Raw genomic sequence first — 144,179 nt, 5'->3', positions numbered from 1 at the left:
AAAATGTTGACGGTGTAGGAATTTTGCACAAACTCACCTGTCGATAATGCCCCATGCATATTCGATGGGATTGATGTGGGGCGATCTGAGTGGCCAAATCATTTGGTCCAACTGAACCCAACTGTGAACAATTAGTGCCCGATGACATGGTGCATTATCATTCATAAAACTTCGATCGTTGTTTGGGTGCATGAGGTCATCAATAGCTGCAAATGGCCTTAAAGCGGTTCTGTTGGACCGAACGACCCAATTTGTTCCACATAAACACAGCCCACGCCGCTATGGAGCCACCACCAGCTTCCACAGTGCCTTGTTGACAACTTCGGTCCATGAGGTCTGTGCTACACTCATATCCCACCGTCAGGTCTTACCAACTGAAATCGGGAGTCATCTGACCAGGCCACGGTTTTCCAGCAGTCAGAATCTGCAGGCACTGTTAGCAAAGGCACTCACGTCAATAGTCTGCTGTCATGCGAAATTTCGCCAAACTCTCGCAGCGGATACGTTCGTCGTACGTCACACATTGATTTGTGCGGTTATTTGCGCAGTGTTGCTTGTCTGTTGCCACTGATAAGTGTCGGCCGCGGTGGCCATGCGGTTCTAGGCGCTGCAGTCCGGAACCGCGCGACTGCTACGGTCGCAGGTTCGAATCCTGCCTCGGGCATGGATGTGTGTGATGTCCTTAGGTTAGTTAGGTTTAAGTAGTTATAAGTTCTAGGGGACTGATGACCTGAGATGTTAAGTCCCATAGTGCTCAGAGCCATTTGAACCATTGATAACTCCATGCAAACGCCGTTGCTCTCGGTCGTTAAGTGAAGTCCGTCGGCCGCTGCTATGTCCGTGGTGAGAGATAATGCCTGAAATGAGGTATTCTCGTTATAATTTTGACATTGTGGATCTCTAAATACTGAACTCCCTAATGATGTCCGAAACGGAATGTCCCATGTGTCTCGCTCCAACCACCATTCTGTATTCAAAGTACATTAATTCCTGTCGCGCAGCCATAATCAAGTCAGAAGCCTATCCACATGAATCTCCTAAGTGAAATCTCCGCCAATGCACTGCCCTTTTATACCGTGATACTACATCACCTGAATATCTGCATATCACTATACGATGACTCTTGTCACCTCATTGTAAATTTCTAATCTACACTCCTGGAAATGGAAAAAAGAACACATTGACACCGGTGTGTCAGACCCACCATACTTGCTCCGGACACTGCGAGAGGGCTGTACAAGCAATGATCACACGCACGGCACAGCGGACACACCAGGAACCGCGGTGTTGGCCGTCGAATGGCGCTAGCTGCGCAGCATTTGTGCACCGCCGCCGTCGGTGTCAGCCAGTTTGCCGTGGCATACGGAGCTCCATCGCAGTCTTTAACACTGGTAGCATGCCGCGACAGCGTGGACGTGAACCGTATGTGCAGTTGACGGACTTTGAGCGAGGACGTGCAGTGGGCATGCGGGAGGCCGGGTGGACGTACCGCCGAATTGCTCAACACGTGGGGCGTGAGGTCTCCACAGTACATCGATGTTGTCGCCAGTGGTCGGCGGAAGGTGCACGTGCCCGTCGACCTGGGACCGGACCGTAGCGACGCACGGATGCACGCCAAGACCGTAGGATCCTACGAAGTGCCGTAGGGGACCGCACCGCCGCTTCCCAGCAAATTAGGGACACTGTTGCTCCTGGGGTATCGGCGAGGACCATTCGCAACCGTCTCCATGAAGCTGGGCTACGGTCCCGCACACCGTTAGGCCGTCTTCCGCTCACGCCCCAACATCGTGCAGCCCGCCTCCAGTGGTGTCGCGACAGGCGTGAATGGAGGGACGAATGGAGACGTGTCGTCTTCAGCGATGAGAGTCGCTTCTGCCTTGGTGCCAATGATGGTCGTATGCGTGTTTGGCGCCGTGCAGGTGAGCGCCACAATCAGGACTGCATACGACCGAGGCACACAGGGCCAACACCCGGCATCATGGTGTGGGGAGCGATCTCCTACACTGGCCGTACACCACTGGTGATCGTCGAGGGGACACTGAATAGTGCACGGTACATCCAAACCGTCATCGAACCCATCGTTCTACCATTCCTAGACCGGCAAGGGAACTTGCTGTTCCAACAGGACAATGCACGTCCGCATGTATCCCGTGCCACCCAACGTGCTCTAGAAGGTGTAAGTCAACTACCCTGGCCAGCAAGATCTCCGGATCTGTCCCCCATTGAGCATGTTTGGGACTGGATGAAGCGTCGTCTCACGCGGTCTGCACGTCCAGCACGAACGCTGGTCCAACTGAGGCGCCAGGTGGAAATGGCATGGCAAGCCGTTCCACAGGACTACATCCAGCATCTCTACGATCGTCTCCATGGGAGAATAGCAGCCTGCATTGCTGCGAAAGGTGGACATACACTGTACTAGTGCCGACATTGTGCATGCTCTGTTGCCTGTGTCTATGTGCCTGTGGTTCTGTCAGTGTGATCATGTGATGTATCTGACCCCAGGAATGTGTCAATAAAGTTTCCCCTTCCTGGGACAATGAATTCACGGTGTTCTTATTTCAATTTCCAGGAGTGTAGTTTGAGTCCTTGGTAAACTTCTTCCTATTTTCCGTTATGTAAATTCTCTCTGAATAGCGTCATTGGATCAGCATTTTCAATTCCATTTTTTCTCTTTCCTTTATACCTAATTGATGGAGATGCTTCTTTGCGGTTACCCGACCATTATGGTCGGCTGAACTCTTTATTATGGGGCTCACATCTGTTCATCGTAGGAAACGTTACAGTAGTGGCAAAGCAAAGCTGGAGGTCAGTAACTCTAGGTACCATTGATCAGAACAATGTGAGATCAAATCTGCATGTAAATGTCCATAAAGAATCACTTCCCAGGTATTCATTCTGAGTCTTATTAACACTATCTCTAACTGCTTAATGAAGTTTAAAACATTTCCTGTTCGAGGCCTATAGACTGCTAGAACTGTCATCTTGTTTATTTTCAAGTCTATTTCTGGATAACAGCACTCAGACGGGTGTTCAGTGGTTCCTGAGGCCTATGACCTGGTACATTATACAAATTTTTGTGTATATAAGCACCCCTTCTTTCTTCTTATTGTATCTGCAGTAATGTGATACTAATTCGTATCCACCTAGGCCAATTTTTATGGCTTCCAGAGGATGTTCTGTTATGAATAGCACATCTGATTTTGCACTTTACTGTATTGACGTGAAGCTCACTTTTCTTGTTGAACAAGGTTCCTACTTTTTAACGGAAAAATCAGATGTATTATTACTGTTAATTTTTGACTTTCTAAGCGGTGATGACTTTGCCTAACTTCACGGATCAAGCTTTCAGAGTCGGCTATCTTAAATGTAGTATTTTTATCTGCCTCATATCTCTCCACCTATCCCACACCAGTTCTGTTGGACTACAATGGCAAAGATAAGGAGGACTCGCATCTCCCTTTGACCACGTTGCAGAGCTATGGAATCACTTTCATATTTTTTACCGCTGTCTTTTGAAATCTTAACGAACTCCAACAGCTCTGCTTTCGTTTCTGTTTCAGTATGTTACATATTATTACTTTTCAGAAAGTAGTAGAAGCTCAATAAGGAATCTAAATCAGGGCCTGCCACAGGGTTCACTTCTCGCATCTCTCCTGTTAAGCCTTCATATTTCTGATCTTCCGAACACATCTTCAAGAAAATTCTGCGGTGCAGACGATATCGCTCTGGCGTGTCAATCAAAAGAACTTGGTCACTCAGAGGGAACATGGGGACAATGACAGCTGCCCTTAGCTCATATTTTAAAAAATTGAAACTGAAGCCCAGTGCCAGCAACAGCGAAGTTTGTGCGTTTCACCTCAATAAACAAATAAACAAACTAATTAACTAACTAACGCTGAACTCAAGGTGCAATTTGATGTCAGTATTCTCCGTCACAACAAGTACCCCAAGTATTATGACATTACACTCAGCCACGCTCCATCTTATAAAAACATCTCGAAAACACATCAGCCAAGATAGAAACAACATTATTCAGAGGCTGTGTGGCACAATCTTGGAGGCTTCAATGGAGACTTTGCGTAAATCCGCTCCTGCGCTGGTCCGCAGAGTATTGTGCTTCAGTGTGGTGCAATAGTTTTCGTACCAGCTTCTTCGAAGCGCAGCTCAACAACACGATGTGCATGATTACTGGTACAGTCAGACGAACTCCTGTCTACTGGCTTTCCCTGCTAAGTAATACCTACCCACCACAAACTCGGAGCTAAGACCCAGCTTAGACATTACCACAATATACAAAAGAATAAGTAACTACCCATCCATCACGATATGCCTGTCTTACGAAGAAATACGCTTGGTTCGAGACACCCGCCACTACTGCATGTTGGAAAGTTAGCTACAAGTAACACCAAAGTAAGAGGTTTCCGGAACAAGAACTATTAACACAATGGTTCAAGAAATATAACTGTGGCACTGTGGTTGTCGAACTTGACAGGAAACGGTGGGTAAAGTTAAATACACACATCAAAAAAAAATTTGCAGCACCTCGGTTCCGAGAGTTCCGGAACCTGTACAGAAAATTGGAATAGAGATCAACATAAAGATCATTTCCGCCCTTTTTATTGCTCATGAAAACAACACATTTCATGTTGTACCTCCATACAGCGAGACCTTCAAAGGTGGTGGTCCAGATTGCTGTACACACCGGTACCTCTAATATCCAGTAGCACGTCCTCTTGCATTGATGCATGCCTGTATTCGTCGTGCATACTGTCCACAAGTTCATCGAGGCACTGTTGGTCCAGATTGTCCCACTGCTCAACGGCGATTCGGCGTAGATCCTTCGGAGTGGTTCGTGGGTCACGTCATCCATAAACAGACCTTATTAATGTATCCCACGCATGTTTGATAGCGTTCATGCCTGGAGAACATGCTGGCCACTCTAGTAGAGTGATGTCGTTATCCTGCAGGAATTCATTCACAAGATGTGCACGATGGGGCCGCGAATTGTCGTCCATGAAGACGAATGCCTCGCCAATATGCTGCCGGTATGGTTGCACTATCGGTCAGAGGATGGCATTCTCGTACCGTACAGCCGTTACGGCGCCTTCCATGACCACAAGCGGCGTACGTCGGCCCCACATAATGCCACCCCAAAACATCTGGGAACTTCGGTCTTGCTGCTCTCGCTGGACAGTATGTCTAAGGCGTTCAACCTGACTGAGTTGCCTCTCCGACGATTGTCTGGTTGAAGACATATGCGACACTCATCGGTGAAGAGAACATGATGCCAATCCTGAGCGGTCCATTCGTCACGTTGTTGGGCCCATCTGTACCGCGCTGCATGGTGTCGTGGTTGCAAAGATGGACCTCACCATGGACGTCGGGAGTGAAGTTGCTCATCATGCCGCCTATTGCGCACAGTTTGAGTCGTAACACGACGTCCAGTGGCTGCACGAAAAGCATGATTCAACATGGTGGCGTTGCTGTCAGGGTTCCTCCGAGCCACAATCCGTAGGTAGCTGTCATCCACTGCAGTAGTAGCCCTTGGGCGCCCTGAGCGAGGCATGTCATCAAAAGTTCCTGTCTCTGTCTCCCCTCCATGTCCAAACAACATCGCTTTGGTTCACTCCGAGAAGTCTGGCACAAAGTAACAATGCAGACGCGATCGAACCGCGGTATTGACCGTCTAGGCATGGTTGAAACACAGACAACACGAGCCGTGCACCTCCTTCGTGGTGGAATGACTGGAACTGATCGGCTGTCGGACCCCCTTTGTGTAATAGGCGTAGCTCATGCATGCTTGTTTACATCTTTGGGCGGGTTTAGTGACATCTCTGAACAGTCAGAGGGACTGTGTCTGTGATACAATATCCACTGTTAACGTCCATCTTCAGGAGTTCTGGGAACTGGGGTGATGCAAAACATTTTTTGATGGTTGTAGAATCCGCACTGAATGAAGTCGGTGCTTTGCCTCCATCTATAACTGAAGTATTGTTGGAGTCTCTGAGTTGTGGTTCAAATGGCTCTGAGCACTATGGGACTCAACTGCTGAGGTCATTAGTCCCCTAGAACTTAGAACTAGTTAAACTGAACTAACCTAAGGACATCACAAACATCCATGCCCGAGGCAGGATTCGAACCTGCGACCGTAGCGGCCTTGCGGTTCCAGACTGCAGCGCCTTTAACCGCACGGACACTTCGGCCGGCTCTCTGAGTTGTGACTGTGGTGCACTGAAACAACCTATCAGACATATAAGAGAGAAGTGAGTCCTACTACGCAATAAGGGCACGTGGAATGATTTTATGAAAGCCAACGCCACAATGGTAGAATGGACTTAAAACCTAGATATTAATGTTTAGTCGTTTTATTTTTGTTTTATGCATTGTCAATCGTTACACATTATATGAGTAATGGTACTACACTTGTGTGCCATATGAATGATGATGATGACTCTGCAGCCTTTTAATGAATATTACTTTTTCTTGTGTTTGTAGAGGGAGGCCTGTCGAGAACAGCTTGCATTGTCCAAAACTGTGACAGAGCCTGGATGCAAATACGGCAACAGCTGATTCTGGTACCATTCTGGAAATGTTTCCCCATTGATTTCTATGTCGTAATCCGAGATGGTTTTCGATTTTGATCGGAAGACAAGTTTACTTTGAAGCGCAAGTCCGGTAGCAGCGAAATCGGCGTGTCGTAATATACGAGAGCTGTTCGGAAGGTAGGGTCCGATCGCGCGTGAAATCCCAGTGAAAATCCGCTAGGGCTTTGCACAGATGTGTTGGGCAGTGTCTCTAGTATGCCTTTCGATCGCAGCACGTCGCTCTCTTCAGTTCTCAGCTCACAGTGAGAACGTAAAGGTGGCTAGAAAGTAGTGTCTCCCGCCAAGTATGAGGGCCTGGTGAAAGATTTCGCCGGAAGCTATGCAACCCACATAACATTACTGTCATGCGGTTCCTTCTACACGACAATTCTCGGCCGCACTCTGCAAGGCCAATGAAGATGCTCCTGCAGCGTTTTCGATGGGAAGTGTTTGATCACTCTCAATACAGCCCGTAATTGGCTCCCCCTTTAGGCACAAACAAGGAGCTGTAGACCAGCATAGAGAATTGACGTAAAGCACAGGCGGCTGCCATCTATGACGGTGGTATTGGTCCAACGCTATGACAAATGTCTAAGTCGGGACGATGACTATCTGGATAAGCAGCTTGAAGTTGTAGCTAACTGTAGCAAATTAAAACTTTTTTTTTTATTTTTACAGTGGTTTTCATTTCGCGACCAATCTGAATAACCCTCATAAGAAGCCCACCTTTTCCCATTGGAACTTCCAAGCCACCTTGATTTCCCAAATACAATTTCTAGTGTGGTTCTGATTTACCCACGTCTCGTCTAAGTAATACACAGATTTTCCTTTTGATCCGACATCATGCGTTGTCCTTAGAAACGTCGCCCTAGCAGCAGCAATATATTTTCCCTCGATTAAAAATTTCCTTCCGGTATTAGATTTTATATATTTAAGTCCGATGTTCTCCTGTATTTTGTCTATGTACCTTCCGATCCTTCAAACTCAGTAGCTTCACGAATGACAATGAACAATTTCACTGCCGTGAGCAGCTCGCCTCTTTCATAAAATTCGAAAACTTTGCGACGTAAAACACCTTGAGCGAATTCGTTTATTCCCGGCACCCGCTTTGACACGCTATGTTTCCTCCCTGGAGACCGAAATTCCACATTGCTAGAGACCGGATTTTAAATAAAAAATTTCCGGCTTTTATTCTTATTATTTCCCGTAATAAACTTAGAAATTGAACAAACACTGAAAAATTTTGACTCTCTCTGTTTCAAGGTATATAGAATGGAAATATAAAATTAAACAGACAGAACTTAGTCTGTCCACCGTTGGCTGCTTTTCTTGAAAAGTGATAAGTATTTGAATACCACAGATAATCACCAGCATTCTCATATTGACTGCAATTCTTTGAAACTCTGCCGAAAAATCATGTTGTAATCGAGAATCATACCACGGTTTGGGCACTACGAATACTCATTGAGACTATTCGACAACTGATTCAGCAAGAAAGAACAAAGCCTGAAGGTGAACGGGTCATGGATTCACTTGCAGGGTGAAAACCGTTGTTGAAAAACTCCGTTTTTCGTGTTAATTAGTCCGTAAGGGCTACAAAAAAAAGATATATCATGCAGACACAGGCAGCTGTCACTTACTTTCTATTTTGTTGTGTAGTATGAATGAATGTTCGAAATTTTTTTTTAATTTGTTACTGTTACCGTAATTTCCTTCGCTTTTTAATATTTCGAAGAAATGGCAGACAAATCTTTAATCTTCTAAAGCAAATGAAGCCTTTTACTTCGTTGCTACACACTTCGTAAAAATATTTCCGGCCTACGAATGGTGGTATTCCGTAGTACAACGGATGTCTGGCGACGACCGCGAGAAACTACCGTACAGACCAGGTGGGGTCAGGTCTTGCACACTGCACGTACTCGTTTGCCTTAAGCCACGACACATGGCAACAGGGACGTTATTATCACAGAAAATCAGATGCCTCCAAGCACTATGGAACTTAACATCTGAGGTCATCAATGTTCCAGTACAAAGAAGTTGGTGAAGGGGCCGCAATGGCTACTGAAGGTAGAATGCTGGACTAGGACCTGCGCCAGTCTCCCAAACGACCTCGATGGAATTGAAATTTCACAAAATGTTAATCTCTGTTATTTAAATCCTTTAAGGCATCGATCAAAACTAATAAAATTACACATAAATGAAGAAAATTAGAAAGATATACATTGAGAACACCCATGTGCTTATCAGAGATCAGTCTTCTGACAGGAAATTTCATTCCTTGTATAACTTTGATTTAAGAGAAAAAACAACACAATGGAATTACTTTCGCTTTCAAGTGTATGAACGCTTAATAGCGCCCTAAAACTTAAAACTAGAGGATTTTCGTAACAAGAAATTTCATGCTCTACAAATTCATAAGTTCACATTATTCATTTGGAGCAGTCGTTTTTCAGTTACAGGCGTTGGAGCAGACATTTTAGCTAATCTGGTAAAAGTGAACGAGATCTGACAACTGCCTGCGGCCAAACGGCTACACCGATTTTGAAATTTAAGTAGGTCGTTCCATGCAAAATTGAGTGCTCTTTCATTTTGGTACGGGTAACTTTTCCATTAGGATGTATGGTTTCCGAGTAATGCGTGAAAACCTGAATCAAGTGACAAAATTTTTTGGCTTTTTTGGCCCCAAAAAGTTGCTCCGACGGTTTTGGAGGTCGAAAACTTGGATTCAACATAACTACACACACAAGATAAAAAAAATAAAAGCAAAAAGCACCCCGTTACTGGACTAATGGAGGGTGAAGCTTTGACAATGCCAGTCACTCGTGCTGGCTAGTCGACAGAAAAACAAACGTCGGTCGAAGAACCCCAGTCAGAAGACAATAGGCAGATTGAAAATACTTAGCGTAATAATAAACATAGAAAAACCAGAGATAAAAGTGCGTCGGTGCTACAGCATCAAATTAACACACATACTTCTGGAAAGGGTAAATACAGTTTCAGCTAGTGTATATCCTGCATCACTGATACGTACGACTGTTGCAAACATAATGTTCATTCCATAACGAAGTCAGGATATGTGATGTTTATTCTGCGATCAGCATGAATAATATTCTCGCAACTGGTACTTACCTTTCATAATTTTCATTTACTAGTTTTGTGTACTTTCGGACTTCTTCAGATCTCTTTGTAGGTACAAACCCAGAAACTTATTGGTTTTAGGATTGGTGAGTAAATAACATACAGGGTGTGGAATGCGTCTGATGATATACGGTCCACTTGCTTTTTCCCGTTTGAGCTGTGAAGATTTACCCTAAGCTGTTCTACTCATCTAATCTTCAGCGTTCTTCTGAGGCACAACATTTCAAAAGCTTCTATTCTCTTCTTGTCTAAATTGCTCATAATCCATTTCTCACTTCCATACATGCTTGCATGCCATACAAATACTTTCAGGAACGACTTCCTCACACACAAATCTATATTCGATGTTGACAAAGTTCCTTTCTTCAGAAACGTTATTCTTACCATTGCCAGTCTACATGTTATATCCTCTCTACTTCGGCCATCATCCTTTATTATACTGCCCAAATAGAAAAACACATCCGCTACTTTACCTCTGTCGTTTCCTAATCTAATTCCCTTAGCTTTATCTGCTTTGATTTGACTACATTCCATTATCCTTGTTTTGCTTTTGTTGATGTTCATCTTATGTCCTCCTTTCAAGGCACTGTCCATTACCTTGAACCGCTCTTCAAAGTCCTTTGGTGTCCCTGACACAATTACAATGTCATTGGCAAATCCCAAAGTTTTTATTTCCTCTTCCTGAATTTTAATTGGTTCAAATGGTTCAAATGGCTCTGAGCATTATGGGACTTAACATCTATGGTCATCAGTCCCCTAGAACTTAGAACTACTTAAACCTAACTAACCTAAGGACATCACACAACACCCAGCCATCACGAGGCAGAGAAAATCCCTACCCCGCCGGGAATCGAACCCGGGAACCCGGGCGTGGGAAGCGAGAACGCTACCGCACTACCACGAGCTGCGGGCGAATTTTAATTCCTTCTCCATACTTTTCTTTGGTTTCCTTTACTGCTTTTTCAATGCACAGACTGAATAACATCGGGGATAGGCTGCAACCCTGTCTCACTCCCTTCTCAACCACTGCTTCCCTTTCATGTCCCGTCGATTCTTATAAGTGCCGTCTGGTTTCTGTATAAGCCTTTCCTTCCCTGTATTTTGCTCCTGCTAACTTCATAGTTTCAAACAGGGTATTTCAGTCAACATTGTCAAAAGTTTTCGCTAAGTCTTCAAATGCTATAAACGTAGGTTTGCCTTTCCTTAATCTTTCTTCTAAGATAAGTCGTAAGGTCAGTATTGCCTCACGTGTGTCCACAATTCTCCGAAATCCAAACCGATCTTCCCTGAGGTCGGTTTCTACCCAGTTTTTCCATTCACCTGCCAGCACCAACTTTCCTTGGGATTGGAATTGTTATATTCTTCTTGAAGTCTGAGGGTATTTGGCCTGTCATATGTCTTGCTCACCAGATGGAAGAGTTTTGTTTGGAAATTTGTGGTAAGTTCCTAAGGAACCGAACTCTGAGGTCATCTGTCCCTAGGCTTACACATGACTTACTCTAACTTAAACTAACTTTTTCTAAGGACAATACACACACCCATGTCCGAGGGCGGACTCGAACCTCCGAAGTGGGGAGCCGCGCGAACCGTGGCAAGACGCCCACAGACAGGGCGTCTACCCCGCGCAGCGAGAGGTTTGTCATGGCTGGCTCTCCCAAGGCTATCAATAGGTCTAATGGAATGCTGTCTACTCCCGCGGACTTGTTTCATCTTAGGTCTCTCAGTGCTCCGGCAAATTCTTCTCGCAGTATCATGCCTCCCACCTCATCTCATATGCGTACTCTTCCATTTCTATAATATTGCCTGCAAATACATCTCCCTTGTATAGCACCACTATATACTCCTTCCACCAGCTTTCCCTTCTGTTCTTAGGGCTGGCTTTCCATCTGAGCTCTGTTCTCCAAAGGCATCTTTAATTTTCCTGTAAGCTGTATGTATCTTTCTCCTGGTGACATATGCTTCTGAATCCGTATATTTGTTGACTTACGTTACCAGCACGAAATTTGCCCAAGAAACTCGTGTATTTCATTTACAAATGATACTTAATTATCTAACTATAACAATACTAAATATCTTCCACTAATAATGACGTTTCCTGTTTGTGGCTTAGCTGCTGCTACTGCAGAGACTTGAGATCAGCTTAAGTTACGTTCGCTGCATAAGTAGATAGTGAAGAAACTTTTTAGTAAAATATAGTAACGCAGTTTGCCATTTTTATCTTCTGAACTGATGAAAACTCCGGATCGCTCTATCTAAATAGCGCCTTATAAGGCAACAATACTAAAGTAATAAAATTTTGAGTTTATATCTGAAGTATAACACGATAGAATGCTGCACATATTTATGTAGACACGTTTCAAATCGGTAATGTCAAGGAGGACATCAGTAACCATGTGTATAAGAAGGGTAAATGGACGGATCCGCAAATTACAGACCAGTATCCTTAACATTGGTTTGCTGCAGAATTATTAAGACTATTCTAAATTCAAATGTAACCAATTTCCTTGAGACGGAAGAGCTTCCGTTCGCAAATCAGTATGGATTTAGAAAAGTCACTTATGCGAATTTCAACGCACCTTTGTCCCGCACAACATCCTACGAACCATGGATGTAGGGCAACAGGCAGATTCCACATTTACAGATATCCGGAAAGCGTTTGACATGGTGCCCCCACTGCGGAATGTTAATGAATGTCTGAGCATACGGAGTAGGTTCCCAGATATGTGAGTGGTTGGAAGACTTCGTCAGTGATAGATCCCAGTATGTTGTCCTTACAATGAGTGTTCGTCAGAGACACGGGTATTGTCAGGAGTGCCCCAGTGAAGTGTGATAGGACCGCTGTTGTTCCCTACATACATAACTGATGTGGCGGACAGGATGGGCAGCAATCTGCGGTTGTTTGCTGATGACACCGTGGAGTACGGTAAGGTGTCGAAGTTGACTGACTGTATGAGGATATAAGATGACTGCGACAGAATTTATATTTCATATGACGAGCGGTAGCTCACTCTAAAAATAGAAAAATGTAAGTCAAATAGGATGAGTAGAAAAATATCTCTTAATGTTCGAATACAGAATTAGTTTCGTGCTGCTTGACACAGTCAGGTCCATTAAATGTGTTCCCGTAATGCTTCAAAGCGAAGTGATATGGAACAAGTATGTAAGGGATGTTGAAGGCGAACGGTCCAGAATTTCAGGAAAGCGTAGCTCATCTACGAAGGAGGCAACATGTACAGCACCACAGTGACCCATTCTTGAGTACTGCTCGAGTGTTTTGGACACCCACCAGGTCGGATTATATGGAGATATCGACGCAATTCAGAGGCGGGCTGTTAGATTTGTTACCTGGTAAGTTCGATCAGCATAGTAGTATTGCGGAGATGCTTCGAAAACTCGAATTGGAAGTCATGGGGGCAGCATGATATTCTTTTAGCGAAAAACTTCTAAGAAAATTTAGGGAACCCCCATTTTAGGCTGACTTCGGAACGATTCTACTGCCACCAACATGTACCTCGTGTAAGGACCACAAATATGAGAGACAGCAGGGTTCGAACGGAGGCACATAGACAGTCGTTTTTCCTCGCTCCGCTTGGAATATTTTACAATTTAAAGAGACATTGTAAGGTTTCTAGCCTTATTTTTGGCTTTCAATGAAAATTCTGTGAGCTATATTTGAACCGTAAAATTACTATTGGTTCACCAAAGGTTATTAATCTGTCAGTACACAAAATTTAAAGTGGAAGTAGGTGCCAAGGAATAACTGGTGAAATTACACACAGTTTTCAGTAACACTTTTTATTCAATTTGGTGCAAGACTTTACGATGTTTAAAAAAAAAAACCAACACTTATTTAACAAATAAGTCACAATTTACGAAAGGAAAGGACTTTTAAATTATGAAATTATTATTAAAAAATTTCAAGCCAGTAAAAAGCAAGTACAGGCAAGCAATTTAAAGTATACAACGCCACGTTGTATAATATTTCAAGCTCAGCTAAATTACTGGTGAATTTCACTCCATTCATTAAATGGCGCAGAATCTAACTTGTCTGCAGCATATAAAGACAATCTTGTTTACAAAAGTTCTCAAAATAGAAAAGCCAAAATGCGTGAGTCATGCACTCCGGGCGACACTCACAGTTAATAACATTAACATTTCCAAAATATATAAAAAAACAAATTTTACAAATTTCTCCCAGTTAACTTATGGCAAACACACACGCTCGCCAGGTAGGACTTGCGAACTTTTACAACATTCTCCTTTCAAGGCAACAATTTCTACCCGTAATGAAATGGCGAACATTTGCGTGTCAAGTAAACACACTAATAACCAACTACCTGTATAAAACACATAAGCATGTTCAGTAAAAGCCTTAAAAGGTATTGAATTGGAAAAACACACAACAGTATTCGCTGACTGGAAACAATATAAAAAATCCACTGCGGCGTACATTATCTACCTTGCTAACCTATAGCCAAATATACATAAACACAAAGTTACGTAAGTTACAGCTTCCAGATGAGCAGGAATTCGTTATGGAATTGACTAGTTCTTACCACGAGACGAAAGGAATTTTTCCTCTTTCTTAGAGTACTTTTTACACGTGAGTCTAGTAATACTAGCTATGGCAGGCGAGAGAATGGATCAGGTGTTAGTGCCTTGCATTTTAAACTGTACAGTCATTGGTGCCTTAGACTTTCACAGACATGGCAGAGACTAACAGTCGAATAAACCCGTAGGTAAGCTGGGAGGGAAAAGAAGCAATCCGAACCACAGATTTACTCTGACTCCCCTCCTTTCGTCCTCAAAAGGGGACAAACGGACCACGCTTTCTAATATAACCACCTTCCCGCGGGTGGGCAGAGGAGAATGAATGGCGGGAAACCCACAAAAAATACGGCTGGTATAATTAACAAGAAAAAGTAAATTGAATTCAATTAAACTCCATAAAATCTGTTAACAATCAATACTCAACTTCTGGTGCGTTACGAATCCCAGCACTGAACCAACGCAGCACCTCCAAATGCTCTGCCGAGCCGCCCGCTGCCAGCCGTTTCAACAGACGCAGGGAGGCGCGCCGACATTCAGAACCTCCTCGCCGGTCGACAGCATACGGCCGAACTGCAGATTAGGCCCCTCGCGGACCCACGCTCAGGAAGATTCCTTTCGCGACGAGTAGTTAACGCCCCATACCACGGAGCCGCTGCTCGCGTCGCTTACGCTGATGCCGCGGTCTGCGTGCCGTCCCTCTAGCACCGGCAGAGAAGTCGCTTCTTGATGCCCTGACTGCCAACTCTCCACCAGAGCCCATACAGCCACTTCTTAAACCCACGCGAACAGCCCACTTTCCCCCTTTCCCGCTACAGCGAGACACCGAAGCCTTCAATTGCGACAACGGCGCCACCGCCAGAAAACGGAAGGCGACTGCATCACGCTACACGCTGCGGCGCGCTTTTTAAAGCTAACTTTACTACGGCTCACAATTTTCATTCGATATGTCATACTTCATATGTGGGCACTGGACATTTATTCAAAGTCCTCAATGATCGATATGTTACGCCACAGAGCTTCTGAGTACAAGCAATGTGATCTTCGATTGTCAGTAGCACTGTTGTTGCCAGTCAACATTCAGAGCGAGAGAAGTCAGAAAGTCGTGTGTTGGTGACGCTCCTGAAGGGTTGGAAATAACTAGCGGAACACGGAGATACAAATCCAGAGGATGTTGAAGTCTGGAATTATGATTTGGAAAGGATTGTTTTGAGAATTGTGCAGATTTTCAGGTAATATTGTCACAACATTGCTTGCTGGTGCGTAATTTATGAGTTTGTGAAAGATTAATTTTCGGTGACTTTTTCTTTATTGGTTTGCCGATGGCTGTCGAGACGTGAGTTCTCTGACCACACAGTGTTAAAAATTTACCACTGCTTTACCATTTCAGCAACAAGTTTTTTGGCAAAGTCATATTTTTATTCAGAAGTTATATACACTACTGACCATTAAAATTGCTACACTAAGTAGATGACGTGCTACAGACGCGAAATTTAACCGAAAGGAAGAAGATGCTGTGATATGCAAATGATTAGCTTTTCAGAGCATTCACACAACTTTGGCGCCGGTGGCGACACCTACAACGTGCTGACATGACGAAAGTTTCCAACCGATTTCTCACACACAAACAGCAGTTGACCGGCGTTGCCTGGTGAAACGTTGTTGTAATGCCTTGTGTATGGAGAAGAAATGCGTACCATCACGTTTCCCACTTTGATAAAGGTCCGATTGTAGCCTATCGCGATTGCGGTATATCGTATCGCGACATTGCTGCTCGCGTTGGTCGAGATCCAATGACTGTTAGCAGAATATGGAATCGGTGGGTTCAGGAGGATAATATGGAACGCCGTGCTGAATCCCAACGGCCTCGTATCACTAGCAATCGAAATGACAGGCATCTTATTCGCATGGCTGCAACGGATCGTGCAGCCACGTCTCGATCCATGAGTCAACAGATGGGGACGTTTGCGAGACAACTACCATCTGCACGAACGGTTCGACGACGTTTGCAGCAGCACGGACTATCAGCTCGGAGACCATGGCTGCAGTTACCGTTGACGCTGCATCGCAGACAGGAGCGCCTGCGATGGTGTGCTCAACGACGAAGCTGGGTGCACGAATGGCAAAACGTTATTTTTTCGGATGAATCCAGATTCTGTTTACAGCATCATGATGGTCGCATCCGTGTTTGGCGACATCCCAGAGAACGTACATTGGAAGCGTGTATTCGTCATCGCCATACTGGCGTATCACCCGGCGTGATGGTATGGGGTGCCATTGGTTACACGTCTCGGTCACCTCTTGTTCGCATTGCCGGCACTTTGAACAGTGGACGTTACATTTCACATGTGTTACGACCCGTGGCTCTACCCTTCCTTCGATCCCTGCGAAAACCTACAATTCAGCAGGATAATGCACGACCGCATGTTGCAGGTCCTGTACGGGCCTTTCTGGATACAGAAAATGTTCGACTGCTGCCCTGGCCAGCACATTCTCCAGATCTCTCACCAATTGAAAACGTCTGGTCAACGGTGGCCGAGCAACTAGCTCGTCACAATACGCCAGTCACTACTCTTGATGAACTGTGGTATCGTGTTGAAGCTGCATGGGCAGCTGTACCTGTACACACCATCCAAGCTCTGTTTGACTCAATGCCCAGGAGTATCAAGGCCGTTATTACGGCCAGAGGTGGTTGTTCTGGGTACTGGTTTCTCAGGATCTATGCACCCAAATTGCATGGAAATGTAATCACATGTCAGTTCTAGTATAATATATTTGTCCAATGAATACCCGTTTATCATCTGCATTTCTCCTTGGTGTACCAATTTTAATGGCCAGTAGTGTATGTAAAGATAGTTATGATTTTCAAGGAATAACTTTCAGTGTTCACAATATAGTTCTTGAATGCTAGTCTCTTTTGAGTCGCTCAGTAAATACATCACCCCTCGACTGTCTCTTCACGAAAGTTTTGTTTTTACAATCGTGCCGTCGCACTTCGCTGAGCGGGACACAGCAACTAAAAATAAAGCGTGATCTGCTTAGATAGCATTGCTGACGCCCTTGCATTGCCCTGCGCAAGTCTTTTGTTTCTTTAGCTGATTTACTGCTGTTCCGTACGCTTTATGTTCATTACTTTCGCGCAGTACAGTTTTTCCGTTGCCACAGATAAGTCACAAAATTCGTTAGGGACAATTTAATCACAGTCAGAAAACAGTAAGATCACTCACAGTTAAGCTTTGCATTTCAGAATTATTGCCGTTGTGGTCTTCAGTGCGAAGACTGGGTTGATGCAGCTCTCCATGCTACTCTAGCCTGTGCAGGCCCCTTCATCTCCGAATAACTACTGAACCTACAGCCTTCTGAATCTGCTTACTGTATTCATCTCTTGGTCTCCCTCTACGAGTTTTACCTCCCACACTTTCCTCCATTTCTAAGTTGGTGACCCCTTGATGTCGCAGAACGTGTCCCATCAACTGATCGCTTCTTCTAATCATGTTGTGCAACAGATTTGTTTTCTCCCCATTCCTTTCAGTACCTCCTCATAAGTTATATGATTTACCCATCTAATCTTTATCAGTCTTCTGTAACACTACACTTCGAACGCTTCTATTCTCTTGTTGTGTAAACTTTTGTATGGGTTCGTGGGAAAAGGATTTTGAAATTATAAGAAAAATATAATTTAAAGGGCTAAATGATTATTTAAGATTATTCTGGAATATATTATCGGATAACGGATAGATTTCGGCTATCCGAACAGTCACCGTAGCTAATGAAGGAAAAAACTGAACAATAAGATTTCGTTGTGAGTACACACATATAAAAATTAAAAATATTTTTATATCCCTTCTTGAAATAATTTCGTATACCTCTTCAACGCTGCGGTGACACATTGCTGTTTCCGTCCATTATTACTGATATCCATACAGGTGCTCTCGATCGTCCAACATTTGTTTCGATGTACTTTCATTGACTAATAAATAAGCCGGCCAGAGTGGCCGAGCGGTTCTAGGCGCTACAGTCTGGAACCGCGCGACCGCTACGGTCGCAGGTTCGAATCCTGCCTCGGCCATGGATGTGTGTGATGCCCTTAGGTTACTTAGGTTTAAGTAGTTCTAAGTTCTTGGGGACTGATGACCTCAGAAGTTAAGTCCCATAGTGCTCAGAGCAATTTGAACTAATAAATAAATATTCAAACAACTTTTTAAAATGTCCCTCATATATTTTCACATACAGTCTTCGCGTAATACATTCACAAGGTTAATAATACTTGACGTCCGTACAACTTTTACACATGCGTCTAGCCTCTTTCAGGTCTCAACACAGACAGACAGCTACTATGTAGTGCGCGCTGGACTGATCATTAACAATCATCTCTGACATTATATTTTATCGTTGTCACAGATGCTACAGCTATCTAGCGGCTAGGGAGCACGTCTTTTAATCAATTTAAAAATTACCGCCACACTGTTTATCGTCCATGTTTCACTTCCACACGTAGTATTTTCGACAAGTATTCTTTCAAAATTCGCTCTATAATCTTTCGGCTGAAATATTGTTCTGTTGGCTTTGTGTGTTGAAACTGCAAGTCATAGAATTTCTCAGGACGGATTATTTAGTGTACAGTCTTTGGTTTTCTATTTAATTTGGTAAAAGTTAACTCACGAACAGTCGCGAAGTTATCTATACAGCTAGCGTTTTTTTTAATTATACCACTTGCGTTGTTTAGGTTTACAGTTCACACAGACGAAGTTAAAGAACAGAAAACCAGTTCAGTTTGCAATAACAAAACCAGCAAGTTACAGCGTTTGCGCCTCTCTGTGTCGTTTCCACAAACACTACGAGGAGGTAGTCTCTTTTCGTTCCACACTGTGCTTATTTAGAATGTGTAAAAGACTGCCAATGAGTGACGTGCTCTGAACAACTTTTCAATATTTACATACTTTCCAACACTGTGACGTTTTCTTCCTCGTTATAATTTTTTTGCGTAGTCCACACGAGTTAGACACGATTTCAATTTGCAGTCAGTTTGGAGTCTTGTTACAGCCTTTCCAATAGTCTCGTCAGTCTTAATTGCTGACTTCTTTCTTCATTTCCCATGGGAATTTAAAATTAATCCTTCAAACTGGTGGCCGTGGTACTGTGCGTCTTCTCAAAGACCTTTTGATAATGATAAATATGAACTTCTGATATTGATGTATTTATCGTTCGCTCCCGTCCTTACGAGACGTTGTTAGTGCAATGGTGCTTTCCACTGCAACTTCACTTATCTCTCGGCTTGTGCCCGTTACCTCGCTACTGGTCTACAAAATAGTCGTAGAAATCTTGAAGCTTTCCTTTTCAGGAGTGCTTTCCTGAATACACAGCCAAGCACCATCCAGCATTCCAGGAGAAGATATGCAACAGCTAACGAGTTCTTCTGCGACAGTGTATTTCTTCCTTTTCCTTATAGGCAAGAACAAGGTAGCAACAATGAACCTGTTTCCACAAACATCGATTAAAATGACATTTGCACCTCATAAGCTCTGTTTCTGGAACAAACTTCTATATGATTGGACGATAACGGTTTCGAAGTCTGTGGAGACGAAGGGTTTCTTCCAGACGTGTTAGTTTTAATAGCTCAAAAAAAAACATCATACGTTTCTCGCTTGTTGTTCTCTAGCAAAGCGTAGACAGCTGGAGTAGTGTTTGTTTCCTCCGAAGCACTTGTAAGACCAGCGTGGAGCATAAACAACTCTCCAAACTGCTTGCTGGAACTCTGAACGTTCCGTCCACGAAGAATGATTCACAGCTTGACAAACATGATTTTTTCCCTATTCGCTGGCAAACACCAATATTCTCTCATCCTGACCCTGTTGCCATTAGCAGGTAAAAAACTGCTGCCATCTTTCATCAGAAAATATTTTCTTGAAAGAATGTGCCTCCAGAATCGGTCAGATGTTGTCTTAATTCGTCTGTGCGTATGTTTCACACTTCTGTGTGGCGGTAACAATGTTTCTAGGGCGTAGCCTCTGTGGAAGAGCTGCCGTACTTCAACATAAACTAATGAAATCGTGCTACGTATTTCTTTTCACACGATTTTTTGCGCTTACTATGTGGTGTCACAGCCAGACACCACACGTGCTAGGTGGTAGCTTAAATCGGCCGCGGTCCTGTAGTACATGTCGGACCCGCGTGTCGCCACTGTGTGATCGCAAACCTAGCGCCACCACAAGGCAGGTCTCGAGAGACTGACTCGAACTCAGCCCAGTTGTACGGACGACAGAGCTAGTGACTAGACGTACGAAGCCTTTCTCTCTCATTAGCCGAGAGACAGAATAGCCTTCAGCTAAGTTAATGGCTACGAACTAGCAAGGCGCCATTAGCCTTACAGAGATTGTAATTAGAGTCTCACTTGTGTTCACCATAGAGATGTACAAGAAGAAATTAAAGATAAGTATATGAGAAACTCCGTTCTTTTCTTCATAGCATTAATTACGTATCCTGTTCCAGTACTTCACGCCCGTCTGCGTTAGTCTCGCGTGCCCTTTAAGCCACCTCTATCTACAAGGTGTTGGCCCAGCTGCCGACACATCATACTAAGTATTTTCGCACTTCATTTGCTGCTTCATGTAGAATAAAAACACGGCTAATTTCACCTAAAACTGTATTGTTTTTAGTGGATGGTCTTCCTCTTGCTTTGTTCTCTACTAGCTCTGCTTGTATAACAGGAGAACGAAATATGTGTATGGCTCTATTGGCTGGGAGGCCCCGTTCGCGATCTTCAAGCGCCTTGTGCATGTCCTTTTGACACCACTTCGGCCACTTGCGTGAGCGGAAAAAAATTTGACCGAAGCAGGAGTCGAACCCGGGACCCCAGGGACGAAGGTCCAAAACGCTAATCACAAGACCGTCAACAATGGACGTGACTTAAAAGCTATAAGAGACACATGACGCTCAGTGGCTAAAATGCAATGTGTTTGTGACTGATATTGTTATGGAAGTACAATTTAGAGAATTGTGTAAGCACTGTATTCATTACGTCGAATCGTATTATGCAGACCATATCAAACAATAACAGTGTTTTCACAAATATAATAATGTTCAAAAGTCAGAGAGATGTAGTTTTCTCTAATAGTAGTTATTGTTCCACATTTCGCATTATATTCTTCAGATCAATAAATGCATTCTACTACATACTTTCTAAAGTAGCCTATGTTCTTCCTCGGCGTTCAAGTTCTCTCTATATCTGATTTTTTTTCAAAATCGCTCGAGCGTTTTAATCGTGAAAGCGAAACAGATAGTAACTTTCGCATTGATAGAATGGATAAGTTTACACAATGCCTCGTAAGTTACATCTTCTTTGTTGGTACAGTCCACTATACGAGGTGCTACAATAAAGTAAGTAAGTAAAGTAAGTAGGCACAATATCTTTGACCTTGGTCTATAAGCTGCTTGTAGTCCAAGCGGCACATCGATGCAACTGCTCAGTCGTGAGATGTGTTGTAATAAGTTAACATGTGTTTGTGTCTCTCGTCATGGAAATGGAACCACATAATATTTCCCAATGGTATGCCATTTCTTTTTGCATTAAACTGGGTGAAAACGCGACGACAACTTAGGGTAAGCTTCAGAAGGCTTTTGGAGAGGAGGTTATGTCAAGAGCTCAAGTTTTTCGTTGGCATAAAATGTTTAGTGAAGGCAGAACGAATGTTGAGGATGAAGACCGCAGTGGACGACCATCAACCTCACGGACGAATGTCAACTTGGCCAGGGTGCGTGAACTCGTACGATCTGAACGAAGATTATCCGTGAAAATGATTGCAGAAGAACTGAACGTCAATCGAAAAACGGTTCGTCTAATAATAACTGAAGATCTTGGTATGAGAAAGATTTGTGCAAAAATGGTCCCCTTACTGATCTGTCAGTACAACAATTTTTAACGTCAAAGCAAATTTCATTACTACCACAGCCACCTTATTCTCCAGATATCTTTCCGTGCGATTTTTTTCTATTTCCAAGAGTCAAAACGGCGGTCAAGGGACACCATTTTCAAACAACACAAGATGTCCAAGAAGCTGTGACGAGGGTCTTGGAGGATATTACAGAAGATGAGTTCCAGAAATGTTACCATCAGTGGCAGAAGTGCTAGAAAAAGTGTGTGCAATCAGAAGGGAACTACTTTGAAGGAGACAACACTAAACTTGACTGAAACGGTAAGCAACATTTTTTTCACATGAGTCTCATTACCTTATTGTCGCACCTCGTATGCTGATACCCACTGTAAAACAGTAAAAGCTTCCGGCTGGTGGCCTCGGTGAACTTCATCTCCACAACATGTAGAACACAAAACACTAACTGCCAGTCAGAGATCAGATCAGTACTGAACTCTGGGAGAAAGCCACGCATCACAGCTGTCACGGACAGGGTAGAGTCCACGCAGAATACCACGACTGGTAGGTAGACGCAAAGTCGACAGGGCACGCATTGCAAGAGCAGTAGAGGTGGGGGTTCTGGGCAGGCGCTGTAGGGCAAATGCCGAGCGCCAGAGGGGAAGTGTCACTCTAAACTGAAGCCTACACTCACATTTTTTCTAAGAATTAACTGTAGCCCATCCACTTCTACACTTGCATGGTAACCATTCAAAAAGATCTATTGTATTCTCTGCTTTGGTTAGTATCCAAAAAGAATTCCAATGAAAATGCAGCGATTTATTTTCGTCGGGCTTGTTAACTATTTGTAACCTTCAGCGAAGTGTTATGAGTGCCGAATTTTGAATAAAACCTACACATTTCTCTGTTTGCCATGTTAAAATTTGCTTTTTTTTTTACCAAAACACAGTGGACTTTACACAGCCTCACCTCTGTACCGTGTTGTGGAGACGCAATTGCAAGAGACTTCTGAAGCTGTTACTCATTAAGTGTATTACGCGAGGAACAGAGGAAAAGTAAGGTCAGTAGCTTATCAAAAAATCCACATCCTCGGTGTAAAATAAACGTGTAATGTCTTCACTTTTTGTTCCAATGCCGATAGCGTTTCTCGTTTCATCTGCTATCGATGGCTCCTCAAAATTACATTCTTTCATCGAAAAAGTTTGTAGTTAGTGGAATAACATGGTAAATAATTATGTTTTGCGTAATAACAATATGCTAAAATACTCTCCTCTTTGTGTGTTATCATGCGCTGAATTCTCATTTCAATATCCCAAACCGTTTATGAAATATCAGGTATTTTGTGGATATTTCACTCTGGCTTTATTGCTCGCGCATCGTGATCGTAAATGAGTGTGGTACATCAGATCAGTTTTCTCAAGACTGGTGACAAATAGAGATCAGCACCCAAGTTTAAAGAAAATTCTATATTTTAGTTAAGATTCATACATAGCAACATATTATTAATATTCACTAGACATAACATCACTTTTTGAATATGTTTTAATTTCAGTAACTCAGTGGTACATTGAGAAAGACTATCCTGTAAATCTGCATTCCTTTGTTCATGGTATCATATTTCTGTTTCGATAATTTCTAATTGTTGGAGTAAGTATGCATTGTCACATTCTCAACAGTGTTTGTTTTCACAGTTAACATTTTGTCTAGTAGTAATTTCTTCATTAGCTGGTGATGTAGTCACCTGTGAAATATCTTCTCATTCTTTATGGTAGCTTTGTATTGCATCTGACTATTTCTGTCATCATTAGACTCATTATTACGCCCTAAATCAGCACTGGAGTTGGAACAGCAACAGTTATCAACTTGCATTTCGAAGTGATATTGAACAGTTCACTTTTCATATCGCTTTGACTAGCCAAATCAGTAAAATTTATCTAGCAGCCACAAACATCTTCAATGGAAAACGAGTCTGCACATTTACAAGCATTTATCCATTTTCATTGGGTCTCATGGTTTTAAGGAAAATATATGAAACTTAATTCCTAACTTACTTATTTGTCCAATGTCGTTAGTACAACTGACGATCGCGCTGCAAACCATAATTTTTCACTTAGAAACGCAGTCAAAAAGTGCCTCAATACACAATTACAGCATAGCTCTATACTCAACCGCCAGTCACTAATAAACATTCACACTACCGTTAACAACCTTGTTTTCGCTCGTAATCGCTGTTACGACACAATACGTTGTGGCAATTGCCAGCTACTGAGCGCTGGTTGGGTTCACTCTGACGTCAGCGGGGCTAGTTGCTACTGCACATACAGCTCGTGATCCCTACCGTGCATTCTAGTAACCGTGGTTTAACTCTTCACTGTAGTCATGCGTCCATTGGACCCATGTTCAACACGTGAACGTGTGGAAAGCGTGCCGGAAGCTACACTACCCCCTGCTTCTGGGAACCAATTAGCAATAAAGTAATGACATGACACACTGCATAATGGGCGTGTTTCAGTAGCTGCTGCTAAGGTCCCTATCGTTATACACATGGGTCCGCTGGACCAACCACTCTAGATATGCGATTTATTTATTTTTGTTATTTCTTCAGTTTTATTGTTTTATTTGAGGTATTTGCAATGATAAATCTAGCTAGTGCATATAGAAATAGATATGAAATATTAAAGCAATAATTTTTTGAACTCGAAGATATTCAAGATAATGTTGAAGTGAATGATGGGATTAATCCCACTAAATATTTAACGAAAAGAATTGAGACGCGTTGGGTGAAACACATCCTGCAACAAATGCTCATGTCATGAAACATAACATTATAAGACTGCCTTGCATCGCTTCCCAAGAAGTTTCGAGACATTTGATCCAGATAACCAAAGACTCCCGATACAATTTAGAACGAGCAATGCCTCAGTTCTAAAATTTCAACAGGCAGCACCAGAAAATGATCGAAGAACCCTATGGCTGGAGAGAAATAAGAGAAAGAGATTCTCTTTCCTTCTAACCAACAAAAAAAGCGTCGACTGTACACTCCATGCGTTAAATGCAAGCTGCCTATCTGCATACATTGTTCTAAGCTACGGTGCATTTCGTGCATGTTACTTGGCTCAATTTGACCATCGTCAAAATATTTGTAGAATGACATTTTAAGTTTTTGTATTGATGCTTTTAAGGCGGACATTTTAAAATTTAAGAAAAAAGCTGTTTGTTTAATTCATCCTTGGTTAGTAGTTTCTACCCACTTTTTTACGATCGCATATTCCTAGTTCAGATTTGTTTTTGTAAGCGCAAAGTAGAGTAATAAATGAAAGTTCCAATCGTTCCATTTGCCAAATGCTTCGTTTGCTAATGTTTTAGTTCATAGAATAATGTTATAAATAAATGTTATGAATAAAACATACTTTTTATTATTTCAAAGTAGCTAGACCTAGGGGCCCACAACTATAGAAGCACTTTCTGCACCTATAGTTGAGGATCAACGGTACTTATTTCGTTTATTGTGGATTTAATTCTTAATTAATTTTCTTATTTATTCCATCTGAATGTTACCATCATACTAGCAGGTAGTATTCGTACCCGTTAATTCTAGTATATGAACAGGGATCGAAATGCTCGAACGCAACACACTTGGTTGAAGATTATACTATCAAATTACTTCTCATTAGGAAAGTGGAATGCGCACGACGACTGTGATGTAATTTTCAAAATGGTACAGATCAGCAATCAGTCGTCCTTTCCGTTCTAGCTTCGTTAGAGCAGGTCCAGATCTTAGCTAGTAACTAGCCAATATAATTGCTAAGAATACAAGGAGTACATACTAAGAGTGTGTTTTGTTGTCTTCAGTCCGAAGACTGGTTTAATGCAGGTCCCCATGCTACTCTATCCTGTGCAAGCCTCTTCATCTCCTACGTATATATCGCGAAAAGACCGCGAGTGTACAAGTTAGAGAGAATCGTAACTTAGTAGCAGTCATTCTTAATGGCGAAACATTCGCGGTTGGACCAGGAAAACAGGGAAATAGTAGTGGTACACCATGTACCCTCCAACACACACAAGAAAACAAAAGCAGTGTAATGCTGCAGTGTCATCTAATTGTAAGTTGCATTGAAAGTTTCAAGCCTCTTACTTATTGGGAAGTTGGTTCAGAATCTACTGCAAAATTTGTACCGAACAAATAGACAAGAAAGCAACCTAATACAGACATGTGAAAAAGTGATTATTCAGTTGTATATACATAAATGTACAGTACATTACCAGATATTAAATTTCTTAAAACCAACTAATTGATATTCAATACCACAAGTATGAAAATTCGTATTTAAGTAAGTTTACATTTTGAAAATATTTTATTTTTTTATTCATGTCCCTTTGAAATGAGCTACTTCATTAATAAAATTTTAAAATTCAGTCTTGACCACACCACATATGTTACAAGAACGTAGGTGACCGGTTTCGGTCATACCTCATGGCCATCATCAGACCTATAATTTAATTTAGAAAGTAATAGAAACCTTATAGTTATGCATAAAATATCTCTTTACAACCATGGAATTACTTAAATATTGTATAAAATATCGATTAAAAGCTTTAAAATAACTGTACAGACGATGTATATACTCAGTGTGCCCTCTATGGGCTAAGGTGGTACTACCACAATGGTTTCAAAGTCAACGATGTTGTGGAGGCCTTTGGCATTGCGGCATCATGTCGATATGGGAGTTGTGAGCCGACTGCAAGTATACATCTATGCCAGATTCAGTCTGTCTGTATTATATTAACTTTATTTGGCACTGGAGATATATGTAATGATGGAATGATCAGTTGCAGAGTGGTATGATACTACATAGATTTTTTTAAATGTCATAAAACTGATTTATTAAAAATGGAGTCACATTTCGTAATATTTCTAGTTGGAAGTTTAAAATTGTGTTATTAATATTTACGTACTGTTCTAAGGTACATTTCTGCCATGGATACAACTGGGTCCTATGATTTGCTGAAGAAAAGAGTACATACGTGTTCATAGAATTTCGTCAAAGAGATCGTAAAAATGTTTTTCACGGAAAATACAACTGAATGAAGGACTTGCAAATTCTGTTGTACCGTCCCTTCAGCATGCTTATTAAAAGTTATATGATGGCCAAAGACTTCATTTGTATCTAGAAAAAAATTGTCAGCCGTAGACATGGTTCATGTATAACCGAAAAGGCTGGAAAAGAATGTAAATATAATCTCTTGAACACGGTCAGTGAGCGAAAACATTCATAAAACGGCCAAACCCGGCAGAGACCTACGTCAGTCGCTTGTCTCGCTTTCAGTGGAACCACTCAAACCCGGTGAGTGAGTGAAAACATTCAGAAAGCTGGCTGGCATGGTCCCAGAGACTAGTTTCATTCGACTGAAAAAAACGAGTGAACGAGAAAAACAGTAGACTGACCAACTGGTTGTTAAAAACAGTCAGTTGTCACATCACTAGCCCAAGTGGGCTACAGGAGGAGAGTTCGGAGTGAAGGTGCAGGTGGCGAAAGCCTGTAATGGGGACCAGCACAGTTGTTATTTCGGTGTGAAATGTTCAGAAAGTGTTCGGAAGTGCGTTCCCATGTCATATGGTGTGGGAACCGCCTTAGACAACTACTCGTTTTCGAGGCGGTGGATTATTAAATACGGAGACGTGCTTGTTCTACCCTGAAGAGCCAAAGAAACTGATACACCTGCCTAATATCGTGTAGGACCCCCGCGAGCACGCAAAAATGCCACAAGACGACGTGGCATGGACTCGAATAATGTCTGAAGTAGTGCTGGAGGGAACTGACACCATTAAACGTGCAGGGCTGTCCATAAATGCGTTAAAGAACGAGGGGGTGGAGATTTCTTCTTAACTGCACGTTGCAAGGCATCCCATATATGCTCAGTAATGTTCATATCTGGGGAGTTTAGTGGCCAGCGGACGCCTGTAAACTCAGAAGAGTGTTCCAGGAGCCACTAAGTAGCAATCCTGGACGTGTGGGGTATTACATTGTTCTGCTGGCATTTCCCAAGTCCATTGGAATGCACAATGGGTATGAATGCATGCAGGTTTTATCCGTTCGAGCTGTCATTGGTTCGATTAAAATACTCTTTCATGTTGCAATCACCCCTACAGGACGGTTTCGGCTGTGTATAAAAGAACCATTACTTGTTTCGTCGATAGACCACCGACGCTGCATTCGATTTTTGCGAATTCATTAAGTCTGCCATTGCGAATCGCTGTGTGTTCACTGGGCGTACAGTAGAATGCGGCGAACAACGGTTTTACCTACTGGTGATTCATTTTTTTGGTTCCACTATTAAAGATCATGGCGGATGATCTTATTAACGAGGACAGCACCTATCGCGTGGCATCCCATTATCCCTTCGATTCGATCTCAGCCAAGGCGGGGAGTAGGCAACCCGGCGGACACCTGAGCTTTGCATTCACCCGTCTGCTGGTAAAGTAAGGGGTGAGCTAATTTCTAAAAATAGCGATACATAGTGTATCGATATTTTAAGAGACATCGACCTTATCGATATAGATATAACGATATATCTGTCGATATTTTCAGTGCTTACAGGAATTTAAAAAAACTGATCGAAGTTACGGAAATGATTGACAGACGTAAGGCAAAATGCATTATTGTGCTTAAACGTATACATCTCCAAATATATTTCAGCTAAAATAGTAAAAGTTGAGACTATTATGAACAGCATAATGCTTAATATTCTGTGCAGTTTTAATTACCGTTGTTTATACAATGTATATTTTTCTCGTAAACTGAACAAGCAATAAAACTGGAATTTCGCAGTTTACATGTGCATAAGAGGACAATAAAACGAGAGAATCGATTTTTGTTTAAGGTGATAGTTGCTTTGAAATTAATTTTACGGTTTTGTGTGGCCTGCGATCGCGTTATTGTCTTAAATTTTAAAGGAGCATTTTTCTCAGAGAAGAAGTAACGGAAAAGTGCTGCACAGGATTATTCAGTAAGTAATTCTTAGGAAGTATGCCAGATTTCAGGATGTTAGCTTTTACAGTTCCTAAAAAAAGATACATTACAGATCAAAAAAGTCAGTTTACAGCAATATGCATTTAAAATTTTCATTTCCATTTTTGACAATATCGCTATACTTCTAGTAACTAATGCTATCCATATCCACAATCTTCATTCTCTTCCTCGTCTTTTTTGCGTAATCTCTTCTCCTGCCTCCTTTGCCTAGCCAGCTTTTTTCATTTTTTCTTCTGCTGCCTCATCTTTGTCCAGTCGCATTTCATCGATACTGCTGAGTATGTTCAGTGTGAATGCACCTGGATGGGTGCCCGGTCTCTGGAGGCACTTAATCCTAACTACATTTCCTCTGTTGAACACTAGACAGGCATTACATGAACCTAGCTACCTTCACAACAGTGAGGACACAAATATTGGTTTTGGAGGTGATTGTAGGTCTCATTTGTATTCTGTGCTTTCCCATGGACACATATTTTAAGCAGTTCACGATTGGCTAGAAACCTGAAAGTTGTTTTTTCCCTAAACCCACTGGAAAACTCGTCTTTGGCATTGCACGCAGCATCACCAATTCCTTAACTAATTTTCTTCTTCGATGAACTCAGTGACTTTGTCGAAAACCGTTCCTCACACATGCAGTGGATCCTAATGCAGGTTGGAATTCCTGTGTAATGGTCTGGATAGATGTCTGCCTATTACACATTACGACTCTCTTCAACTGTCGGCGGTCTCTGTCAGTCGACAGACGAGGTCGGCCTGTACGCTTTTGTGCTGCACGTGTCCCCTCAAGTTTCTACTTCACTATCACATCGGAAACAGTGGACAGAGGGATGTTTAGCAGTGTGGAAATCTCGCGTACACACATACGACACAAGTGACACCCAATTAGTTGACCGTGTTCGAAGTCCGTGAGTTCCTCGGAGCACTCCATTCTGCTCTCTCACGATAATGACTACTGAGGTCGCTGATACGGAGTACCTGTCAGTAGGTGGCAGCACAATGCATCTAATACGAAAAACGTATGTTTTTGGAGGTGTCCGGATACTTTTGATCACCTAGTTTATATTTGTATCTTTTCCAAGAGGGATATTAATGAGGTTGTTACCATCACAAGGAAGAAACAAAGTTACACGATTAATTTTTTGTTTGTTTCCAAGTGCACGCCTGGAGTCCTGGCGCGCAATGAAATCTCCGCTGCCACAGTACGGCAGCTTGCTGAAGGGAAACCTAAATAAACGCCGCAACCCATCTGCACTGTAGCAAAGGGCTGTACGGCCAGCTACCGCACTGTGGCAGCAGATGCTTCAGTGCGCACAACGACTGCAGATGCTCACTTGGAAACAAACAAAAAAGAATTCTTTACGGAAGAACGAAAAAACTGGTGCAAGCCGACATGGGGAAAGATCATTTTGGATTTGGGAAATGTGTAGGAACACGCGAGGTAATAATGACACTACGATTTATGTGAGAAGGTAGGTTAAGGGAAGTCAGACGTACGTTTATAGCATTTGCAGGCTGGAGATAGCTTCTGACAATGTTGACTCGAATACTCTTTGAAACTCTGAAGGTAGGGAGGATAGACAAGAGGGAGGGAAAGGTTATTTATAACTTATGTAGAAACCATAACGGCAATTATAAGAATCGAGGGGCATGAAAGGGAAACAGTGATTGAGAAAGGGGTGGGACAAAGTTGCAGCCTATTCCAGATGGTATTCAGTCTGTACATTGAGCAAGCAGTAAGGGAAATTAAAGAAAAACTTGGGGTAGGAATTAAAGTACAAGGATAAGAAGTAAAACGAATGATGATGATGATGATGATGATGATGGTTGGTTTGTCGGGTTCTCAACTGCGCGGTTATCAGCGCCCGTACAAAGTCCCAGTTTTTACACATTCCACATTTTACACAAACCAAATTTCAACTGTCACAAATGTAGATGAAATGATGAGGACAACACAAACACCCAGTCCCCCGGCAGAGAAAATCTTCAACCCGGCCGGTAATTGAGAAAAACGGTTGAGGTTTGCCAGTGACACTGCATGTCTGTCAGAGATAGAAAGGGACTTGTAAGAGCAGTTGGACGGAATGGACGGTGTCTTGAAAGGGGGATATAAGACGAACATCAACAAAAGCGAGACAAGAATAATGGAATGCAGTCCAATTAAATCAGATTATGCCGAGGGAATTAGATTAGGAAACGAGACTCTTGGTTTTGCTATTAGGGCAGCAAAATAACTTATGATGGCCAAAGTATAGAGGATATAAAATGTAGACTGACAATGACAAGGCCGGCCGGTGTGGCCGTGCGGTTAAAGGCGCTTCAGTCTGGAACCGCGTGACCGCTATGGTCGCAGGTTCGAATCCTGCTTCGGGCATGGATGTGTGTGATGTCCTTAGGTTAGATAGGTTTAAGTAGTTCTAAGTTCTAGGGGACTGCTGACCACAGAAGTTAAGTCCCATAGTGCTCAGAGCCATTTGAACCATTTTGAACAACGACAAGAAAAACGTTTCTGAAGAAAATGAATTTGTTAACATCGAATATAGACGTCAGCAAGTCATTTGTGAAAGTGGCCGCCGCTGTGGTCGAGCCGTTCGAGGCGCTTCAGTATGGAACCGCGCGACCGTTACGGTCGCAGGTTCGAATCTTGCCTCGGGCATGGATGCGTGTGATGTCCTTAGGTTAGTTATGTTTAAGTAGTTCTAAGTTCTAGGGGACTGATGACCTCAGATGTTAAGTCCCATAGTGCTCAGAGCAACTTGAACCATTTTTTTGTGAAAGTCTCTGTGGACTGCAGTTTGCATGAAAAGGTTGAGAGACGATGCGGCCATTTGGACGCACTTATAACTTTACTTATGTCTTAATCACACTTTTATTTTTCCAACAAAACATTACGCGTTTCGATTTTCCGTCATTTTCAAAGGCAGTGTTATGTCAGACATATAAAATTGTTCATTAGATACATTGTATTACGTCAGCATTCTCAGTCACGAGTTTGCACTTGTCTCGTGATTGAGAATGTTGACGCGACGCAATGTATCTAATGAACCATTTTATACGACTGATTTAACACTGCCTTTGAAAATGTCGGAAAGTCGACACGCGTAAGGTGTTGTTGGAAAATTAAAAGTGTGATCAAGACGTAAGAAAAGGTATTAAAAGTGTATCTGTATGGAGTGTAGCCACGTATGGAAGTGAAACATGATCGATAAACAGGTTAGACAAGACGAGAATAGAAGGTTTCGAAATGTGGAGTTACAGAAGAATGCTTAAGATAGATGGGTAGATCATGTAACTAATGAGGAGGTACCTAATACAATTGGAGAGAAGAGGAATTTGTGGCACAATTTGACTAGAAGAAGGGATCGGTTGATGGGACAAATTCTGAGACATAAAGCTATCACCATGTAACGTATTACTATCTATATGGCGTTTCTCATCGAGCCATATACGTTATCTCGCATTTCTAGCTGCTTCTCTCACACAAGTAATGGTAAAAATTCAGAAATTTAGGGTCGCCAACAGCCCAAGCCCTTCCTAACCATTTAGAAAAAAACTGAGCTGGAAAATTATTAGTTTAATTACTTTAATAATTTAATTACAAGTATGCAAATTTCTTTAAGTAGCCAGATAAATAGCACTCCATGTCGTGCATGAAGCAACTTGATTAATTCAGGATTGGAAATCGGAGTAAGGGGGTAAGACCGGCACCAAAGAATTTATCTTTCACGTAGATTATTTATTGTAACTAAATATTTGGTTGCACATCCTAACTACAGACAACTGGTGCCTGACTCGAAATATCTAAGTAAGAATTACGTGAGAATGAAACAGAGCACAATTTAACTACAGCAAGAAGAAATACAGAAGACGGGGGTGGGAGACAATGATACTATCATCTCCTTTGCATTCATACCATAAAAATATCTCAGTGAGATTTGCATTACGATTCTACGCATGCACTATTCTGGACAGAGGTTTAACCAATACACAAGGCTGTGCGATAATTATTTAACATACTAACTGAGTCTGCTGCTTGCAAACGGCCGAACTAGAGCACTTGGTGCATTCTGACTCAAACTGTTGTGCTGCTTTGTAGAAAGCGCACGAAAGAACAGATATTCTTGCAGAAATTGTAGGTCATTAAACAAGCAAACTGTTAAAATAAAGCCTATTGCGGTGCCGTGGTGGACCAGAAGGGTCACTGATTACCAAACACGTGGCACAAAATCGACACACAGAAAAGCAATTTCCACAAAATGTAAGATTAAAAATCATTTAAAAAAACTCGCTTCACACGCTTCAGTTAAGCTGAAGTTCTTAAGTATTTCACCAGTTAAACATAACGAAGTCCTAACTCAACCTGCTTCCTATCACCCCTTAAGAGCTACGATCCGTACTCACCAAGCGTTCACCGAAGAGTGCCGCTTTCTCTTTCGAGATTACCTAGCTCCCCGTGCAGCCGAAGCTACCAGAGGAGTAGCCCTCCGTCACCAACCTCACACACAAAAACAGCCTTCGACTAAGATGGGTAAACCTCTCTGTTCAGATATTGAAAACCTAAGTTGGTCATCCTGTGCTCTCCTTCAAACGAGAAGCAACATCGTCTGCTCCCAGCAGACGATGACCAACTCAGCGTTTCCCACAAAACAAAACCGAAAACCCACATCAAAACACATATATAATATTCCATAGGCCTTATTTGAGTGCTCAGTCTTTCTGGAAGAGCTCATGAATTGAGCTAAAATCAGGTAGTAAAGCGAATAAGTTGTACCGAATTCGACAAGCGTCTTATGAAACGACTTCACAGAGACGTTTCAACCATTATAGTACTGGAGGGAAATGGGGGAGGGATTAAAATTGTAGAGGAAGACCAAGAGATGAATACAGTAAGCGGATTCAGAAGGATGTAATTATTCGGAGATGAAGAGGCTCGCACGGGATAGAGTAGCTTGGAGAGCTGCATCTCTGGACTGAAGACCATAAAAATGGTTCAAATGGCTCTGAGCACTATGGGACTTAACATCTATGGTCATCAATCCCCTAGAACTTAGAACTACTTAAACCTAACTAACCTAAGGACATCACACAACACCCAGTCATCACGAGGCAGAGAAAATCCCTGACCCCGCCGGGAATCGAACCCGGGAACCCGGGCGCGGGAAGCGAGAACGCTACCGAACGACCACGAGCTGCGGACGAAGACCATAAAAACAATAGCAACAATTTCATTTCTTTGATGTGATAACATCAACCTTATTACTACCCCTGGTAAACCAGAGCTGAAATGACAGTAGTGGAAAAACATACGATTTATCGTGTAGGAGGTCCGTTATTGTAGTATGGGTGGTGGGCGACACGTGGATACAACTAAGTGAATGCCCGCAGGTTTCCCCGTGCCGTGTGCAGAGTGCGTCAGCTCGCTGCTGAGGTGCTGCCGCCTCAGCGACGCCGCGCACCAGCACCAACATCAACATCAGCACCGTCATCAGCACCAGCATCAGCGTCAGCACCAACACCAACATCAGCATCAGCAGCAGACGTACACGGTGCACAGCCCGCGCCCCATACGGCCCTACACCAACAGTGAGTACTGACTGACACGTTCGCGTACCATTGTTTGAGAACAGGTTTCTCATAAGAATACTAAAATTTTACCATGTATTTTCGTTTTCACATGTAGATGATTATTTACGAAACGTGAAGCAAAATACTTACTCTAAGTATTAATAATGCCATAATCGTTCACACTTAGTTCCATTGTTTCGTAGAGATGTCCGCCCCTGGTAGCTGTGTGGTCAGCGCGACGTAATGTCATACCTACCGACCCGGGTTCGATTCCCGGCTGGATCGGAGATTTTCTCCGCTCAGGGACTGGGTGTTGTGTTGCCCTTATGATCATCATTGCATCCCCATAGACACGTAAGTCGCCGAAGTGGCTTCAACTTGAAAGACTTGCACCAGATGAACGGTCTACCCGACGGGCGGCCCTAGCCACACGGCATTTCCATTTGTCCTAGAGATTCACACATTGTTTGCGTATGGTACATCGTGAAACATCTGTCCACATAAAGGGCAATTTTACACATGTTACATTCAGAACTGGCCTTCCCTCGATACCCTTCAAAAACGTAAACTAAGGTTTTGAAGTTGTAAAGAGCGTATTTTTCTTGCTCAATAACAACCAACAATATTTCCAGAGACAGTAATATTTCAAGATGTGCTAAATTTTAACTGACGTTTGTGAGGTAAGTAAAGTTTGCCACTTGCGGCAGAGCGGTACGTGGTGCGCCCGTTGCGGGGTTAATAGAAGGGTGAGGAGGCAATCGGAAGCAATATGGATTCGTCAGTGCGCATTATAGAGACGGTCATCTTCGAATGTGGACACATTTGTAGCAATTAATATGAAATCAAATTAAGGCTATTGTAATAAAATCCACTGAGTAAAAGAAAAATGGCATTCACGGTATTTAGTAAACATTTGCGATCGTGTCAAATATTATAATTACTGTTATTAATTACACAACTGGCCATTAAAATTGCTACACCACGAAGATGACATGCTACAGACGCGAAATTTAACCGACGGGAAGAAAATGCTGTGATACGCAAATGATTAGCTTTTCAGAGCATTCACACAAGGTTGGCCGCCCGTGGCGACACCTACAACGTGCTGACATGAAGAAAGTTTCCAAACGGTTTCTCATACACAAACAGCATTTGACCGGCGTTGCCTGGTGAAACGTTGTTGTGATGCCTCGTGTAAGGAGGAGAAATGCGTACCATCACGTTTCCGACTTTGATAAAGGTCGGATTGTAGCCTATCGCGATTGCGGTTCATCGTATCGCGACATTGCTACTCGCGTTGGTCGAGATCCAGTGACTGTTAGCAGAATATGGTATCCGTGGGTTCTGGAGGGTAATACGGAACGCCGTGCTGGATCCCGACGGCCTCGTATCGCTAGCAGTCGAGATGACAGGGATCTTATCCGCATGGCTGTAACGGATCGTGCAGCCACGTTTCGATCCCTGAGTGAACAGATGGGGACGTTTACAAGATGACAACCATCAGCACGAACAGTTCGACGACGTGTGCAGCATCATGGACTATCAGCTCGGAGACCATGGCTGCGCTTACCCTTGACGCTGCATCACAGACAGAAGCGCCTGCGATGGTTTACTCAACGACGAACCTGGGCGCACGAATGGCAAAACGTCATTTTTTCGGATGAATCCAGGTTCTATTTACATCATCATGATGGTCACATCCGTGTTTGGCGACGTAGCGGTGAACGCACATTGGAAGCGTGCATTCGTCATCGCCATACTGGCGAATCACCCGGCGTGATGGTATGGGGTGCCATTGGTTACACGTCTCGGTCACATCTTGCTCGCATTGACGGCACTTTGAACAGTGGACGTTACATTTCAGATGTGTTATGACCCGCGGCTCTACCCTCCATTCGATCCCTGCGAAATCCTACATTTCAGCAGGATAATGCGCGACCGCATGTTGCAAGTCCTGTACGGGCCTTTCTGGATACAGAAAATGTTCGACTGCTGCCCTGGCCAGCACATTCTCAAGGTCTCTCATCAATTGAAAACGTCTGGTCAATGGTGGCCGAGCAACTGGCTCGTCACAATACACCAGTCACTACTCTTGATGAACTGTGGTATCGTTTTGAAACTGCATGGGCAGCTGTACCTGTACACGCCATCCAAGCTCTGTTTGACTCAATGCACAGGCGTATCAAGGCCGTTATTACGGCCAGAGGTGGTTGTTCTGGGTACTGATTTCTCAGGATCTATGCACCCAAATTGCGTGAAAATGTAATGTCAGTTCCAGTATAATATATTTGTCCAATGAATACCCGTTTATCACCTGCATTTCTTCTTGGTGTAGCAATTTTAATGGCCAGTAGTGTAATATAAAATACTAATTCATGTAAGTTGCCAGTTAACTTGGAACAATAGATAACCATTTCGAGTCATATGTTGAGACAGAAAAAATGCTCTGGCTCAGAGTGTGGAAAAGGGTGTTTGCCGTAGTGAAGAACCTAACAAGTCGTGGATTTCCCCTACGTGATCACGGTGAAAGACTCTATTCATTACATGATGGTCAATTTATGATGTCTCTTGAACCTATAGCTGAGTTTGATCCTTTTCTCTCAGAGCACATTGAGCGATATGGACATCCAGGGCCAGGGACATACAGGTTATCTTTCTTCAACAATCTATGATGAAACAATACAGCTTCTTTCTGAACGAATAAAAAGAATTATCGTAAGTAAAATAAAACAGGCCAAATACTATTCTATAATAGTAGATTCTACTGTGGATATTTCACATATTGATCAATTATCTTTCATATTAAGATACGTGACCGAGAATGGTGAACCTGTTGAACGTTTCCTTCTGTTTTTACCAAACCCGGGACACAAGTACGAAAACTTAGCTGAGGCCGTACTAAAAGTCCTGTCTACAAACTCTCTTGATATTACTGTCTGTAGAGGCCAGTCGTATGACAAAGCAAGCAATATGTCACAAACCTACACTGGTTTGCAGGCATACATTAAAGAACGAAATCCGAAAGCGAATATGTGCCTTGTGCAGCACATTCTTTGAATTTAGTCGGCACTAGTGTTCATTTTTCAATGTGATGCAAAACCTTTATAATTTTTTCTCTGCTTTTACACAGCGCTGGGATAAACTTCTTTCTTTCATGAAACCAGGAAGCAAAATGGCAAAAAGTTTATCAAAAACACGTTGGTCAGCAAGAGAGGAAGCGTGTGTAAGTCTGTATGAAAACTGGGAGGGCGTTATCAATGCCCTCACACATACTGCCAATAATACGTCTGGAAAACCACTTGTGCGAAATGAGGTTTCAACTTTATTGAATCAACTCAGCAGACTATAAACAGTATTCATGATGACAGTTGGAAGGACATACTCCAGAGATTTAATAATGTAAATCTGAAATTGCAAAGTGTAAATAGTGATACCAAAATAATGCACGAATTATATGAATAACTTGTAGGATTTATTGAACCTATTCGTGGCATGTTCGACTATTATGAAAGTAAATCCTTGGAGATTGTGACAATATAGACTATGAATGCACCTATAAAAGATCACGAAAGCGCAAACTTCATGATGACAAAGAAGCGGACTCTCAAGAAGTTGTTCTGACTGGAAGGGAAAAATTTAGAGTCGAAACATTTTTCCCTGTACTCGACAACTTGTGCGCCGAATTGGTGAGGAGGAAGGAAAGCTATAGAACACTGTTGGACACCTTCACAGTTTTCAGTAACCTTACGAACGGTTCATCTGACGATATTGCTGAATGTGCAGCAAAACTCCAAGTGTCATATGACACAGATTTAGAGCCTTTCTTCCCTAGTGAATGTGTGCATTTCGCGGAACTTTTAAAATCATCTGAAATTAGTGATATACTAGTCATAATGAGTAAAGTTTTACGAGAAGAGAGGTTACAGTACGTGTTTCCGAATGTTGACATTGCTCTTAGAATATTTCTATTTATGGCACTTAACAAATTGTTCAGCAGAACGCTCGTTTTCGGCTCTTAAAAGACTGAAATCGTACCTACGTTCTACATTGCCTGAGGAGAGATTGAACGTCCTGTCCATTCTTCACATCGAAGCCAACCTCGCAACTCATATAACTGTCTGAACTATGAAGATATGATCAACGACTTTTCTGCCGTCAAAGCCAGACGCAAAGTTTTCTGGCTGGTGAGTTTGTTTATTTATTCACATCAGTTTTAAAAATTTAAGATTATAATGTGATTTTTATTATAACTTAGAGCACATTCATTGGATTTACAAACTACGTATTATTTGTTTATTTTACAGTTGCGGATGGCAGAACGCGGAACTAAATCTCGTTTACGTGCAAACGCGACCAAAGGCGTCCGACAATACTAAACAATGCCCGAATGACCCAGGCCGCTCGGTGCTGTACAGTCAAGTCTTACTGACACTGTAGTATATTACAACTGGTGCGTATTCTTGGCGTCTGCTGAGATGCATAGTTATCGCTGAAATATACGTTATCGGAGAGTACGCTCAGATAATAATAATGGCGTGTGACGAGGGCTTCCCGTCGGGTAGACCGCTCGCGTGGTGCAATTCTTTCGATTTGACGCCACTTCGGCGACTTGCGCGTCGATGGGGATGAAATCATGATGATTAGGACAACACAACACCCAGTCCCTGAGCAGAGAAAATCTCCGACCCAGCCAGGAATCGAACCCGGGCCCTTAGGATTGACAGTCTGTCACGCTGACCACTCAGCTACCGGGGGCGGTTACGCTCAGATGAAAAAGTTTTAATAAATAAGGTAGTTCAGTTCTGTCGATAAATACATAAAAGCTTCGCTAGTACCGTTAGAAAGAGCTATGGTGAAAGCAGCAGCTGCAGTACAAAACTGTTCAGCCCTTACATGGATTAAAGGTATTGTGTGCACTTATTATGCAGCATCTAGCTATACAGACGCGTTACACGGTAACCATTAGATTATAAGTAAATCTGATTTATCCACACTAGTCTGTAAAATTATGTAATAGCAAGTCCAGTGCTGTATTAGTTCGTGTACCGAAATCTCTATTTCACTTCCATTTCTTGCGCTTTCCAATAGATTCACGTATTTATATCGAACGTGCTTTTTTATCTGCAACACATTCAAGTTATTAGATCGTAAAACGACAGTTTCATTTTCATTTTGAAGGCATCTTTGTAAGAGTACATATTAATTTCTAATGTATGACACGTTCGCTTTAATTTTTAGATCGTAAGACAACTTTTTATTTTCATTTCCAACGGTTTCGTGTAAAAGGACATGTTAAAAGTTAATGTATAACAAAAATCCGTTGTCTCCTACAGGCTCTGCTGAATTTTTAGGCCATAAAAGAAAAGTTACTTTCCTTGTGTTCGTTTCTGTTGTCTTTCGACAGAAGAGAGTGTTAACACAATGCAGTTTTAAGTTTGTTTTATCCGCTGCCGTACACCAAGTACAGTTCAGGAACCATATTACATTTTGACTGAGCGCGACTGGACCCCTGACGCGTCCTTCAGAACAACGGATATCAGAGTACGGAAACAGCTCACAGCGCTCTCACCCAAAACGGCAATTGTGAAGTGATCGGGTAATAGTTATTATTTTAAAACGTTTTTTGGGAGGTGGGGCATATAATATGGTGTGCCTAGGGGCCAAAATTTTTTAATCCGCCACTGCAGAGACACACCTAATGATGCAGGAAGCCTACGGTAATGAGTGTTTAAGCCATACTCGGTGTTACGAATGGTTCACACAGTTTAAAAATGGCCGCACGGAAGTTAAAGATGACCCTCGTTCAGGATGTTCAAATGGTTCAAATGGCTGTGAGCACTATGGGACTTAACATCTGAGGTCATCAGTGCCCTATACTTAGAACTAGTTAAACCTAATTAACCTAAGGACATCACACACATCCATGCCCGAGGCAGGATTCGAACCTGCGACCGTAGCGGTCCCCTGGTTCCGGACTGCTGAAGCACCTAGAACCGCTCGGCCACAACGGCCGGCTCGTTCAGGACGTCCTTCGACGTCTACTGACGACGCCCATGTCATACCGTTGGGACAAACTATTAATCGATGATACTATCGCGACGTGTTGCGACGCCTGCGATAAAATATGAGAATGAAACGGCCTAAAACGTGGCGAGGCAATTCATGGATCTTGCATCACGATAACCCACACACACATTCATCCCTGTTGGTGCTGGACTATTGCTCAAAAAGCGAAATCACTGCGCTGCCGCATCCTCGGTACACTCCAGACCTGGGCCCGTGCAGGCTTTTTGTTTCCAAAGTTAAAAACCCGTCCAAAGAATGAAGATTTGCAACGATAGATAAAAGAAAATTCTCAGACGGCGCTTCGCTCGATCCAGCAACAGGCGTACCAAGACCGCTTCCGGAAGTGGAAATGGCGTTGGGAGCGGTGTATGATCTCAATCTACATCGTACTCCGCAAGTCACCTAATGGTGTGTCGCGGAGGGTACTTCCGGTAGCGCTATGTGATCCTCCAACCCTGTTCCCCTCGCGAATAGTGCGTAGGAACAATTATTTTCGGTAAGCCTCTGTATTGGCTATAATTTCTCGAATTTTATCCTCGTGGTCAATACGCGTGAAGTTGGGGGACGTAATAAGTTGTTCGACTCCTCCCGAAAAGTGCTGTCCCGAACTTTCAACAGTAAATCTCTCCTTGATGGACAACGCCTCTCGTGTAACGTCTGCCAGTGGAGTTTGTTTAGCATCTCCGTAACGCTCTCTCGCCAGCTAAATCATCCCGTGACTCTCTCGTCAGATAAACGATCCTGTGACGAAACGCGCCGTTCTTCGTTGGATCTTCTCTATCTCCTCTGTCAGTCCTACCTGATAGGGAGCCCAGATAGACGAACAATACTCAAGAACCGGGCCAACAAGCGCCTTATAAGCCACTTCTTCCGTGGATGAGTTACATTTCTCTAAGATTCTTCCGATGAATCTGAGACTCGTGTCTGCTTTTCCCACGACTTGTTTTATACGGTCACTGCACTTAAGGTCGCTCTGGATAGTTACGCCTAGATATTTTACGGCAGACGCTGTCTCTAGCTGTTTGTCGTCAATAGTGTAGCCGTAGAGTAGTGGATTTCTTTTCCTATGTATGTGGAATATGTTACATTTATTTACACTCAGGGTCAACTGCACCATTCATCAATTACCTACAGGTCATTCTGCAAATTCTTACTATCTTCTGGCGATAGCCGTGCGGTTAAAGGCGCTGCAGTCTCGAACCGCAAGACCGCTACGGTCGCAGGTTCGAATCCTGCCTCGGGCATGGATGTTTGTGATGTCCTTAGGTTGGTTAGGTTTAACTAGTTGTAAGTTCTAGGGGACTGATGACCTCAGCAGTTGAGTCCCATAGTGCTCAGAGCCATTTTTTTTTTCTGGCGATACTACTTTGATATAAACAACTGCATCATCTGCGAATAGCCGTAAAGAGCGTCCGACGCTTTCTACTGGATCATATATATATATGGTGGAGAAGAGTATTTCAAAGGAGACCATGCACAATAACTTTTTTTAAAAAACTTTTAATTTACTATATTCAGAAAATTGATGATTCAAATGCTGACAAACTTTACACAGACTTTTAATTATTCCACAATGTCTATAGTCAATAAACACGTTTCTGGCCACAACACATATACGAATATTACTCTGAGTGTATCCAGACTCAAATCTGACAAAATCCCTCCGTGTGCAAGCAAGCAACTGCTATGTGTAGCGAAGCGGCAAATTACCAAACAAATTCTCAGTTTATAAGAAACTATCAGCCTCGATTGCGGTAATGAAACGAACCTTTACCTAGGTAAGAGCCCAAATAATTAAGCCTTCTTCAGAAAATATACCTGATTCTACACTACTGGCCATTAAAACTGCTACACCAAGAAGAAATGCAGATGATAAACGGGTATTCATTGGACAAATATATTATACTAGAACTGACATGTGATTACATTTTCACGCAATTTGGGTGCATACATCCTGAGAAATCAATACCCAGAACAACCACCTCTGGCCGTAATAACGGCCTTGATGCGCCTGGGCATTGAGTCAAACAGAGCTTGGATGGCGTGTACAGGTACAGCTGACTATGCAGCTTCAACACGATACCACAGTTCATCAAGAGTAGTGACTGGCGTATTGTGACTAGCCAGTTGCTGGGTCACCATTGATCAGACGTTTTCAATTCGTGAGAGATCTGGAGAATGTGCTGGCCAGGGCAGCAGACGAACATTTTCTGTATCCACGAAGGCCCGTACAGGACCTGCAACATGCGGTCGTGCATTATCCTGCTGAAATGTAGGGTTTCGCACGGATCGAAGGAAGGGTAGAGCCACGGGTCATAAACATCTGAAATGTAACGTCCACTGTTAAAGGTGCCGTCAATGCAAACAAGAGGTGACTGAGACGTGTAACCAATGGCACCCATACCATCTCGCCGGGTGTTACGCCAGTATGGCGATGGCTAATACACGCTTCCAATGTGCGTTCACCGCGATGTCGCCAAACACTGCTACAAATTCGTCGGGCAATAAACCGCGCCGCTCGAACAGTCAACACAACTGGCACTGCTGAGAGTGTCCTACGACTTCCACATCGCTGGCAACGGGTTATACACAATGCTGGTGACTACTTTGAAACACGCATCTATTTTGTACGAGCTGTAAATAAACAATTGCCACTATTAAAGTTCCAACCCTCGAATTTTCTTTGACACGAGAGCAGAAGCACAAGTCGTTAGGCGTTAAATCAGGTGAACACGGGCAGTCAGATACGCACACACATTCTGCATAGCACTCTCAAGTGTATAGCAGGGGATACTTTTCCATTCACCTGTGGAGCGGCGGAGAATGATTTTCTTAAACGCATCTATTGCGAGGAATGTACTGTTGTCCTAACCATCCCTGCAGCAGTTATACAGACAGGGTTGTGGTACATCTACAGCTACATGATTACTCTGCAATTTACAATTAAGTGCTTGGTAGAGGGCTCATCGAATAACCTTCAAGCTATTTCTGTACCGTTCCACTCTCGATCAATGCGTGGCAACAACGAACATTTAAATCTTCCTTGCGAGCTCTGATTCCTCTTATTTTGTTATGGTGATCATTTCTTCCTGTGTAGGTGGGCGCCAATAAATTATTTTGATACTCTCAATAGAGATTTGGTAATCGAAATTCCACGACAAGATCCTCCCGCAACGAAAAACGATTTTGTTTTAATGATTGCCACCCCAATCCATGTATCATATCCATGGCTCTCTGTGCCCTGTTTCGCGATAGAATAAAACGAGCTCTCCATCTTTGAACTTTTTCAATGACCTTCTTCGATACTATCTGATGCAGATCCCACACAGCACAGCAGTACTCCAGGAAAGAACGTACAAGCGTACGGTAGGCAGTCTCTTTAGCAGACCTGCTTCGTTTTCTCAGTGTTCTGCCAATAGATCGTAGTCTTTGGTTTGCATTCCCCACAACATTATCTATGTGATCGTTCCAATTCGTATTGTAATCCCTAAGTATTTAGCTGACTTTACAGCCTTTAGATTTGTGTGTTTATCGTGTAACCGAAATTTAGGGAATTCCTTTTGGTACTCATGCGCATGACTTCACACTTTTCATTAAATTTAGATTCAGCGCGGTGGCCGAGCGGTTCTAGGCGCTTCAATCCGGAACCGGGCTGCTGCTACGGTCGCAGGTTCCAATCCTGCCTCGGGCATGGATGTGTGTTATGTCCTTAGATTAGTTAGGTTTAAGTAGTTCTAAGTCTAGGGGACTGATGACCTCACATCTTAAGTCCCATAGTGGTCTGAATCATTGAACCATTTTTTAGATTCAGTTGCCACATTTCGTACCATACAGAGAACCTGTCTAAATCGTTTAGCATTTTGCTTTGATCATTTGATCAAGACGGTAAATGACAGCATCATCGGCGAACAATCTAAGTGGGCCACACTGGTTGCCTCCTAAATCGTTTATGCGTCAGAAACAACAGAAGGCCTATAACACTTCCTTGGGGAACGCCAGATATTACTTCTCCTTTACTCGATGACATTCCTAGGTTCCTCGCTTAAGCTTCATTCCCGAAAATTTCTCTAAATACGGTTTCGCGAGATACTTCGCGTCTGTCTTCAACAAACCTGTGACTCCATGCGCCTCCCTCCGTTGCATACGTTCAAATCCCCTGTTATTTCTATTCGATATAGACCCCACAGAGCAATATCCTACAATGTGTTGGACAACTGTTTATTACACAATGTCCTTTCTAGACCGTCTGCTTTTCTGCAATATTCTGCCACTCCCTTTTCTATTCTGCCGCCTACTTAAGCTAAGACTTAGACTATGTTGTCGTTCAATTTCATACTTCTACTAATTGTGCAGGTTTTACAGACAGTACATCATTATAGATAAATACATCATCGGTGGAAAGGCTAGTAGGTTGGCACATAAGTTCGTAGAGTTTTTGTCTTGCATGTTGGTATTCCGGTGGCTGTGGTTTTCTTTATTGATTATCACTTATTATTTATACTTCACTGTTGCTTTTTGAGTTTATATTTTGTCATTTGGAGATAGTGAGTCGAGCTGTGAACGCTAGACGCTAGAAAATAGAGTGCCAGATGGAGAAGTTGGAACATTTCCGACATATTATTTTATTTTTAGTTGAGGGGTGACACAGGCGGAGGCAGCGAAAAACATTTGTGCCGTGTATGGGGATAATGACACCGGACAGAGCACGGCAGTAAAATGGATATCTCGTTTTAAAGCGAATCGTTTTGACATCAGCGACTCTTCACGTTCAGGAAGGAAAAATTTGGAAATTTGTGGTAAGGTCTGATGAGGTCATCGGTCCCTAAGCTTACGCACTACGTAATCTAACTTAAACTAACTTACGCTAAGGACAACACACACACCCTGCGTGTGCGAGGACTCGAACCTCCGACGGGGGAAGCCTTGCAAACCGTAACAAGACCCCTGAGACCACGCGGCTACCCAGCGCGGCGCTCAGGAAGGCCTTCAGCCTTCAGGGTGTGATGAAGACTGTTTAAATACGTTAATCCATAATGATCAACGTCAGGGTACTCGAGAAATGGCAAATGTGACGAACTGTGACCGTTCCACCGTCCTGCGACGTTTTCGTTCAAGGGGGGAGGTTCAAAAATCGAATGTATGGCTACCGCGTGCTCTAAGTCAAAATCGCAAAAATCAGTGCATGGCCATATGTGCATCTCTGCTTCCTCGTCATCAATAATAGTTTAGACAAGAAGAGAATAGAAGCTTTCGAAATGTAGTGTTACAGAAGAATTCTGAAGTTTAGATGAGTAGATCACATAACTAATGATGAGGTAATAATAATGAGCGTCTGGCATTGGTGGCTGGGAGACTCCTCGCGGGGCGGTTCTTTAACGCCACTACGGCGACTTGCGAGTTAATAAGAGCGAAATGATGATGAAAGACACGCAACACCCAGTCATCTCGAGGCAGAGAAAATCCCTGACCCCGCCGGGAATCGAACACGGGACCCCGTGCGCGGGAAGCGAGAAAGCTACCGCAAGACCACGAGACATGGACAATGAGGAGGTATTGAACAGAATTGGAGAGAAGAGAAATTTGTGGCACAACTTGACTAGAAGAAGGGATCAGTTGGTAGGACATGTTCTGTGAGGCATCAAGGGATCATCAATTTAGTATTGGAGGGAAGCGAGGAGGGTAAAAATCGTATAGGGAGACCAAGGCACGAATACACTAAACAGATTCAGAAGGATGTAGGTTGCCGTAAGTACTGGGAGATTAAGAAGCTTCCACAGGATAGAGTAGCATGGACAGTTGCATCAAACCAGTCTCTGGACTGAAAACCACAACAACAACTCTTGTTGATGTTCATCTTATATCCTCCTTTCAAGACACTGTCCATTCCGTTCAACTGTTCTTGCGGGTCCTTTACTGTCTCTGACAGAATTACAATGTCATCGGCGAACCTCATAAGTTTTTATTACTTCCACATGGACTTTAATTCCTACTCCAAGTTTTTCTTTTGTTTCCTGCTCAATGTACAGATTGAATAACATTGGGCATAAGCTACAACACTGTCTCACTCCCTTCTCAACCACCGCTTCCCTTTCATGCTCTTATAACTGCCATCTTGTTTCTGTACAAATTGTAAATAGCCTTTCGCTCCTTGTATTTTACCCCTGCCATCTTCAGAATTTAAAGAGAGTATTCCAGTCAAAATTGTCAAAAGCTTTCTCTAAGTCTACACATGCTAGAAACGTAAATTTGCCCTTCCTTAATCTAATTTCTTAGATATGTCGTTGGGTCAGTATTGCCTCGTGTGTTCCAAAATTTCTACGGAATCCGAACTGATCTTCCTCGAGGTCCGCTTCTACCAGTTTTTCCATTTGTCTGTAAAGATTTCGTGTTAGTATATTGCAGCTGTGACTTATTAAACAGTTCGGAAATTTACAGAGCTGTCAACACCTGCTTTCTTTGGGATTGGAATTATTATATTCTTCTTGAGTCTGGGGGTATTTCACCTGTCTCGTACATCTTGCTCACCAGATGGTAGATTTTTGTCATGGCTGGCTCTCCCAAGGCCGTCAGTAGTTCTAATGGAATGTTGTCTACTTATCTACTCCTGGGGCCCTGTTTAGACTTCGGTATTTCAGTGCTCTGTCGAATTCTTCACGCGGTATCATATCCTCCATTTCATCTTCACTACGTCCTCTTCAATTTCCATAATATTGCTCTCAAGTACATCGCCCTTGTATAGACTCAGTATACTCTTTCCACCTTTCTGTTTTCCCTTCTTTGCTTAGAACTGGGTTTCCTTCTGAGCTCTTGATATTCATACAAGTGGTTCCTTTACTCCAAAGATTTCTTTAATTTTCCTACCCCTAGTGATATATGCCTCTAAATCCTTGCATTTGTCCTCTAGCAATCCCTGCTTAGCGATTTTGCACTTCCTGTCGATCTCATTTTTGAGACGTTTGTATTCCTTTTCGGCTGCTTCATTTAATGCATTTTTATATTTTCTCATTCCATTTATTAAATTTCTGCTAGCCCTCTGCTTTTTACCTACTTGATCCTATGCTGCTATTTAATCTCTCAAAGTCACCCACTCTTCTTCTACTGTTTTTCTTTCTCTTGATCTTGTTAATCATTCCCTAATGCCGTCTCTGAAACTCTCTACAACCGCTTGTTTTTTCAGTTCATCCAGGCCCAGCCACCTTAAATTACCACCTTTTTTGCAGTTCCTATTTTAATCTACAATTCATAACCAATAAATTGCGGTCAGTGTCCACATCCGCCCCTGGAAATGACTTAGAGATTTAGGAACCAGGTTTTAAATTGTGTCTTACCATTACATAAATCTAACTGAAAGCTTCCAGTATCTCCAGGGCTCTTCCACGTATACAACCTTCTTTCACGATTCCTAAACCGAGTGTCTGTCTGTCCACGTGCATCCATTCATGTCCATTGTGCATTCCGACGGACTTGGGCAATTTCAGCAGGACAATGCGACACACCACACGACCAGAATTGCTACAGAGTGGCTCTAGAAACGCTCTTCTGAGTTTAAACACTTCCGCTGGCCACCAAACTCCCCAGACATGAATATTATTGAGCACATCTGTGATGCCTTGCAACGTGCTGATCTCCACCCGCTCGTAGTCTTACAGATTTATGGACAGCCCTCCATGATTCATGGTGTCAGTTCCCTCCAGCACTACAGACTTAATCGAGTCCATGCCACGTCGTGTTGCGGCACTTCTGCATGTTCGCAGGGGCCCTGCACTATGTTAGGCAGTTGTACCAGTTTCTTTGGCTTTTCAGTGTAGTTTCCCTACAATTTCAGTTGCATGCATACTTATGCTTATAAAACACACGGTGAACTCGGGGACGTTTAAGACATGAACGGCTGTCAGTGCGAGTGGGGCCAGTTTGGTTTTGAAGACGATAGGGGCTGGTCAGCTGGACGCTACACTCCTGTGACTTCCCAGCAACAGCGATTACCAGTGCTCGCGCCTCCCATTGCAAGATCCATCCCCCCTCTCGCTTTCGTTATAGCAGTGGTTCCCAACCTTTCTTAGACCATTTGACCTGAGTGCAATCAGACATTAGCTAGTACTCCCACCCCCCCTGCACCCCTTCCCCATGCCATCTGTTGCTCTCCCCCTCCTAACTAAACTGTAGAATGAAAGACTTTTCTTAAAACACTTTTACTTTCGAAATAATTAAGGATGAATGATGTTTAGCTTTTTTTTGTGTGTGTGTGTGTGTGTGTGTGTGTGTGTGTGTTTTGAAAAATGCGAGCTCTATCTTCTTATCTCGTGTTTTCTACTGAAAATCTCGTGCTTGTACTCTTGTTAACTTTACTATTACAGTGATCGCCAAAACCTTATTTTTTTATTGGTCCTGTGCGCAACAAATAACTTACTTGGTCTTTCTGCTGCCACTGCTTGATCTGATGCATTCCATTATTTAACAAAAACATAAAAAAAACCTATTATTCATGCTGAGTGCAATGCATGTTCTGTATGGCGGCTCCTGCTGTTGCTGCTGCTGCTGCTGCTGCTGCTGCTTACCACAACTACATATAATTCAAGAGAAAGGGTTTGGTCAAATCTAAACTCGATAAATGATAACCCAAACAAAAAACTATATTCTGATAGCGATTCTTTCTCATTCAATTAACAAAACGCTAGAAGCTCTTTGAACAATCACTTCGTTTGTAAATCTGCCTCCAGTGGCATCAAAGCAATATTACAAATTAATCAAACTCTTGAGACAGACTGAAATACTTCTCAATTGAATACATAGTGAAACAATTCCCTGACAATTACAAAAGAAATCAATGACAAAAATTAATACTTAATCTAACAATGGTTTCCCCTTAAGAATTCAACTCCTATCGTTATCAAAATTACCGTCTGCTGCTACGCACATACACAAACCCTTTCTTTAAATTAATAACCGCGCTGCAAATTGTAAAAAAATTTCAACACAGTACCAAATCCTGTGTCGCTGCCGGCGGACACGGCAGTACGGCAGCTCGGCGATTACCCCTCGGCCAACACACGTGCGCACCACAGCAAGCGGGCTCCTACACTGGCCTCCAAACTGCCACTAGTTAATCCGTGCGCTGCGAGGCGCAACAACAATATCAGATTCCAGAGCTTGTGTATGCGCGCTGTAGCCAACCTTTACATCCTAAGAGAGTATTGCCAACTCTCATAACCCCCAAGCTCATTTTTGAAAATTTTGCGGGGTGATTCTTGCCTAACATATTGGCAAGGAACAAACAGTGAAATTTTTTTACAAAACGACGAAAAATAGGCAAAGAGAAAAATGTTACAATTTATATCCAGCTACTAAAACTATTTCTTGCTTAGCATCTAAGTAATTTTTTTTTTACAAAAGGACGAAAATTTTCTTGCGTGGCATATAGGCAAGAGAAAAATGTTAAAATTTTATACAAAATGACAAAAATGTTGCTTGCCTAATTGATTGGAAAGGAGAAAAAATGGCTCCTTTTACAAAAATAATATGAAAATGTTGCTAGCCTAGTATGTATGTAATAAGAAAACACAAAGGAAATACAACAAGTTTCTTACATAAGTAGATAAAAAAGATCATATAAGTTTTAACAGATGTGTAACAGTAACTACTTAAGCATGGAATAGTCTTCAATAAGCTAATATAACCTAATATAACCTAATAAACAGTAAAAAATAATATTTTATTTTCTGCATTTGGGCACTTACGTTTCCATGACATTAATCAGTAGTGGTCTGACTACCTGATACTGTATGTTTTTATGCTCGCAGTTCCCTCTGGTCAAAAGAAACCAGGTCTACATGTTTTAAGTGCAGTAGACGCAGTGACTTCATATCCACTGACAACCACACTAACATTCCAACATCAGTTAATTTATGGTGTAGGCAGACTCAGGGACTTCACATCCACTGACAACCACACCTGAAGTCAAATTTTCCTCTGGTGACACAGTTTGACAATGTAGGCAGACTCAGGGACTTTGTGTCCACTTACAAACATACGTAACGTCCATTCTCCCAGGATGACACAGTTTGACAGTGTGGCAGACTCAGGGGCCTCGCGTCCACTGACAACCACACGTCACTGCGTTATTGCATAAGTACCTCCTCAAACGAATGTAGTACAAGTCTCGGTAGAGTATTTCTGTATACTGAAAACGTCATATTTTATAGAAAATAGATTCTCCCTTTAAAAGACGATATCTCTAACCTAATTACAGAAATGAAGCAAGGAATAATATTATATTGTATAAACAGGCATGTGAGCTCTGAGCTCATTTAAATGTTTTCTTTAACTCTATTGCCACAGCAATTACAGATTTGAGGCATATCAAGTCATGAATAATGTGAGGCTCACCACACGGTGGCAAAGTCAGTTTTCTTTAAATTTCTCGCCACAGCAATCACAGATTTGTGGCTTGTATTTTTCAATTCAATCATAATATGAGGTTCACCACACAGTGGCAAGTTAATTTTCTTACGATTAGTTTGGTCAATAACAGTGGCAAAGTTTTGATTGTGACCACGACTCATTACATATGTGGCACCACACAAAAAATATTATTTTAATTTGTTACAATATTTGTTACAATAATTGTTCTGTACATTTTGGTTATAAAATATTTAAATAATCCTAAAAATAGAAAAGTAATTCCATAGTGATGCTATTATATTTAATAAAAGTTACAGAATCATTTAGAAAAAGTCTAGCCACCGGCTTGCCAAATCAATTCATGAATATGTACAAAATTTAGTGAATAATTACGCGACCTTGCGTCAGAATTTTTACACTCTAATTACTAAGTTATACTAAATTTATAATTATCAGTCTGTAATGACTGCCAATATTTCTGATGTCAAACGTCAATGTCTGTGGTATAGCGTCTCAATTGTTTTTATATGGAGTCCTCACTGTCTCTGTTTGGAGGCCTCCCTAGTCTTTGTATGAATCCGTGTGGCCATGCCTTGGACAGTCACAAAGAACAAGAAAAAGAAACAACCTACAAAGTACATAATAAAAAAATAGATTATTTACAAAATACAAGACACAAAGACCCCTCCATCTGTCCAGTAGAAACTGAAAGAAATGGTTTATTCATCAAGGTGACAAGAAATAAATTTATGACATGACAAGAGAAAAATCATCACCTTCCAATTAAACTCATGCTGGAATCGGCACTGCATCACTAAATGACAATCATGAAATAGAAAAACACAAGATAAATGTTAAATTGACTTATTTTACACTACTATGTACACATTCATAGAATGTGGTAGATACTCTCGCCTCTTGGCGTAAGAGTCATTTCACTCTGGAAAGAGAAAAAAAATCGTTTAATGCACGACATAATTATCTAGGTCACGGCTGACTGTTTCTGGAACGTCTTTCTTCTCGCGACCCTTAACGGTAACCGTGCTACGCTCCGATCTGAAAATATCGTGTACTACACAAAATAACGTACGTTAAGTGCTTTCGTTTGTGCAATGGAGAAAACTTCCGTTGCGATCATGTTTCCTGTAAGAAATGCAATAAAGTCAACTTTAACAACAATAAGAAGAGAAACAACACTATCAATCTTACCATTCCAAAATTTCACAGAGCAAAAAATATTCTTGGCACTCATTCATCACATAATTCAACACTTTTCTGTGTATTCGTATCAGAACTCCTTTCGTGACTCACAACTATGTCCTAACTTTACTGTGACTTAGAATTTAAGTAAGTGTGTACTCTACCTTAACATTACTGTGACTTAAATTTTACGCAAATGTGTATACGCTATATCTTCCTTCATAGAATACCGTTGTGGGTTTCTTCGTTTAGAAGTGTATCTTTCTTACCTTCTCTTGTTCAATAAATGTCTGCAAAGTGCTTCCTCATTGTGTCACACTAATCATGAGTGGTCCATAAATCCTAATACGCCTTACCTGGCAAACTAATAAACACGAAAAATCCACATAAATCTTCACTCTTCAAACTACCTCATAAATCAGAACAAGTGTTAGTTCGAAGGTTTCCTAATTATACTATCACCCATGAAATATACCTTCTCAATTCAGAGCCACTTATACACTATATTTTACAGGAAGATAATGTCAACAGTTTCTGTTATTTCATGTTATTTCTCCCTAAAAACGTATATAGTTATTTCTTGCAGTTGTCTTCAAATAAGTCACAAAAATTTCATTGTTTCAGTGAACAATCGCAAGATGTCGACAGCTGGTATAATCCTCTCGTCAGAAATGTCCTTTACAAAGTTCTCATTCTCTCAAACGATACAAATCATTCATAATCATTCATTATTGGTCTTTCACACATGATAGATTGATAGTAAAAGATTAATAGATAAACAGGTTAGTCAAAGATTATGAAGCAGTACTGAAAATTAAAATCGGAAGAATATACTGTAACGGCTGGGTCACCTATGCTTGCCAAACATATATTTACTAAAGATCAGTAAACCCCCTAGGGCCTTATTCCTTGAAAATTTTAATGTGTGATAAGTGATGAAGACCTCTCGTTTTTTGTGTTCGTATTGTCTCAAGTTCCACAGCGTTTGTGTGTGCAATGCGTCGTATACGGAAGGGTCCTTCACACACCAATAAAAGCTTCCTACTCAAATATTTTCCCTTATGAGATAGTCGATGTGATCTAAGCAATACTTTTTGACCTACCTGTAAATTCTTGACATTGACTCGTGAATTATGCAGCTTCTTTCTTCTGTCTACAGCTTTCTTGATGTTCTGTAATGCTATACTTACCACTTCATGGTGTTTTTGCAATAGTTCATCTAGAGTCTGTGGTCTATCGGTTACAGGTTGGATTACTGTGTTAATTTGTCTGGAATCAAGAACCAGTCTAATGGAATTATCCCTTTTCTTAACCACGTGTAATGGGCTGTTATATGAACTCACAGCAGGTTCGATGATTCCCTGCTCTAAAATGGACTGTATTTCCTGTTTGACTTAGTATGTTAATGGGATGACGTATGGTGGTACAAAAAATTTATTATGTTCCTTGACCTTGAATTCATAAAGAAAGTTACGTATTGTTCCTGTCTTTTGAGAAAAAACTTCACAATTTGTTTGTAATATTTCAAATAACTCATCAGTGCCTGCATTAGGATCTACTTCGTCTCGGTAAACTTTCCTTTTAATTAATTGTTCTGTACTAATGGGTTGTTCTGTTTCACAGTGAAACGTAGTGATGTTGTCTGTGCAACTATTAGACAAATTCATTGATTGTTGTGCCTCAAGCGGAAAGAGAAAATGCAGATAAGTCACTTCCTCATCCTCCTTTGTTAACCATCCTTGAAATTTAAGCCTAACTAGCATTTGATTTACTTGTAACACGACTTCAGCATTACAAAAGTTTAACATTGCTTTATATTCACGTACGAATTCCACACCCAAAATCATTTCTGTTGATAAAAGAGGGACTACTAAGAAATTTTCAGAAAACTCGTGATTGCGTATGTCTACACTCTTCCCCTGAAAGACTCCCTTTAATTTGGTCTTTAATAATGGCAAGGGTGGACAAACAGATGCCTGTTCACACTTCTTAAACATTGTCTCGCTAATTACATGCACAGGGCTGCCAGAATCAAGTACAGCTGAAAGTAGAATATTTCTTACAGAGATTTTTATAATTGGATGAGCATACATAATTTCGCTGTTATCATTATCTTGTAATAATGTGTCTCTAATGTCCTCCAGTCCAACAAAGTTAACATAATTTGTGTGTGTCGGCTTTCCGCCGCTACAAACGGTTCGTTTGTAGTCCATGTTGCTAGTCATTGTTGTGCCGGCTCGTATTGCTGCGAATTATTGCTTGGAATTCTAATTGTTGCAAAAGAGCTTGGAATGCCTCCAAGTCATCTTTGCACCTACCTGCCAAAATTATGTGGTCTGATTTCTACATTGTTCCCACGCTCTAAATTGGAATTTCTGCGATCCTGCCAATTTTGATTTGTCCCCTCATCATAACTGTTTTGGTTCTCACAGTTGTTATGACCATAAACATCACGTGTGCTCGATGCTCTGTATTCTGCATGAGCACCGCGTTCTGAATTGTAATTTGCGTGCCCGCGCTAATTTCGGTTGGCCCTACTGCGACCATTCCTTCTAAAATAATTTTCATTTCCATAACGCCTTTGCTCTCGCGGTCCGCGATCTCTATTACTGTACTGAGAGTTCCTATGATCATAAAAACCATTTCTCTGGCGTCTATGATCTGTGTGATACGGTTGATGCCGCATACCGCGCCTATCTTCTTCCGCCCTGTACGCGTGAGGTTCGTCCGAGTTCCATACGCGTTTACGGTCACGCCGCGGATTATTATTTTCCCAATACTGATTACTATTATCTCTTTGTGTGTTTTCATAGTTGTCAAATTCTAATTGTTGCAAAAGAGCTTGGAATGCCTCCAAGTCATCTTTGCACCTACCTGCCAAAATTATGTGGCGTAATCTGATCGGCAATGTTGTCAAACAGATGCGAATTAATTCCGACTGACTGTACGGATTCGTTAAATATCTGTTCATGCGCATCATGTTTTCAAAATATTGCACTGCAGTTGAAAATTTCGACTGCTCATAACTTTGCATCATAATGATGTAACGTTTTACACGATCTTGTGTAGTCCCTGACCAGTAACCAGATAAGAATGCGTGATAAAAATCACCATATGTGTGACATTCACGTGCTATTGAGCGCATTCTTGTTGCAGGCTCTCCTTCAAGATAACTGCAAATGAATTCCATTTTGTGGCCAATTGGCCATGTTGGTGGTAAAGAATAGTCAAATTGTTGTAACCACTCTCGAGGGTGGATTTCGCGACTAGCATTCCGAAAAATTTTAAATTTCCTAACTGTGAGAAAATGCTTATAGTCAAACTCGTCATTTTTCTTAGCGGATGAGTTTTCTTTTACAGCATGACTCACGCTTCCTTCATTACGTCCCGTAAACGTGTCATATCCGCGAGAAAAATGGTCGGCATTTCCATAATTAACGCGCTCATTGTCGTTACCAATTTGGTAATTATCGGATCATTGCTGCGAGCGATCTTTTCTTCGATGCTGGCAGGCTGTGCCTGTATATTTTTTACGTCACGTTTGTTTTGCTGATTGTCATCTTCCCTTGTTTAAAACGTTGCAGAGACTGAAATTCTTCGGTATCCGCGATCGGTACCGGCTGAGTGTCATCTGACCTCGTATCTAACCCACTACTCAGTTCCGTCACTTTCATGGATAATTTATCTACCTGTTTAGCTCAGGTCGTTAATTGAGATTCTATCATTGGTGGTCTGTAATTGCAATGACTCAACATTTTTCGCTAATTCCTCTACTTGCAGTTCTTGTTGTGACGTCTGTCGTTTCACTTCAACAATATCAACATTTTGTACGTGATCAAGTCGGTATACAAGATTATTAATATCTGATTTGAATTCTTCACGAAGCTGATTTTTCAACTGACTGGTCACTTCTTCAAATTTACTATTTAAATTGTCATTCACCTCACCCTGAAACAATGTGAGATTCTCGTTAATTTCGTTCTTAAGCGATTTGAAATTCTTTGCATTATTGTCATTAAATTCAGTGAGTTTACTCTTAAATTCAGTGAGTTTACTCTCCTGTCTGTTATTAAATTCAGTGAGTTTACTCTCCTGTCTGTCATTAAATTCAGTGAGTTTACTCAGTAATAATTGTAAAACATTATTGGGGTCAGGAAGTACAACGTTACTCTTCTCTGTTAAAGCAGAAGCAGTACCTGCATTTCCACTAACAGAAGGAAAGGAAAAATTACTCCGCTCTATCGGAGTGGCAACCAGACCTGAATTTCCACCGAAAGTGGGGAAAACAAAATTACTCTGCACTTTTGAGGCGGAAGCAACGCTGGAATTTCTCATAATGAGTTCGGTTTGCGTCTCTGTATTGTCATGTCCTAAGTTGCGTGTAGCACACAGTTGTTCATCACGCATTGTTGGCAAATGATCGCCTACATTCCGATTCTCCGCAGTATTGTTCGAAAATTCCCGGATCTCAATATTCTCAAAAGAATTTTCTACTCTCTGTTCCGAATTTTCGGAAACTGCGTTTGAAACCGCTCCTGCATTCATGTTCGCAACCGTATCTACGTTCGCGTTTGCAGTAGCATCTGCATTATTTTCCATTTTCTTTTGTGCTCGCGTCCTCATTGTCGCAATACGAACGAAAACATGTCACTAAAATACACTGCTATCCTAAAAATTCCACTGTTCAATTAACTATTACACGATGCACCTACAAATTCAAAGACAAAACTGCTGAAATAAATACAAAGCAGTGCGCAAGCGATCAAAATGCTGTGCCTCCACTAATGATTATTGTTGCGTAAGCTTGCAGTTGACAGTAGAAAGACGAAGCATATCTAACTACGACTCATCCAAAAAAAAAACTTATCCTGGCAGGTATGTCGACAGGTGAAAGTCGCTAGCTCTATCTTCTTATCTCGTGTTTTCTACTGAAAATCTCGTGCTTGTACTCTTGTTAACTTTACTATTACAGTGATCGCCAAAACCTTATTTTTTTATTGGTCCTGTGCGCAACAAATAACTTACTTGGTCTTTCTGCTGCCACTGCTTGATCTGATGCATTCCATTATTTAACAAAAACATAAAAAAAACCTATTATTCATGCTGAGTGCAATGCATGTTCTGTATGGCGGCTCCTGCTGTTGCTGCTGCTGCTGCTGCTGCTGCTGCTTACCACAACTACATATAATTCAAGAGAAAGGGTTTGGTCAAATCTAAACTCGATAAATGATAACCCAAACAAAAAACTATATTCTGATAGCGATTCTTTCTCATTCAATTAACAAAACGCTAGAAGCTCTTTGAACAATCACTTCGTTTGTAAATCTGCCTCCAGTGGCATCAAAGCAATATTACAAATTAATCAAACTCTTGAGACAGACTGAAATACTTCTCAATTAAATACATAGTGAAACAATTCCCTGACAATTACAAAAGAAATCAATGACAAAAATCAATACTTAATCTAACAATGGTTTCCCCTTAAGAATTCAACTCCTATCGTTATCAAAATTACCGTCTGCTGCTACGCACATACACAAACCCTTTCTTTAAATTAATAAGCGCGCTGCAAATTGTAAAAAAATATCAACTCAGTACCAAATCCTGTGTCGCTGCCGGCGGACACGGCAGTACGGCAGCTCGGCGATTACCCCTCGGCCAACACACGTGCGCACCACAGCAGGCGGGCTCCTACACTGGCCTCCAAACTGCCACTAGTTAATCCGTGCGCTGAGAGGCGCAACAACAATATCAGATTCCAGAGCTTGTGTATGCGCGCTGTAGCCAACCTTTACATCCTAAGAGAGTATTGCCAACTCTCAGTGTGTGCGTTAGAATGAATGACGAAGAAATTGGTAGTGCGTTACAAGTGCTACCCACTCCTCAAAAAAGAAAGCTCACTATGCACAGTGAGGGTAGATACTTGTTATAAAACGTGCTTCCCTTGCACTACTGCTCTCCATTTGCGGCACTTGCTTGACCTGCACACTGCAACCCCATTTAAAATCAAACAGGTTCAGGTGTGTGCACTACACTTCATTGCTGCACTCCTTACTTCTGAACTGGCAGAAGTTGGAAGACTTCTAACTTTTACTGCTGTGTGTCTAACCACTCTAATAATAATAATAATAATAATAATAATAATAATAATAATAATAAAACTGTGTACAGCACTACAGTAGCACTTTTGTAGTTACTGCTGTGTCGTTCTGTGAATTAATTCATTTATCTGCTTCGAAGCGAGTAATGAAGCAATTCCTGGACTACTGTGGTTAGTGTCCACAATTTACAGAAGTCATTTTTTGAGACATTTATCATGTGTTACATATATGTCTCACTTTTATCATTAGCGATGTCCGCCCCGATAGCTGAGTGGAACCGGCACGGTAGCTCAGCGTGTTCGGTCGGAGGGCTAGCTGCCCTCTGTAATAAAAAAACTGAGTTAATCGATCAACAACGAACTTAAACGAATGTCTTACGACGTCCGCCCCGAGCAGATGCAACGAACAAAAGCGAACAAACTGAGATTTAACAAAAAAAAAAAAAAGAAAGTGGTCCGCGTGACGGATTGCCGTCCTACGGGCCCGCGTTCGATTCCCGGCTGGGTCGGAGATTTTGATAGCACTGGGACTGGGTGTTGTGTTGTCTGCATCATTATTTCATCCCCAACCGGCGCGCAGGTCGCCCAATGTGGCGTCGAATGTAATAAGACCTGCACCAAGGCGACCAGACCTGCCCCGTAAGGGGCCTCCCGGCCAATGACACCAAACGCTCATTTCTATTTCATCGTTAGCGATCTACAGGACAAACCACAAACATATGTCCAGAATGAGATTTTCACTCTGCAGCGGAGTGTGCGCTGATATGAAACTTCCTGGCAGATTAAAACTGTGTGCCCGATCGAGACTCGAACTCACGACTGTGAGACCGGGCGTGAGTCGTGCTTCGGTAGCTCAGATGGTAGAGCACTTGCCCGCGAAAGGCAAAGGTCCCGAGTTCGAGCCTCGGTCGGGCACAGTTTTAATCTGCCAGGAAGTTTCATATCAGCGCACACTACGCTGCAGAGTGAAAATCTCATTCTGGAAACATCCCCCAGGCTGTGGCTAAGTCATGTCTCCGCAATATCGTTTCTTTCAGGAGTGCTAGTTCTGCAAGGTTCGCAGGAGAGCTTCTGTAAAGTTTGGAAGGTAGGAGACGAGATACTGGCAGAAGTGAAGCTGTGAGACCGGGCGTGAGTCGTACTTCGGTAGCTCAGATGGTAGAGCACTTGCCCGCGAAAGGCAAAGGTCCCGAATTCGAGTCTCGGTCGGGCACACAGTTTTAATCTGCCAGGAAGTTTCACAAACATATGTGTGTAGTGGGTGGACTATATAAGGAGCATGTAGCCTCCACCGCATTAATACTACTAATTGAGAAAAAGTAATTATTGATAACTTATATAATCAGTATAAGAGTCTTACAAAATTGTGATAGTAGTAATAATCTTTTGAAAATAACTTAGTTTCGTCACTGAAACAGAATCGAATCATTCAGTTTTTACCCTTCAGAAAATTTCATTTTACCCCTCAGGCGTGTAATTGCCCCCAGGTTGGGAGCTACAGCGCTAGAGGAAGAGCAGGAGTGATGTGCAGCTGTTTAAGACAGTTGACAACCGTCTAGCGCCTACGATTCTCTAGCTCTTCAAAAGGCAAGTGCGTTATTCTTCCGTGCTCTACAGGGCTGAAAGTGTTCCGATATTAGGACATTGATTTTACTGTTTCATAGTGTTTTAGTACACATTATTACTTATGCATTACATGTTTAGTGAACAAATATATTTTTAATACTTTTACAATAGTTCCTGCGTATGTGTGAAGTTGTGTTGCTGAAGCAGTATGAACGAAGTAGCGGGCTCCTCAGAAGATACAAATAAATTAGATTGTAAATGTGTGCTGGGAATTCTGTGGAAACATCCATTTGAACGATTTAGTTTTGAGGGGAAAAGTGATGTGAACAGGACGGCCTATACCAAATCTTCCACATTTAAATAAAGTAACAAAACATTACGTCAGACATTTTCAAGAATCTTGGTACTTCTCTGACGAAATGACTATGTGGCTGTAGAGAGAGAAAGAAACTGTACTGTTGACCATGTCTTTTGTTATTTAGCGTATCTCCGTATCCCATTCTCCTGTGGTCGTTCTGAAGCAGTACCTGGAGCATCAAAACTAATAAAATTAATTTTAATCATCTCCGTAACCAGTGCTACGACAGAAAGATAATTTCCGGCCTTGAAGGGAATCAAAAACTATCTTCCAAATACACAGTCGCAAACCAGACTTTCTCAACTTGTTTTATTGTCTACTGAAAAAATGACTGCTCATATCCGTGAAACAAGTGTCGTTCCACGACCCCTTGATCGAAGTTTTCTGCGTGATCGCAGAATTGACCTCAAACATAAACAAAATTGTGAGTGCCGAAATTTTAATACCATCCTTATTCATATAGATACTATAGCAGGTATTTTCCGAGTATCTGGTGTCGCCCAATAGGCCTAATATTTACGAGGTTGGGCCTTGCACTTTAATTCACGGCATACGACACTACTGAGTGTAATTATATTGCGTAATGCTACGGAAATAAGAGGTAGTCGTAAGCAATAACATAACAATAACCATAATAATGACAGCAGTACTGTTACTTGGATAATCGCAAACAATATTACCGATATAACAATAATAACAATGGCAGTAATAATAATTGGATCAACAACACTGTCACTTTTAAGAATTTTTAAAGAGCGATTGCAGTCACGAATACCTCACGCCTCGCCGCTGGTGTATACCGTAAGAATAAACTGCAACCTGCCCTAACTTTAGCTCACGGAGCACGCTGTTTGCTGTTGCCGATGTCTGTGCCTCGTTCGTCAGTAGCTGGGCAGCTTCATCTGACGCCGCAGTCGTATCTCCGGCCAGTGCCAGCCAAGAGCGAGCAAGCGTGGCGGGATGGGACCGCATCGAGTGTGTTATCTCAGCTTGTGGCTTCGTGCGATACCTCTCTCACAGCACACACTTCTTCTAACCACCTCCGGGCTTTCGTAAGCATTCGCCATTTAGCTCATTTGCTGTATACACTTTTCGGTACACATTAATAACGTTTCGGACCACAGGACCACGTACTCCTGAGCTGTAGTTATCAAAGATGTTACACAGGCTAGAGGTAACGGAAGTCCCGGAGAGTTGGACCACTGGGTGAGATGGACCACTGCCGCATTTCACAAATGCGCCCACCACTTGCGAGGAAGCTCTTTTGTGAACATTTTCGCGATAGTTCTGAGAAAAATCATATTCTCTGTTATGGTAAGCCGAAAATTAATATCGTGTAGTTATATAATTTAAGTATTAAGGCGTATTTTGCACAATATTGATGCAGTTTTTTTATAGTGAACTTGACAAATGCTTAGACGTGAATCTCACCTAAAATAGACACAGAGTTTGCTAGCTGCAGACAGAAGTCGGGGTGATACAACTCTCCGAGACAATCGCGAGAGATGGACCATTTTTTTTTTAATCGAGCACAACTAAATTTCGCTTCAAGGCATGTCCAATAGCCGCGCGGGGTAGCCGCACGGTCTCGGACGCCTTGTCATGGTTCGTGCGGCTCGCCCCCGTCGGTGGTTACAGTCCTCCCTCGGGCAGGTGTGTGTGTGTGTGTGTGTGTGTGTGTGTGTGTGTGTTGTCCTTAGATTAAGTAGTGCGTAGTCTAGGGAATGATGACCTCAGCACTTTGGTCCCATAGGAACTTACCACAAATTTCATTTTCATGTCCAATAATCCAACTGAATATGGCGGCCGTCTCAGACTATACTTATTTGTCAGGAGACATGGCCGTGTCAACAAATCGAAGAGCAAAATCTCACACAGTAGCCAACCAACAACTTCAAAGCTCATCAAAAGACCTACTCATCCCAAGAACACCAAAAGATCAGAGTTATGTGTACAAGTCAAATTCCATCACGGACACAACTTCGGAATCCACTTCTAATAAACCTAAAACTTCCAAAGTTACCTACTTCTAAACTAATGCAGACAAAACTTTTGGAAGAATTGTTTGTTCTTTCCACTGATGAAACCATGAATTTTAAGTGCAAAGCAGCAATTGTATCCAAAGTGCCAAATTCTGCTAAAAACGTTGAAACTGTGTTACTATTCCAAAACTGATGAAAATCACGATTGGATTCATTGTGTTGCTTGTTCACGATGGTCAACATTTGCAAATAAGTGTAACTGCTATGGCGAGAGAAAGACAGGCTAACGCTTGAATGAAGCTAATAACTCATTAGAAAAGACAGCATCCAGTCAAGGTTTTAATGAATTATAGAACTTTTTTCGATTAAAATATTTAGTAGTATATTGTGCATATTTTTTACAACATATTCCAAACAAAAATATGAAATTTTAATTCACTCTTTTCCTTCATGTATACCCACTTTTGTATGGTCCATCTCTCCTGGTACACTGCTCCATCTCATCCATACACCTATTTCTATTTTATTGTCTCTCGTGTTTTTTAAGTGACAGTGCCTTAGCAATATATTGTACTTAAGTTGGTAGAAAGCAGTTAAGAGGTGGGCTGCTAGATTTGTTACCGGTAGGTTCGAACAATACGTAACTGTTACAGAGATGCTTCAAGAACTAAAATGGAAAACCCTAGAGGAAAGGTGACGTTCTTTTCGAGAAACACAGTTGAGAAAATTTAGAGAACCGGCATTCGAATCTGACTGCCTAACGATTCTACTGGCGTCAACAAACATTGCGCGCAAGAACTACGAAGATAAGATACGAGAAATTAAGAGTTCATATGGAGGCATATAGACAGTCGTTTTCCCGTCGCTCTGTTTGCGAGTGGAACAGGAAAGGAAATGACAAGTAGTTGTAGAGGATACCCTCTGTCACGCACCGTACTGTGGTTTGTGGAGTATCGATGTAGATGTAGACCTCTAGCAAAAGATGTAAATGTAGACCGCTAGCAGAAGCCTATAAATCATCAAGGTGAATATTTCTATAATCAGTAAAACGATTTCTTGCAAACGACTCATTTGCGTTCATTGTTGTTCTAAAAACTTAAAACGGGCTCTTGTACGCTCATATGAGTAATAAAAATACGTGAATTACGTTCAGGTGACAAAGGTCACGGGATGCCTCCTAAGCCGGCCGCGTTGGTGGAGCGGTTCTAGGCGCTTCAGTCCGGAACAGCGCGACTGTTACGGTCGCAGGTTCGAATTCTGCCTCGGGCATGGATGTGTGTGATGTCCTTAGTTAGGTTTAAGTAGTTCTACGTTCTAGGGGACTGATGACCTAAGATGTTAAGTCCCATAGTGCTCAGAGCCATTTGAACCATTTTTTTGATGCCTCCTAATATCGTGTCGGACGTTCTTTCTGCCCAAAGTAGTGCAGCAGCTCGACGTACCATGGACTCAACAAGTCTTTGGAAGTCCCCAGCAAAAATATTGAGCCGTGCCCCCTTTGTAGCCGTCCGTAACAGCGAAAGTGTTGCCAGGGCAGGATTCTCTGCACAAGCTGACCTCTCGATTATGTCCCATACATGTTCGATGCGATTCATGTCGGGCGATCTGGGTGGCCACATCATTCCCTCTAATTGTCCAGAATGTTCTGAAAACAATCGCAAACGATTGTGGTGCGGTGACCTGGAGAACTGTCATCCATAAAATTTCCATCGTTATTTGGCAACATGAAGTCCATGAGTTCAGATAGTGTCCAAGTAGCCTAACATAACCATCCCCAGTCAGTGATCGGTTCAGTTGGTCCAGAGGATCCAGTACATTCCGTGTAAATACAGCCCACACCATTATGGAGCCACCACCAGCTTGCACAGTGCCTTTTTGATAACTTGAGTCCATGACTTCATGAGATCTGCGCCACACCCGAACCCCATCATCAGCTGTTACCGACTGAAATCTGGAGTCATCTGACCAGGACACGGTTTCCCAGTCGTCTAGGGTCCAAACGATATGGTCACGAGATCAGGAGAATCACTGCAGGCGGTGTCGTGCTGTTAAAAGGGCTCTAAGCACTATGGGACTCAACCTATGGACATCACACACATCCATGCCCGAGGTAGAATTCGAACCTGCGACCGTAACGGTCGCGCGGTTCCAGACTGAAGCGCCTAGAACCGCTCGGCCACACCGTCTGGCTCGTGCTGTTAACAGAGGCACTCGCGTTTGTCGTCTGCAGCCATAGCCCATTAACGCCAAATGTCGCCTCACTTTCCTAGCGGACAGTTCGTCGTACGTCCCACAGTGATTCCTGCAGTTTTACACGTCTGTCAGCACTGGCAACCCTATGCAAACGCTGCTGTTCTGGATCGTGAAGTGAAGGCAGTCAGCCACTGCACTGTTCGAGGTGAGAGATGGTGCCTGACATTTGGTATTCCTGTTACACTCTTGACACTGTGGGGTGTCAGAATATTGAATTCCCTAACGATTTCCGAAATGGAATGTCCCATGCATTCTAACGGGACATCCTCCTCTAGCATTTCTTTTCCTCAACAGTAGTTATCGATACCAGTATTATTTTTCGAATTTTGGAGAGCTCAATATTATCTCAGGTGCTTTTCTGAAAACTTTCATATAATTTTATACACAATATATTTCAAACTACAATTTATGAAAAGGAATTACTTTATTTTCCATGTTATAACCGATAAGTCTGAATGTACAGTTAAATTTTTTTAGAAACTTTTGAAATTACGAATTACACTACTGGCCATTAAAATTGCTACACCAAGAAGAATTGCAGATGATAAACGGCTATTCATTGGACAAATATATTACACTAGAACTGACATGTAATTACATTTTCATGCAATTTGAGTGCATAGATTCTGAGAAATCACTACCCACAACAACCACCTATGGCCGTAATAACGGCCTTGATACGCCTGGGCATTGAGTCAAACAGAGCTTGGATGGTGTGTACAGGTACAGCTGCCCATGCAGCTTCAACACGATACCACAGTTCATCAAGAGTAGTGACGAGCCAGTTGCTCGGCCACCACTGACCAGACGTTTTCAATTGGTGAGAGATCTGGAGAATGTGTTGGCCAGGGCAGCAGTCGAACATTTTCTGTATCCAGAAAGGCCCGTACAGGACCTGCAAGATGCGGTCGTGCATTATCCTGCCGATATGTAGGGTTTCGCAGGGATCGAATGAAGAGTAGAGCCACGGGTCGTAACACATCTGAAATATAACGTCCACTGTTCAAAGTGCCGTCAATGCGAACAAGAGGTGACCGAGACGTGTAACCAATGGCACCCCATACCATCACGGCGGGCGATACGCCAGTATGGCGTTGACGAATACACGCTTCCAATGTGCGTTCACCGTGATGTCGACAAACATGGATGCGACCAAACAGAACCTCGATTCATCCGAAAAAATGTCGTTTTGCCATTCGTGCACCCAGGTTCGTCGTTGAGTACACCATCGCAGTCGCTCCTGTCTGTGATGCAGCGTCATGGGAGCTGATAGGCCATGCTGCTGAAAGCGTCGTCGAACTGTTCGTGCAGTTGGTTGTTGTCTTGCAAATGTCCCCATCTGTTGACTCAGTGATCGAGACGTGGCTGCACGATCCGTTACAGCCATGCATATAAGATGACTGTCATCTAGACTGCTAGTGATACGAGACCGTTGGTATCCAGCACGGCGTTCCGTATTACCCTCCTGAACCCACCGATTCCATGTTCTGCTAACAGTCATTGGATCTCGACCAACGCGAGCAGCAATGTCGCGATACGATAAACCGTAATCGCGATAGGCTACAATCCGACCTTTATCAAAGTCGGAAACGTGATAGTACGCATTTCTCTTCCTTACATGAGGCATCACAACAATGTTTCTCCAGGCAACGCCGGTGAACTGCTGTTTGTGTGTGAGGAATCGGTGTCAGAACGTTGTAGGTGTCGCCACCGCCGCCAACCTTGTGCGAATGCTCTCAAAAGCTAAGCATTTGCATATCACAGCATCTTCTTCCTGTCGGTTAAATTTCGCGTCTGTAGCACGTAATCCTCGTGGTGTAGCAATTTTAATGGCCAGTAGTGTATTTGGTACACTTAAAATTTCTGTTATTAATTAAGCAATCTAGTAATGTTTACTACGTTTATTTCTGGATTCGTCTATGAAATAATAATCGAAATTAATAGCAATTCATTTTTCTAGAAAAATTGTAAACCCTTTGGAATATGGTTATTACCGCCGAGTGAGATAGTAGTAAGCAAGCTTCTGATGTGATAGGACCTATTTTTGTATTTTGAGCAAACAATGTAATTTCGGCTTTGTTAATGTGACAATTCAAAAGACTGCAAGATATACAAAGGCGTGACAAAATATCTCAGTGTAACAAGAAAAATTGTGCAACAACAATCTTCCAATTTATTTAGATCAATTGAACCATGAGGACCTAAAATGTGAGAATTTGAGCTACAAGAATCAGACCCCTAGACAAGAAGAACTGAAGCCAACTCTACACGAAAAGCTAAGTAAACCAGAAAGTTTGTTGTAATTTTCACTCCTCTCAAATTTTTCATAAAAGGCTTTGCTTATTGTGGACAATAGTGTGCCCCGTCGTGCGGCCATAATCACGTCGGGATCTTTCCACACAAATCACCTGAGTACAAATGATAGCTTCACCAGTGCACTGCCCTTCTCTATATTGCGTACACGATGGTACTGCCGTTTATACGAGGTGTGGCTAGAAAAAAACCGGACTAGTACTGGTGAAACAATAAAACGAATGCAATAAGTCTGAAAGTCGCGTGGCCTGTCACGTGACTCTCGCTCCGCCTACTGCTCGAGTTTCATCTGCCTCCTGCACTCAGTCTGCCCGTGGCGTCTGTTTTAAGTAGTTGACGTTTTGTCTGTGCGTCGGAAAATGTTGAGTGTACAGAAAGAACAGCGTGTTAACATCAAATTTTGTTTCAAACTAGGAAAATCTGCAAGTGAAATGTTTGTAATGTTACAACAAGTGTACGGCGATGATTGTTTATCGCGAACACAAGTGTTTGAGTGGTTTAAACGATTTAAAGATGGCCGCGAAGACACCAGTGATGACACTCGCACTGGCAGACCATTGTCAGCAAAAACTGATGCAAACATTGAAAAAATCGGTAAATCGGTAAATCGGTAATCCTTGTCAACTCCTGTTAACTCAGACACTGCTCTGATTGTTAAACGGCGATCTTGTCGAACAAGTTTACCGATTTTTTCAATGTTTGCATCAGTTTTTGCTGACAATGGTCTGCCAGTGCGAGTGTCATCACTGGTGTCTTCGCGGCCATCTTTAAATCGTTTAAACCACTCAAACACTTGTGTTCGCGATAAACAATCATCGCCGTACACTTGTTGTAACATTACAAACATTTCACTTGCAGATTTTCCTAGTTTGAAACAAAATTTGATGTTAACACGCTGTTCTTTCTGTACACTCAACATTTTCCGACGCACAGACAAAACGTCAACTACTTAAAACAGACGCCACGGGCAGACTGAGTGCAGGAGGCAGATGAAACTCGAGCAGTAGGCGGAGCGAGAGTCACGTGACAGGCCACGCGACTTTGAGCCTTATTGCATTCGTTTTATTGTTTCACCAGTACTAGTCCGGTTTTTTTCTAGCCACACCTCGTATATGCACATAACCGCTATCCCATGACTTCTGTCCCCTCAGTGTATTAACGTGGTGTGACGGTCCTCAGTATTAAATAATCATAAAACTTTTCGGTACATTCATAGACAAAGAAGATCCAAAATGGCTGACAGCTTTTCAGAAACGGTAGGGGACAGCTGAGATCTACCTAAGTTTTAATGTTTGCATTATGTCGTGCGCTCATTAGTACATTGTCAAATCTGCTACTCCCTCGAAAATATTTGTACTTACCTTTTTTGGTTTGGTCAACAGCTTCATTCGACGTTTGACGTGATATTGGGGACTGAAGAACAAACAAAAACTTTGCGTAACCAAATACAGTGGAACTCCGCCGGAGGGCGGCTAGAGTTTTCGCACTTGAAAACCACGTTGTTGCTCGCGGGAATATCCCAACAGCCGACAACGAACTCCAAACAACACAATTTGAACAGTCATGACTTGCTGGTAGATTAAATCAAAACTCAGCTTTTGTGTCCAGTGTCGGTGAGCCACGGACCTCGTAGCTATGGGAACAGCGCCACACACTCCGACACCGCGTAGTGACCGCCAGCGGGCCCCGGCCAAAATACGTCCCGCGGGGAATTCCTCGCTGCTCCACGCCAACCGACCGACTGGTCGCACACCGCCCAGCCGGAAACTATAAGCGCCAAGTCAAAGATAGTCAAGGTGCGAATATCGATACACACCGCTGCTGCCACCTGCGGAAGGAGATGATAACAGCATAATCGCGATAACCGCAGGAGACTAAACACAGAATCGCAACGAAGGTTTGATCCAGCGCATAACATGAGCCAGCCACGGCTCACAAACAGCGCCTTTACCTGTTTCGAACTGACAACTCCATCTTCAGGCTGCTGTTCACATTGGTGTTACATCTGTTGATTGTCTTTCTCCCTTGTGGAGAAACTGCATTCCGGTCCTTGCTTACTCGACGTCGTAAACCTCTGTATTAACATTCCTATAAAGGATACCATGAATAAAACCAGGAATAACCTACGCATCTGGAAAGAAATGCAACATCCTCAAAGACTGAAGTGGTAGTCATTCATTTGTCACGGTCACCGGCTATCAGATGGCGCTCTGGAGGCCTGTCAGTGTGTCCTCTATTTTTTCTCTGCGATGGTAACTGTGCCGGATTGAGAGGTGAACAATAATTACAACAGTCATTCTAGGGTACAATCATGCCCCACTGAGGAGTACGTAATCGTGTAAGACAACTACAGCCATTTGAATGATGTCAAATTGTGCGTATGCGGGGAATTGGACGGATGTGTCGGCAGATTGCTGTAATTGTTGGGCACTGTGTATTCGTGCTGTGTCGCTAGTTCCAACAGTGGTCTGTGCAATATTCCCAGGCCTGTAGACCATGTTCTAGGAGTCTGAGTAACGCAGACGCACGTAAAGATGCACGCTCGGTGCATGCAGCGGTGATTGGTTGGTTTAGGGGGGGAGGGGGGGGGGAAGGGACATAACTGTGAAGTCATCGGTCCCATCGGATTAGAAAAGGATGGGGAAGGAAGTCGGCCGTGCCCTTTCAAAGGAACCATCCCGGCATTTGCCTGAAGCGTTTGAGGGAAATCACGGAAAACCTAAATCACGATGGTCGGACGCGGGTTTGAACCGCCATCCTCCCGAATGCGAGTCCAGTGTGCTAACCATTGCGCCACCTCGCTCGGTGCAGCGGTGGCCTACCGGACCGAGGAGGTGAGCCATTCCGGTTCCTGGCGAGCAAAAACTTCTAAGACCCTCTTGCGCGCCATGACGTCACTTAGAGAACTCTCGTGGCAGTGCACTCTGCAGAACACGAAAGTTGTGGTATGCAACCAAAGAAAATAATTCGTTTCGCGTCAGTCTCGAGCAAGAATCACTGTGAAAACGCTTTGGTACAATACATTAATACTCCTCGACATTTATTTTATCAACGTTTTCCCAAAGATGAGCACTTGCAACGTGAATGTATAATTTGATGCGGAAAAAGTGAATATGATAACTGCACGTCCGTGTTTAGTTCATTTTTGGTCTGAAGATTATTTGAGAAACAAACTTTTATGGGTACCTTCAATTGTGCCCCACAGAAGTGTGTCGGGACCCTACCTCTTCATGTTGTATAGTAAAGACGTTGCGTACAATATGAATAGTAACATCAGAATTTTTGCAGATGATGCAGTTGTGTGATGAAGTACTGTCTGAAAGAAGTCAGTCAGATCCTGATAAGATGTCAAAGTTATGCAAAGACTGGCAACTTGCTTTAAATGTTCATAACTGTAAAGTAATGCTCGTCCCAAAATGAAAAAAAAAACTTAGTATCCTGCGCCTATAAACTCAACTGTTGGAATCGGACAACTCAAATACCTGGCTGTAACATTTTTTAGGGATATGAAAGATCACAGTCTCAGGCGTCGGTGAAGCAGGTGGTAGACTTCGGTTTATTGATAGAAAACTGCGGAAGTGCAATCATTCTACAGTGCGACCCATTCTAGAATATTGCTCAGGTGTGTGGGACCCATACCATATAGGACTACCAGGAGATAGTGAACGTAATACAGAGAAGAGCAGCACCAATGGTTACAGGTTTGTTTAATCCGTGGGAGAGTTTCATAGAGATACTGAAGAAACTGAATTGGAAGCCTCTTGACGATGTAAACTATCCCGGGAAAGTATACTAACAAAGTTTCAAGGACTGGCTTTAAATGATGACTCTAGGAAAATACTACAACCCCCTACGTATGGTTCAAATGGCTCTGAGCACTATGGGACTTAACATCTGAGGTCATCAGTCCCCTAGACTTAGAACTACTTAAACCTAACTAACCTAACGACATCACACACATCCATGGCCGAGGCAGGATTCGAACCTGAGACTGTAGCAGCAGCGCGGTTTCGGACTGAAGCGCCTAGAACCGCTGGGTCACATCGGCCCCTACGTATCGCTCACATAGGGATCGTGAGGATAAATCAGAATAACTACTCCATGCAGAGCGGCATTCAAATAATCATTCTTCCCACTCTCCATACGTGAATTGAATGGGAAGAAAACAAAATAGGAGCCTACAGAATATCAAAACAACTGTGTGGCTGGATTGAAGAGTCTTTAGCAAACAGAACACAGCATGTTGTGCTCAATGGAGACACGTCTACAGACGTTAAAGTAGCCTCTGGCGTACCACAGGGGAGTGTTACGGGACCACTGCTTTTCACAACATATATATATATATATATATATATATATATATATATATATATATATATATATAAATGACCTAGTAGATAGTGTCGGAAGTTCTATGCGGCTGTTCACGGATGATGCTGTAGTATACAGAGAAGTTGCAGCATTAGAAAATTGCAGCGAAATGCAGGAAGATCTGCAGCGGATAGGCACTTGGTGCAGGAAGTGGCGACTGACCCTTAACATAGACAAATGAAATGTATTGCGAAGACATAGAAAGAAGGATCCTTTATTGTATGATTATATGATAGCTGAACAAACACTGGTAGCAGTTACTTCTGTAAAATATCTGGGAGTATGCGTTCGGAACGATTTGAAGTGGAATGATCATATAAAATTAATTGTTGGTAAGACGGGTGCCAGGTTGAGATTCATTGGGAGAGTCCTTAGAATATGTAGTCCATCAACAAAGGAGGTGGCTTACAAAACACTCGTTCGACCTGTACTTGAGTATTGCTCATCAGTGTGGGACCCGTACCAGGTCGGGTTGACGGAGGAGATAGAGAAGATCCAAAGAAGAGCGGCGCGTTTCGTCACAGGGTTATTTGGTAACCGTGATAGCGTTACGGAGATGTTTAACAAACTCAAGTGGCAGACTCTGCAAGAGAGGCGCTCTGCATCGCGGTGTAGCTTGCTGTCCAGGTTTTGAGAGGGTGCGTTTCTGGATGAGGTATCGAATATATTGCTTCCCCCTACTTATACCTCCCGAGCGCGAATGACACGCGAGTGGAACAGCGAAGGGAGGTAATGACAGTGGCACGTAAAGTGCCCTCCGCCACACACGTTGGGTGGCTTGCGGAGTATAAATGTAGATGTAGATGTAATAACCGGTACAATGGTACGTACCGTCTGTCATGCACCTCACAGTGGTTTGCAGAATATAGATTTAGATGTAAATGTTGAAGAAGCTGCTACCCACAGGAGTCCCCAGCGTAAACATTCCAGGCTTTACGGCAAAGAAATTACAGAAAACAGAGATGCGAGCGGAAAGATAAGAAGTCAGTACTCAGAATAGTTAGAACTCAAAAATAACGTTAAAATATATTAATTCGCATAAATTTCATGCTTTTTCTCACGTGGTATTGGATTACTCTACGACAATGAATGACTCACTATTATGCGCAGAAAATAAATAAATTATGTTGCTCAGGTTTATTAGTGTTTGCTCCCGGATGCTATAGTTTCATATCTCTCTGAATTGGTCTATATTTTTGTTGTATTCTCAAGATGTATTAACTTTTACAAAGTACGAATATAGTACAACTTGCGACTGAGCTTTTATACCTGCAGAATTCGCTTGCTGCACTAATCCCGTAACAATAATAATGTGAATCACTGTGGTTTCGTCGCTCAGTTGAGACAATATGTGCCTGCAATGCTAAAGGTTGTGAGTTCGGTTGCTATCGACTTCTTTTATTTTTAAATTTATCGAAGTAAGCTACTGTGTCGATTTATGTCACTGATATTTATCGCTTTTGTCTATTATTTATTTAATTAACAGTGAGAAATTCCTATAGTTGCATAGTACTTAGAAAATAATGCCAGGAATAATAAAAGAAAACCCATTCCTTAGAGATCTGGAAGTCGTGCACAACGCTGTGAAGCAAGAAGTTCGCAAAAACGAACTTTGACGATTTTATAAATTGTGTCACCGAAAAAAAAAAGAAAAAGTCGATTGGACCACAGCTAATGATCCCGTTCATGACACAGCGAGTAAGGATTTAGAAATGAAGGAACCGATGGCTGAAACTGAACTTTTAATAAAACTAAATGCACGGAAAGAAGTAGCACCGAAGATACGTGATGTAGTCTTGTGATGTAAAACAAATGCTCTTCGCCGTGTTCTTTTGTTAGAGAGGACAAATAGGTCATCTGACGCGAAACAAAAAAAGGGCAAATTACACAGAAGTGAAAGCAATGTGCTGTCAAAATGTTTTACAACGCTGCAAATACGATGGCCCTCGAACGAAAGCTAAAGGGTCAATTGGAATTCAGAGGACATACCCATGTACTGACTTGAGGAGCTGAATCGCCAAAACCATAAGCTTATTTCCAAAAGCGAAAAATAACTTTGCAGTGCAGGGCAACACTTCAGAAATCGGCGAAGGAATTCAAATGCAGATCGTGTACTCTCGAAGATATCCTATATCCTTTTTCTACACAAGAGAGAGTAGCAGTTTTGGCATTTGGCGAAATGAATGTTGATGTTCGCATAAGTTAAGATATGTAGGAGGACATACTAGTTGTACATATTCCAACGTTTAGTGGGTTGTGTCTGCTGGGGAAGCAGAAGTGTATTATGACTTCAGTACAATTATCACTAGTACTTTGCTTCAGAGTATCATTAAATCAGTTGAGGAATCGGGCATAAATTTTGTAGCTGTGACATGTGATACGGGCGGAAAAAATATAAAAGTTTGGAAGGAATTGTGTGTCGATACAGATAAAATGTAAGGGTTCTCTTCGAGGTACCACATCTGTTAAAGCTATTGAGGAACCATTTCGTTATGCTACCTAATGGATTCAAAATAACTAAAGCAGGTGTACAAGAACTTTTTGAAAATAAAAAGCGACCTAACGATAACACACCGCATTACCGAAGCGCACTTAAACATAACTGGACGAGCACACAACGAGAAGCTCAATACTTGAAGTATGTTCTTGACAAAGACATTAAAAGTAATTTTATGGAATGTGTTAACGACATCTCTGATGTCTTGAATTCTTGAGTTCCAGAAGATGAATGTTCTTATAGATTTGGAATGAATCTCGCAAGACAGGAAAATACACTAAATGGATTCCTAGACATTTATTCGGCGGTGCGAGTTGGTGATAGATTGCTGCCTTTCCAAAAAGGGTTTCATCAAGTCAATAAAATCTCTCTTTGATCATTTCGAAAGCCTGAAAAGTATGAAAGTCAGCTACATATTAACTTCCAGACCAAAACAAGATTGCTTGGAATTTTTTTTCTAAGGTACAAGAATTAAATGCATTTTATAACATTTTATAATAACCATACCCCATTTGAAGTACGGAACAGGGTGCGCCTTCTTATACCGGTGGGTAACGCAAGTGGTATTTCTTTCTCTGGGAACACGCCGGTTACTGAAGAGTTAAATGCAGACTCTTCTCAGTGTGACGACCACTCAGATTCGCCACCGCTAAGTTTAACTACCAGCGTGCTCTGTGTTGTTGATCAATCGTCAGTACGAGAAATCTCAGAAGCTGTGAGTGTCGAAGAAGATTTATTAACGGGTGTGGTAATCTCGGGTATTCATGCAGATACGATGAAATACATTGCAGGTTATATTGCACTTCAGTGCCAATATGCTGATAAATCGTTAAGTTTTCCAGCAGAAGAAGGTGAAGTATTTGAAGAAGAATTTGCTGCTTTTCGTGGAAATGGATTGTGCGAACAATAAAAGGTAAAGTCCTTGTGCTGTATTTCGAAACACAAGTTTCCTGAGTCATTTATTGCTCTTTGTGTAAGAACAAGAACGTTTATAAGCATTAGGTATCCAAATTCTACATCTACAGCTATATGGTTACTCTGCAATTCCCTCTTAAGTGCCTGGCAGAGGGTTCATCGAACCATTTTCATACTACTTCTCTACCATTCCACTCTCGAATGGCGCGTGGGAAAAAGGAACACCTAAATCTTTCCGTTCGATCTCTGATTTCTCTTATTTTATTGTGATGATCATTTCTCCCTGAGTAGGTGGGTGTCAACAAAATATTTTCGCATTCGGAAGAGAAAGTTGGTGACTGATATTTAGTAAATAGATCTCGCCACAAAGAAAACCGCCTTTTTTTCAGTGACTGCCACCCTACTTCGTGTATCATATCTGTGACACTCTACCCCTATTGCGCGATAACACGAAACGAGCTGCCCTACTTTGCACTTTTTCGATGTCCTCCGTCAATAATACCTGGTGAGGATCTCACACGGCGCAGCAACATTCCAGAAGAGGACGAACAAGTGTAATGTAGACTGTCACTTTAGTGGGTTTGTCGCATCTTCTAAGTGTTCTGCCAACAAAGCGCAGTCTTTGTTTCGCCTTCCCTACAATATTATCTATGTGGTCTTTCCAATTTAAGTTGCTCGTAATTGTAATTCCTAGATATTTAGTCGAATTGACAGCCCTTAGATTTGTGCGGTTTATCGTATACCCAAAATTTATCGGATTTCTTTTAGTAGCCATGAGGATGACCTCGCACTTTTCTTTGTTTAGTGCCAATTACCACTTTTCGCACCATACAGAAATGCTCTAGATCATTTTGTAATTGGTATTGGTCGTGTGATGATTTTACTAGATAGTAAATTACAGCGTCATCTGCAAACAATCTAAGGGGGCTGCTCAGATTATCACCTAGATCATTTATGTAAGTCAGGAACAGCAGAGCGCCTATGACTTTACCTTGCGGAACGCCGGATATCACTTCTGTTCTACTCGATGATTTATCGTCTATCACTACGAACTGTGACCTCTCTGAGAGGAAATTACGAATCGAGTCGCACAACGGAGATGGTACTTCATATGCACGCAATTTGATTAATAGTCGCTTGTGAAGAACGGTATCAAAAGCCATATGGAAATCTGGGAATATGAAGAGAAGCTATGATGAAATGTACCATAAGGAGGAATCAGCGATGGATTGCATCTTTAGCTGGTAAACAACAATAGAAATATGGAACAGGTTACATTAAAATTTGATTCTTCGTGAAACGAGTGAGTTGTTTTTCATCTTATTTACACTACTGGCCATTAAAATTGATACACCACGAAGATGACGTGCTACAAACGCGAAATTTAACCGACAGGAAGAAGATACTGTGATATGCAAATCGTTAGGTTTTCAGAGCATTCACACAAGGTTGGCGCCGGTGGCGACACCAACAACTTGCTGACATGAGGAAAGTTTCCAACCGATTTCTCATACACAAACAGCAGTTCACCGGCGTTGCCTGGTGAAACGTTGTTGTGATGCCTCGTGTAAGGAAGGGAAATGCGTACCATCACGTTTCCGACTTTGATAAACGTCGGATTGTAGCCTATCGCGATTGCGGTTTATCGTATCGCGACACTGCTGCTCGCGTTAGTCGAGATCCAATGAATGTCAGCAGAATAAGGAATCGGAGGGTTCAGGAGGGTAATACGGAACGTCGTGCTGAGATGACAGGCATCTTATCCGCATGGCTGCAATTGGGCGGGGGGACGTTTGCAAGACAACAACCATCTGCTCGAACAGTTCGACGACGTTTGCAGCAGCATGGACTATCATCTCGGAGACCGTGGCTGCGGTTACCCTTGACGCTGCATCACAGACAGGGGCACCTGCGATGGTGTACTCAACGACGAACCTGGGTGCACGAATGGCAAAACGTCATTTTTTCGGATGAATCGAGGTTCTGTTTGGTCGCATTCGTGTTTGTCGACATCGCGGTGAACGCACATTGGAAGTGTGTATTCGTCAACGCCATACTGGCGTATCAACTGACGTGATGGTATGGGGTGCCATTGGTTACACGTCTCGGTCACCTCTTGTTCGCATTGATGGCACTTTGAACAGTGGACGTTACATTTCAGATGTGTTACGACCCGTGGCTCTACCCTTCATTCGATATCTGCGAAACCCTACATTTCAGCAGGATAATGCACGACCGCATGTTGCAGGTTCTGTACGGGCATTTCTGGATACAGAAAATGTTCGACTGTTGCCCTGGCCAGCACATTCTCCAGATCTCTCACCAACTGAAAACGTCAGGTCAACTGTGGCCGAGCAACTGGCTCGTCACAATACGCCAGTCACTACTGTTGATGAACTGTGGTATCGTGTTGAAGCTGCATGGGCAGCTGTACCTGTACACGCCATCCAGGCTCTGTTTGACTCAATGCCCAGGCGTATCAAGGTCGTTATTACGGCCAGAGGTGATTGTTCTGGGAACTGATTGCTCAGGATCTATGCACCCAAATTGCGTGAAAATGTAATCATATGTGAGTTCTAGTATAATATATTCGTCCAATGGATACTCGTTTATCATCTGCATTTCTTCTTGGTGTAGCAATTTTAATGGCCAGTAGTATAAATAAATCCCCAATTGGCTCTTTTACATGTTGCATATTAACCGTCTCTCCCTCTATATATTACACAATTTTCTTCAGTATTTCGAAAATCTTGCACCATTTGACATTGACGAACGTTTTTCCCAGCTCGAAAAATCCTATGAACGTGTCTTGATTTTTCTTTAGTTTTGCTTCCATTATCAACCGCAACGTCAGAATTGCCTCGCTGGTGGCCTTCCCTTCCGTAAAGCCAAACTGACCGTCATCTGCCGTATCCTCGGTATATAAGGAGAGGTGGATCTGACTGCTCCCGCCCCCCCTCCCTCTTATGGGTCCTCGTCCTCCATCGGCTCCTTTCCCCCCTCCCCCCTTCCTTTTTTCCTCTCCTTCCCCCCCCCTTTTATTTCCCGTCATCTGTCCAGCTTCCCCCCACCTGCCCTCGGCTGTGGTATGTCATCTTTGCCAACTTATTAGTGCAGTGTTTCAAGCGAATGTTCAGTGTTGTTCGTCTTTCCAAAGTGTTGCGAACAGATGCTGTCGCTGGGTGTGAATTTTATGTCTCTTGCGAACAGAAACGAGACTGTCGCCGTGTTTTGTAATTGTCTGTCTATTATTTTACCTGTCTGCTTCATATGTATTTTACTAGCATCATCCCTCTGTTGTATGTTTTTAAGTTCCACGATTTTTCCGCCACGTTACCATTTAAGTCTCATATTTTATCGCCTGTTTTTATTATTTATTATGTTCATCTTTTTAAAAGCAAATTCTGTAGGCTGAAGAGCGGCATACTAAGCTGCTGCCAGCCTGCTCCCTTCGGGGGGAATCGAAACTCAATAAAGAAAAAGAAAAAGACTTTTGCCCGTGAGGCGAGGCGGCCACGACGGCTGCCTTCTGCCCACTGGCTAGCAGACCAGCCAGCGGTGCGGGCGGTGTGTCCGTCACGCTAACGGCCGACGTCAACGGCTGTGACTGCGCGGCGCGCCTCTCCATTAGCCAGCACGCCGGGGCCCCGTGCTTTGTGGGACGGCTGCGTGGGACACGGCTTTATCGGTCGAGCGACCGGCGACTAATCGGGGGATCATTATAACGAGCTCCCAGCTCCCAGCCGTCGGTAAAAAATAACACGTCAGAATGCGGGGGCTGCCGGAGGGCGTTAATAAACTGTCCAGTGCGTGTCGCTACGAGAGGGGCCAAAAAAGAAATAAAACAGCCTTTACAGCCCGCCACGCGCGATGACTGAAGGCTAAACAGTTTTCAAAGACGAAGGAAGATAAAACTTGCAGGAGGAAAGATGGGAATAAAAATTGCCGAGATTAAGAGGGTGGAAAGGCGGGTTCGTACTGACGTACTGCCACCGTACGGGATGGACGACCGCGATTGTCCAAACAAATGGAGATGAGTGTTTTAAGAAGCGGTGGAGATCGTAACATATTAATGGGCCGCGTGTCGTGAGGCGGAGTAAGTAAGCATAGCAGCTGCACTGCTTCTGGCGCAGGCCGGTCTGCGAGGCAGAAACAGGCTGCGCCCCCTAATCACACACACACACACACACACACACACACACACACACACACACACACACACGTAAACAGGCAGGCAGTGTGGATGAGCGCTTCAGCCTGTCTGCTCAGCCCACCTCCTGCTCCATCGCTTCCTCCGTGTATTACACACCCTTACGTGATTAGTGTCACGCTTCGGCGCTCCCTCCTCATGTCGCAACCGACATGCAGTTACAGCCGCAACACAGATGCAGTCCGCGCAAAATACCGTGGCCGGTAGCCGCTCAGACAGCTTTGCACCCGTGGGGAGAGCCGTAGTGGTGGGGGTTGAGGACAGGCGCTATAGGGGAAATGCCGAGCGCTGGAGGGGAAGCACCATTCTCAACTGAAGATCACATATTAAATGCTGTCCCTCTATGGGCACTCTTGCATCATGACAATTCAAAAACATCTGCCATCTCTTCTTTGGTTAGCATTGGAAAAGAATTCCACTGAAAATGCACCGATTTATTTTTGCTTGGCTTGTTAACCATTTGTAACTTTCAGAGAAGCGTCACAAGTGGCGACTTTTTGAGTAAATCCTATATGTTCCTCTTGTTCCCATGTGGTTCTAAGCGCTTCAGTCTGGAACTACACTGCTGCTACAGTTGCAGGTTCGAATCCTGCCTCGGGCATGGGTATTTGTGATGTCCTTAGGTTAGTTAGGTTTAAGTAGTTACAAGTGTCAGAGACTGATGACCTCAGATGTTAAGTCCCATAGTGCTCAGAGCCATTTGAACCATTCCTTATCCCCATGTTAAAATTTGCAACTTTTCCCAAATTTAGCATACTCAGTCTCAACTCACTGACATATTTTGCAGAAGCAATTGTGAGACAATTCTGAAACTGGTTTATTAAGTTGGGAACTGAGGAAAAGTAATGTCAGTAGCTTATGAGAAGTCACATTCTCAGTACAAAATAAACGTGTAATGTCTTCACTTGGCTGCCCAGAGTGGCCGAGCGGTTCTAGGCGCTATAGTCTGAAACCGCGCGACCGCTACGGTCGCAGGTTCGAATCCTGCCTCGAGCATGGATGTGTGTGGTGTCCTTAGGTTAGTTAGGTTTAAGTAGTTGTAAGTTCTAGGGGACTGATGACTACAGCAGTTGAGTCCCATAGTGCTCAGAGCCATTTGAACCATTTTTGTCCTCACTTGTGTTGTTCCAAAATCCATAGCACTTCTCGTTTCACCAGCTATCGATGGCCCTCAACAACTACATCCTTTGATAGAGAAAGACCATAGTTAGTGCATTAACGTGGGAGATAATGAAGTTCAGCATAATAACCATATGGCAAAAGCGACAGTCCTACTTGAATTTAATCATTTCTACAAGCGGCATTTCGTATTTGGAACTGTTGTTTATTGTGCAGGTATCAGCTATCATGTGCAGTGTCAACACGAAATCTTTTTGAATCTCTTTTAACTGCTTACACAAAAGAGAATTACCAGGAAAAGTTAGCCGCAAAGGAACTAGGGCCTCCCAGACCAGATCCATTGACTAAGAAAGTGACGAAATCGAATAAGCGTGACTAAAAGCGAGGATTTAATAAAGGAGCATACAATAAGCGCAAGTTGTTGTGTGGGTGCAACATAATAATCTCCGATTTTCAGCCTGGAATTTAATTCGTCAACTACTACATGTATTAGTGATCTTATAGTTTTGTCCAAAAAAATAAAAAAGCACGAAAATTACCACTTATACAAAAATGCGAAACAGACAGCAGTGAAAGCTTAAATATTATTTCGTTCTTTCTTGAAACTGTGCTTATGTGCAAAATAACAAAAGTCCACAAAAACAAATCTTTTCTTTTTCAGACAATACAGCAGATCCTATTAATTTCACACTCTCATATTTATCTTATTGTGAACACCCAGAATGTGTACACACGAGCAGCCACTGGCAACACATCTACTAAGGAGACGGCCTACACTATGCTTTTCCATCCTCTGCTAGACTATTGTTCGGCTGTGTGGGATCCTTACCAGATAGCACTGACAGAGAGTATGGGGAAAGTGCAATAAAGGTCAGCTCGTTTTTAGTATCACAAAACTGAGCAGAGAATGCCACGGACGTGATAGATGACTTGCAGTGGCAACCGCTATAAGAAAGGCGTTTTTGTGACCAGATCTTTTCACGAAATTTCAGTCACCAACTTTCTCCTCCGAATGCGAAAATATTTTGTCAACACCAGCCTACAAGGGGAGAAACAACCACCATAATAAGATAAATCAGACCTCGTACGGAAAGAATGAAGTGTTCATTTTTTCTTGCGCGCCGTTAGAGACTCGAACGGCTGCGAAATAGACTGACTGTGGTTTGGTGAACCCTCTGCCAGGCACTTAAATGTGAGCTAGAAAGGACTTGTATAAATGTAAAAGTAGATGAAACCTTTGCTCAAAATACTGCTATTAAGATAAACATAAACTGACAAGGAGAAGTCCCCAGTGGTGCGATAGACTTTTTGAAACTATCTGTACGGTCATGTAAGTTAAAACGGGCCGTTTATAACGTGTTCAAGATGCCAAGACACTAATTGCTTCCCTGAATATCACGCCATCGCGTGTAAAACATCGACTGCAAAATAATAAAAGTATCAGTTTTACTACGAAGTTCTCATGTACACCTAACAATCCCTTCCTGGAAATTTATTTTTAATCCCATATACTGGATACACTTCGTCCTCCCCTCCTCTGCATCCACCTTTCCTCCTCCTGCCTCTCCCTCTCCCTCTCTCTCTCTATCTATCTATCTATCTATCTATCTATTTATATCTCCTCCCCACTTTCTTTGTCCATTGCCTCCACCCTCCCTTTGACCATATCCTCCTCCCCTATATCTTTTCCATCTCCACCTCTCTATCTTCTTTTTCTGCTTGCCCACTACCCCTCTATACCTTCCACCTGCCTCATGCATCGCCTCCTCCCCTCTCTGTCCATTTCCACTCTGACTTCGCTCTATCCATCTCCTCCTGTATTCATCTCAACATGTCCCAAACCATATTCATCACCATGTGTAGCCGCCACAATACAGTTCAGTAAAGTAAGCTGATACTACTCCCACAACATGCCTATCACGCAGGACAGGCAACATGTCAGGAACTTGAAAAATCATTTATTTGCCCCTGATGCACAGGCCACCACGCAAAGCAGGTTGATATGGCAGGCCAATACTGTTCCCAGACAACATACCTGTTGTGTAGGGCTGCATATACGCCAGGGGCTGAAAAAACACGTTTTAGCCTCTATCTCCGCTCCTATTGGGCTAAGAGACTATAAACTAACAGAGCTGATATTTGTGAGGCCTGCTGTTTCTGCACCAATTTTGGTTGAAATCGATCCAGGAGTTTGGGAGGAGATCCTAGATGTAGACACATACATACATTCTGTTTCATGCACATAACAGAAGATTAATAAAAAACAGAAAAGCTTCTTTATAGGGACTTGACTTCATGATCCTCATATTACCATTCTGTACTCTTTCTGCTGCGCCTTCCATTACCTGGTAACAACACTAATATGAGTGGATCCACTTCCTGCCAAGCCTTGCATATACCACAAATCTCTACGAAATCAATGAGGATGAGTAGGTGTGGTCCCCCCATTAGCTGACCAAGAAGTTGGTTTCAGTATTGCATGCAGTCCATATGCTCTACAGTTCTAATTTGCATTAGTAACTATCTAATGTTTCAAGTCCAAAGTTACGATGCTGTCATGGCAAATATACACACACTCATCAGTACAGAAAACCACTCTGAAGTCTACATCTCCTACAGCAGACAGAGACCTTTGCTATATTTGGCAGGGACAACATCAAAAACTCAGCTGTAATAGAATCTTCTCCACTAGATTTATTGGTTTTGAGGGTTTTAATTACTTCAGTTTCTTCTATAGTTGGTGGTAAATCATCTTTCATTAATATCTGAGAATTCCAATTTATGACTTGGTTCAGGACAGTTCAGAAGCTGATGAAAATATCTTGCTAGTATTTCACAATTTTCAGCATTGCTTAACACAATTTTGCTGTTTTCATTTTTAAAACAGACATTTGAAGTTTGGTACCGCTTCAATTTGTCATTAAAAGTTTAATAAAAGTTACAGGTATTATATTTTAAGAAGTTTTGTCTGTTTCAAAAAGTTTCTCCTTTTCATAAGCTAGTTTGGTATTTCTGATTAACCAGGATGTTTCCTTTCTTTGTTGTTTAAATTGATCATAATCTTCAATTTTCTTTGAGCGTTTCCATTTTCCCATTTTTTAGCATTCTCTGCTATGGAGTCTTCACATATTTCATTCGACCATATTTTCCTTTTAAACTCCTGGAAATGGAAAAAAGAACACATTGACACCGGTGTGTCAGACCCACCATACTTGCTCCGGACACTGCGAGAGGGCTGTACAAGCAATGATCACACGCACGGCACAGCGGACACACCAGGAACCGCGGTGTTGGCCGTCGAATGGCGCTAGCTGCGCAGCATTTGTGCACCGCCGCCGTCAGTGTCAGCCAGTTTGCCGTGGCATACGGAGCTCCATCGCAGTCTTTAACACTGGTAGCATGCCGCGACAGCGTGGTCGTGAACCGTATGTGCAGTTGACGGACTTTGAGCGAGGGCGTATAGTGGGCATGCGGGAGGCCGGGTGGACGTACCGCCGAATTGCTCAACACGTGGGGCGTGAGGTCTCCACAGTACATCGATGTTGTCGCCAGTGGTCGGCGGAAGGTGCACGTGCCCGTCGACCTGGGACCGGACCGCAGCGACGCACGGATGCACGCCAAGACCGTAGGATCCTACGCAGTGCCGTAGGGGACCGCACCGCCACTTCCCAGCAAATTAGGGACACTGTTGCTCCTGGGGTATCGGCGAGGACCATTCGCAACCGTCTCCATGAAGCTGGGCTACGGTCCCGCACACCGTTAGGCCGTCTTCCGCTCACGCCCCAACATCGTGCAGCCCGCCTCCAGTGGTGTCGCGACAGGCGTGAATGGAGGGACGAATGGAGACGTGTCGTCTTCAGCGATGAGAGTCGCTTCTGCCTTGGTGCCAATGATGGTCGTATGCGTGTTTGGCGCCGTGCAGGTGAGCGCCACAATCAGGACTGCATACGACCGAGGCACACAGGGCCAACACCCGGCATCATGGTGTGGGGAGCGATCTCCTACACTGGCCGTACACCACTGGTGGTCGTCGAGGGGACACTGAATAGTGCACGGTACATCCAAACCGTCATCGAACCCATCGTTCTACCATTCCTAGACCGGCAAGGGAACTTGCTGTTCCAACAGGACAATGCACGTCCGCATGTATCCCGTGCCACCCAACGTGCTCTAGAAGGTGTAAGTCAACTACCCTGGCCAGCAAGATCTCCGGATCTGTCCCCCATTGAGCATGTTTGGGACTGGATGAAGCGTCGTCTCACGCGGTCTGCACGTCCGGCACGAACGCTGGTCCAACTGAGGCGCCAGGTGGAAATGGCATGGCAAGCCGTTCCACAGGACTACATCCAGCATCTCTACGATCGTCTCCATGGGAGAATAGCAGCCTGCATTGCTGCGAAAGGTGGATACACACTGTACTAGTGCCGACATTGTGCATGCTCTGTTGCCTGTGTCTATGTGCCTGTGGTTCTGTCAGTGTGATCATGTGATGTATCTGACCCCAGGAATGTGTCAATAAAGTTTCCCCTTCCTGGGACAATGAATTCACGGTGTTCTTATTTCAATTTCCAGGAGTGTATTTTTTATCGACCCAAATGTGTTCTGCGCAGTATTATTAATTGCTTTGGATATTTCTTCCCAGTTGCCATGTTTAGCCACTTTAATTTTGTCTTGACAGTTTTTAAGTGGTTCTTTTGTTATAGTAAGTTTGTCTGTATTATATTTTATTAACCTTTGTCACTTTCTTTGTTCTTTATTAGGTAGGACTTTGACTTTAATTTTAGAGAGGTAATGATCAGAATCAAATTCACTATTCCTTACTACTTTCACATTCATAATTTCTGTTGTACTTTTTTGCGAAATAGCCACGTGATCTAATTGAAATTCTCCTAACAGTGAGTTGGGAGATATCCACGTTTTTGCTTTTCTTGAGAGTTTCCTAAAGAAGGTTGACGTTAATTTCAGATGAGAGCTTTGACACCAACTGATTAGCCTCATACCATTGGCGTTGGTTCTTCTATGAGCTGGGTATTGTGCTACTACATTTCTAAATTTCTTTTCTCTGCCTATTTCTGCATTGAAGTTGCCTAATTCTAATATGGTGTTCATCTTTGAAATTTTAGAAATCTCAGTTTCTAAAATATCCCAGAATTCCTCTTTTTTGTGTATTCTTTCCTGTTGCCTTCATTTATTGGTGCATGGCAATTAACAAGTGTGTATATCTTGTTTTTTTCATTTAACTGATAGGAAAGATATTCTTTTTGAGGTGGATTTAAATTCTGTTATATTTCCTACTATACTTTTATGAACATAGAAAGCTGTGCCCAGTAACGACATCTGATTCATAATTTCTTTGCTGGTTTACCTTTGAATATCCAGTAGTTACAATCATCTACTACATTTTCATCTAGGAACTGTGTTTTTTGAACTGCTAAAATTTGAATTTTGTTTTTCTCTAAAAGTATTTCTACTTCTTTTTGTTTACCCTTCTTGATTAGAGAATTCACATTTAAAGCGCTTAGAAAGAATTTCTTTTTGAATTTCATTGAAGGAGGATTCCAAGGTTGCCCCGATTCAACCTTCTGTTTGCAGTTGTTGGGACTCCCCTGAACCCCTGGTCCCAATGCATTGCGTGACGCTATGGCGGATTTCTCTCTCGAGTTACCACCTGGGGTAATGCATTCATTTTGCGGACTTCCCATACTGCAACTCAAACTGTATTACATACAAAGTAAGGAATTGAATTCCAAATTACGATAGCATTGTTAGTTCGAAATTAGTGCTGAGAGAGACCGGAAGCTCCTAGTGCAGACTAGGCTCTTCCGTTCTCTCCACCGGTGGGAATTAAATCAGATTTCCTCTTCCGCCTTCGGTACCGTTGGCCGGGTTTATTTTATTTCTTTACAGTTTATTTTATTTATTTTTCCACAACGAAGTTAGAGTTGAATTGATATTCATGCACGTCGGTACAATAGCACAAAATATCAGGTCCAGAAAATAGTAAGTTTAATAAAGAAAAATTACAATACGTCTTAGAGTTTAATATTTAACCACACTCACCATTCGTTTAACACAGTGGTGTATGTCGTAATGTGGGGGAATACCGGGATCATATCAAAGCGTCTCTTCTGTTCAAAGTGTAGATTCTGAGTGTTTCTATTATAATATGTTCAGCGCGTAGTCCAAGACCACTTACGATTTGTTGTTCGTCTTTTTTCCGCGTCAAAAGCATCAAGGGCTTGGAGTAGGAATATCTATGGGGTCAGCATAGAGCCAAACCCAAACAGAAATACGTTATTGCTGGTACTCAGCTGTTCTTTATGTTTTGCGCTAAGGCCGAACTTAAATATTTGACTATATATATATATATATATATATATATATATATATATATATATATATATATATATATACACTCCTGGAAATGGTAAAAAGAACACATTGACACCGGTGTGTCAGACCCACCATACTTGCTCCGGACACTGCGAGAGGGCTGTACAAGCAATGATCACACGCACGGCACAGCGGACACACCAGGAACCGCGGTGTTGGCCGTCGAATGGCGCTAGCTGCGCAGCATTTGTGCACCGCCGCCGTCAGTGTCAGCCAGTTTGCCGTGGCATACGGAGCTCCATCGCAGTCTTTAACACTGGTAGCATGCCGCGACAGCGTGGACGTGAACCGTATGTGCAGTTGACGGACTTTGAGCGAGGGCGTATAGTGGGCATGCGGGAGGCCGGGTGGACGTACCGCCGAATTGCTCAACACGTGGGGCGTGAGGTCTCCACAGTACATCGATGTTGTCGCCAGTGGTCGGCGGAAGGTGCACGTGCCCGTCGACCTGGGACCGGACCGCAGCGACGCACGGATGCACGCCAAGACCGTAGGATCCTACGCAGTGCCGTAGGGGACCTCACCGCCACTTCCCAGCAAATTAGGGACACTGTTGCTCCTGGGGTATCGGCGAGGACCATTCGCAACCGTCTCCATGAAGCTGGGCTACGGTCCCGCACACCGTTAGGCCGTCTTCCGCTCACGCCCCAACATCGTGCAGCCCGCCTCCAGTGGTGTCGCGACAGGCGTGAATGGAGGGACGAATGGAGACGTGTCGTCTTCAGCGATGAGAGTCGCTTCTGCCTTGGTGCCAATGATGGTCTTATGCGTGTTTGGCGCCGTGCAGGTGAGCGCCACAATCAGGACTGCATACGACCGAGGCACACAGGGCCAACACCCGGCATCATGGTGTGGGGAGCGATCTCCTACACTGGCCGTACACCACTGGTGATCGTCGAGGGGACACTGAATAGTACACGGTACATCCAAACCGTCATCGAACCCATCGTTCTACCATTCCTAGACCGGCAAGGGAACTTGCTGTCCCAACAGGACAATGCACGTCCGCATGTATCCCGTGCCACCCAACGTGCTCTAGAAGGTGTAAGTCAACTACCCTGGCCAGCAAGATCTCCGGATCTGTCCCCCATTGAGCATGTTTGGGACTGGATGAAGCGTCGTCTCACGCGGTCTGCACGTCCAGCACGAACGCTGGTCCAACTGAGGCGCCAGGTGGAAATGGCATGGCAAGCCGTTCCACAGGACTACATCCAGCATCTCTACGATCGTCTCCATGGGAGAATAGCAGCCTGCATTGCTGCGAAAGGTGGATATACACTGTACTAGTGCCGACATTGTGCATGCTCTGTTGCCTGTGTCTATGTGCCTGTGGTTCTGTCAGTGTGATCATGTGATGTATCTGACCCCAGGAATGTGTCAATAAAGTTTCCCCTTCCTGGGACAATGAATTCACGGTGTTCTTATTTCAATTTCCAGGAGTGTATATACACTCCTGGAAATGGAAAAAAGAACACATTGACACCGGTGTGTCAGACCCACCATACTTGCTCCGGACACTGCGAGAGGGCTGTACAAGCAATGATCACACGCACGGCACAGCGGACACACCAGGAACCGCGGTGTTGGCCGTCGAATGGCGCTAGCTGCGCAGCATTTGTGCACCGCCGCCGTCAGTGTCAGCCAGTTTGCCGTGGCATACGGAGCTCCATCGCAGTCTTTAACACTGGTAGCATGCCGCGACAGCGTGGACGTGAACCGTATGTGCAGTTGACGGACTTTGAGCGAGGGCGCATAGTGGGCATGCGGGAGGCCGGGTGGACGTACCGCCGAATTGCTCAACACGTGGGGCGTGAGGTCTCCACAGTACATCGATGTTGTCGCCAGTGGTCGGCGGAAGGTGCACGTGCCCGTCGACCTGGGACCGGACCGCAGCGACGCACGGATGCACGCCAAGACCGTAGGATCCTACGCAGTGCCGTAGGGGACCACACCGCCACTTCCCAGCAAATTAGGGACACTGTTGCTCCTGGGGTATCGGCGAGGACCATTCTCAACCGTCTCCATGAAGCTGGGCTACGGTCCCGCACACCGTTAGGCCGTCTTCCGCTCACGCCCCAACATCGTGCAGCCCGCCTCCAGTGGTGTCGCGACAGGCGTGAATGGAGGGACGAATGGAGACGTGTCGTCTTCAGCGATGAGAGTCGCTTCTGCCTTGGTGCCAATGATGGTCGTATGCGTGTTTGGCGCCGTGCAGGTGAGCGCCACAATCAGGACTGCATACGACCGAGGCACACAGAGCCAACACCCGGCATCATGGTGTGGGGAGCGATCTCCTACACTGGCCGTACACCACTGGTGGTCGTCGAGGGGACACTGAATAGTGCACGGTACATCCAAACCGTCATCGAACCCATCGTTCTACCATTCCTAGACCGGCAAGGGAACTTGCTGTTCCAACAGGACAATGCACGTCCGCATGTATCCCGTGCCACCCAACGTGCTCTAGAAGGTGTAAGTCAACTACCCTGGCCAGCAAGATCTCCGGATCTGTCCCCCATTGAGCATGTTTGGGACTGGATGAAGCGTCGTCTCACGCGGTCTGCACGTCCAACACGAATGCTGGTCCAACTGAGGCGCCAGGTGGAAATGGCATGGCAAGTCGTTCCACAGGACTACATCCAGCATCTCTACGATCGTCTCCATGGGAGAATAGCAGCCTGTATTGCTGCGAAAGGTGGATATACACTGTACTAGTGCCGACATTGTGCATGCTCTGTTGCCTGTGTCTATGTGCCTGTGTTCTGTCAGTGTGATCATGTGATGTATCTGACCCCAGGAATGTGTCAATAAAGTTTCCCCTTCCTGGGACATTGAATTCACGGTGTTCTTATTTCAATTTCCAGGAGTGTATATATATATATATATATATATATATATATATATATATATATATATATATATATATATATATATATATGCTCTTACTTCACACGACAGCAAAGGTGGTGAATTGTTACTGTTACGAAGGCAAAAATCGAAATTTGACAAAGGAGAAAAAGTTAGTTATCGCAGGGAGTACCACAAAGATCTAATTACAGTCATCACAGTAGTAATAAGCTGCTTAAGTCTTGGTTAACACTGAGACAGTATAAGATAAATACACTGAAGCGCCAAAGAAACTGCATGCGTATTGAAATACAGAAATATGTATCCAGGCAGAATACGGCGCTGCGGTAGGCAACGCATATAAAAGCCAACATGCGTCTGGCTCAGTTATTAAATCTGCTGCTGCTGCAACAGTGGCAGGTTATCATGATTTAAATGAGTTTGAACGTGGTGTAATAGTCGGCGCACGAGCGATGGGACAGCATCTTCGAGGTAGCGATGAAGTGGGGATTTTCCAATACGACCATTTCACGAGTGTACCGTTAATATCAGGAATCCAATAAAACATCAAATCTCCGACATCGCTGCGGCCTGAAAAAGATCCTGCAAGAACGGGGCTAACGACGACTGAAGAGAAACGTTCAACGTGACAGAAATGCAACCCTTCCGCAAATTGCTGTGGATTTCAATGCTGGGCCATCAGCAAGTGTCAGCATGTGAACCATTCAACGAAACATCATCGATATGGGTTTTCGGATCAGGAGGTACTCGTGTATCCTTGATGACTGCACGTCACAAAGCTTTATGCCTCGCCTGGGTCCGTGGTCTAGGGGTGCCGGCACGGTAGCTCAGCGTGTTCAGTCATAGGGTTAGCTGCCCTCTGTAATAAAAAAACTGAGTTAATGGATCAACGACGAACTGAAACTGGTGTCTTCCGACGTCCGCCCCAAGCAGGTGCAACGAACAAAATGAGATTGGAAAAAAAGGGTAGCGTCTTTGATTTCATAATCAAAACGTCTTCGGTCCCGGGTTCGAGTCCCGCCACTGCCTAAATTTTGATAAATAATCAGCATTGGCGGCCGAAGACTTCCGGCATAAGAAGTCAGCCTCATTCTGCCAACGGCCTTGTCAAAGAGGGCGGAGGAACGGATAGAGGTTCAGGGCACTCTCTTATCCTAGGGGTGGGAAATTGCCCCTAAAGGCGGAAGAATCAGCAATGATCCACGACATGAGGATGCAGAAGGCAATGGAAACCACTGCATTAAAGACACGTAACGTGTATCCACAGGACATGTGGCCTGTAATTGAAGAAGTGTCATGATCTCTCCACTGGCAAAAGATTCCGGAATAGTCCCCCATTCGGATCTCCTGGAGGGGACTGCCAAGGGGGAGGTTACCATGAGAAAAAGAATTAATCAACGGAAGGCTAACGTTCTACGAGTCGGTGCGAGGAATGTCAAAATGTGGTAGGGAAACTAGGTAATCTGAAAAGGGAAATGCAAAGGCTCAGTCTAGATATAGTAGGGATCAGTGAAGTGAAGTGGATAGAAGACAAGGATTTCTGGTCAGATGAGTATCGGGTAATATCAACAGCAGCAGAAAATGGTATAACAGGTGTAGGATTCGTTATGAATACGAAGGTAGGGTAGAGGGTGTGTTACTGTGAACAGTTCAGTGACCGGGTTGTTCTAATCAGAATCGACAGCAGACCAACACCGACAACGATAGTTCAGGTATACATGCCGACGTCGCAAGCTGAAGATGAACAGACAGAGAAAGTGTATGAGGATATTGAAAGGGTAATGCAGTATGTAAAGGGGGACGAAAATCTAATAGTCATGGGCGACTGGAATGTAGTTGTAGGGGGAAGGAGTAGAAGAAAAGGTTACAGGAGAATATGCGCTTGGGACAAGGAATGAAAGAGGAGAAAGACTAATTGAGTTCTGTAACAAGTTTCAGCTAGTAATAGCGAATACTCTGTTCAAGAATCACAAGAGGAGGAGGTATACTTGGAAAAGGCCGGGAGATACGGGAAGATTTCAATTAGATTACATCATGGTCAGACAGAGATTCCGAAATCAAATACTGGATTGTAAGGCGTACCCTGGAGCAGATATAGACTCAGATCACAATATAGTAGTGATGAAGAGTAGGCTGAAGTTCAAGACATTAGTCAGGAAGAATCAATACGCAAAGAAGTGGGATACGGAAGTACTAAGGAATGACAAGATACAGTTGAAGTTCTCTAAGGCTGTATACACAGCAATAAGGAATAGCTGAGTAGTACATTTGAAGAGGAATGGACATCTCTAAAAAGGGTCATCACAGAAGTTCGGAAGGGAAACGTAGGAAGAAAGAAGGTAACTGCGAAGAAACCATGGGTAACAGAAGAAATACTTAAATTGATCGATGAAAGAAAGAAGTACAAAAATATTCCGGGAAACTCAGGAATAGAGAAATACGAGTCGCTGAGGAATGAAATAAATCAGAAGTGCAGGGAAGCTAAGACGAAATGTCTGCAGGAAAAATTTGAAGCCATCGAAAAAGAAATGATTGTCGGAAGGACAGACTCAGCATACAGGAAAGTCGAAACAACCTTCAATGACATTTAAAACAAGGGTGATAATATTAAGAGCTCATCGGGAATTCCACTATTAAATGCAGAGGAGAGAGCAGATAGGTGGAAAGAATACACTGAAAGCCTCTATGAGGGTGAAGATTTGTCTGATGGGATATAAGAAGAAACAGGAGTCGATTTAGAAGAGATAGGGGATCCAGCATTAGAATCAGAATTTACAGGGTGTTTCAAAAATGACCGGTATATTTGAAACGGCAATAAAAACTAAACGAGCAGCGATAGAAATACACCGTTTGTTGCAATATGCTTGGGACAACAGTACATTTTCAGGCAGACAAACTTTCGAAATTACAGTAGTTACAATTTTCAACAACAGAGGGCGCTGCGGTCTGGGAAACTCTATAGTACGATATTTTCCACATATCCACCATGCGTAGCAATAATATGGCGTAGTCTCTGAATGAAATTACCCGAAACCTTTGACAACGTGTCTGGCGGAATGGCTTCACATGCAGATGAGATGTACTGCTTCAGCTGTTCAATTGTTTCTGGATTCTGGCGGTACACCTGGTCTTTCAAGTGTCCCCACAGAAAGAAGTCACAGGGGTTCATGTCTGGCGAATAGGGAGGCCAATCCACGCCGCCTCCTGTATGTTTCGGATAGCCCAAAGCAATCACACGATCATCGAAATATTCATTCAGGAAATTAAAGACGTCGGCCGTGCGATGTGGCCGGGCACCATCTTGCATAAACCACGAGGTGTTCGCAGTGTCGTCTAAGGCAGTTTGTACCGCCACAAATTCACGACGAATGTCCAGATAGCGTGATGCAGTAATCGTTTCGGATCTGAAAAATGGGTCAATGATTCCTTTGGAAGACATGGCGGCCCAGACCAGTACTTTTTGAGGATGCAGGGACGATGGGACTGCAACATGGGGCTTTTCGGTTCCCCATATGCGCCAGTTCTGTTTATTGACGAAGCCGTCCAGGTAAAAATAAGCTTCGTCAGTGAACCAAATGCTGCCCACATGCATATCGCCGTCATCAATCCTGTGCACTATATCGTTAGCGAATGTGTCTCGTGCAGCAATGGTAGCGGCGCTGAGGGGTTGCCGCGTTTGAATTTTGTATGGATAGAGGTGTAAACTCTGGCGCATGAGACGATACGTGGACGTTGGCGTCATTTGGACCGCAGCTGCAACACGGCGAACGGAAACCCGAGGCCGCTGTTGGATCACCTGCTGCACTAGCTGCGTGTTGCCCTCTGTGGTTGCCGTACGCGGTCGCCCTACCTTTCCAGCACGTTCATCCGTCACGTTCCCAGTCCGTTGAAATTTTTCAAACAGATCCTTTATTGTATCGCTTTTCGGTCCTTTGGTTACATTAAACCTCCGTTGAAAACTTCGTCTTGTTGCAACAACACTGTGTTCTAGGCGGTGGAATTCCAACACCAGAAAAATCCTCTGTTCTAAGGAATAAACCATGTTGTCTACAGCACACTTGCACGTTGTGAACAGCACACGCTTACAGCAGAAAGACGACGTACAGAATGGCGCACCCACAGACTGCGTTGTCGTCTATATCTTTCACATCACTTGCAGCGCCATCTGTTGTTGAAAATTGTAACTACTGTAATTTCGAAAGTTTATCCGCCTGAAAATGTACTGTTGTCCCAAGCATATTGCAACAAACGGTGTATTTCTATCGCTGCTCGTTTAGTTTTTATTGCCGTTTCAAATATACCGGTCATTTTTGAAACACCCTGTAAAAGAGCTTTGGAGGACTTGGGATCAAATAAGGCAGAAGGGATAGATAACATTCCATCAGAAACTCTAAAATCATTGGGGAAAATGGCAACAAAACGACTATTCACGTTGGTGTGTAGAAAGTATCAGTCTGGCGACGTACCATCTGAGTTTCGGAAAAGCATCAACTGCAAAATTCCGAAGACGGCAAGAGCTGACAAGTGCGAGAAAGAACTGCCGCACAATCAGCTTAACAGCTCATGCAAACAAGTTGCTTACAAGAATAATATACAGAAGAATGGAGAAGAAAATTGAGGATGCGCTAGATGACGATCGGTTTGGCTTTAGAAAAGGTAAAGGCATGAGAGAGGCAATTCTGACGTTGCGGTTAATAATGGAAGCAAGACTAAACAAAAATCAAGAAAGGTTCATAGGATTTGTCGACCTGTAAAAAGCGTTCGACAATGTAAATTGGTGCAACATATTCGAAATTCAGGAAAAAGTGGGGGTAAGCTATAGGGAGAGACGGGTCATATGCAATATGTACAAAAGCTGACTCTGAAGATGATGGAGAACCGGAAGGATTAACTGAGAGATGACTGATAGTAACTGAAGGCGCGCACCGGCAGTCAATGTTTTCAGTTAAGCGCGGACACGCTTCTGCCGAGCTCCCTCATTACTTCACGCTCGGATCTGTGGAAAAGGGGGGGGGGGGGGGGGGCGCAACAGGGGTAGGCGCCGGGCGGCAATTTCAAGGAGCACCAGATTCATATTCTTTAAGGGAGGGGGGGTAGGACGTCAATTTTCCAAATCTATTAAAAACTGTGGTAAAAATTGAGGTAATTAACTATATAATTTGTGTTTTTTCTAAACATGAAGTTTAAAATATAACAGTTCATTCGTTTTTTCATAAATTAAATAAATTCTGGAAGTTCATACACCTGTGAGTATGGTATGTATGCTGTGCAAAATTCATCGAAGAATCTCTCTAACTTATGAAGAAAAGTGTACCTATAGCAACAAATGCAGTATAAAAAAAGTATAAAAATGATGAAATTTCGCACGTAAAAAAAATTATTTTGTTATGTTTGCGAACGTTCACTACAATGGGTGTGAATCCTGAATCCTTCCTGGTGATGCTGACAAAGTTTTATGACTTTTGTTTGTAAAAGTATAGACACTGGAAATTAAAATGTCCTGAGATGCCTCTCCTGCTCCAAGTCGGCCCGTTTGACCCCCTTAAGAAAAGAACCTTATTTCAAATAGCGCCAATCATTCGGCACAAGTTCGTCTATTGATTATTCATATGATTTTGAATCGCACCCGAGTTTATTTTTGAACATTTTTGAACACATTCTAAGTCGATTTCTGGACGAATCATAAGTTGATTTTTTTGAATGCGTGCATAGTTTACGTGATTTCTCTGCCAAGTGAATCCCCGGCGCTTCAAGAAATAAAATCCGTAAACAGAAAGGGAAGGGACTATACGAGCCGAGCCGCATAAAACCCAACGGATGAATGCCAATCGCTGTTTATGTGGTTGATTAGCTGTACGCATGATCAGCGTTATTATACTTATTAGCAAAATCACTTGATCCATAGTACCAGTGTGGAAATAAATGACGTTGTACAGTCCCCGGTTGGCAGCTGCCTGAGCTCTATTCTCGGAATAGCGTGAAAAACGCGTTGTTCGAGCACATAATAACGCCTAATAGGAGAATAAATATGTGATAACTGAACCGGTGATGCTGGCAGTGTTAGCGAAGTTAACAAGAAAATAAGCTCTGGTAATGGCAGGCATAGTTACAGACTTAGTGATGAAAAGATTGTTTGTTAGAACTAGGAAGGAGAAGAAACGGGGACATCACACAATTATATGTTGGAATATGATGATTCCAAAAGCATATAAAAATTTCATACTACTACTTTTCGGTATCATGCTTGAGAACCTGGAGCGTATGAATGAACTGTGAAACTATATCCTAACATAAAACTTTTTGCTTGTTGTAGCCTAACAGACATTTGATATTGTTACGTCGTGAAAAATATTCTCTCGTGTTATTTATGTAAATGAGGTAGACAAAATTGACCATTTGTACCAGAACAGTCTCGTTTATTTGGCTTGTGTTATAATTGCTGCAATATTACAAGGGCCTATTTCGTTTTATCTATCAGGGAGTAACAAAATAGACGAAATCAAATCGAGAAACCGCACCAGGGTTGGGTACTATTCGTATTAACAGCTTTTTCACTATTAGGCAACGACGTTTTGATTTTTCATATAGCAAAACGTTTGACGAACGTTCATGCTGTAAAATATTCTTTCGCAGAAAGAAAGCACGCCGTGTAAAGCTGTAGCTAGATTAGAGAGAAAAAATTGCTGGGACCTAAGGACTGAAGAAATGTATACTGTCATGCTTCTCTCTTGTCTTTGCTATTTTTTTGTTTCCTATATTTAATTTTACGTCACACAAAAGAGAAAGTTATTAGCTAATAGGCAATAAAGAGCGCAGATTTACTGAGGAGTTCTTATTCTCCCTGTCACAAATAATCCACGCAGTATTAATTGCGAGTTATTTTTTTAAGGGGGATAGTATGTCAAACCGGCCGACTTGGAGCAGGAGAGGCACCACAGGACAATTTAATTTCCACTGTCCTGAATATAGGTTTGATAGCTTCCATTGCAAAATATACACATTTGAATCCCACAGAGCGAAGTAGGGTGACGTGCGATAGAAGAATGCTGTGTGAAGAGGCTCGGAACTACACTTAGGCACCCTTAAGACCAAATAATATGTCTTACATTTCCTCCAACATACGTTTTATACACTGAAGCGCGAAAGAAACTGGTACAGGCATGCGTATTCAGATACGCAGATATGTATGCAGGCAGAATACGGCGCTGCTGTCGACAACCCCTATACAAGACAAGTGTCTGGCGCAGTTGTTAGATCGGTTACTGCTGCTACAATGGTAGGTTATCAAGACTTAAGCGAGTTTGAACGTGGTGTTATAGTCGGCGCCCGAGCGGTAGGACACAGCATCTCCAAGGTAGCGATCAAGTGGGGATTTTCCCCTACGACCATTTCACGAGTATACCGTGAATGTCAACTCGGTAAAACATCAGATCTCCGATATCGCTGCGGCCGGAAAAAGATCCTACAAGAATTGGACCAAAGATTACTGAAGAGAACCGTTCAACGTGACGGATGTGCAGTCCTTCCGCAAACTGCTGCAGATTTCAATGCTGGGCTATCAACAAGTGTCAGCGTGCGAGCCATTCACCGGAACATCATCGATACGGGCTTTCGGAGCCGAAAACCCAGACGTGTACCCTTAATGACTGCACGACACGAACATTTACGTCTCGCCTGGGCCCTTCAACACCGACGTTGGACTGTTGATGACTAGAAACATGTTCCCTGGTCGGACGAGTCTCGTTTCAAACTGTATCGAGCGGATGGACGTGTATGGGTGTGGAGACCACCTCATGAATCCATGGACCCTGCCTGTCAAGCTGGTGGAGGCCCTGTAATGGCGTGGGGCGTGTGCAGCTGGAGTAATATGGGTCCCCTGGTACGTCTAGATACGACTCTGACAGGTGACACGTGCGTAGGCATTCTGTCTGATCACCTACAGCCATTCACGTCCATTTTGCATTCCGACGGACTTGGACAATTCCAGCAGGAAAATGAGACACCCTAAACGTCCAGAATTGCTACAGAGTGGCTCCAGGAACACGCTATACGGTATAAGGCAGGTGTACTAGTTTCTTTGGCTCTTCATTGTATGTTTTATATATCAAACTTTTCAGAGATATGTGCGCTACAAAATGAACATATTTTTGAAAAATCGATTTTTTAAATTTTTTACGCCATTTTTCAAATGGTGAAGGGGGCGGGGGGGGGGGGGACACTAACAAATTTTTGCCCCGGTCCGGTCCGGAAATATTGTGGAGCCGAGGCTGCGTGACGTCACACATGGTTTAAGATATCTGGCGCGGGATGTACGGTTGCACAGGAATGCCGGACATTTGCCACGCCGGACATTTGCCACACTTGACCCTTCGCCTGGTAGCTTCTCGTACTACTTCTGTCCGCTTTCAAACCGCCGTCTCCACATCTTATTCGATACAACCAGTACGTAAGGGACCTTCTTCTTCGACTTCTTGGCGAAATACAGAGCTTCTTTTCCGAAATCGAAATATTTATAACTTTCGGGAAACGAAAGCAATACCGACGATTATGTCAGTACGTAATTAGTTAATGTAGATATAAATCCCTCTGTACGGTAGCTTCCTTTCACGCTTACTGATTGCGATAGAAACAGTCCATCGCCATAGGAGCAACAAGAAAGGAACGATGTAAAGAGAATGCGAATGTACGCTAATCATTTCTTCTTTAACACTGCATTTGTGCCTACTTTAATTACTACAACTGCATGCCCAAAAGACAATGGGTATGTGTATGTTTGAAAAGAAGAACGACATACCCCATATTAATTTACTCTCTAAAATCCGATATCCCTTGCGGCGAAACATTAGTTAATAAAGTGTAACGGGAGAATGTCCAAAACATGACTGAAAATACGTTCACTAAATAGAGATAAGAACATCTATGACTGGCATGTCATCTAAAGGCGACGTACAATTTTAAAATGTTAGAAATAAGGAAATGAAGTAATACAGAATGCTGTGCTTGTAACGTACGTTGTTGTTCTACATTGTTTAGCTCTGGTATTTACAGTGTCACAGAGAAAACATCCTAGGTTTTGGAGGGAAAAACCGTAATTGTAATGATCTGCACTACAACAGAAACAAGATGCACAACTTAAGGAAAAATAATGTAATGTATGTTCCAGCTCACAAGCGACATTGAAGCAGGTAGTTCCTGTGACTTAGTATGGGCAGAGGTTATATTCGACAACCGGAATAAATTAACTGGCTCCTTTTACCGACCCCTGGTCTCAGATGAAACAGTTGCTGAACAGTTCAAAGAAACCTTGAGTCTCATCACAAACAGGTACCCTACTCATACAATTATAGTTGGCAGTTACTTCAATCTACCTTCCGTATGTTGACAAAAATACATTTTCAGACCCTATTGCAGATAGAAAACAACTTCCGTAATTGTTCTAAATGTTTTTTTTAAATTATTTTGAACAATTAGTTCACGGGGCCATTCAAATTGTAAATGGTTACAAAAACACACTTGACCTCTTAGCCACAAATAATCCTGAGCATCACGACGGATACAGGGATTACAGTCGTAGCGAGGCTCAATCCCGTAACAAAGAAATTCACCAAAACTAAACGCGAAATATATATATTTATAAAAGCAGCTAAAAATTCGGTTGACGTCTTTCTAAGAGACTGTCTCCAACCCTTCCAAACTATGTAAGTGAAGACCACATGTGGCTTAAGTTCAAGGAAATAGTATCAACAAAAATGGCTCTGAGCACTATGGGACTCAACTGCTGTGGTCATCAGTCCCCTAGAACTTAGAACTACTTAAACCTAACTAACCTAAGGACATCACACACAGCCATGCCCGAGGCAGGATTCGAACCTGCGACCGTAGCAGTCGCACGGTTCCGGACTGCGCGCCTAGAACCACGAGACCACCGCGGCCGGCAAATAGTATCAACAGCACTCGATAGATTCATACCAAATAAATTAATAAGTGACGGAACTGATCCCCCATGGTACACAAAACACGACAGAAAGCTGCTGCAAGAGCACCGAAAAAGGCACGTATAATTTAAACGAACGCAAAATCTCCAAGATTGGCGAAGTTTTACTGAGGCTCGAAATTTGGTGCGGATTTCAATGCGAGATGCGTTTAATAGTTTCCACAACGAAACTCTCTAGAAATGTGGCGGAAAATCCAAAGAGATTCTGGTCCTATGTTAAGTACCCCAGCGGAAAGGCTCAGTAAGTACCTTTACTGCGCGACAGCGACGGTAATGTTACTGATGACAGTGCCACTAAAGTGGAGTTAATAAATGCAGTTTTCCGAAATTCCTTCACCAAAGAAGACGAAGCAAATATTCTAGAATTCGAAATGAGAACTGATGTGTCGACAGAAGTGCCGACACAGTGTGGTTTGAGGAGACCGATATGCACGCTATAAGCTCACGCAGGATGGCGTGAGGTCTGAAACAGGATACGTAATGAATGCTATAAAGAAAAGTACGTAGCTTCTGGAATACTTAACTTTAATCCATCATTTGTATACATCGTTCTTGATGAGACATGCTTCATACGATAACTATCAATTGCTATGGCGCCTTGCTAGGTCGTAGCCATTGACTTAGCTGAAGGCTATTCTAACTATCTGCTCTGCAAATGAGCGAGGCTTCTGTTGTGGACTGACAAGAGCAGCCAGTCCACAATAAGGTAGCCGATAGGGCACGCGTAACTCACGCCGTCTTGCGTTAAATCTGAAACAGTATAGGTGATGAAAGCTATAAAGAAAAGAACGGAGCTTCTCATATACTTATCTTTAATTTTTTCTTGTACATCTCTATGGTGAATACAAATGAGACTCTCTACAGATATGGATAACTGCGCCTTGCTAGGTCGTCCATACAACTGGGGCCGAGTTCGAGTCAGTCTCTCGAGACCTGCCATGTGGTGGCGCTCGGTCTGCGATAACACAGTGGCGACACGCGGGTCCGACCTGTACTACAGGACCGCGGCCGATTTAAGCTACCACCTAGCAAGTGTGGTGTCTGGCTGTGACACCACAGCTTCGTCAGTGTGCGTCGCTAGCTAAGTCGTCCGTACAACTGGGGCGAGTGCTAGTAAGTCTCTCGAGACCTGCCGTGTGGTGGCGCTCGGTCTGCGATCACTGACAGTGGCGACACGCGGGTCCGACATGTACTAATGGACCGCGGCCGATTTAAAGCTACCACCTAGCAAGTGTGGTGTCTGGCGGTGACACCACAAGAACCGCTGCAAACATAATATAGGAGGAGGAGGATGGGGAGACAAGGGACCCAACCCTTCGATGCAGGTAAGATCGTGGCAAATGTCTGGCGTGGCAAATGTCCGCACACCGTTGCACAGTGGATGTGACTGGGTCGCTGGAGTCGTGGAGGCGTTGAGCCGCCTGCCCAGACGGGCCTTCCCGCTTGCGTTGTTCCGGCCGGCGGTTCCCCAGGCTGTGGCGCCTCAGCACGTCCTGACTTTTACGCGCGGCGCTGTTTAGAGTACCCTCCGCCTTCCCGGAACACGAGAGGACAGGCGGCCCACACGCGCGCGACCGCAGCCGGCGCGTAAACACGGCCGAGTGGGACCGGAGTGAGTCGGCAGGCGCCTACAGTTGGACCGGGCCAGCGGCAGCTCTCGCGAAACCCCGCAGCCTAAATTTAAACTCAGACGCTGGCGCTCTCCACACGGGGTACGGGTCGAGCCAGCGAAGTCACTGCCCGGTTTTTCAGGGGGGCAGGTTACGACTGCCTGGTGCCAGTCTGTACTAACTCTACCGTAATACTACCGTCTACCAAGGTACCAATTGAGTCCGAGGTCACAAGTTCAGTCTTTAGCAGGGCTCATTTGAAAGTGTCCGTTAACAATTGTTGTTGATGTCGTGGTCTTCAGTCCTGAGACTGGTTTGATGCAGCTCTCCATGCTACTCTATCCTGTGCAAGCTTCTTCTTCTCCCAGTACCTACTGCAACCCACATCCAAATGGTTCAAATGGCTCTGAGCACTATGGGACTCAACTGCTGTGGTCATCAGTCCCCTAGAACTTACAACTACTTAAACCTAACTAACCTAAGGACATCACATACACCCATGCCCGAGGCTGGATTCGAACCTGCGACCGTAGCAACAGCGCGGCTCCGGACTGGAGCGCCTAGAACCGCACGGCCACCGCGGCCGGCGCAACCTACATCCTTCTGAATCTGTTTAGTGTATTCATCCCTTGGTCTGCCTCTACGATGTTTACCCTCCACGCTGCCCTCCAGTACCAATTTGGTGATCCCTTGATGCCTCAGAACATGTCTTACCAACCGGTCCCTTCTTCTTGTCAAATTGTGCCACAAACTCCTCCCCAATTCTATTCAATACGTCCTCATTAGTTATGCGATCTACCCATCTAATCCTCAACATTCTTCTGTAGCACCACATTTAAAAAGCTTCTATTCTCTTCTTGTCCAAACTATTTATCGTTCATGTTTCACTTCCATACATGGGTACACTCCATACAAATACTTTCAGAAACGACTTCCTGACACTCAAATCTATACTCGATGTTAACAAATTTCTCTTCTTCACAAACGCTTTCCTTGCCATTGCCAGTCTACTTTTTATATCCTCCCTACTTCGACCATCATCAGTTATTTTGCTCCCCAAATAGCAAAACTCCTTTACTACTTGAAGTGTCTCATTTCCTAATCTAATTCCCTCAGCATCACCCGACTTAATTCGACTACATTCCATTATCCTCGTTTTGTTTTTGTTGATGTTCATCTTATACCCTCCTTTCATGACACTGTCCATTCCGTTCAACTGCTCTTCCAAGTCCTTTACTGTCTCTGACAGAATTACAATGTCATCGGCGAACCTCAAAGTTTTTATTTCTTCTGTTAACAATTGTGAGCGGAAAAATACACTCACGTTCAGAAAAAGAAAAGTAGCGTGATTGCTATACGTATGTGGCACTACGTACGTAAGTCGCTTCAACTTGTTATCAAAGTGTCAATTTCGATATAAAAAAAAGAAGGGGTTTTTAATTTTATTTGTATTTGCTTCTGAAAATGTTGTCAAAATTATGTTGTAGAAAGAGCATATGCAGCGGAGCCTGTCGCGGCCAAAGATGTAACACAACCGCGACGATAGCAGCCGCGTGGCGCGCGGCAAAGATATCGACTGATGCGCGCCGCTATTGAAGAGAAACGAAAGCATCCAATAATGAAAGTTGTGAAAAAGAGACAATTAACGTGACATGTTTGTTTGTTCAAAAATTCTGGTTCTTGGTATTGCCCCTTGTTTCAAGAGGAGTTACCGTTGAGGTCTCGTGTAGAGAATTACATTTGAGACATCGGGGAGTTAGTCACCACTGAGGTCACGGGGTAACGCCAGTCAGTTCGTGACACTCGGGAAGTGTAAGACTATTTGGAGTTGGCGCTCGAGTGATTTAATGTCGGATTTGGGCTTCTAAAGTTATTAGTTGAACCCGTGATGGAGCTATGACCTATATGGGAAGTTATATGTAATTATTGCACGTGGTGGATTGTTCGCAATTGGCAGTGGGATGTGCGATGATATTTGGAGTTTGATTTAAAAGAGTAACTCGTTGTGAGACACGCTAAGAGATTGGTGTAAAGTTTGGTCGGGCTAACCTTGGAGTTACTCGCAATCAGGCGTTCCGTATCTCGTGCTAAAGGGAGGTTCTTTTCAGTCTTGATTATGTGTACTTGGTATCGTCTTCACGCGAAGACTTTGCGAGTGATTGGTTTAATAACGGTAACCACAAAGGTACATGTCCCGTTGCCGCTTCTGTAATAAGCATTTGCTAAAGCTTTGGCGTGAGTGTGCGACTGTATTGGTTGTAATTGTGGGAAGTCCTACGGTAATAGAATCCCCGGCTGAAAGAACTCTCAAATTGAAGTGCGGCCTGTGATTGTCGTGTAATTATTGTGGGAACGGACGTCCGAGTTTGATTAACGTAAACGGGAGGACGAATCTGTGTCAGATACTTTTTGGCACGCGCGAATTGGTGTAATAGTAATTTTCCATCCGACGAAACTGACAGAACCGAGACCAATTTACTGAGTAGAGCACCATAATTGTCTCTTTTGAAATTGTGAGTGCTGAGTGTTTTAACTCTGGTATAGAGGGTCCGCGTATGTCAACGCCTGAAGAGGGAGAGATTTGCTTCGATTTGAGTGAATGATACTTTGAAGTGGCGGTGACGCTTAGGTTTTTTGTTTCTTTTTTTTACTAGCTTCCGCTTAATGGGGAAGTAGTTTACCACCAGCACTCACGCCTGACGAAATTTTGTGGAGACATTGAAAATTAAGAAAATGGCTGAATAAAATGATGCTCAGGCCCTGTGCATATGAAGAAAAATTGGTGTCTCGTGTTATCATTGCTCCCCGTATAACATAACTTGAAAATACGATAGCAGAATCTTTGAATCTCAAAAAGAAAAAAGGTTAAAGATTACGCAGTGAATCAAAACGGTGAAGTACAAGCAGGGAAAAGAGTATTAAAGTGAAAGATAAGTCACACTGAGAGTTTGTTACGATAATTTCGTAAAGTTTGGCTTAAAGTATATGAAAGCGGTTTTTGTCTGACTGTTTATGTAATAAAAAGTGGAAAATTTAAGTTATGGGGAATTAATAATCTATGAAGGTTGTAGCAGTAAAGATAGCATTACACCAATGCATAGTAAAAATCTGGAATGAAGAGAAATTACCAGAAAATTGGACTACTGCTATAATACATCCATTTCATAAGAAAGGAGAAAAATCAAATCCAGACAACTATAGAGGAATTTCCCTTTTGGACTGCACGTATAAGATCATGTCAAGAATACTATACAACCGCTGTAAAGATGAACTAGAACTGTAACTGGGAGAATATCAAGGAGGATTTAGACCCTGGAGAAGCTGCCCAGAACAGATAATCACCTTGAAGTTAGTTATGGATGTCTACAAAAGAAGGCAAAAACAACTAGTCATAACCTTTGTAGATTTCAAAAAGGCGTATGATTGCATCCATAGATCTTCAATGATGAAAATATTAAAGAATTTTGGACTTCATCCTAAATTAATAAAAATGATACAGTTAACCTTAACAAACACCAAATCCAAAGTAAAATTTAGAGGAGAAATATCTTAACCATTTACGATTAAAACAGGGTTGAGACAGGGAGATTGTTTATCACCATTGCTATTCAATTGTGCTCTTGAATATGTAATGAGAGAATGGTACAAGGAAAATCCTATGAATATTAAAATTGGAACTAAGAAAGATAAAATAAACCTAAATTGCTTGGGATTTGCTGATGACCTAGCATTACTAGCTAATAATATTCAGGAAGCCACGAAACAAATAACAAGCTTACAAAATATAGCACAAAAATTAGGACTCCAGATATCATTTGAAAAGACTGAAATAATGGTAACGGATCCACTTGTAATAGATCACATCACAGTGAACAATAGGGAAATTAAAATAGTGAAACAATACGTGGGTGAAATTATAACACATAAATTGGACGAGAAACCTGCATGGCGAGCAAGAACTAATAAAATGACAAAAGCTCAAAAACTAACATGGTCTACGTACAATAAAAAATGTCTATCAATTAAAACAAAATTAAAACATTACAAGACGGTGGTTCAACCAGAGGTTACATACGGAAGTGAAACTCTTTTTAAAGTGACCCAGAAAAACAGAATTGACAAAATTTTAAAAGTAGAGAGAAGAATTGCTAGAACATGCATAAATAAGAAATATCAAAAAGCTGGGCAATGGCGGATAGTTCCAAATGAAGTGGTATACAGAGAACTGGAGCCCATCACTGATACTATACGAAAGAAAAGGATCTCTTTTTATGGTCACATTCTGAGGACACCAGAAACCAGATTATCAAGGAAAATTATTGAGAAACTCTGGAATTTGAAACAACAAGGAGGCTGGCTTAAGGAAATAAGAGAGGATATGGAAGAACTGGAAATAACTCTGGATGATTTGCAGAACAAAACGCCAAATTTAAAGAAGTTGAGGGACACAGAAATAAGATTTAAACCAAAAATTGACAAACGACATACAATGAAAAGTGTATTTACAGATAAGGAACGACGAAAAGCATCGGAACGAATGAAGAGATACTGGGCCACTCGGAAGGGGAAAATACCAAAGAAGAGGACCAGAAATGATTGACTGAAGTGGTCCAATGAGGCCGTAAAAGCAAAAGAAGAAGAAGAAGAAGGTTGTAGCATAAACCATTATCACTGATAGAGTGCAAATAGCATTATCCATTGTGTGTGTTCGGAAAAAGAAATAAGCAAGGATAGGACTGCAGTGCTGTGACTGTATAGGATTAATAATCTCTGACTAGCAACGCTCAGTCAACACGTAAAATTATATCGCTGGCGTGCTCTTACTAAAATTAAACTAACTGAAACTGGTAGCTAAGAAAGTTCAGTCTATATTGATTGCTTCAGTGGGTTTCTATTAAAAGGAACGCTTAAACTCCACGTTGGATAGTTTTCAAGCTGGGAAAAAGAAAAGATAAATGCAAGGTATCAGCGTTGGAGTGTTGGGTTACGTAGGCGAGGTTTCCGATCACGTTGCTGTGAAGTGTGGCACATCGCAGTGAGTTTGGTTTAATTGACTTACATAGCGCATCCTAATGAGACTTGTAGTTTCTGCTGGATTCCATCGACTAGTAGATTACTTTTGGTGTTAGCATGCTGGTCGAACATATAAAATCTCGTAATAGTCCGATGCGTTAACTAAAATTTTCAATCGGGAGCTAACACTAGCCGATAAAACCAGAACCCGTTTGTACTAGTGGTGGTCCAGCATCTTCGGCGGTAGCTATTGTGCGAGTGTTACGCATTTGGTTAAACTTTCCATCTTCACAACTCCTTGCAGATATCTGATATAGTACACGGCGTTGCGGAACTCTGTTGTGTCGCTACGCGTTTTAATACACTGGTCATGTCTATGTATCAGTGCCATCCCACCCAGGTTTGACACACTGATAAAAAGTAGTTGCCTTAGCAGGTGTTGTTGGCTAGCGCAGTATATACGAGGGCGGTTCAGAAAGTAACCTCCGATTGGTCACGGTGCGGGTTGTGGGGGGAGTAGCGACGCCATCTGTGCGTTCACGCACTCAACGGGTCAGTCGGCATCAAGCTGTGGTCGATTGAACGTCGTACCTGCGCTAGTTTAGTTTTTGTGGCAGTTTGAAATGTGTGCTGCAATAGAAAACCCCGCCAAATGTGAAGTGCGTGCTGTCATAAGGTTTTTTACAGCCAAAGGATATTCTGCAGCAGCTATTCATCGTGAGCTTTGTGCCATGTACGGACCAAGAGTTATGAGTGAAGGAGTTGTCCGTGAATGGGTACGTTTATTTAAAAGTGGACGAGAAAACGTTTTTTTGCACGATAACGCCCGTCCTCACTCTGCTCGCAGAACAACGGCCCTTCTTGAGTCCTTCAAGTGGGACGTTATCAACCATCCACCTTACAGCCCAGACCTGGCGCCAAGTGATTATCACCTCTTCATGAATTTGAAGAAATGGCTCGGGTCGCAGCGGTTTGATGACGACGAAGAGCTCAAAGATGCGGTCACAGGCTGGCTCCAGGCACAAGCGGGTGATTTTTATGCAGAAGGAATTTCAAAGCTTGTGAAGAGATACGATAAGTGCCTCAATCGCTATGGAGACTATGTAGAAAAATAGTGCAAAGATGTAGTTGTAAGATGTATATATTAAAATATTTTTATTTAACTTGGTGTATTTTTTTAAATCAACCGGAGGTTACTTTCTGAACGGCCCTCGTATAATTTAGCAGACACACCAGCTCCGAGGAGCAGTACAAACATTTTGAATGACTAGAGATTCATATTCACAGGACATGTACAGTAGTATGTTCTGCAGAAATGATTAGCATTTGAACCATGTCTGCTGCCGGGTTCCGGCTCAAAATCGACGGTAAAATGTGCTGCGGCTCTCGTTGTCGCTATAAATCAAAAGAAATGTATCAGTGTGGCTTGTGCAGGATGCCTCGCGGATATATGCGCAAACCGTACCGTCAAATCACTAAGTTTGAAAGGGGGCGGCTGGCCGATGTGGCCGAGCGGTTCTAGGCGCTTCAATCTGGAACCGCGCGACCGCAACGGTCGCAGGTTCGAATGCTGCCTCGGGCATGGATGTGTGTGCTGCCCTTAGGTTAGTTAGGTTTAAGTAGTTCTAAGTTCTATGGGACTGATGACTTCAGATGTTAAGTCCCATAGTGCTCAGAGCCATTTGAACCATTTTTTGGAAAGGGGGCGCATTATTGGCATGAGATAATGTCACGCGTCAATCCGGAAAATTGCAGCTCGTGTGGGACGAACTGTTTCGGCAGTGCAGCGGGTGTGTGCAGAATTGTTCAGGGAAGGCTGTAGAACACTACGAGAAGGGTCAGGTCGCACCACCAAGACCATCACGCTAGAAGATCGACACCTCATCCGGATGGCATTGCAAGACCGATGTGGGTTCTCCTCTGCAAAGGCGCAACATTGGAACTGTGTAACACATCGTACACTATCAGGAGTGACAGATGGTCGCCGTTTACTACGGCAAGGGTTATGTGGGCATCGTCCACTTCCCCGCCCGCCTTTGACGAACGTGCAGGAACTTGCCAGAAGGCAACGGTGTGTGAAACGACGTCACTGAGGACCGGAATGAGATCAGTTAGTGTTTTCGGACGAATCCAGATTCTGTTTGTTTGAAAATGATTGCCGCATTTTTGTTCGCCGCAGACAGCGGGAGCGGCATCTACATCTACATCTACATTGATACTCAGCAAATCACGTTTAAGTGCTAGCCAGAGTGTTCATCGAACCACCTTCACAATTCTCTATTATTCCAATCTCGTATAGCGCGCGGAAAGAATGAACACCTGTATCTTTCCGTACGAGCTCCGATTTCCCTTATTTTATCGTGGTGATCGTTCCGCCCCATGTAGGTCGGTGTCAACAAAATATTTTCACATTCGGAGGAGAAAGTTGGAGATTGGAATTTCGTGAGAAGATTCCGTCGCAACGAAAAACGCCTTTCTTGTAATGATTTCCAGCCCAAATCCTGTATCATTTCTGTGACACTCTTTCCCACATTTCACGATAAAACAAAACGTGAGCCTTTCTTTGAACTTTTTCGATGTACTCCGTCAGTCCTGTCTGGTAAGGATCCCACACCGCGCAGCAATAGTCTAAAAGAGGACCGACAAGCGCAGTTTAGGCAGTCTCCTTAGTAGGTCTGTTACATTTTCTAACAAGGGAACCTCCCCATCGCACCCCCTCGGATTTAGTTATAAGTTGGCACAGTGGATGGATCTTGAAAAACTGAACACAGATCAATCGAGAAAACAGGAAGAAGTTGTGTGGAACCATGAAAAAAATAAGCAAAATATACAAATTGAGTAGTCCATGGGCAAGGTAGGCAACATCAAGGATAGTGTCGGCTTACGAGCGCCGTGGTCCCGTGGTTTGCGTGAGCAGCTGCGGAACGAGAGGTCCTTGGTTCAAATATTCTCTCGAGTGAAAAGTTTAATTTTTTATTTTTAGATAATTATCAAAGTTCAGTCACTCACACATAATCAACTTCGCTCTCCAAAATTCCAGGACATGTTCATATTTGCTTGGACATATACAGGATTTGACGGTCTACGCACGGAAACATATGAAAACGTAAAAAACATATGTTTTGACAGAGCACAGGGAAAACTGTGCGACTGCGAAACTGTTGCATTCATTTGATGCAGTTTATGTGACAAACTCTTATGTTTTCAACACTTTTTTGGGAGTGATTATCGCATCCACAAGAAAACCTAAATCGAGCAAGGTAGAAGAATCTTTTTAGCCATTCGCCAAGTGTGCAAGTTAGGTGGGTCGACAACATATTCCTGTCATGTGACGCACATGCCGTCACCAGTGTCGTAAAGAATATATCAGACGTGTTTTCCTGTGGAGGAATCGGTTGACCTATGACCTTGTGATCAAATGTTTTCGGTTCCTATTGGAGAGGCACGTCCTTTCGCCGACTAATCGCACGGTTTTGCGGCGCGGTCGCAAAACACAGACACTAAACTTATTACAGTGAATAGAGACGTCAATGAATGAAGAGACAGATCGTAACTTTGCGAAAATAAAGAAAGTAAAATTTTCACTCGAGGGAGGACTCGAACCAAGGACCTATCGTTCCGCAGTTGCTCACTCTAACCACGGGACCACGGCGCTCATCAGCCAACATTGTCCTTGAAGTTGCCTATCTTGCACATGGACTACTCAGTTTGTATAATTTGCTTATTTTTTCATAGTTCCACAGAACTTTTTCCTGTTTTCTCGATTGATCTGTGTTCAGTTTTTCAAGGCCTATCCATTGTGTCAATTTATAACTAAATTTGAGGGGGGTGCGATGGGGAGGTTCCCTTGTAAGTGTCCTGCAAATAAAACGCAGCCTTTGGTTAGCCTTTCCCACACCATTTTCTATGTGTTCTTTCCAATTTATGTTGATCGTAATTGTAATATCTAGGTATTTAGCTGAATTTACGGCTTTTAGATTAGACTTATTCATCATGTAACCGATGTTTAAGGAGTTCCTTTTAGCACTCATGTGGATGACCTCACACTTTTAGTTATTCAGGGTAAGCTGCCACTTTTCGCACCATTCAGATATTTTTTCTAAATCGTTTTGCAGTTTGTTTTGATCTTCTGATGACTTTATTAGTCGATAAACGACAGCGTCATCTGCAAACAACCTATGACGGCTGCTCAGGTTGTCTCCAAAATCGTTTATATAAATAAGGAATTACAAAGGGCCTATAACACTACCTTGGGGAACGCCAGAAATCACTTCTGTTTTACTCGATGACTTTCCATCAATTACTACGAACTGTGACCTGTCTGACAGGAAATGACAAAATCAAATGGTTCAAATGGCTCTGAGCACTATGGGACTTAACAGCTATGGTCATCAGTCCCCTAGAACTTAGAACTACTTAAACCTAACTAACCTAAGGACATCACACAACACCCAGCCATCACGAGGCATATGACAAATCAAGTCACATAACTGAGACGATATTCCATAAGCACGCAATTTCACTACGAGCCGCTTGTGTGGTACAGTGTCAAAAGCCTTCCGGAAATCCAGGAACACGGAATCGATCTGAAATTCCTTGTCAGTAGCACTCAGCACTTCATGTGAATAAAGAGCTAGTTGTGTTTCACAGGAACGATGTTTTTTCTAAACCCATGTTGACTATGTGTCAATAGACCGTTTCCTTCGAGATAATTCATAATGTTCGAACACAAAATGTTGTAAAATCCTGCTGCATATCGACGTTAACGATATGGGCCTGTAATCACAGAGACTGCAGCTGCACAAGATATACAGCGGCAACGCAAGGCCATACGGTGTCGGGTACTATTGGGTATGAGCTGTGTGTTCCTCACAGTTCGATTCCTCTGCCTCTTAAGGGGCTCCGGAACGCCCTATACTTGCAATGTTAAAATAACGCTTATAAATTACATCTTTCCTCACAAAGTATTTGAGGTAGGAAGTTGAACTTTTTACAGATTATTTATTGGAATATGGGCTACAACTTAACACAGGGATTTTACAAAATCTGTTTCAGTTATTAAAGATGATTTTTTTTTCAATTGTAATGAAAATTCACAACATTTTTTTGCAATTTTTTATTTATATATTCAAAAATATACAGTTTTTTGGAAAAAGGCTGTGTTAAATTATGCAGAAGGTACTGTGTAACATTTACTGAAAGTTTGAAACAAATATGTTTGGAAGATCCTTAGAAAACATGTAATTAGTATGAGAAAATAAAAGTTTTGGGAATCGAGCGACAAAGATTGGATTAACTTTTTAGTGCATTCCAAGTCCATAGAATGGATTATCTTCATCCTCTGCAAACTCCTCCTCCAGCTTCCTCTTGTTCCTCCTCCTGTTTACTCTTGCTTGTATTTCTAGACTCTTTACAGCCCTGTCTGCAGCCCGAAGGTGTTCCTTGTCTAAAGCAAGCATCGCTCGTACCATGTTAGAACCTATCTTCATTCCCATATTTCTAAATACCTTGCACCTTACAATGTTGCCATCATTGAAAGTCGAAACAGCATCATACACACCAAAGTGAAGTGTTTCTATTCCAACAAATACAGTCTTGTGGATTCTCGACCATATAACACTATTTACACTTTCATTGGGGTTTTGAGTTTTTCCGTGAATACACTTTTTCGACAGTTCAGGTGCTGCTAAGTCTCTGAAAATAGGTTTTATCACCTACATTATTGCATGAGGCAGACTATGCTTATGAGTGTACACTTCACCAGTTAGCAATCCTTTGTTATATTTACACCAACTGTCTTCTTCTTTGGGACACAAGATATGTTGGGGATTTTCATCGGTTGAAGAAGTATGAAAAAAAAAGAGCCCAAACAGCCTTCTTCATTTCGTCGACACTTTGTGTATTTTGCCTAATAGCCATTCCATAATAGTTCTGTATTTTGTCAATTACACCGTCAGTTAACCTTCCCTTCCCATCCAACCCTTTACCATCACTGAGTTTTTGTTTTTTGTACGAAGCTTTCAGTCGCCGAAGTCTTGTTCCCATTCGCTTCTGTACGTGTCCAACACACTCAAATTTCTGCACTACAACATCATCACCATAGGGCTTCAGTCCTTGAACATGTTTGAAACTTTTAGAATCACCGTCACCAAGGTAATTAACATATCGCACTTTATCACACGCCTCAGAACGCTGGAATATACTGGCAACACCAGCCACTTCCATTCCTCCACTACTGCCACTATAGTTAGCTTTGCAATTATTTTCATGTGTACCTTTATATTTTTGTGGACATCTACAATACTTTGATATTACTGCTACATCTAAAACTTTCCCTGTATACATACTGGTGGCAGATACTACACCATGAAGAGATGTGTGTCCCCGTTTATGCCAGGTACCATCGAACGCTGCAGTCAAATCTCTGTTACCATTATTATAAACATGAAACAATCGACAGTCACACCAGCGATATATATTGAACCATCACAGGTTAGCCACAACACATACTTTATCTCACATCACTAAAATGTACCTGATGAACACGGACGTTAATAATAACACCATTTGACAGCAGTTTAACAGCGCCACAGTGGGTCACGCCCATGTAGAACACATTTCAAAAAAAATTTAAAAATAGTTGTAGTCTTCGGAATTGAATAAATTATATATCTATTAAAAGGTAATAGTCTGCAGATTCAGAAAACGCAAAAATTGAACTTTTCATGATTTTGAGCCTTTCCGGAACCCCTTAATGTTGCTTGCAGCGTTAATTCCAGTTCCCGCCACGCGCCATCTTTTGTTTACTAGAGATTCTAATGGGGCGCTGTGTGCCCTGCGCTGAGCGGTTCCTCGTTGCACGCGCAGCAGGTGGTGACCGGAAGGCCGGCAAGGGGGTAGTGGTCGGGAGTAGTTCGACGGTTGTCGGCGCTATGTCTAGTGTGCACGTGGCCTCGATAAGGTCACTGGATTGTATGGGTTGTTTGGAGGGAAGAGACCAAACAGCGAGGTCATCGGTCTCTATGGAGTAGGGGAGGATGGGGAAGGAAGTCGGCCGTGCCCTTTCAAAGGAACCATCCTGGCATTTGCCTGGAGTGATTTAGGGAAATCACGGAAAACCTAAATCAGGATGGCCGGTCGCGGGATGCAACCGTCGTCTTCCCGAATGCGAGTCCAGTGTGCGATTGGGTTACTGGCTTTGGGTCTGAACAGATGTGTCTGATTCAAGACGTTATGGAAATTCTATGTTTCCTGTATTTTGCCGCTGTGGAAGCGAGACTGTATCCCGGCACCGGTAGCTATTCATCGGAGTGCTCATCAATCAAAGTAAGACATATCATACACCTTTCTTCAGCGGTAGTTGACATTCACATTCCGCTAAAACGGTTATCCAGTAACCCGGCCATATTTCCGGAATTATTCGTCGTGACTTCTGTTGACTATTCCTATCAGACACTTTAGTATTCTCTTCAGTTTCTGCCGGCCGTTGTGGCTGAGAGGTTCTAGGCGCTTCAGTCCGGAATCGCGCTGCTGCTACGGTCACAGGTTCAAATCCTGCCTCGGGCGTGGATGTGTGTGATGTCCTTAGGTTAGTTAGGTTTGAGTAGTTCAAAGTCTAGGGGACTGATGTTAAGTCCCATTGTGCTTAGAGCCATTTGAACCATCTTCCGTTTCTTTCGCTATGTGCTGTTGGGTTCATTTCAGTGTTAACATTCAGCCCAATGTATTAGAAATGAATTCTTGTCTTGTGGTTGAGTCCTGGGTTTGTTTGAATCGATAACCAAGACCACTCATGACGCACTTCAAACAACCAACATAAATGTGACATAAATTTGGATGTGTGTAACGTGTTTATCCAGTTTTCTATGAGATTTTAGTTAGTCAGTTAAATAACTATTTTCTACTTTAAATTATGTAAAACTTGTCCCGCCGGTGAAATGGGGTATTGACATGCGATTTTTCTTTTTTTTTTGCGGGGGGAGGGTCAATTAATGAGTTTAGTACTTTGTGGGGGTCAATCTCACCCTTTCTTTATCTGCCTCAGCTTTAGGGAGGAGTTTTAATTCCTTAGGCTAGTTTCAGGCCAGCGCTGGTCCATTAGGATCCCTTTGATCTTATGTACAGTTTTATATAGCTTAGAGAGTAACTTATTGTAGTAGAGTTTATTAAGTGGGTTTTACATGGCCAATGTGACCCCAAAGTGATGGTTTATATATACACTCCTGGAAATGGAAAAAAGAACACATTGACACCGGTGTGTCAGACCCACCATACTTGCTCCGGACACTGCGAGAGGGCTGTACAAGCAATGATCACACGCACGACACAGCGGACACACCAGGAACCGCGGTGTTGGCCGTCGAATGGCGCTAGCTGCGCAGCATTTGTGCACCGCCGCCGTCAGTGTCAGCCAGTTTGCCGTGGCATACGGAGCTCCATCGCAGTCTTTAACACTGGTAGCATGCCGCGACAGCGTGGACGTGAACCGTATGTGCAGTTGACGGACTTTGAGCGAGGGCGTATAGTGGGCATGCGGGAGGCCGGGTGGACGTACCGCCGAATTGCTCAACACGTGGGGCGTGAGGTCTCCACAGTACATCGATGTTGTCGCCAGTGGTCGGCGGAAGGTGCACGTGCCCGTCGACCTGGGACCGGACCGCAGCGACACACGGATGCACGCCAAGACCGTAGGATCCTACGCAGTGCCGTAGGGGACCGCACCGCCACTTCCCAGCAAATTAGGGACACTGTTGCTCCTGGGGTATCGGCGAGGACCATTCGCAACCGTCTCCATGAAGCTGGGCTACGGTCCCGCACACCGTTAGGCCGTCTTCCGCTCACGCCCCAACATCGTGCAGCCCGCCTCCAGTGGTGTCGCGACAGGCGTGAATGGAGGGACGAATGGAGACGTGTCGTCTTCAGCGATGAGAGTCGCTTCTGCCTTGGTGCCAATGATGGTCGTATGCGTGTTTGGCGCCGTGCAGGTGAGCGCCACAATCAGGACTGCATACGACCGAGGCACACAGGGCCAACACCCGGCATCATGGTGTGGGGAGCGATCTCCTACACTGGCCGTACACCACTGGTGATCGTCGAGGGGACACTGAATAGTGCACGGTACATCCAAACCGTCATCGAACCCATCGTTCTACCATTCCTAGACCGGCAAGGGAACTTGCTGTTCCAACAGGACAATGCACGTCCGCATGTATCCCGTGCCACCCAACGTGCTCTAGAAGGTGTAAGTCAACTACCCTGGCCAGCAAGATCTCCGGATCTGTCCCCCATTGATCATGTTTGGGACTGGACGAAGCGTCGTCTCACGCGGTCTGCACGTCCAGCACGAACGCCGGTCCAACTGAGGCGCCAGGTGGAAATGGCATGGCAAGCCGTTCCACAGGACTACATCCAGCATCTCTACGATCGTCTCCATGGGAGAATAGCAGCCTGCATTGCTGCGAAAGGTGGATATACACTGTACTAGTGCCGACATTGTGCATGCTCTGTTGCCTGTGTCTATGTGCCTGTGGTTCTGTCAGTGTGAACATGTGATGTATCTGACCCCAGGAATGTGTCAATAAAGTTTCCCCTTCCTGGGACAATGAATTCACGGTGTTCTTATTTCAATTTCCAGGAGTATATATATATATATATATATATATATATATATATATATATATATATATATATATATATATATTGTGCTATTTCCATGATTTAATGTATATGACCCTTTTAATGGATGCTAGATTTATCCTGTTTCTTTTAGTGTTTAAGTAAGCCCAGTGAAATATCACTCTCGAATTAAACTGACTGATCCGACTTCGTGTAACACGTGAATTTGCTTAGTTCTCCGTGTTCTACGATTTATCTCTTCGAAAAGTGTTTTAGTGCTGTAATGTATACCAGTCAAATCTGAACCAAGTTGTTCTCTAGTTTAACTGTTTATTCCCTAATTTTCGTGGAATTTAAATTTTCTAAATTTGCAAGCCTTAATTTGTTTTTTGCAAATTGTTGCCAGTATAGATGTGGCCTACCTAATCAATTGTAACACGTAATTGTTGGTTTTTTAACTGGTTGTGTTGCAATAAATGCAAACTTAAAGTCAACCTTGTGGGTGATTCATATTCCCCGGTTCCTCATCCTCAGTAATGGTAGAATTAAATTTTTATTTAAAGCTTGTGTTAAGATTTTTCGGTGAGTTACTTGGAGAAAAGAAAAGGAGGTTCTATTGGGTACCACCACAAATCACATTTGGTGCATCTCCGGGGCACTCCGACCAGTGTGACCTACGTGAATGACATCCTGCAAGTCGCAAACATACCCTTTCTGCACAACACCCCAGACGCCACTTTTCAGCAAGATAATGTACAACCACATGTTGCTGCACGAACACATGCCTGTCACAGGACGTCAGCCTTTTGCCCTGGTCCGCCAGATCACAAGACGTGACGCCAATCGAAAATGTGTGGGATATGGTGAAACAACAGGTGAAGCACTGTGACCCAATGCCAACCACCAAAGATTAATTTTGGAACCAGATGAATGCAGCACGGCTGGCTATACCACATGATGCCGTTAGCACCTTACATGCGTCGATGCCGTCACATATGGAACAAGTTATCAGGACCCATGGCAGACCCCGTGCAGCAGGACACCTCTGAACTGAGGGGATTGAAATGCTAATCGTTTCTGCAGAACATCTAACCTACAGGTCCTGCACATATGAACATCCTATCTCTAGTCTTTCCACGTGTGCTGTTTACTCTGAAAATTAGTGCTGCTAATGACTCAAAAAAATGGCTCTGAGCACTATGGGACTCAACTGCTGAGGTCATTAGTCCCCTAGAACTTAGAACTAGTTAAACCTAACTAACCTAAGGACATCACAAACATCCATGCCCGAGGCAGGATTCGAACCTGCGACCGTAGCGGTCTTGCGGTTCCAGACTGCAGCGCCTTTAACCGCACGGCCACTTCGGCCGGCGCTAATGACTCAAACGAGCAATAGGAGGGCAAAAGTTAATGAGCATCTCTGAGGTGCAGAGATCAATCTACTATCAATTACACTTCACAGTCAAGAAATTTTCAGAACAAACCATTAACTTGGACGATGAATACTGAAAGAAAAATGGTGTGTAACAGTGATCACAAAGGTTCGCACCATCAAGATGTAAGGCGAACTCCTTTGGAGTGACAAACTGCGTAGCACGTCCAGCGAGCTAGACACTCTTAAAGAATGCATATACAGTCATTTTGGTGTGACGGGTGATGAGAACTGATGGAATATAATGGCATGCAAGCGAATGCGAAACAGCTTGTAACGGACTGTCGTGAAACTGGCTATCCTTTCAGGTACAGCTGTGGATAGTGCGACGGAACGTTTTGTCGGCACCTAAAAAAACATCCAGAGGCTGAATTTGTCCAATGGTTGTGCTCCAGTAGAGGTGTTGCTGAGTGTCGCCTACATGGAGCCATCCACAAGGCGCAGTCATGGGCTCTAGCCCACGGCTTCCAGTTTTCAGCCGCAAAGTCGTGCGTCATGCAGTTCTGTCGGCGTCGTACCGTTCATGCGGACCCAGAACTTTACCTGCATGACGATCCACTCACTGTAGTGGAGACATATCGATTCTTGGGACTGGTTTTCGACACTCGATTGACTTGGCTTCCTCACCTTGCAGAAGTGCTGGCAGCACCTCAATGCCCTCCCTTGCCTGAGCAACACCAATTGGGGTGCAGATCGCTCTACACTGCTGCGGATCTACAGAGCCCTTGTCCAATCCCGAAATGACCATGTGAGTGTGATTTGTGGTTCGGCAGCGCCCTCAACGTTGCATTTACTCCACCTGTGCACCACTGCGGGGTTCGACTAGCAACATGAGTTTCTAGGTTGGTTCAAATGGCTCTGAGCACTATGGGACTCAACTGCTGAGGTCATTAGTCCCCTAGAACTTAGAACTAGTTAAACCTAACTAACCTAAGGACATCACAAACATCCATGCCCGAGGCAGGATTCGAACCTGCGACCGTAGCGGTCTTGCGGTTCCAGACTGCAGCGCCTTTAACCGCACGGCCACTTCGGCCGGCTGAGTTTCTAGGACTATTCCGGCGACCAGCGTACTGGTGGAGTCTCGGGTCCCTCCATTGCAGATCAGTCGTGCACAACTGCTCGCCAGTTACGTTGCACTCATTCGTAGTTCTCCTGAGCATCCGAATTACTGTCTCCTTTTCCCGCCCGCGGCAGTCCATCTTCCGCATCGACGCTCCAGGTCGGGGCTAACGATTGCGGTTCGCGTGCGGTGTCGTCTATCCGAACTGGAGTCCTTCCCTTTACCACCTCTACTTGCGGTCCGTTCACGTACACCTCCACGGTGTACGCCTCGGCCGCAGCTTCGTCTGGACCTTTCACGTGGACCTAAGGACTCCATTAATCCTGCGGCTCTCCGTTGTCACTTCCTCTCGATTCTTGACGTGTTCCGGGGCTCTGAAGTGGTTTACACCGACGGATCGATGGCTGATGGTCACGTATGTTCTGAACAGAACTCCTTGGAAGATGGCTGCAGTGTTTTCACTGCAGAGCTGGCGGCCATATCTCGTGCTCTTGAGCACATCCGCTCATGCCCTGGCGCGTCATTTCTGCTGTGTACTGATTCACTGAGCAACTCTGGTATGATTTTTTTTTAGTAATTTAATTGAAAGCTTTGTTCCTTTGGTAAAAATAAAATTAGTTCTTTTTGTCGTGACAGAATAAATTACTATTAATCGCACCAGATTTGTCGGAGAACAGCAGCAACATGTGTAATTGATCCAGCTTTAAGAAATTCTATTACCTTTTAGCGGAAAATTCGTGCGGTACTCTCCGATGTTAGAAAAGTCGTGGTGTTCCGTTCGGAGCAGGACGCGGCTGTCTTTTCTCATTCGCGATATCGAAAATTACTAAAAAAAATGAACAGAAATTTTTTTTTCGGAGGAAGATCGCGCGGAGAAAACAGACGGAAGTTACATGAAAGAAACCTAAGGGACCAACTAATTGGATTTGTACGAACATATAAACGGAACTAAAGAACTTGGAATAAATACTATAACGATGTCGTCACGACAGCCTCCTGTTCCGACAGAACACACGCTGGATCATAAGCTGCATAAATCTTATAATCAGGAAAGATTATCACAAGTATAATTAATGAAAATAAGGTTGAGAGATTTTCTTTGAAATTAAATAAACTTCAAGGCTTTAAGTATTATATTATGAAACGGAAACTTACATTAACATGGCCACCCATTGTGGCGGTGGAGCGAATTTTCATGATATACATTCTCGCTTGTTTGTGGCTACATATATTTTTTAATCACTTAAACTCTTAAAGTTCCAATAAAATGATTATATCAGTATGGAGCACAATACTTTTGCGTCCGACTCGCAACACATTCAAAGAACAGCTAGAGAGCGGCGCGGCTCCCTGCAGAAGTAAAAATTGGCAATTGTTATTTTTGAAACATAGGTGCATTGTTTTTTTACTGATCGATAGCAGCGTATAACAGTTTATAGCTATCGTGATATTCTGCGCTTTTCAGGAGCGCGGCAAAGATATCTGGTTACAACATTCATTGGTATATGTTAAAAGTTCGCACATACTGACGCGAATACAGAAAAAAAAACTTTTACATGTTAAAAATCGCAGTGATAAAGGCTGTAATGTCACACAACATACAAGCTATCGACCAGTGCTACCCTCGCCATCCTCTGGTAGCGTCCATCCAGGAGTCCATCTATGCCCTGGAACTGTCCCATTGTTTGTGTGGACCCCTGGACACGTCGGAATACCAGGCAACGAACTTGCCGACAGGCTGGCCAAACAGGCGACGCGGAAGCCGCTTCTGGACATAGGCATCTCCGAAGCTGACTTGCGTTCTGCATTACGTCGCAGGGTTTTTAGGCTTTGGGATACAGAATGGCATAACAGTACGCACAACAAGCTGCGTATCATTAAGGAGACTACGAATGTGTGGAAGTCTTCCATGCAGGCCTCTCGCAGGGAATCCGTTGTCCTCTGCCGGCTCCGCATTGGTCATACGTAGCTAATGAATGGTCACCTACACCGTCGCGAGGACCCACCTCTGTGTTGCTGTGACTCCCAAATGACAGTCATCCACCTCTTGCTGGACTGCCCACTTTTAGCCGTTCTTCGGCGGACTTTTAACTTTCTCAGCTCCCTACCTTCGGTGTTGGACGGCGATGCCTCAGCAGCAGCTTTAGTTTGAAGTTTTTACCGTGAGAGTGGGTTTTATACTTCTATGTAGGTTTTAGCACATGTCCTTTGTCCCTCTGTGTCCTCCACCCTGGTGCTTTTAGGGTGGAAGTTTTAATGTGTTGTTGCCGGCCAGAGTGACCGAGCGGTTCTAGGCGCTACAGTCTGGAGCCGCGCGACCGCTACGATCGCAGGTTCGAATCCTTCCTCGGGCATGGATGTGTGTGATGTCCTCAGGTTAGTTAGCTTTAAATAGTTGTAAGTTCTAGGGGACTGATGACCTCAGAAGTTAAGTCCCATAGTGCTCAGAGCCATTTGAACCATTTTTTTTTTATGTGTTGCCGAGTGGCTGGCTCCTCCTTTTTATTCTCGTGGTCGGCCAGCCACTGTAATCTGCTTTCTTGTTTTACTCTATTCGGTTTCTAGCGTCTCTGTTGTTTTCGTGTCCTCTTTTGTTCCTTTTAGGGTTCGCTGCCTTTCCTTCGTTCTTGTGGTTTTTCCTTTCTTTCCGTTTTGTGTTATATGTCTCGTCCGTTTTATTCTCACACTTGTGGCATTCTTTCATTAGGAACAAGGGACCGATGACCTCGTAGTTTGGTCCCTTCCCCCCTCTTTTTGTTTTAATTTTATTAAGATTGAATACTATGTCCCAACATAACTGCAGCCACTGGTATTGAATCTCGGCCCCTAGCTTATACAGCAAAATGAGTGTGCTACCCATCTTACACGTCCCGGAAGGAGAGACACGAGAAGTTTGCCGCTGCGAAGAGACTTTGCATGTGCACAGTATATTATTACTGAGCTTAATAAAACATATATTTACAGCTGACAAATTAATTTTGTTGTGAAATATATATACTATAGTTGCTAAAAATGACAGCCATGAATAAACAATTTATCATTTACTTACCTACTGATGGTGGTGTGTGTGTGTGTGTGCGTGTGTGTGTGTGTGTGTGTGTGTGTGTGTTTTGTACGAATTTTCCGGCCGCTGTGGCCGAGAGGTTCTAGGCGCTTCAGTCCGGAACCGCGCTGCTGCTATGGTCGCAGGTTCGAATTGTGCGTCGGGCATGGATGTGTGTGATGTCCTTAGGTTAGTTAGGTTTAAGTAGTTCGAAGTCTAGGGGACTGATGACATCAGATGTTAAGTCCCATAGTGCTCAGAGCCATTTGAACCATTTTTGTACGAATTTACAGTGACGTCCGACCATTCTTCTGGCTTCATTTTTTTTTTTTTCAGGCAGTGTATTTTAAGTTTTGCGTTAAGATATCATGATTCACAAATGTCCCACTGCAAACATTATGTCATGCACTTATATCTCGTGGAATGTGATTTGCCTTAAAATAATAGACATAAATAAAAAAATCACATCGGACTTCAAGGAATTTGTAAATGAGCACTAAGGACATGTTAGTTAATCGGCGTTGGATCCTGTTTAACTGTGTGGCTGCTATTCCGGTAAGGACTGATGATAGGACAAGCAACCATCCCAGCCACAGATACCTAGAGGAAGTTTTATTTTACTGCTGTGACAGGCTTTGTGGAAATTCGTCGGCGGACGACATGCTGTTTGCTTCCTTCATTTTTTGACGAAGTTTATTATTAATAATATTACAGTTTATTGTGCGTAGTGCTATTACAAAAAAACATTAACATTTAAAAGCATAATATTTTAAACATAGTTGCACACCAGCAACAGTTTCACGTAATAAAATTATAAACAGCCGACCAGTTGCAATGGAATGGTTCAAATGGCTCTGAGCACTATGGGACTTAACATCTGTGGTCATCAGTCCCCTAGAACTTAGAACTGCTTAAACCTAACCAACCTAAGGACATCACACACACCGATGCCCGAGGCAGGATTCGAACCTGCGCCCGTAGCAGTCGCGTGGTTCCGGACTGCGCGCCTAGAACCGCTAGACCACTGCGGCCGGCCAGTTGCAATGGATAAAGCAATTCTTTATCTAGGTTTCGACAAATATAAATTTGTCTTCTTCAGAAGGTAACAATTTTACATTAGTAAGGACTAATGTACCATCGCAGCTTTTACAATTGTCGGCATAGATCCATGTGTCAAAAATAAAATATAGCCCTAGAATTAGGGTTTGTCACGTTAATATAAAATAGCTCTGCAAGATCCATGAGCTATTTTATATTAACGTGACAAACGCTAATTCTAGGGCTATATTTTATTTTTGACACACGGATCTATGCCGACAATTGTAAAAACGGCGATGGTACATTAGTCCTTACTAATGTAAAATTGTTACCTTCTGAAGAAGAGCCGGCCGCGGTGGCGGAGCGGTTCTAGGCGCTTCAGTCTGGAACCGCGTGACTGCTACGGTCACAGGTTCGAATCCTGCCTCGGGCATGGATGTGTGTGATGTCCTTAGGTTAGTTAGATTTAAGTAGTCCTAAGTTCTAGGGGACTGATGACCTCATTAGTTAAGTCACATTGTGCTCAGAGCCATTTGAACCATTTTTTTCTGAAGAAGAAAAATTTATATTTGTCGAAACCTAGGTAAAGAATTTCTTTATCCATTGCAACTGGTCGGCTGTTTATAATTTTATTTAGAAGAATAATATAAATTTTGCCTTATGATGGCTCTACTGTTCCTCCAGCATATGAATGACCTCTAGACACTTTGAAACACCTCATTCTTAACCAACCATAGTTGCAGCCTCCTCTATTCCCCCTTCTTAGTTATGACAGAATGATAATTATGTTTAGTCAATTGCTAAATAATTATGCATAGTTCTTATAGAATCTTATTATTTGATGTTCCAGTTGTATGTATCAGAAATAATCGTTGAAAATGGCTGGCCGAATGTTAGTGTGGGTTTGGAGTGTGACAGTGTGGTGTGCCGGTAGTCTTGCAGCTGTCCGAGGGCCACGGCTCGCCGCCCGCCGTCTCCGGCGCCCTGCACGTGCACGCGGGGGTGGTAGGCGGGGGCGGCGGCGGGGGCGGTGCGGGGACGGCAGGCGGCGGTGGCGCGACCGGGGGCGGCAAGCGCAAGCGGTCGTGGTCGCGCGCTGTCTTCTCCAACCTGCAGCGCAAGGGCCTGGAGAAGCGCTTCCAGCTGCAGAAGTACATCACCAAGCCGGACCGGCGGCAGCTCGCCGCCACGCTCGGCCTCACAGACGCGCAGGTATGACACACTATAGTTCACTACAACAAGCACAGCACTCCAAAGCACAACATGTTACAATGTGGTACAGCTTACTAAAGCACACTACAGCTCACTATAGCACACTACAGCTCACTATAGCACACTACAGCTCACTATAGCACACTACAGCTCACTATAGCACACTATAGCTCACTACAGCACGCTACAGCTCACTACAGCACAGTACAGTGCACTACGGCATTGTACAGCTCACTACTGTGCATTACAGCGTGGAACAGCACACTGCACCACATTAAAATTCAGTACACCACAGTACAGTTCACTACAGTACGGTACAGTATGCAACAGTTCACTACAGCACAGTACTGTGCATTACAGCTCACTAGAGCACAGTCCAGCATGCTACAGCTCACTAGAGCACGCTACAGGTCACTACAGCACGCTACAGGTCACTACAGCACACTACAGATCGCTACAGCACGCTACAGGTCACTACAGCACAGTACAGCTCAAAACAGCGTGATACGGCAAGCTAGCCGGCCGGAGTGGCCGAGTGGTTCTAGGCGCTACAGTCTGGAACAGCGCGACTGCTACGGTCGCAGGTTCGAATCCTGCCTCGGGCATGGATGTGTGTGATGTCCTTAGGTTAGTTAGGTTTAAGTAGTTCTAAGTTCTAGGGGACTGATGACCTCAGAAGTTAAGTCCCAAAGTGCTCAGAGCCATTTGAACCATTTGAACAGCAAGCTACAGCTCACTGCAGCAGAGCACAGCTCACTACAGCATGCTACAGTTCACTACCGCACAGTACAGTGCACTACGGCATTGTACAGCTCACTACTGTGCATTACAGCGTCGAACAGCACACTGCAGCACATTAAAATTCAGTACACCACAGTACAGTTCACTACAGTACGGTACAGTATGCAACAGTTCACTACAGCACAGTACTGTGCATTACAGCTCACTAGAGCACAGTCCAGCATGCTACAGCTCACTAGAGCACAGTCCAGCATGCTACAGTTCACTAGAGCACAGTCCAGCATGCTACAGCTCACTAGAGCACAGTCCAGCATGCTACAGCTCACTAGAGCACAGTCCAGCATGCTACAGTTCACTAGAGCACAGTCCAGCATGCTACAGCTCACTAGAGCACAGTCCAGCATGCTGCAGTTCACTAGAGCACAGTCCAGCATGCTACAGTTCTCTAGAGCACAGTCCAGTATGCTACAGCTCACTAGAGCACAGTCCAGCATGCTACAGTTCACTAGAGCACAGTCCAGAATGCTACAGTTCACTAGAGCACAGTCCAGCATGCTACAGTTCACTAGAGCACATTCCAGTATGCTACACCTCACTAGAGCACAGTCCAGCATGCTACAGCTCACTAGAGCACAGTCCAGCATGCTACAGCTCACTAGAGCACATTCCAGTATGCTACACCTCACTAGAGCACAGTCCAGCATGCTACAGTTCACTAGAGCACAGTCCAGCATGCTACAGCTCACTAGAGCACAGTCCAGTATACTACAGTTCACTAGAGCACAGTCCAGCATGCTACAGCTCACTAGAGCACAGTCCAGTATGCTACAGCTCACTAGAGCACAGTCCAGCATGCTACAGTTCACTAGAGCACAGTCCAGCATGCTACAGTTCTCTAGAGCACAGTCCAGTATGCTACAGCTCACTAGAGCACAGTCCAGCATGCTACAGCTCACTAGAGCACAGTCCAGCATGCTACAGCTCACTAGAGCACAGTCCAGCATGCTACACCTCACTAAAGCACAGTCCAGCATGCTACACCTCACTAGAGCACAGTCCAGAATGCTACAGTTCACTAGAGCACAGTCCAGCATGCTACAGTTCACTAGAGCACAGTCCAGCATGCTACAGTTCACTAGAGCACAGTCCAGCATGCTACAGTTCACTAGAGCACATTCCAGTATGCTACAGCTCACTAGAGCACAGTCCAGCATGCTACAGTTCACTAGAGCACAGTCCAGCATGCTACAGCTCACTAGAGCACAGTCCAGTATGCTACAGTTCACTAGAGCACAGTCCAGCATGCTACAGCTCACTAGAGCACAGTCCAGTATGCTACAGTTCACTAGAGCACAGTCCAGCATGCTACAGCTCACTAGAGCACAGTCCAGTATGCTACAGCTCACTAGAGCACAGTCCAGCATGCTACAGCTCACTAGAGCACAGTCCAGCATGCTACAGTTCACTAGAGCACAGTCCAGCATGCTACAGCTCACTAGAGCACAGTCCAGCATGCTACAGTTCACTAGAGCACAGTCCAGCATGCTACAGCTCACTCGAGCACAGTCCAGCATGCTACAGTTCACTAGAGCACAGTCCAGCATGCTACAGCTCACTAGAGCACAGTCCAGCATGCTACAGCTCACTAGAGCACAGTCCAGCATGCTACAGCTCACTAGAGCACAGTCCAGCATGCTACAGCTCACTAGAGCACAGTCCAGCATGCTACAGCTCACTAGAGCACAGTCCAGCATGCTACAGCTCACTAGAGCACAGTCCAGCATGCTACAGCTCACTAGAGCACAGTCCAGCATGCTACAGCTCACTAGAGCACAGTCCAGCATGCTACAGCTCACTAGAGCACAGTCCAGCATGCTACAGCTCACTAGAGCACAGTCCAGCATGCTACAGCTCACTAGAGCACAGTCCAGCATGCTACAGTTCACTAGAGCACAGTCCAGCATGCTACAGCTCACTAGAGCACAGTCCAGAATGCTACAGTTCACTAGAGCACAGTCCAGCATGCTACAGCTCACTAGAGCACAGTCCAGCATGCTACAGCTCACTAGAGCACAGTCCAGCATGCTACAGCTCACTAGAGCACAGTCCAGCATGCTACAGCTCACTAGAGCACAGTCCAGCATGCTACAGCTCACTAGAGCACAGTCCAGCATGCTACAGTTCACTAGAGCACAGTCCAGCATGCTACAGCTCACTAGAGCACAGTCCAGCATGCTACAGCTCACTAGAGCACAGTCCAGCATGCTACAGCTCACTAGAGCACAGTCCAGCATGCTACAGCTCACTAGAGCACAGTCCAGCATGCTACAGCTCACTAGAGCACAGTCCAGCATGCTACAGCTCACTAGAGCACAGTCCAGCATGCTACAGCTCACTAGAGCACAGTCCAGCATGCTACAGCTCACTAGAGCACAGTCCAGCATGCTACAGCTCACTAGAGCACAGTCCAGCATGCTACAGCTCACTAGAGCACAGTCCAGCATGCTACAGCTCACTAGAGCACAGTCCAGCATGCTACAGCTCACTAGAGCACAGTCCAGCATGCTACAGCTCACTAGAGCACAGTCCAGCATGCTACAGCTCACTAGAGCACAGTCCAGCATGCTACAGCTCACTAGAGCACAGTCCAGCATGCTACAGCTCACTAGAGCACAGTCCAGCATGCTACAGCTCACTAGAGCACAGTCCAGCATGCTACAGCTCACTACAGTCCAGCATGCTACAGTTCACTAGAGCACAGTCCAGTATGCTACAGCTCACTAGAGCACAGTCCAGTATGCTACAGCTCACTAGAGCACAGTCCAGCATGCTACAGCTCACTAGAGCACAGTCCAGCATGCTACAGTTCTCTAGAGCAGACTCCAGCACGCTACAGTTCACTACAGCACAATGCAGCTCACTACACGACAGCACAGCTGCAGCTCCATACAGCACGATACAGTATTGTACAGCTAGTTACAGCATGGTACTGCAAGTGCTGTAAAGCTCACTTCAGCCCTGTAGAGTGTGTTGCACCACACCACAGCGTTGTGCAGCACTGGCAAGCTCACTAAAGCATGGTGCAGCACACTAATGCCTCGTACAGTTTATTACACCACAGTACAGTCTAATAGAAATGCGAATGTGTACCAGCCACTGCCAGTGTGCAGCGTAGCAGCCAACTGCTGACAATTCGCTGTGTTCCCCTCATGTTAGGCTTGCATAGGGAGCCACGTTCCCCATTATCTGTGCATACTGCGGTGATTTTTCAGAAGACTAAAAACGGGTCCTGAACTGTTGAGTTATAATTAGGACAAATGTTTTCGTTTAGAATAAAATATCATGAACATGGCTAATTTTTATCAAGCAGGCCCTGGAGTTGGTAGCAAAAATTTCCAGCCTCGGCAAAATGAGAAATCTTATGAGGAAAAACCTGAATGAAAACGAAAAAAGTACATAAAGTGAGCTGTACGAAATGCAGTGTGTCTGAAGTGTAATTTTGTATTAGTTTCTAGCTAGCTGCGCGTAAGGAACAGAGAAAGCTTTCAAATGTGTCTTGTAAGCACAGTAAACAGCAGTTTCCTGTTCAAACATACGTATTTTAGATTACCATGTCTTTTGGCTATACATGCTCTTTCAGGATTTCTGTGTATGCTAACGTCTACCATACCACAAGGGCGTTGACAAACTGTTTGAAACCAGCTGTTACCTGCGGTTGTGCCTCCATATCGGTAGGTTGTGATGAGTGATGATGAGTAAGTAAACTGTTGTATATGCAATGACGTCACCTGCCTCACGTGTCTGACTGTTATGGTTATCGTAGTTCTGTTATGTGCTCCCCACTCTCCCGTTCCACTGCCCTAATGCACGACACGGTTGCATGCACAACGTCGCTACCTAAAAGTACATGCTGAGGGATGTGGGCAGGAGCGTGCAGCTGTGCAGCTACGCATTGTGCTGCTGAAGTAGCTATACAATGAGGTGTCAAAGTCATGGAATACCTCCTAATAACTTGTTGGGTCTCCTTTTACGTGATGTAGTGCAGTAACTCGACGTGGCATGGACTTCAAATTGTTCAAATGGCTCTGAGCACTGGCTCTGGGACTTAACTTCTGAGGTCATCAGAACTACTTAAACCTAACTAACCTAACGACATCACACACATCGATGCCCGAGGCAGGATTCGAACTTGCGAACGTAGCGGTCGCGCGGTTCCAGACTAAAGCCACAACGGCCGGCTGGCATGGACTCAACATGACGTTGGAAGCCCCTGCAGAAATACTGAGCCATGCTGCCTCTAAAACCGTCGATACTTACTGCCAAAGTGTTGCCGGTGCAGGATTTTATTCACGAACGACCTCCCAGTTACTTCCCATAAATGTCTAATGGTTGGCCAATTTATTCACTTGATTTATCCAGTATGTTCCTCAAACCAACTGCGAACAATTGTGGCCTGGTGAAATGGCACATTGTTATCCACAAAAATCCCATCGTTGTTTGGGAACATGAAGTCAATTAATGGCTGTTAATGGCCTCCAAGTAGACGAACATAAACATTTCCAGTCAACGATCGGCTCAGTTGGATCACAGGACCCAGTTCATTCCATGTAAACACAACCTGCACTATTACAGAACCTACAGCAGTTTGCACAGTGCCTTGTTGACATTTTGAGTCCATGGCTTCGTGAGGCCTGCGCCACTCTCGAATTCTATCATGAGGTCTTACCAACTGAAATCGGGATGCATCTGACAATGCCACTGTTTTCCAGTCTGGGGTCCAACTGTAATATATTGATTATTCCCTGCTACTGTAGTGTTATGAAGCTGTGAGGAAGGAGGACAGGCGTTCCAAGGCGCGGAAGCAGAGATGATGCTGAGGCCAGACGAAACTAGGAGAGATATTGCTACATGTAGTAAACCGTAAGGGGAGAGCCTTGCGAAAATGCAGACGCCCACAGACCCGGTCCCAGGGCGCTAGTCACTCTTCAGGGAATTAACATGTAACTTCATATGTCGTCTAGACGCTGTGGTAGGATGCCACTGTAGAACTTTGTAACCAACAGGCACGTAGTAGCGTATAAAGCCAGCTTGATACCAGCCCTGAGAACAGCAACGTCAGTAGGCTCACAGGGATTAGAGAGAAAACGCCAAAAACTGTTGACCTAGCAGTCCCTACTCCGGGGAGCCCGAGGGGCGGGGCTAAATGAAGTATAACAATAATGTTGCAAGCCTTATTTGGCACAGCAGTTACGTTTAGCTTTCAGCTGAACAATGTTGATACCAAATACGGACTTAGTTACATCCCTGCCTTAGGAGCAGTAGAGGGGACCTAACTAAACCGTTATTGGCAGGCGCCTCCAAGAGACCTGCGGGATTGGCTGGGTGGCTTAAAGTGGGAAAACGTGCCCCCACGCGACTCTTTAAAACCCCTAGATTCCGCATTTTGGCGGAGTTCTCAGTCAGATTATCTGGGCGCCGAAGCCGCGTCCGTCGACTCCAGCCTCGGTCCAGCTCCGCATAAGTGTGCTCTTTTACTTGGAGTGCCTCAGTGAACAGTGTCATATTCAGTATGTTTTGTTTAGCAACTAAGTTGTTGCCTCAAGATGCTGCTAGTGTTTGCTACTGTGGTTAGCATCCACTCCTGGGACTTCTGCACTGGCTTCTGTTGTGTTATTCATGCTTTTTCTAACGCTAGAACTAGCCTCCAGTGTATTAGTTAGTCCTGTCTGGAATAAACAGCTATTTCAAAACCCTGTTTGTTCAAGAGTCTCCACAACGAGTTCCCTACCGAGTCTCACCACCTGCATTTCTAGTAAATGCCTGTACCAGTGTTGGCTCAGGTAGAGGAAAACAATCAAATGCCTTCACTGTGTGGCCAAGCGGTTCTAGGCGCTGCAGTCCGGAACCGCGCGACTGCTACGGTCGCAGGTTGGAATCCTGCCTCGGGCATGGATGTGTGTGATGTCCTTAGGTTAGTTAGATTTAAGTAGTTCTAAATTCTAGGGGACTGATGACCGCAGATGTTAAGTCCCATAATGCTCAGAGCCATTTGAACCATTTTTGAACCTTCACTGTGAATTGTCGTTGTGCCTTCTGCTCTGTACAGCTCGGGAGCGCAGACTGACCAGTGACCCCTTTTTTCCCTCTCCCACCTATGTCAGGACACGACACAACTGATATGGTCACGAGCCCAGGAAAAGTGCCGCATGCTGTTAGCAAAGGTCCTCTGCTGCCATAGACTGTTAACGCCAGATTTCGCCACATTGCCCTAACAGATACACTGCTGGCCACCGTAAATGCAACACCCTGAAGGAAGCATCCGAATCAAGTGAAATTTACACCGTGGGTTTGCAGCGATGAGATATGCAACTGATTAGAATTTCAGCGCAGACGCACATCACGCGCGCCTGTGGCGCCACCTCATAGCGCCATTTAAGGCTTGGCGATTTCGACGAGTGTACGTTCGGCACGTGTGTTTACCTTGTGGTTGTTTCACAAGACGATCAGTTATGCCTGGTAGACAACAGCGAACATCTTTTGATCAAGTATCCGAGTTCGACAGAGGAAGGATAGTGGCTTACCGAGATTGTGGATTATCATACAGAGAAATCGCTAGTCGTGTTGGACGAAACCAAACAACTGTAATGCGGATATGTGACCGTTGGATGCAGGAGGGTACGACGGACCGACGTGGTCGATCGCATTCACCTCGGTGCACCACTGCACGTGCTGATAGGCAAATTGTGCGCATGGCAGTGACGGATCGCTCAGTGACATCCCGAACCGTAGCACAGCACATTGCGTCTGTAACGCATCATCCAGTGTCTGCGCGTACCATTCGACGCCGTTTACAGCAGAGTGGTCTGTCCGCAAGACGTCCATTGCTTCGTCTACCATTGACGCAGAACCACAGACGTCTCCGTCGCCAATGGTGTGATGACAGACGGATGTGGACGGCAGAATGGAATGACGTTGTCTTTACTGACGAGGCACGCTTCTGTCTGCAGCACCACGATGGTCGGATTCGAGTGTGGAGACACCGTGGAGAGAGGATGCTGGACAGCTGCATTATGCACCGCCACACTGGTCTTGCACCGGGTATTATGGTATGGGGCGGTATTGGATATTACTCTCGCACGCCTCTAGTACGCATTGCCGGTACTTTAAATAGCCGGCGCTACATATCCGAGGTGCTGGAGCCAGTTGTCCTTCCTTACCTTCAGGGCTCGGCCACAGCCATATTTCAACAGGATAATGCGCGACCACACGTGGCACGCATTGTCCAAAGGTTCTTCGTCAATAACCAGATTGAATTGCTTCCCTGGCCGGCTCGCTCTCCGGATCTTTCGCCGATAGAAAACATATGGTCCACGGTTGCTCAACGAGTGACCCAGATTACATCCCCAGCTGCCACACCAGATGATCTTTGGCAACGTGTGGAAGCTGCTTGGGCTGCTGTACCCCAGGAACACATCCAACGTCTCTTTGACTCAATGCCGAGACGTGTGGCAGCGGTGATCTCCAACAATGGCGGCTACTCTGGCTACTGATTCTGGCAGGAACCACATGTCACAGACGTCTGTAAACGTAATCATTTGATACTTGGTCAACATGTTATCTACAAAATAAATCTTGTTGTGCTACCTCTTGTCTTTCTTGGTGTTGCATTTACGGTGGCCAGCAGTGTACGTTCGTCGTACGTCCCACCTAGACTTCTGTCCTCGTGTTTATCTGTTAGCACTGACAACAATACGTAAACGCCGCTGCTCTCGGTCGTTAAGCGAAGGCTGCCGGCCACTGCGTCGCCTGAGGTGAGAAGTAATGCCTAAAATTTGGTATTCCTGGCACACTCTTGACTGTCCCATGCCTCCAGTTCCAAATTCGATTCCCCCTAAAGCGGGCGGGCTGGCAGCAGCTTATTACACTGCTCCACAGCCTACTGCTGCTCCGCCAATGCATTGCCCTTTCATAGCTTGTGCACACGGCACTACCGCCATCTGTGTATGTGGACATCACTCTCCCATGGCTTTTGTCACCTCAGTGCACATAGTGTGACAAATTTAATAATTCTTTGGCACGGTTTATGTTCACTGATGTAAAAGAAAAAGTTCCGTCTCCTACTTCGGACTCTTAGGATTCTAAAGTAGTCTACGTTTCTCGTCAGGGTTTTAGGTATCTCCATACCAAATTTCATCGAAATGAGTTCAGCGTTTTAGCCGTGAAAACGTAACAAAATGGTTCAAATGGCTCTGAGAACTATGGGACTTAACATCTGAGGTCATCAGTCCCCTAGACTTAGACCTAACTAACCTAAGGACATCACACACATCCATGCCCGAGGCAGGATTCCAACCTGCGACCGTAGCAGTCGCGCGGTTCCAGACTGCAGCGCCTAGAACCGCTCGGCCACACCGGCCGGCGAAAACGTAACAGAGTTACTTTCACATTTAATAATTAATATGCAAGTATTAATGAAACACATTGAGGATAATACAAGCATTTCATTCATTATGTTGAATGGTATTACATGGAACATATCAATGAAAAAAAGCTTTTTCAGAAATATGAAACGTTCCAATGCCAAAGAGTAAACCGCATTTTCAAAGAGCGAATGTGTTTTCCCATGTCGCGTTAAAGCTCTAAATTATAAAATCTTTCCTTCCCTGATCCGATTTTGATGAAATAAAGCCTGTATATTGCCGCAAGTTACGCTCAAATTAACCGTGAAAACGCCATGAAAATTCGTCTGAGAGTTTTGCAGATTAGCGTGTTCAAACAGAAACACAGACACGGCGGTTTTATACGAGGGTGAGTCAAATGAAAACCTTAAATTTGTAGTAACAAATCGAAATTTCGCGCCGTTATCCTGTAAGTTGGTAAGCGTGCTACAAACAGCGTGCAGAATGGCCAGTACCTGGCAACATAGTGCAGATGCACACATACCCGTCGCAGTATCAGTATAAAGATGGCCGCCCCACTTGCGACTTGCACCAGAAGAACAGCGTTCTGTTATTCGTTTTTTCCGTAGTGAAGGTGTGAAACCTATTGAAATTCATCGACGAATGAAGGTTCACTACGGTGACGCATGTTTGTCACAGCAGCAAGTCTACGAATGGAGTAGGAAGTTTGCAAATGGTGTGACTTCAGTGGAAGATGCTCCTCGTCCAGGTCAGGCACAACGAGTTGTGACTCCACAGAACATTGCAGCAGTTGAAGCCATAGTGAAGGAAAACCGCCGAGTGACACTGAATGACATTACAGCATGTTTACAGATTAGTCATGGGTCAACTCCTGAAATAAGAGAACGACCTGTTGATGCTTGTGAAGAACGTGTTCAGCGCTTTGAACGAGAGGGTGACGGCTTCCTTGCAACAATCGTTACTGGGGACGAAAAATGGTTCAAAAGGCTCTGAGCACTATAGGACTTAACTTCTGAGGTCATCAGTCCCCTAGAACTTAGAACTACTTAAACGTAACTAACCTAAGGACATCACACACATCCATGCCAGGGGTACGATTCGAACCTGCGACCGTAGCGGTCGCGCGGTTCCAGACTGTAGCGCCTAGAACCGCTCGGCCACTTCGGCCGGCAGCTGGGGACGAAACCTGGGTTCACTTCCACCAACCGGAAACGATCAGGGAATGGCGCCATTCCTCATCACCAAAACCAAAGAAGTTTCGAATAGAACCATCAGCAGGGAAGGCTATGCTGACCCCCTCTTGAGACGGAAAAAGCGTCCTTTTGGAGCATTAAATGCGTAGGGGGACCACTGTCACCAGTGCATCACACACAGATCTCCTAAAAAATCGTCTGCGGCCTGCAATCAAATCAAAGCGACGTGGATTGCTGTCGGCAGGTGTCCTTTTGCAACATGACAATGCAAGGCCCCACAATGCCCGTACAACAGTTACAACAATCACAGACCTGCATTTTGAGTGACTTCCTCATCCACCATACTCACCAGAGCTTGCCCCAAGTGATTTCCATATATTTGGACAACTCAAAGTCGCAATGGGAGGAAAGAAGTTCCGATCTGATGAAGAGGTACGCCATGCGGTGCATGAGTGGTTGCGCGGACTAACAAAAGAATTTTTTTTCTAAAGGAATTCATGCACTTTGTAAGCGCTGGAGGACTTGCATTGAGCGTGGGGGAGATTATGTTGAAAAGTGATTCAGCTTTGTACCACTTCTGCACAGTAAATAATATTTAAAAAATATTTAAGGTTTTCATTTGACTCGTAGTTTCAGCATGAAAGATGTGTTTACGTACCCATTTTTGAAGAGAGCAGCTTTTGTGGGAACAAGTTTTTCGTTTTATCACATTTCTCCAATATTTTTGCTACCTACGTCGTTAACAAGCGTTATATCACTGTATTGGTCTTTCCAAGAGCTTTCGTGTATCACTTGAGAAAATTATGTAGTTTCATTAGAAGAAAAAGGCGATACTTGCCTCAGTATCTCGCATGATACGGGAGTTAAGAGTATTAAACGCACAACAATATCTGCTCCCTCATAATCTGAAACCTTCGTTTCGATGTCTCGAATCGTTTGCGAAATAAAAGGGGTGCAAGTTTGGGTCATTCACTGTGTGTTTTAACGAATCCGCAGTGGTTTGAGGTGGCACACATACACAGGTGCAAGGCACGTATTTTATCGGTAAAAGTGCGTCGACGTTACGTTTTTATCTCCGATACGTAATTTTGAGCAAACGTCCAACTTCAGTGATTCCATGATCCACTCGAGGCTGTGCGTTGTGGCCTGGCAAAGCAGTCGGACGTGAAGAAGGTGGTTATTGTTCTTTTTTATTGTTATTGCACTTGTGATTTGCAGTTCGAAGAGGGTTTTGAAGCAGCTGACACCAACCTGTCGTGAGCTAGTCTCTTCGTCTCCGGGTAACTACAGCAACCTAACAATCCATTTGAGTTACCTTGCTGTATTCGTCTCCTGGGCTTCCTCTGCAACTTTTACCACCCCACACTCCCCTCCATGATGCCTCAGGATAAGTGTTATCAACTCATGTCTTCTTTTAGTCAGTTTCTGCCATAAATTTCTTTCTTTTTCAATTCGTTTCAGTACCTCTTCATTAGTTACTCGACCTACCATCTGGTCTTCAGCATTCTTCTGCAGCACCTTAATTCTCATCTTGTCTCAAATGCTTGTCGTTCATGTTTCACTTCCTCTAACAGCTGTACTCTAGACAAATACTTTCAGAAAATATTGCTTAACAATTAAATTTATATTACACTTTAAAAAATTCCTGTCTTTCATACATGCTTTTCTTGCTATAACCACTCTACGTTTTATCCTATACTTCGGCCATTGTCAAATTGTTTCTCTGTCTAAATACCAATTTACTACTTTATTTTTTCATTCCATAGTCTAATTCTCTCAGCATCAGCTGATTTAATTCAGTCACACTCTACTAAAATTGTTTCACATTTGTTTTATTTTACAAGTTAACAAATTCTTTTTCATACACGCTTTTCTTGCTGTAGCCACTTTACATTTTATCCTCTTCTTCGGCCGTCGTCAATTATTTCACTGTATAAATTCCCTCGGCATTAGCTGATGTAATTCAATTACATTCTAGTAAAATTCTTTCACATTTTTACGAACTTCCAGCTTGCTGTATGCACTGTAACTTCGTTTGCATATTTTTGACATGGTTTTTGCATTTCGGAAATACCGTTTTATACTATGTTGTGATTTAAAACTAGTCATTGAGTGAATAAAAAAAGTAAAATTTACATCTTTGGTTGGTTACTCATTGTACTATTTTGCATTTATTGTGAACGGCTTATAACCCATTCTCAACACGATGTACATTCAGTTAAGCTGACCTGTCAAACCATTTGTGGTGTCTGAAGGAAGTACAATGTCATCAGTGAACATAAAGCTTTTATTTTTTCTTGCTGCACTTTTATTTCGTTTCCAAAATTCCCCTTCGTTTCCTTAGCTCAGTATACAGGTTGAATAACACTGGTGATAGTTTACTACCAAGTCTCACTAGCCTCTCAACCACTGCTTGCATTTCATGTCCTTTGACTCTTATAATTGTGCTTACTGTACACCTCCTTCGCTTCTTACAGTTGCAGTATGCTGTCTGTGCAAGCTGTAAATAACCCATAGCTCCCTGTATTTTTTACCCACTACCTTCACAATTTCAAAAAATGAATTCCAATCAACACTATCGAAAGCTTTCTGTAAATCTAGTTCTGATATAAATGTAGGTTTGCCTTTCTTTAACCAATGTCGTCAGATAAGTCATTCCTCGTATGTTCCTACATGTTTCCACAACGCAAATAGATTTTCCCTTTTCTTATGTAAACAGAAAAAAATATATGAGCTCTAGTAAGAAAACAGATTACATCTCTATAAATTATCTGCATGTTGCGGAAACCTGCTTCACTGGTGGTCCATGGCGGAAGTTGTTTCGTTTTCACTAGCTTCAGTAGGCTGACGACACATGAGCAGTGAGAACAAGCCAACTTCCCCAGACACAGTGCTCATCAGTGAAACAAAGCGTCGCATCGTGCAGATGTTTTGTAGCTCTGCAGCCTGTTAGTAGCGCTCGTGTCTTCTTCTCTTTCTACGTTGACGGAAATTGAAAGTGCTGAACCATGGAGCTCGAGTCCGATTTTTATCAAGCCTTGTGGACAGTCATCACATAATGATTATTAAACTATTGACTTGCATGTCCCTGACCATGATCAGTATGAAATGTGGAACAGTAAGCACAAATACACTCTTGTATTCTTACATGCATATATGAAAGAACAGACACTATCGCCGAGCAACAGGATAAAACTGACCAGGACATGCAATAGACTTAAAATTGACAACTTCAACAGATAATTGAAAATTGTGTGTTTTTCTTCACCATATATGGGGTCCACAAAGACGTATTTTCCTAGAAATTGAGGAAAGAAACTTATTTGAACCCATAAGGTAAGCTATGTGCAACTAAAGTGCCCCTGGTGCAGCGACCACGGCATCCCTCTGGATAGCAAAGGACATGTATTCGGTTCCCAAGTACATTCACTTTTTTTCATTTGTATTTTTTCGTTTCGAAATAGGTAGGACTAGGCGGGTTTAAGTAAGTAAATCAGTAACGAATAATAAAAAGGTACTCAAATAAATTTCTGAAACTACTTGGATTAGTAAAGAATTAGAAATTTAATCCTGGTCGCTTTACAATGGCTCTTTTACTCACTCTTTTACATATCCTGAATTGCTTTCCAACAACTAGGGGGATGGTAGTTGTCATAGAAACATTCCAAGCAAATACACTCGAGGCACTAATAACGTGTTACAAATGCAGTCTTGGTGCAACTACATCGTTCCTTCAGAAATGGTTCAAATGGCTCTGAGCACTATGGGACTTAACATCTGAGGTCAGCAGTCCCCTAGACTTAGAACTACTTAAACCTAACTAACCTAAGAACAGCACACACATCCATGCCCGAGGCAGGATTCGAACCTGCGACCGTAGCGGTCGCGCGGTTCCAGATTGTAGCGCCTAGAACCGCTCGGCCACCCCAGCCGGCTTTACACTTACAAATATTTCTTTTTCGGGAATTAATTTTTATGTATACTACGCATACTAAAACATTTCCTGGAAAATTAGTACTGAAAGTCGGTCACAAATTATACTATGAATCGTATTGCATCCACGTAGTTGTCCAGTTCCCGCTGGGTTTCTAGAAAGCAAATTACAGTTTTGAGGTCTTGAAAGGAAGTTTTTAACTTGACGATAGAAGTAAATATCACACTGATGGCACACTGGTGTGCTGTTTCGCAACATTACTTCTACCGTGCAAGTCGGGTGGCCCTCGCCATCTGCGAATACAACCATGCAGTCACGCAAGAGAGTATTAGTTTGTCAATCCCAGGAATCCAATATCAGTCAAAACTTATCAGCAATGTATGGTTTTAAAATGTTCTCAAAATATATTTTGCAAATTTAATTTGCCAGTTTACCGGATTTGGAGCGACTGACGTCAACATTTGTTAATAAATTGGTTCAGCGATTCACCTCTTCTGTAGCCTGAGGACCAATCATGTGTTCCTTATAATCACAGGAGAAGTTTAAGTAACATGTTTCCATACGCTGTGATGGAACACCGTGCCGCTTGCGAATGCGTTATTTTATGCATACTGCCAGCCGCGATAAGGGTTCGTTTTCTTCCCTCAAGCGATAAAGTGAGCCGAATGCTTCTCTTCGAATCCCTGTTACTCGGAGCGGTTTTCACACAAACGGGCTCAAAATTTCAGTTATTTACTAATCTAAGTATTTGAGGAATTTATTTGTCTGTCTTGTTATTATTCCTTACTGATTTAATTACCTTATTAGTAAGAAAATTAAATCAATAAGGAATAATAACATGGAGTTTAGTTTTAGTTTAGTTTTAATTAACTCTCTATTCCTTTCAGTTTCGAGGGGGGGAAAAGCACTAATGAGGAAAAATGAATGCACTTGGAAAGCGAACACAGGCTCTATACACCTGGGCCTTGGTCCAAGCGACGCTTACCTTTCGGAAACATAAGTGGCAGTCAAAAAAATTTCTTTTCCCGATTTTTATGGAAATATGCGTTTGTAGATAGCATACATGCTGATGAAAAATGCTCAGTTTTCACTTATCTACCAGTCTCCTCAATTTTGAATCGACTACATGTCGTCAAGTTCAAAAATGGCTCTGAGCACTATGGGACTTAACTTCTGAGGTCATCAGTCCCCTAGAACTTAGAACTACTTAAACCTAACTAACTTAAGGACACCACACACATCCATGCCCGTGGCAGGATTCGAACCTGCGACCGTAGCGGTCGCGCGGTTCCAGACTGTAGCGCCTAGAACCGCTCGGCCACCCTGTCCGGCTGTCGTCAAGTGCTGTGGCTGAGACCCCCCCCCCCTAGTGAATTCATGATATTCCAATAAAGGGTCAAATTAAAATTTTAATTAACAGTAACTGAAACATATTTTTCAATTAAATAAAACCTTTTAGTTTATTTTATTGCCAGTTGCATGAAATAAATTACTATTTGATATGCGGTAAGTGCTAAATTAAAATATGTATACAAATATACATTAGGGACACTGTACAACCTCTAGAAATAAAAAGTATTTTATTTCCTGTTCGGTCTTGCTCGTTTCTGCACAAATTTTAATTGACTGTGACATTTTCATGCATCCAGTAGCAAAAAACAAAAATATATCTTCACTTCTAAGTTAGTATCGAATATATATTAATTAACATTTCCATTTCACAATAAATATAGAATTTAACAATAAGTTTAAAAGTTTATCCCTAGTGGCAGTGGTGACTTTGCGAATACGACTCTAAAATGCTACACGCTCGTCTACTAACCAATATATTTTATACTCCAAAATCTTTTAGCCTTTAAATTCGTTATTTTCGAGGTTTGTTTTCTTCCCCCAGCTCCACCCCTGTCTTGCTACTTTGAGAAATAGATGTCTGCTGACACGCTCAAATCCTATAAGCGCAGACAGTGTTGCTCATAAGTGCGACCGGAGTTTCAGGGGACAACCTCACGAAAACTGCGGGGGAAGATCGGAAAGTAACACACAATAATTTTACTACCAAAAGGTTTAATAGATAACAAAACAAACAAAATCACAAATGAACTTACATCTTTTACCTATTTTTCTACGCCGGCCGAAGTGGCCGTGCGGTTAAAGGCGCTGCAGTCTGGAACCGCAAGACCGCTACGGTCGCAGGTTCGAATCCTGCCTCGGGCGTGGATGTTTGTGATGTCCTTAGGTTAGTTAGGTTTAACTAGTTCTAAGTTCTAGGGGACTAATGACCTCAGAAGTTGAGTCCCATAGTGCTCAGAGCCATTTTTTATTTTTCTACACAGTCGCCAACATTCTAAACACATTTCTTCCATCGTGGTACCAGTTTCAATACGCCATCTTCGTATAAGTCATTTGCATCTGTCGCAAAGCATTGGCCGGGCTGGAATTTCTGCATGTGACCGAACAGACGAAAGTCCGACAGTGCAAGGTCCGGACTGTATGGTGGATGCTGGGCACCTCCCACCCAAATTTGACGATGTTCTCTCGAACAAGACCAGCAACGTGAGGGGGCGAGTATTGTCAAGAAGTAGTTCAACAGCATCAGCATTAATGTTGTGGCGTTTGTCACGAAGGCCACGACGCAACTTAATCATTGTTCATCGAAGTCCACCAGTAATACGCCCTGCATATCCCAGAACACTGTCAGAAGCACTTTCCTAGCAAACTGAGTCACTTTTTTTTTTTCCCGTACCGGGGAACCAGCATGTTTCCGTTTCCATAGGGGCCTCCCTAGTTACCGGAATGACGATTCCTTTCAGAAAGTGGCGCCCTTCTACGGTGTCAACACATTAAGTGATCCAAGCTTGTCATCTTTCGCTGGCCATTGTGGTTGTCAGTCAGGTTCTTAGGCAAGCAGCGAGCACTAACTTTACGAAATTTCAGCGTGTCACGAACAGTATCGTACACTGCACCATAGCAAATGTTGAATTGTTGCGATATGGTTGACAGCTACACATCCGGGCGTTCAAAACTGCTGCCTCAATGGCTCCGACATTCTGCAGGGTTGTAGCTGTTTCCGGCTGCTCGGAGCGTGGCGAATCACTGAGGTTCACACGGCCCTCTTGGAAGAATGCACACCACCTGGAGACATTGCTACGGTCCATTGTATTGTATTGTATGTTAACCGGGGACCTAGAAACGACGGAGAGGCTCCGTCCCCGCCGCAGCCGCAGTGGTCCACAACGACTGCCGCAGTCCACTTCACCCCTCCGCCGCCCCACACCACTCTTTCCACAACCACTCTTTCAGGGTTAGTGTGCGGTTCGGATTGTAGCCTATCGCGATTGCGGTTTATCGTATCGCGACATTGCTGCTCGCGTTGGTCGAGATCCAATGACTGCTAGCAGAATATGGAATCGATGGCTTCAGGAGCGTAATACGGAACGCCGTGCTGGATCCCAACGGCCCCGTATCACTAGCAGTCGAGATGACAGGCATCTTATCCGCATGGCTGTAACGGATCGTGCAGCCACGTCTCGATCTCTGAGTCAACAGATGGGGACATTTGCAAGACAACAATCATCTGCTCGAACACTTCGACGACGTTTGCAGCAGCATGGACTACCAGCTCGGAGACCGTGACTGCGTTTACCCTTGACGCTGCATCACAGACAGGAGCGCCTGCGATGGTGAACTCAACGACGAACCTGGGTGCACGAATGGCAAAACGTCATTTTTTCGGATGAATTCAGGTTCTGTTTACAGCATCATGATGCTCGCACCCGTATTTGGCGACATCGCGGTGAACGCACATTGGAAGCGTGTATTCGTCATCGCCATACTGGCGTATCACCCGGCGTGATGGTATAGGGTGCCATTGGTTACACGTCTCGGTCACCTCTTGTTCGCATTTACGCCACTTTGAACAGTGGACATTACATTTCAGATGTTTTACGACCCGTGGCTCTACCCTTCCTTCGATGCCTGCGAAAACCTACATTTCAGCAGGATAATGCACGACCGCATGTTGCAGGTCCTGTACGGGCCTTTCTGGATACAGAAAATGTTCAATTGCTGCCCTCGCCAGCACATTCTACAGATCTCTCACGAACTGAAAAGGTCTGGTCAGTGGTGACCGAGAAACTGGCTCGTCACAATACGCCAATCACTACTCTTGATGAACTGTGGTATCGTGTTGAAGCTGCATGGGCAGCTGCACCTGTACACGCCATCCAAGCTCTGTTTGACTCAATGCCCAGGCGTATCAAGGCCGTTATTACGGCCAGAGGTGGTTGTTGTGGGTACTGATTTCTCAGGATCTATGCACCCAAATTGCTTGAAAATGTTGTGATGTACAGACGGTAGCAGAGCCAGGATGGGGATGGTGTAGGCACATTTATTTGGTCCAAGCCTTGTTGACACAAATTTATTATTTAACAATAATTGGTTTACATCCAAGTTAATACAATTAACAGTTTAAAAGGAAATTTTAGCAATAATTTTTTTTAAACATTCTCTCGAAGAACATGCAGCCCCACTCTGAAAGATTACATCAAGCTACTGTTAGTGAAGGGTATATTATGTCGTACAATAGTGCAACATGTACAAATATTAACAATTACACCAGAGAAATATCGAGCATGTGATTTGTACTACATGTAAATCTAACCTTAAAAAAATCCAATTTGGCAAAAGTGGAACAAATTCCCTACTGCCTGCTTTAAAAAAAATGTGGCAATGATAATCAGTTTTTTTTTTACCTCCTGATTTCACTTAAGCTTACGTAAACCCTACACAAATGTCACTTATTTTTCTCTCATGTGACATCAGTTCACCTTTCGTGACAAATACACAAAATTCCTAAATTATTTTATATGAGTTAAGTAAGCTACAAGACGGAAATAACATTAACGATTGGTGACATGAGTAAACACCGTCAAGTTTTCAATTTCACGACGGTTGTGTTATCTAGCAAATTTTCATTTAAATACTCTCCCCACGTGTTCCAAAATCAGTTCAGTCAGTCTCGATGAGAAACACAACTGAATACACAAATATCAAGAAATAGATGGGTTTATCCCAAGCAATATTAGTAGAATTAAGAGATTTGCAATTTAATCGCACCAATTTTAACAAAGTCTAGTGTAATAATAATTTGGTCAGAACTTTCATAAAATGATCGATGATAGTGGATATCGTGCCATACACTATGAAACAAATTAAGAACTATTCACAGTAGACACCTGGCACATGATGATATTCTCTGAAGTATTTCAAATCACAAACTGTTGGCTACAAGTACCAACCACATAATAAGTAATGATCATTAAATATAATAAAAGTACAAGAAAATTTCGGCCTTAGCCAGATGACGAGCACCACACCAATGCAGTTTCCTGTTACACTCGAGTGCTAGGCCCAATAAACAACAGCTGGTCATGGAGAACCACGCTAAGCAAGCGAGCATTCCGTACAACTCCACATGCCCGCAAACAGCCACACAGCCACACTCACCGCAATCCTTACTCGGCAGGCACCAGTTGACTCCCCGCCGCTTCCGTCCTGTCGCCCATATACCGACCGAGCCGTCCTCCAAAACTGTTGCTCCGTGCACCAGAGCGCACAGCGCTCAGCGATCACGCCATCGCTGCGGCGAAAACAAGTGAAATAATCTCGCGGGTAAATCAAATGAGCTGAGCCGTGACACGGCTCAAATGTAGTTCTAGTATAATATATTTGTCCAATGAATACCCATTTATCATCTGCATTTCTTCTTGGTGTAGCAATTTTAATGGCCAGTAGTGTATAAAGGTGGACGAACAAACAACACATTTGTAAAGCAAGCTGGTGTCACGTCTCGCTGGGCAAACTGCTCTGGCCGACTTCAATCAACTGAGCGCAGTTAATGTGGTTCTTGTGACGCAAGCAGCGCCTGTGCTGAGCACCTCTGATACGAGTTACGTCCCCGGATGACGGTCCGCCCCCGTTACTGGTCGGTGCGGACGCAGCCCAGTGCGCTGCGCAGTGCCCGGAGCCCGCTCTCGGCTGAGACGGCGGCGCGTGTTGTGGGTGCAGGTGAAGGTGTGGTTCCAGAACCGGCGCATGAAGTGGCGCCACAGCAGGGAGGCGAAGGCGGCGTCCGCGCCGGCGCCCGCCCCCGCCGCCCCCGCCACCGGAGACGCCGCCGTCGACTCCACGCAGCGCGACCCGCCCGACGGCGACGGCGACGGCGACGCGGCGCTGGTGGGCGTGCAGGCCATCGACAGCGGCTGACGCCGGCGATCGTGGCGTGGCAGGTGGGTGCCGCCAGTCTAGGGAGGACCCGGGGGCCAGCGCCGAGCTCCTCCGCTGCCGGCACTGAGACTCCCCTTCTGCCTTTCGCGGTCAACTGCTCTACCGACTGACGTTCCAGGAGTGCTAGTCTTGCGAGTTTCGCAGGAGAGCTTCTGGGAAGTTGAAATGTAAAAGACGAGTTACTGGCGAAACTAAAGCAGTGAGGATGGTCCTGAGCCATACTTGGGTAGTTCAGTCAGTAGAGCT

The 144,179-nt window shown here is 43.7% G+C and overlaps 1 protein-coding gene across 1 annotated transcript; it reads left to right on the top strand.

Moving 5' to 3' along the window:
- The first annotated feature begins 34,541 nt into the window (after positions 1-34,541).
- LOC126209875 (H2.0-like homeobox protein) lies at positions 34,542-143,912 on the top strand. Its single transcript, XM_049938999.1, has 5 exons — positions 34,542-34,642; positions 100,855-100,946; positions 123,083-123,153; positions 123,223-123,360; positions 143,715-143,912. Exons 1-5 carry the CDS (start codon positions 34,542-34,544, stop codon positions 143,910-143,912), a joined length of 600 nt encoding a protein of 199 aa, XP_049794956.1.
- Positions 143,913-144,179: the final 267 nt, after the last annotated feature.

This window comes from Schistocerca nitens, chromosome 10 (assembly GCF_023898315.1).
Source record: "Schistocerca nitens isolate TAMUIC-IGC-003100 chromosome 10, iqSchNite1.1, whole genome shotgun sequence".
NCBI lineage: Eukaryota > Metazoa > Arthropoda > Insecta > Orthoptera > Acrididae > Schistocerca > Schistocerca nitens.
This window is presented reverse-complemented; position numbering and strand designations above follow the sequence as displayed.

Excerpts from the sequence above, each read along its gene's own strand:
- LOC126209875 (XM_049938999.1), top strand. The coding sequence starts at position 34,542 with ATGCCCGCAGGTTTCCCCGTGCCGTGTGCAGAGTGCGTCAGCTCGCTG. Across the intron at positions 100,947-123,082 it reads CACGGCCGAGTGGGACCGGA|TCTTGCAGCTGTCCGAGGGC; the intron begins GTGAGTCGGCAG and ends GTGTGCCGGTAG. Across the intron at positions 123,361-143,714 it reads TCGGCCTCACAGACGCGCAG|GTGAAGGTGTGGTTCCAGAA; the intron begins GTATGACACACT and ends TTGTGGGTGCAG.